The 142,345-nt window shown below is 43.2% G+C and overlaps 9 protein-coding genes and 1 long non-coding RNA gene across 20 annotated transcripts in view; 6 read left to right on the top strand and 4 right to left on the bottom strand.

Annotated features, from left to right (window-relative positions):
• LOC139565843 (probable polypeptide N-acetylgalactosaminyltransferase 8) overlaps positions 1–5,407 on the top strand; it is a 16,423-nt gene extending 11,016 nt beyond the window's left edge. Inside the window, exons 2-11 of the mRNA XM_071386449.1 lie at positions 1,608–1,854; positions 2,095–2,261; positions 2,378–2,561; positions 2,655–2,852; positions 3,057–3,171; positions 3,352–3,537; positions 3,805–3,942; positions 4,112–4,207; positions 4,362–4,526; positions 4,642–5,407. Of these exons, the coding sequence (XP_071242550.1) occupies positions 1,608–1,854; positions 2,095–2,261; positions 2,378–2,561; positions 2,655–2,852; positions 3,057–3,171; positions 3,352–3,537; positions 3,805–3,942; positions 4,112–4,207; positions 4,362–4,526; positions 4,642–4,776 (1,631 nt within the window). The 3' untranslated portion in view covers positions 4,777–5,407. The remainder of the gene's footprint in view (positions 1–1,607; positions 1,855–2,094; positions 2,262–2,377; positions 2,562–2,654; positions 2,853–3,056; positions 3,172–3,351; positions 3,538–3,804; positions 3,943–4,111; positions 4,208–4,361; positions 4,527–4,641) is intronic.
• A 10,569-nt stretch (positions 5,408–15,976) lies between these two features.
• On the bottom strand, positions 15,977–18,861 carry LOC139565714 (adenosine deaminase 2-A-like). Its single transcript, XM_071386217.1, has 10 exons — positions 18,483–18,861; positions 18,195–18,396; positions 17,835–18,071; positions 17,624–17,731; positions 17,386–17,504; positions 17,186–17,272; positions 16,989–17,061; positions 16,707–16,803; positions 16,297–16,499; positions 15,977–16,064 (listed from the first exon to the last, which is right to left on the bottom strand). Exons 1-10 carry the CDS (start codon positions 18,859–18,861, stop codon positions 15,977–15,979), a joined length of 1,593 nt encoding a protein of 530 aa, XP_071242318.1.
• Positions 18,862–21,360: 2,499 nt separating this feature from the next.
• Positions 21,361–25,759, bottom strand: LOC139565623 (V-type proton ATPase subunit E 1-like). Its single transcript, XM_071386069.1, has 10 exons — positions 25,650–25,759; positions 25,487–25,546; positions 24,741–24,806; positions 24,360–24,469; positions 24,021–24,087; positions 23,808–23,897; positions 23,316–23,384; positions 23,118–23,212; positions 22,854–22,941; positions 21,361–22,591 (listed from the first exon to the last, which is right to left on the bottom strand). The coding sequence occupies exons 2-10, from the start codon at positions 25,517–25,519 to the stop codon at positions 22,529–22,531; spliced, it is 681 nt and encodes a 226-aa protein (XP_071242170.1). The 5' UTR covers positions 25,520–25,546; positions 25,650–25,759; the 3' UTR covers positions 21,361–22,528.
• A 2,703-nt stretch (positions 25,760–28,462) lies between these two features.
• Positions 28,463–34,307, top strand: LOC139565621 (bcl-2-like protein 13). The gene is made up of 2 exons (XM_071386066.1): positions 28,463–28,690; positions 33,080–34,307. Exons 1-2 carry the CDS (start codon positions 28,571–28,573, stop codon positions 34,046–34,048), a joined length of 1,089 nt encoding a protein of 362 aa, XP_071242167.1. The 5' UTR covers positions 28,463–28,570; the 3' UTR covers positions 34,049–34,307.
• Positions 34,308–36,289: 1,982 nt separating this feature from the next.
• On the top strand, positions 36,290–41,151 carry LOC139565622 (transcription factor Spi-C-like). 2 transcript variants are annotated; one of them, XM_071386068.1, is made up of 5 exons: positions 36,290–36,368; positions 39,302–39,389; positions 39,596–39,699; positions 39,877–39,976; positions 40,173–41,151. In XM_071386068.1, the coding sequence occupies exons 3-5, from the start codon at positions 39,634–39,636 to the stop codon at positions 40,670–40,672; spliced, it is 666 nt and encodes a 221-aa protein (XP_071242169.1). In that variant the 5' UTR covers positions 36,290–36,368; positions 39,302–39,389; positions 39,596–39,633; the 3' UTR covers positions 40,673–41,151. The 2 variants fall into 2 exon arrangements, with proteins under 2 accessions (XP_071242169.1, XP_071242168.1); XM_071386067.1 differs by lacking the exon at positions 36,290–36,368 and adding an exon at positions 39,048–39,147.
• On the bottom strand, positions 39,845–40,560 carry LOC139565624 (uncharacterized). Its single transcript, XR_011672950.1, has 2 exons — positions 40,423–40,560; positions 39,845–40,017 (listed from the first exon to the last, which is right to left on the bottom strand). It is a non-coding gene; the product is annotated as an uncharacterized lncRNA (long non-coding RNA).
• A 5,669-nt stretch (positions 41,152–46,820) lies between the features above and the next one.
• LOC139565870 (myosin-binding protein C, slow-type-like) lies at positions 46,821–88,134 on the top strand. 8 transcript variants are annotated; one of them, XM_071386495.1, is made up of 33 exons: positions 46,821–46,929; positions 62,040–62,063; positions 63,309–63,386; positions 64,286–64,480; positions 65,222–65,341; positions 66,401–66,451; positions 68,529–68,570; positions 69,079–69,120; positions 70,047–70,157; positions 70,862–71,010; positions 71,113–71,230; positions 71,331–71,379; positions 72,168–72,224; positions 74,377–74,540; positions 74,718–74,850; positions 77,713–77,837; positions 77,990–78,095; positions 78,285–78,451; positions 78,578–78,743; positions 78,967–79,073; positions 79,166–79,302; positions 79,414–79,678; positions 79,763–79,951; positions 80,603–80,737; positions 80,889–81,056; positions 82,748–82,836; positions 82,938–83,133; positions 83,424–83,563; positions 83,736–83,895; positions 84,314–84,450; positions 85,453–85,639; positions 86,379–86,417; positions 87,561–88,134. In XM_071386495.1, exons 2-32 carry the CDS (start codon positions 62,045–62,047, stop codon positions 86,393–86,395), a joined length of 3,819 nt encoding a protein of 1,272 aa, XP_071242596.1. In that variant the 5' UTR covers positions 46,821–46,929; positions 62,040–62,044; the 3' UTR covers positions 86,396–86,417; positions 87,561–88,134. The 8 variants fall into 8 exon arrangements, with proteins under 8 accessions (XP_071242596.1, XP_071242598.1, XP_071242602.1 ...); XM_071386493.1 differs by lacking the exon at positions 46,821–46,929 and adding an exon at positions 51,357–51,635; XM_071386497.1 differs by lacking the exon at positions 63,309–63,386.
• An 868-nt stretch (positions 88,135–89,002) lies between these two features.
• On the top strand, positions 89,003–104,435 carry chpt1 (choline phosphotransferase 1). The gene is made up of 8 exons (XM_071386503.1): positions 89,003–89,449; positions 96,095–96,242; positions 99,450–99,591; positions 99,744–99,828; positions 100,390–100,521; positions 101,749–101,907; positions 102,196–102,321; positions 102,514–104,435. Exons 1-8 carry the CDS (start codon positions 89,210–89,212, stop codon positions 102,628–102,630), a joined length of 1,149 nt encoding a protein of 382 aa, XP_071242604.1. The 5' UTR covers positions 89,003–89,209; the 3' UTR covers positions 102,631–104,435.
• Positions 104,436–121,476, bottom strand: LOC139565871 (N-acetylglucosamine-1-phosphotransferase subunits alpha/beta-like). The gene is made up of 21 exons (XM_071386502.1): positions 121,184–121,476; positions 121,001–121,086; positions 120,735–120,854; positions 120,288–120,338; positions 119,601–119,803; positions 119,384–119,448; positions 119,042–119,176; positions 114,801–114,962; positions 114,318–114,497; positions 114,001–114,171; positions 112,456–112,579; positions 112,133–112,330; positions 110,253–111,412; positions 109,793–109,992; positions 109,406–109,625; positions 109,091–109,204; positions 108,906–108,991; positions 108,550–108,648; positions 108,017–108,184; positions 106,763–106,853; positions 104,436–106,133 (listed from the first exon to the last, which is right to left on the bottom strand). Exons 1-21 carry the CDS (start codon positions 121,313–121,315, stop codon positions 106,062–106,064), a joined length of 3,837 nt encoding a protein of 1,278 aa, XP_071242603.1. The 5' UTR covers positions 121,316–121,476; the 3' UTR covers positions 104,436–106,061.
• Positions 121,477–123,645: 2,169 nt separating this feature from the next.
• Positions 123,646–127,159, top strand: LOC139566054 (DNA damage-regulated autophagy modulator protein 1-like). Of its 3 annotated transcripts, none has more exons than XM_071386905.1 (7): positions 123,646–124,038; positions 124,780–124,847; positions 125,626–125,768; positions 125,967–126,144; positions 126,245–126,303; positions 126,446–126,538; positions 126,636–127,159. In XM_071386905.1, exons 1-7 carry the CDS (start codon positions 123,908–123,910, stop codon positions 126,678–126,680), a joined length of 717 nt encoding a protein of 238 aa, XP_071243006.1. In that variant the 5' UTR covers positions 123,646–123,907; the 3' UTR covers positions 126,681–127,159. The 3 variants fall into 3 exon arrangements, with proteins under 3 accessions (XP_071243006.1, XP_071243008.1, XP_071243007.1); XM_071386907.1 differs by having other exon boundaries at positions 123,720–124,038; positions 125,967–125,997; XM_071386906.1 differs by lacking the exon at positions 124,780–124,847 and having other exon boundaries at positions 123,905–124,038.
• The last annotated feature ends 15,186 nt before the right edge of the window (positions 127,160–142,345 follow it).

Consider the following 142,345-nt stretch of genomic DNA (forward strand, 5'->3'; position numbering starts at 1 on the left):
TAAACATGTCTAAACATGTTTACATGTCTAAACAAAAGACTCCACTTCGCCATATGAATGCATGACCCATCAAGATATCCAGGTGATTACGGCCATCTATTGTATTTCATGAACATGTGTACTGTACATGTCTAGACAATAGTGACCCATCCACTTAGCTAGATGTTGCTGGGGGAGTGGCTATAGCATTTCCTTCACATGACCCATCAATTTAGTGTGTAAGCGTAATCTAAAAATTACCAAAATGTATAACATATTTTTATCTGGACACTTTTTTTTGTGTTTACCAGAGACGGTAATGTGAAGAACAACATGACCTGCATCAAAGTTAGATCAGGATATAGGCCAAGGACTAGATGAAGTGTATTTTTACCGAGTTTTTCAGTATTGTAGGCTACTACTTTTAGTATTGAAATCTTTGGTTGTTTACTAAACTACTTACTCCGTTTAGCATGTCTTCACATTAGAATCCTTAAAGAGACGGGTGCGGCTAAGGCTTAAGAGGGTGTGAACATTGCTGAACAGGTGTTGGCAAAGAAGAATTGTCTAGTAGATGGACAAGGGCCATTTTCTTCAAAGTTGATCAACTTTCAATGCAGAATTACTTTCGCATTGTTCCTCAACTGCAGTGTATGATATACCATTTTCTAGCACTGAGTCTCTACTTTTATATAATGTAAAAGACACAATAAAAAAACTTTACAACATAAAACTGAATTGAGGCTGTAACGATTGTCCTAGGGATTAGGTAGTAGGGATTGGACCAAAGCGCAGCGTGGGAATTAGACATAATGAATTTATTTAAATGATAGACGAACACGAAACAACACTTGAGAATTTACAAAATAACAAACGCAGTCAACAGACCTGAACAAACGAACTTACATGACACGAAGAACGCACAAACAGGAATACACAAACGAACAAACGAAACAGTCCCGTGTGGTGCAACATACACAGACACGGAAGACAACCACCCACAACAAACAATGTGAAACCACCTACCTTAATATGGTTCTCAATCAGAGGAGATGAAAACCACCTGCCTCTAATTGAGAACCATATCAGGTCATCCATTAACCAACATAGAAACACATAACATAGAATGCCCACCCACACTCACGCCCTGACCGACTAACACATACAAAAACAACAGAAAACAGGTCAGGAACGTGACAGAGGCGGTCGGTCACATTTGTTCTCAATTAAATAAAGGATTTAAATTAACAAATAAAGGATTAGATCAAATCTATAAAATATGGCTAATAATCATTTTAGAATGTTCTTTAATCCTGCATACTGTTGTTTGTTATTCAACATGTGTTACATTTTGATCTACCAACTTCTGTGTGCCAAAATTTGCCACATTGTTTACTTTTACAAATTTACAACAGTTACTTCAAGGTAATCCTCCAAGGCAGAACAAACCTTATTAATCAACTTTAAAAAAAAATCAAATGCAAACAGTAGTTATGTAAATGAGGTCATAATCTGTGTGTATCAAAAGGAGTGACTTTCATTGATTCTGGCAGCCTTAAACAATCTGAAATACACAGAAATAACCAATTAAAGATAGTTTGATGAAATGCTGTCAATTGTGTCCACAGTAAAGTCAGTCAACAACGGGATCATTCTGAAAGAGGGGCAGGCTGTGAAGGCTACCGAGGTCAAGAAGGAGAGGAAGGTGGTGAAGAAGTTGTACCCCAACTCAGCTCTGTTTACAAGCTGGGGTGATGAGCTCTCAGAGGAGGAGCAGAAAGAGGCAGAGGAGCTGTTTCAGATGTATGGATACAACGCCTTCCTGAGTGACAGACTACCCCTGAACAGGGAACTCCCTGATACTCGCGATCCTAAGTAAATCTTTTTCCTCATCTCTCTGCCACCTCTACACAAAAAATGATGGATAACTCAAGACTTCTGAATTCTAACCAGTCTGTTCCATTGTGCTCATCCGAGGTCAAATCTATCTCCAGCACTTTTAATGCAATTTGACAAATTACATTGAAATGGCCGAACTTTAAGAGTGAAACAGCAGCTTTGGTGAAGTGACTGAATGATATGAGGTAGACCAAATGTTTTTGTTGTGTCTGTCAGGTGTGCTAATCACCAGTACCCCCATGACCTGCCCACCATCAGCGTGGTGTTGATCTACTTGGACGAGGCCCTGTCAATCATCAAGAGAGCTGTCCGCAGCATCATAGACAAGACCCCCCAACGCCTGCTCAAAGACATCATACTGGTGGATGACCACAGCTCCAATGGTTCGCCTAATTTGTCTATGCTCTCCGCTTAGAAACATTTGAAAGTATATTTGAACTCAAGTGTGGCTTTCAACTTTTGTTGTGTACCAATGATTTGCAAGTGTCTGCTTTCCCAGAGGACCTAAAGGAGAAGTTGGGTGCCTACATCAGCTTCATCGATGAAGAGCGTCCGGGCCTGTTGAAGAGAGTGAGACACCTGGAGCAGCTCGGTCTCACACAGGCCCGCCTCTCAGGGTGGAGGGAAGCTGAAGGAGACGTGGTGGCCATCTTGGATGCCCACATAGAAGTCCATGTGGGATGGTAGTCTGAATGGTTTATATTATAAAGACACTCAGTGATATTTTTTTGAGTCTCCTTTAACACAATGTTTTCCCTCTGTGTTTCTGTGAACAGGGCGGAGCCTCTGTTAGCTCGGATAAAGGAGGACCGCACGTTGGTGTTGTCACCGGTGTTTGACAAAGTCCATTTCGATGACTTGACAGTCACACGTTATTGGCCGAGTGCACACGCCTTTGACTGGGCCCTATGGTGTATGTACGAGTCCTTCCGACCTGAGTGGTATGCCTTAAAAGATGAGACACAGCCAGGAAAGTGAGTTGTTTGTGATTTCATCATCAGAGGATAGTCCTGTTTCACTAGTCTGTTTGAATAGGCTATATGTAAAGCACAGCTTTGGGAGGAAAATCTTACCTAATATTTACACCGGTATTGTTATTTTGCGTTATCTATTCATTAAAATGAATGTCACGTCTCCCATTTTAGAAATGACCATGATTTGTTGTGTATGTTTGCCAGGAGCCCCTCCGTTATGGGCATACTAGTGGTTGATCGCCTGTTCTTTGGGGAAATTGGTGCTCTGGATGGTGGTATGAAGATCTATGGAGGTGAAAATGTTGAACTGGGCATCCGGGTAAGCCCCTCTGCTACAGTTTATGAATGAATGTTAGAAATCAAAGCAGACTTGTGTTTGCAGAATTGCTTTCTGTTCTTGAGTCGTTCATTTTGAACAAACCAATCTACGTCCAACATCCAGACACTTCAGTCCATATCTATAAACTCGTACTTGTCTCTTGGTGTTTGGTGTGTCTAGGTGTGGCTGTGTGGTGGAAGTGTCGAGGTCATACCTTGTTCTAAAATAGCCCACATCGAGAGGAACCATAAACCCTATCTCCCAGACCTGAGCTTTATAATGAAGAGGAATGCTCTGAGAGTGGCTGAGGTCTGGATGGATGAATACAAACATAATGTCAACATCGCCTGGAACCTCCCACTGAAGGTACTGTACACAACAAACCATTCAAAAAGTAGGTTTTGTTCAGCTGCTCCTATGGAATAACAATCATCGCTGTTATGCATGCTTTGTGTTTGAAAATAAGTAGACTAGACAGTCACTATTATAAAATGGTCTATTACTCAATGCCATAATAAAGATCATAGGATCTATGTAAAATGATGGCGGTAAGCCATCATCAAGTGGATAATAGGTGGATTGCTCATATAGCCTGTGTTTCTGATTTAGAAACCTTCCTCTTTCTCACCACAGGATCATGGCATAGACATTGGGGATGTTTCAGAGAGGAAGAAGTTGAGAAAGAGTCTGAACTGCAAACCCTTCCAGTGGTATCTGGACAATGTGTATCCAATGTTAGACCCCCTGGGTGACTTGCTTGGTTATGGAGCTGTGAGTGATGCTAAAATGTTACTGTTGATTTGGAATGATTTCCTCACCAACTATGTTTGGTGCATGGCATTCTTTTTTCAATAGGATGCAGGGTCATAAATCCAACTCATTATCATGATAGGAATTTGCACTTTTATAACTGTTTAATCTGTGTTCATAAAATCAACAGCTGGTCAATGACCTGAAGATGGATCTCTGTATAGATCAAGGCCCAGTTCCGGGGAACACACCTATTTTACATGGATGCCATTATTTTGATCCACAGGTTTGTAGAATCATTGCTTAGTATTTTAGAATTTAACTAGTGGTATAATATGGTCCATCCAATAGCAGAGCTGGGATTCAACCCATACCACAATGCAAAGTACTGTCAATACCACATATACAGAAAAGTCTAAATATCTATCCTCTCTGTCCAGAACTGTTATTATCGAGCCAGCGGGGAGATCTACATTGGAGGCATCAAGTCTCACAAGTACAACAGTAATCGCTGTCTGATGGACATTGGCACTCGAACCCCAGGACTGTATGAATGCAAGGAGGCCAAGCAGAAAGGATTCCACATGCTCTGGGAATTTCAACAGGTAAGCACTCCAACATGAAATAGGGAAATTGATGCCTATAAACTGTTGGAAACATAGGAGATGTCTTTGACTTTAGTGTGATGTTGTATAGTGGAATGTTTGCTGTGTTTTACAGGGAAAAGCCATCCAGAACAGACAGACAAAGAGATGTCTGGAGATTGCCCCAGGGGAGGACACTTCCTACCAGCTCATCATTCAGGAGTGCAGTGGGCAGCACTGGTTAATACGGAATGTGATAAAAGACTTCTGATACACTGAGATAGTTAGGCCTACTGTACCAGAGACAATACAGTGGGACTATATGAGTTATGCTGCAATCATAAGCACGTGGGAAGGTGGTATTTACATACAATTGGTAAAAATCCACTTGAACACCCCTCCAACTGGTAATTACCAGTGGGAAACTCTGGGAAATTACCAGTGGGAAACCTCTGACGTCACCTACTAAGGAAATTACCTTTTTAACAGTATTTTCAATAGTTAAATGCAACAACAAAATATTATTTACACAAAGTTTTTTAACACTATCATTTTTGTACAAACATGATAGCTGTACTTATAGTTTATGGTTGACGCAGCTTGTTGGTCATTAGCCAATCTGAGTTTCTCAACGAGTTGATAGCACGTGAATACATCCAACTGATATTTACGACTTCACAACTGGTAATTACCACCTTCCCACTTCTTTATGAACACAGCATTGTCATTACGCTTTGAAAAGCCAATCAGTGGTCAGCAGTGAGATGACTGTGTGATCTTAGTGAGCTGCTGGTTGGACAATGGTTTCTTCACAGAATGTGGAATGCTATTGAGCTGTGTTGTCCTTGGTCCTGAATGTAAATGCAGAGAAATAATAAATATGATTCCTGTATTTACGCTCATTTGTGGTTTGTTATTGATTCACTGTAGATTTTCACCAAAGAGGGTCATAGAATATTTTTCTGCATTGACATCATATAGTGTGGTGGCATATTTCTGCATTAACAAATAAGGAGAGCTACAAACTTCACACACCAGTCAGAGTTATACTTAAACTACATCTTTAATAATAAGAGCTTTGCAATAGCATTTTTGACTTTCAATGATGCGCTAACTCTAATGAACCATTGAAAGTGACCACAGAAAAGTACAAAGATCTTTTATAGCCAAGATACACCCCTCTCAACCTACATGACGAACCACAGATCTTAGGAACTCTTCACAACGGGACTTTATAATTGAGAAAGGAGTATCCCTTAGCCAGATAACATTAGCTATAAATTATCGCTCAGTTTGGTCCATAAGACGAAGTTCTAATCTCGTTCCTGGTACTTCATAGCACAGAACCATTACCTCATCCAATCTGGAATGCTTTTTAGGTTTAACACCCAAAGACATCGTAAATCTCCTCTGTCAGTGCTATCTCATAGAGGCCCATCCTCAGTGGAACACACACATACAATAGTTAACAGAATACTCTATTCTGTCGAATAAAACAACCATTATATTGTAATACAAGCATTATAACATAATCTTGCAATTTTCCACGACAAGAGCCGAGTTGACATCAGTGTAGTTTTGAAGGTCCCGTCCTCGACTGCTCTATGAGCTCTCAGAGATGAACTTATCCCATGGATGGCCGGCCCTCTCTCTTACAGCTCTGGTGGCAGGGAGTTATACAGTGCATTCGGAAAGTATTCTGACCCCTTTACTTTTACCACATTGATAAGTTACAGCCTTATTCTAAAATTGATTAAATCGTTTTTTTCCCTCATCAATCTACACACAATACCCCATAATGACAAAGCAAAAATACATAGTTATTCAGACCCTTTACATTTACATTTACATTTAAGTCATTTAGCAGACGCTCTTATCCAGAGCGACTTCAGTACTGTCACGTTCTGACCTTAGTTTCTCTTTTATGTCTCTATTTTGGTTTGGTCAGGGCGTCAGTTGGGGTGGGCATTCTATGTTTTGTTCTATGTTTTGTATTTCTGTGTTTGGCCTGGTATGGTTCCCAATCAGAGGCAGCTGTCAATCGTTGTCTCTGATTGAGAACCATACTTAGGTAGCCTGTTCCCACCTGTGTTTGTGGGTGGTTGTTTCCTGTTTTGTGTTTTGTCACCTGATAGGACTGTTTCGTTTTTTCGCCTTTGTTATTTTTGTGTTCAGTTTAATAAATTTAACATGGACACGTACTATGCTACATTTTGGTCCGATCCTTCATACTCCTCATCAGAAGAAGAAGAAAATCGTTACAGAACTACTCACCACAAACGGACCAAGCAGCGTGGTAACAAGGAGCAGCGCGATCTGGAGAAATGGACATGGGAGGAGATATTGGACGGCAAGGGACCCTGGGCACAGGCTGGGGAATATCGCCGCCCCAAAGAAGAACTGGAGGCAGCGAAAGCTGAGCGGAGGCGATATGAGGTAAGGCAGCACAACAGGCACGAGAGGCAGCCCCCAATTTTTTTGGGGGGAGGCACACGGGGAGATTGGCGGAGTCAGGCGATAGACCTGAGCCAACTCCCCATGCTTACCGGAAGAAGCGCAGTACCGGTCAGGCACCGTGTAATGCGGTCAAGCGCACGGTGTCGCCAGTACGCGCTCATAGCCCGGAGCGCTATAGGCCAGCCCTTCGCAAGTGCCATGCGAGAGTGGGCATCCAGCCAGGGCGTATTGCGCCGGCTCTGCGTGCTGTGTCTCCGGGGTGCTGGGAGGGTGCAGTGCGCCCTATGCCTGCGCTCCGCCCGTGACGGGCGAATGTGGGCATTGAGCCTAAGGGAGAGGTGCGAGTGGTATGCACCAGATCTCCAGTGCTCCCCCACAGCCCGGTTCAACCTGTGCCTGCACTCTGGAGGGTCCGGGCTAAAGTGGTCATCCAGTCTGGAAGAGTGGTGCCAAGGCTGCGCACCAGAGCTCCAGTGCTCCCCCACAGCCCGGTCCATCCGGTGCCTCCTCTACGCACCAGGCATCCTGTAGGTCTCCCCAGCCTGGTGGGTCCTGTGGCAGCCCCACGCACCAGGCTGTCTCTCCGTCTCCTCCCTCCAGGTTCTCTCTCCAGTCCGGAGCTGCCAGAGCTGCCCGCCTATCCGTGTGTTTACAGCATGAGCGGTTGTGAGTAGATGCACTTGTTTTGAGATCAAAGCGAGAGCTGTATGTAGCCACGTGTGCACATTGTGTTCATATCTTTTGCTAGTTAGTGAGTTATTAGCCCTGTTATAGATCATTTGTTGTGAGCAATAGGGGAGGGATTGCTTTCTACAAGAGCACAAAACATATACATTTCTAGACATCTTTGAAAAGAAGGTCAGGTAAAGAGCTTTTCTTAAAGGGGCAGTGTTGTATTTTGAGACAGGCTTGAAAAAGCTAAGTAGACAATAAGCAGAGCATAAAATAATTTGTCTTATTCTCTGTAATAATGGTATGGAAATAATAATACATTTAATTTGGAAAGTGGTTTCTTGCATCAAACAATATAACAACATTTTCAGTCACCTCCGTGTCTGAAGAACAAGTGGATAAACAGGTTAATGTCAAGCCCTGCATGTTTTTTCCCCCAAAAGTCTCATGGAATATAGGCCTACATTGCAATGTGATTGGCTCAGTGTTCTGTCACTCATGGGGACACTACATCATCGCCAAGTTTAAGTCCTTAGTAAGAGTAGACATCCCAAATTTCAGGCCTTTGGTTCCTGCCATGGAGTCATATTACAAGTGTCCTTTTTTTAACACCTCCACCACCCCCTCTTCAGAGGACAAATATCTTCGTTTTTTTACAGCTTTTTTGCTACATATACATACATTTTACATCTACATTTTACATACATGGTACTTTTATATAAAGCAGTCACATAACAATAATACATTACCAAACATAAGCTCTTTAATCCCACCCCTCAGCCACTCTCAGCCCATCCCACCTATCACCATAGACCACCCTCGTTTGGTTTCCAAGTGCCATATATTTTTCAAATGTGCTGTTTTACATTTTTTTTTACCTTTCTAATCATATATTATCCACAGATTGTGAGCTAAAGATGAGAACCTTTCCTACGAGTATTATTATATTATTTATTGATTGACTATGGCTTTCCAAATCGCCCAACAGTGCTTTAGGTTCATTTTAAGTGCATGTTGTGCTTTTTTAACCATTCCTGAACCTGTGACCAGAAACAAGCTACAAAGGGCCAATACCAGAATGAATGATCTATTGATTCTGTCTCTTCGCAGCAAAATCTACAGAGCTGAGATTGTTGTATGCCCCATATACACTGCTCAAAAAAATTAAGGGAACACTTAAACAACACAATGTAACTCCAAGTCAATCACACTTCTGTGAAATCAAACTGTCCACTTAGGAAGCAACACTGATTGACAATAAATTCCACATGCTGTTGTGCAAATGGAATAGACAACAGGTGGGAATTATAGGCAATTAGCAAGACACCCCCAATAAAGGAGTGGTTCTGCAGGTGGTGACCACAGACCACTTCTCAGTTCCTATGCTTCCTGGCTGATGTTTTGGTCACTTTTGAATGCTGGCGGTGCTTTCACTCTAGTGGTAGCATGAGACGGAGTCTACAACCCACACAAGTGGCTCAGGTAGTGCAGCTCATCCAGGATGGCACATCAATGCGAGCTGTGGCAAGAAGGTTTGCTGTGTCTGTCAGCGTAGTGTCCAGAGCATGGAGGCGCTACCAGGAGACATGTGGTATGAGGGCCCGACGTCCACAGGTGGGGGTTGTGCTTACAGCCCAACACCGTGCAGGACATTTGGCATTTGCCAGAGAACACCAAGATTGGCAAATTCGCCACTGGCGCCTTGTGCTCTACACAGATGAAAGCAGGTTCACACTGAGCACATGTGACAGACGTGACAGAGTCTGGAGACGCCGTGGAGAACGTTCTGCTGCCTGCAACATCCTCCAGCATGACCGGTTTGGCGGTGGGTCAGGCATGGTGTGGGGTGGCATTTCTTTGGGGGGCCGCACAGCCCTCCATGGGCTCGCCAGAGGTAGCCTGACTACCATTAGGTACCGAGATGAGATCCTCAGACCCCTTGTGAGACCATATGCTGGTGCGGTTCGCCCTGGGTTCCTCCTAATGCAAGACAATGCTAGACCTCATGTGGCTGGAGTGTGTCAGCAGTTCCTGCAAGAGGAAGGCATTGATGCTATGGACTGGCCCGCCCGTTCCCCAGACCTGAATCCAATTGAGCACATCTGGGACATCATGTCTCGCTCCATCCACCAACGCCACGTTGCACCACAGACTGTCCAGGAGTTGGCGGATGCTTTAGTCCAGGTCTGGGAGGAGATCCCTCAGGAGACCATCCGCCACCTCATCAGGAGCATGCCCAGGCGTTTTAGGGAGGTCATACAGGCACGTGGAGGCCACACACACTACTGAACCTCATTTTGACTTGTTTTAAGGACATTACATCAAAGTTGGATCAGCCTGTAGTGTGGTTATCCACTTTAATTTTGAGTGTGACTCCAAATCCAGACCTCCATGGGTTGATAAATTTGATTTCCATTGATATTGTTCCATTGTTGTCAGCACATTCAACTATGTAAAGAAAAAAGTATTTAATAAGAATAGTTCATTCATTCAGATCTAGGGTGTGTTATTTTAGTGTTCCCTTTATTTTTTTGAGCAGTGTATATAGCATTCTGTGGGTTGCAAGAACTTTATATAATAATTTTAATTGAAAAACTCTAAGTGTTGAATCATGTGTAGTTTTTTTGTACCAGTTCATAAACCATGTGCCATGGAATTGGTACATCAAAAATCTCCACCCATTTATTTTGCAACCTGTATGGCACAGCTGTCAACATGTTTGTCCTCAGATGAAACTGGTATATTTTTCTATTTATGCCAGTTCCTTTCAGCCAATTTGTATCTTTAATATATGGCAGGCAATCAAGTTTCCTACCTTCTCCCTTTTCCACTTGCCTCCTTCATTTTTGTGGTAATGCTGCAATCAGTTGGTTGTAAATTTGGATTGAGCAGATATTCCCATGTATTTTCGTTAACTGCATATGTGACATAACTCCTCCGTTTCTATTCATAATATTATTAATAAATATAATACCATTTTGGAGAAAAAAAATCCATAAAGAATGTTTTTTAAATTAATCCGTATATTAGAGTTTAACCATAACATTTGTTGTAATATTTGTTTTAACTTTTCTGGAGGATAAAACCAAAATTGTAACCAGTTTTGTATGGCTTGTTTAAGAAACAGCGATACTTTAAACAAAATTTCATTTTCAATTAGTTGAAGTTGTTATCTATATGAAGGCAAAAAGTCAATTTTAGAACAAAGGATGAGCCTTTCTTAATAATCTACTGGAGAAGAATTTTGGATTTAAGTATAACTTATGTATAAGTGAAGCTTTTAGTGAGAGGTTTATAACTTTAATATTTCATAATTTTAGCCCCCACAAACTCATATTCATTATATAAATAGGGATGTTTAATTTTGTCTGGCTTAGCATTCCAATTTTAATAGCTATCAATTCAATGGCCACAATAAATAGATATGTAGACAACGGACAGCCCTATTTTACTCCTCTTAAAAGCTCAATACTTTCTGAGAAGTAACCATTATTTACTATTTTACATCTGGGGTTGCTGTACATAACTTTAACCCATTGTATAAGAGATTTTCCTAAATTAAAGTTATCCGGGCATTTATATATAAATTCTAGTCGTACTTTATCAAACGCCTTTTCAAAATCTGCTATGAAGACCAGGCCTGGTATCTTCGATGTTTCATAATGTTCAATTGTTTCAAGTAATTGTCGTATATTATCTACCAAAATGTTAACTTTTTTAAAATTATGAACACAACAAATACAAAAAACAGAAATAAACAAACAAGAGTACATAAACCTGCAGACATTTGCTCATCTCCCGTTCTGCACACACGTGTTCACATTTTCCGTCTGTTGCCTGGATCGCAGTCATAGTTATTTTCGTTATCAATAATAACTTTGGAGATGTGTGCGTTTCTATCAAAGTAAGTGCCTTAATTACATTATAATAGTTTCTGTATGTCGTGTTATACCGTTTCTACTGTAGCTCACTGTGTATAGAGCATGAAATATTCCTTATAACCGCGGACACGCGAGGTAACGTTACTAATTTCATAACCTTTATGGTGTTATATTCAGTCATACTTATGTAGCTAGTTACATTCTATTAGCTCAGTAAAAAGATGCTAATTGCATCAGAGAAGTATTGGCTTGTTGTATTTTGAAGCTACCCTGGAAAAATGTAAAAATATCTTCTTATACTACTTGGTCGTTTTCTGAGTGCATTCCATAAAGCTGTTTATCATGTCCGCCTTATCCACTGCCCCCATTTTGAGGTTATAGTCAAGCACGCAGTCTGGTTTGATCTTTCTCTCTACCGTCAGGTGGTCCACCTTGCCTGTGGCCGACATGGTTGCTGTATGGACAGTGGAGAGGACATGGATGTCTCGTTTGTCATGCCACTTTACTGCCAGCTGTTGACATTTCTTATTTTGTATAACATGTCATTTAGGATGGCAGTAGCATTGTTGATGAAATGCAGTCTTGCGGAAATAGGGTGGCGAAGAAGGGAGTTGCAAACATAGGATCTGTGCTCCAGTATTCTCTTAGGGAGTTCTTCTTTACTATCCCCATGAGAATGACTATCACCAGGAAGGTATATATTTCACTAATTGTGGTTGTCCCCCGCCACTCCTGGCTCTCTCTTCTTCTGTAGCTCCAAGGCATAGCAATGGGTCTCTGCTATGTCTCCCACCAGCTCCTCTGTCAGAAACAACTTGAAGCACTCTGCCTCAGATGGAAATGGCAAGGGGCGTTGCACTCCAGACTGGGACTCAAAGCAAACAGCAGGGCCAGGAGGGGTGAAATGGCTGGCAGCTTCCAGCTACCACAGAACTCCTGTACTTCATCCATTGTCGGTCTGCCTCCATCACCACCAGCATCTTCAAAGGGAACTGGGACTTTGTCAGTGGTCAAGGGGTCCTCAGATTCATGGTTCTCAATGGCTGAGGGGCAGCTCCTCACTGTCAGAACCTGATTCCTGACTTTCAGACTCATTGTCAGAATTTTTGAAAATCTCGTTATCCCTTTCATGCCCTGCCTCCAGTCCACTTACTGATATCTGAACAAGAGAGCCTCATCGAAATTGAAACAAGCGGTTCTGTGAAAATAGAATTTAATCAGAAGCCACTGCCAGATTTCTGGATTTGGCTGCGCTCAGAGTATCCTGCCTTAGCAAATTGCGCTGTTAAGACACTAAATGCTCTTTGCAACCACATAGCTTATGTGAGAGTGGGTCCTCTGCCCTCGCTAGCATGAAAATCTAAATACGGGCACAGACTGTGCGTGGAAAATGATTTAAGACAGACTCTCTCCAATACAACCCAACATTTCAGAGTTATGTGCATCATTTCAAGCACACCCTTCTCATTAACCTGTGGTGAGTTATTCACAGTTTTCGATGAACAAATAAGGTTTTAAATGTAATATAGTTAAATAAAGCGCAAAATTATTGATTGTTTTTATATTATTATTTTTGCCCTGGTCCCATAAGAGCTCTTTGTCATTTCCCACGAGCAGGGTTGTGACAAACTCACACTCATTCTTATGTTTAATAAATGTATTGTGTAGTGTGTGTTGGGCAGGCTTACAATGATGGCAAAAAAATACATTTTAGAGTGCGCTGACCCTGGGGCCAGAGGCAGTACGCAGCTGCAGGTTGAATGTTTGAAGGGGTACGGGACTATAAAAAGTTTGGGAACCACTGCTCTAGTAGAATGCCCTGCTTTTGTTTCTACACACTCACAACCATAAGCTATTTTCTATAATTAGCTCGTCATTAACTTAAATAATGATATTGTTGTGAGTTTCCTGTAATAATGAATGACAACTGTATACAGACATGTTGATAGACGTAGTATTAACCAGCCTTTAGTCTTGAAATCTCTGGTTGTTTAGTACACGACTGTATTCACTGTTTAGCGCATGGCCTCACATGTGAATCCTTAAAGAGATGGAACTTAAGAGGGTGTGAAAGACGTTGAATGGGTGTAGACAGAAGAGCTCTCCAGTAGGTGTAACAAAACATTCCACAACCATTTTCTCAAAACTGGGGTTTCAAGTTTATCAACTTTCAAAGCAGAATTACTTTTCCAGTGTTTCTCAACTGGTGTGTATTATATACCATTTTCTAGCTCTAAGTCTACTTTTATCCACTGTAAGAAACACAATTTCACATTTTGCTACATAAGACCAAATCGAGCCGGTAGGTCACATATTTAATTTAGAGTTTGTGTAATACACGTGATTTCCAGTGTTCTGTTTGTAACACTTGGGTTGATGGTCACTAGACTAGAGGCTGTATGTTATGGATTAAACTCATAACTGCTGATATGGTTGACGGCAGACTGGAGGTACAAGGACAGAAGATACACTGATTATTATTGTATTGTGTGAAACACTGTGATTCTGTAGCAGCTGACAAGGTCACTGCCTTTTGACTTCCTACAAGCCTCTTGGGCTATTATTTACAGATGTGGTATCATGATTAGGATACAAGGGTGTTTCCAGAGAAGGCCAGTGAGACATGTTCTCTGCTGGAGGTTTCTCTCTGTTGCAACCTTAAGTAAAACAAATAGATTTTTGATTTTTGATTGACTATCTGCGACTGCTCTTCTCTTTCTTCACTTGGAACTTTCTATTACATCGCCCCTCCCTCCTTTCAGGCAAGCCTGGATCTCAGTGAGAGAGGAAGGAAATCCTGTCTGTATCCCCAGGCTGAGCGCTCACACACAGAGGGACGATGAGGCTAAGCTGGGTTCGAGGGCTGGCTTCTTTGCTGGCCATGGCCGTTGGAATACTCTAAATCACATCCATTAAGCGGGAGGTTCATTCTCATGGGGAAAGACTGCAGACTGCAGGCCCATCAGGATGACTCGGTCAGGGGCCAGGACATGCTCAAGAGGCTGGAGAAGATGGAGGATCACATCGAGGAGCTGGGTGGGTATCAATCTCCTAAATCTAAAAGTGCTGTGAAAAAGTATTGGCCCCCATTCAGATATTCTCTATTTTTGCATATTTTTGATACTAAATATTATCAGATCTTCAAAAAAAAACTAATATTAGATAAAGGGTACCTGAGTTTACAAATAATACAAAAAATTGACACTTGTTTTATTTACTTAATTAAGTTAAGTTATGCAACTTAAAGTTCTAAAACCAAGAAATCAATTTATAATATAGCTCTTCCGTCTCCTGTAATTTGAAAAAACAAATTTGAATTGAATAACATAAATAAAATGCTCTGTTACTCTTCACTCTTAGTCTCTATCCAACAATGACACCAAGCTTCTCAACACATATAACCCCCATAATGCTCTGTGGCACAACTCCACACACTAGGTTCATTCTCTGATCCTAATTCTATGATTGGATGGACAACATGTCAGTTCATATTGCTAAAGCTTTGATTGGTTGGAGGAAGTCCTCCGGAAGTGGTCACAATTACCATGTATGTCTATGGAAGGGGGTGAGGCCTACGAGCCTCCTAGGTTTTGTATTGATGTCATTGTAGCCAGAGGAGGACGGAAGCTAGATGTCCTCCGGCTACACCATGGAGCTACCCCAGAAAGTGCTTTTGAAGTTACTTTAGACCTTCATTGCAAAACATTGTATTTTAATAAATTATTTGGTGACATATGAATATATTTAGTAGAGTTTAGAGGGCAAGTTGGTCAGGATGATATCTATGAGGGTGCCCATGTTTACGGATGTAGGGTTGTACCTTGTAGGTTCCTTGAAATCTGTGTGAGATTGAGGGCATCTAGCTTAGATTGTAGGACGGCCGGGGTGTTAAGCATATCCCGGTTTAGGTCACCTAACAGTACGAACTCTGAAGATAGATGGGGGGGCAATCAATTCACCAATGGTGTCCAGGGCACAGTCGGGGGCTAATAACAAGGGTCTATAACAAGCGGCAACAGTGAGAGACTTATTTCTGCAAAGGTGGATTTTTAAAAGTAGAAGCTCGAACTGTTTGGGCACAGACCTGGATAGTATGACACTGAGATAGTTAGGCCTACTGTACCAGAGACAATACAGCGGGACTATAGGAGTTATCATCATGCTTTGAAAAGCCAATCGGTGGTCAGCAGTGAGATGACCGTGTGATCTTAGTGAGCTGTTGGTTGTACATAGCTTCATGGGGACAGATTTACATTCTTCACAGAATGTGAAATGCTATTGAGCAAAGAAAGAATAAATATGATTCCTGTATTTACGCTCATTTGTGGTTTGTTATTGATTCACTGTAGATTTTCACCAAAGAGGGTCAGAGAATATGTGTCTGCATTGACATCATATAGAGCTGAGTTGACATCATTGTGGTTTTGAAGAAGTCCCGTCCTCGACTGCTCAGGGATTTCTCTATGAGTTCTCAGAGATGAACTTATCCCACATCCTCTGCCACATGGCCAGCCCTCTCTCCTTCAACTGTGATGGCAGTGAGCTATATCTATGGTAGAGTCGTGGTTACTAGGTCATATAACTACAACTTTGTCAAACATACTTTTCACGACTACAAATTAAGCAGTTGTTAATCTCCGAACCCAATCACCCATACGCTAGCTAGCTATGTTAACAGCCATGAGAGATGAAACACTTATTATCCAGAGCAAACAGAGGTAATACCATAGAGATACATGAAGTACTATTACATTGAAATTCTCTAAACAACTCTTGACCACCTTATGGAGTTGATGGCCAGCTCCTTGAGAGTGCCCAGGTTAGCCCTCAAGCCACCGATGCCCACAAACACCTCATAGAAGTCATAGGAACGCTCAGTGGTCCCAAACAGGGACGGGTCATCAGAGCTGACCACCATGGGGTAGCCCTCAGACATCAGCACAGCTGCAGGGTGGTTCCTTAGGTTGGACACAAGCTTCAGCACCTGGTCATTGACACACAAGGATTCAGGGACGTCAACACTGATTTAACTCAATGGACTAATGACAACTGACACAGAGAAATCTAGAGTTACAGTTAAGATTAACTTTACTGTCATCAAACTGAAATACCCTACAGTGCAGCTTTTTTATTTAACCAATGGGAATTTGTTAATATTATGATGAGTACTGACAGACAATATGGCATTTACCTGGTTTGAGATGGGGCATACTTCCACAGCCACGTTGTCTTTCATGGAGAGCTCCTTTGCCAGTGGGTGGTGTGCCAACGCATACCCATTGTCACGACTTCCGCCAAAGTTGGTTCCTCTCCTTGTTCGGGCGGCGTTCGGCGGTCGACGTCACCGGCTTTATAGCCATCGCTGATCCACCTTTCATTTTTCCATTTGTCTTGTCTTGTTTTCCTACACACCTGGCTTCAATTCCCTCAGTATTAGACATGTATATAACCCTATGTCCCCCCCCCCTAACACCCATGCCCAATTCGTGTGGTGTTGAACAGTAGGGCATCCAGAATGTTTTCATCCACTTCAGTGCCTTCATGGTCTGCAAAAGTATGAATGCGTGCACACACACACACGTTATACTATAAGTGCATCACAATAATGTGTATATACCGTAGATTTGTTTTTAAAACACAATTGTTTTAAATCAATCATCCTATGCTTGCCAGTCTCTCCTGCATGAAAGAAGTATGGCAGCGTGACTCCAAGCTCTGCAGGTAGAGAGCTTGCCAACCTAAAACCACAAAAGAACAGTTCACTTTAAAACGTATGTCGAATAGATGCAATGTAATAAATAATTTTGTAAACATTGTATTAAATCATCATCATTCTGTATTTATTTTCAGTAATGAGTGGGCATAATGATTGGTTCTACCCCTCAAAAGAATTCTCACCAGGTCGAATCCTGCAACGAACTCTGGGAAATCCTTCTGCATCTGAATGGCCTCTTTTACAGCTGCTTTAACATCAGACACACTTAGAACCCTAAGGTGCACACAAGGGCAGTGCCAATCATTCTATTGTTTCCATTGCAACATGCTAGCTCAGTCAAGCACAGATAGAGTGTCCGAAATGATTATAAATAGTATTTGTCTGTACTGTACCTAGGGACAGAAATTATGAGTTGAGCTCCCAGAAAGCCAGGGTGTTCAGCCACAAACTGGTGAGTGCCTTCCTGATAAGTCCTCAAGGACCAGGCTTTATCATGGATGCTCAAAACACATCACCAAAAACCCTTGGGGGAAGAAAAAAATATAGCTATCTAAAATAGCCTAGGTAACATGTAATTCCAGCCCACTACATTTCCCAATATACTTTCGATTAAGGCCCACAGTACTAACCCTTGATAGCTCAGTTCTTAGTTCCAGGTACATGATGTTGTCATGAAACAGCTGTTCTAAGCCCTTGTAGAGAAAGTCTTTAAACACAGGAGCGTAGCTGACCAGCCCAGCTATGGCCACGAATGCCATCTCAAACCTCTCCCACACTGCATCTTGGCTCGGGTTGGTATTGTTTGGATCATCAGTGGACAGTGTGAGGTTTTGCATCAAGCTGGAAAAACTTCCAAAAAGACAAACTACCCTTCCATGAATAAGAAAGTTGTTTTTGCTACTACATGTGTTCATTCACAGACGCCTATTTGTATTGCTTGGCTTTGATGATATAGTGGACTACCTGTAGTCAAAGTCTGTAGGATACGCCATGTTGGCTCTCAAGGTCTTCAACAGTTGCCAGTAGAGGCAGTCCCAGGTAGAGAAGACAAACCGTACAGACCTGCCCCATGTGAAGCAGATGTAACAATGGGGCCTGTATGTGATGTTCTTCACCAGCCAATCAACACTCACCAGGGATAAGCTGTGGATGTGGAGGGCTGCCCCTGTGACCCAGCATAGAGAATGTACTAACCGTAGTTAAATCGATGGTAAACATTTGTAGGGAGGTGGGACTGTATTACTGTGTTACCTTTGGGCATTATTTGCAGCAGGCTAAAGATGGGACTCCTATGGATGTGGCGCCGTGCCTTGAAGAAGTGAATGGCAGGAGGGAACTGGGCTACAGCCATCTCTTGTTCTTTTAGCTTGTGAAAATGTGTGTCGAGCTGCTGCTCTGCCCCTGTCAACTGTACACGGCCTCCTGTCTGCCTGGGGTCCTCTTGGTGCAACATCGTCTCCCTCTGACTGGGGTCAGGGGTCCCGCCGCATACTGTCACACAGCACATCACAGCTGCCAACTGGAGGGTGATGGTATAGCTCCCTCTAGAGGGCAAAACCACCTTGTCCTGCAGTGTCATTGGAGGTTGGAAGAAGCGGCTGTGGAAATCCTTCTTGAGGAGGCCACTCATTCAACTAAATACGAGATTTAATTCAACAATGAATAAAGACTTTTTCAGAGATTGTAATTTAGAACACAAGGTAAACCTATACGCTGATGCTACAAGAGAAAATAGCACCAACAGATAGGGCTGCCGTGCTTCATGCTCTTAGGAAACTTTGCATTATCAAGTTTTTTAAACGTATTATTTCTTACATTATTAGCCCAGGAATTTTTGTGTTATTACATAAAGCCGGGAAGAACTTTTGGAAATCAGAGCGGCGGTAACTCACCAGCATCACGACAGTCACTTAATTAAAAAAAAAACATATTCTGCATTTCTTATCTCATATATACAGTTGAAGCCGGAAGTTTACATACACTTAGTTTGGAATCATTAAAACTCATTTTTCAACCACTACACAAATTTCTTGTTAACAAGCTATAGTTTTGGCAAGTCGGTTAGGACATCTACTTTGTGCATGACACAAGTAATTTTTCCAACAATTGTTTACAGACAGATTATTTCACTGTATCACAATTCCAGTGGATCAGAAGTTTACATACACTAAATTGACTGTGCCTTTAAACAGCTTGGAAAATTCCAGAAAATTATGTCATGGCTTTAGAAGCTTCTGATAGGCTAATTGACATCATTTGAGTCAATTGGAGGTGTACCTGTGGATGTATTTCAAGGCCTACCTTCAAACTCAGTGCCTCTTTGCCTGATATCATGGGAAAATCAAAAGAAATCAGTCAAGACCTCAGAAACATTTTTTTAGAATTGCAAAATTCTGTCTCCTAGAGATGAACGTACTTTGGTGCGAAAAGTGCAAATAAATCCCAGAACAACAGCAAAGGACCTTGTGAAGATGCTGGAGGAAACAGGCACAAAACTATCTATATCCACAGTAAAATTAGTCCTATATCGACATAACCTGAAAGGCCGCTCAGCAAGGAAAAAGTCACTGCTCCAAAACTGCCATAAAAAAGCCAGACTACGGTTTGCAACTGCACATGGGGACAAAGATTGTACTTTTTGGAGAAATGTCCTCTGGTCTGATGAAACAAAAATGGAACTGTTTGGACATAATGACCACCGTTATGTTTGGAGGAAAACAGGGGGGGGGGGGGGGGGGGGCTTAAAAGCCAAAGAACACCATCCCAACTGTGAAGCACGGGGGTGGCAGCATCATGTTGTGGGGGTGCTTTGCTGCAGGAGGGTCTGGTAACTTCACAAAATAGATGGCATCGTGAGGATTGAAAATTATGTGGATATATTGAAGCAACATCTCAAGACATCAGTCAGGAAGTTAAAGCTTGGTCGCAAATAGGTCTTCCAAATGGACAATGACCCCAAGCATACTTCCAAAGTTGTGGCAAAAATGGCTTAAGGACAACAAAGTCAAGGTATTGGAGTGGCCATTCCAAAGCCCTGACCTCAATCCCATAGAACATTTGTGGGCAGAACTGAAAAAGCGTGTGCGAGCAAGGAGACCTACAAACCTGACTCAGTTACACCAGCTCTGTCAGGAGCAATGGGCCAAAATCCACCCAACTTATTTTGGTAAGCTTGTTGAAGGCTACCCGAAACGTTTGACCCAAGTTAAACAATTTAAAGGCAATGCTACCAAATACTAATTGAGTGTATGTAAACTTCTGACCCACTGGGAATGTGATGAAAGAAATAAAAGCTGAAATAAATAATTCTCTCCATTATTGACATTTCACATTCTTAAAATAAAGTGGTGATCCTAACTGACCTAAGACTGGGAATGTTTACTAAGATTAAATGTCAGGAATTGTGAAAAACTGAGTTTAAATGTATCTGGCTAAGGCGTATGTAAACTTCCGACTTCAACTGTATACACTGTATTCTATCCTATTCCACTATCTTAATCTATGCTGCTCCAACATTGCTCGTCAAAATATTTATATATTCTTAATTCCATTCCTTTAATTTAGATTGTGTGTATTGTTAGATGTTACTGCACTGTTGGAGCTAGAAACATAAGCATTTCGCTACACTCGCAATAACATCTGCTAAACACGTGCGTGACAAAGAAAATTTGCTTTCTAAGAACAATGAAACACAGCCCTGAACAGTAATGTTCAGATAATCATACAATTTGAATCAAAACAATTGAATGCAACCAACATTTACATGAATAAAATAAAGCATACTTACAAATGAAAAGCAACAAAGCAAAGTATTGTACACTTCCCTTATTCACTTTTTCCTTCTCAAGTGTGTAAACCTCTCTCAATAAACTACCCCAGTACTATGCTATTTAGTCTGAGTTGACGGGCTCACAATACCATTGTGGTATACCCACTTCTTTAATGGTTGTTGCTAGTCAGCAGAATGCGGACCACAAATGTAGCATGTCATGAGATTCTCTGGAGGGGCTATGGATGATTAAATTTAATAAATAACAAGAGACTATAGTGCAACTCCTTTGTCACCAAAAAATGTGTGGTATTACAGCACGATAGAGAAATCTGTGTAAGTCAAAAAAGAGCCGGCAACTCATACTATCGATTTAATCTTTATAACATTTTCACAATAACCTCTTTTAAATTTTGACCCTTCCTTGTTTCATGATACAACAGCAAAGACATATCAATAACTTAATTGGATTCAACAAGGACATAGTTGGTCTTCGATGTTTTTCCAGCATCACTTCATTTAAATTGTGATGCATGGGAGCAAATAGCTATGGGTGAGTCAATGCTCTATGCAATGTTTTAATATATTTTTTTCATGAGAGGAAGATGTTATTAGCTGAAATAAGGAACCGATACAAGATGCATTGGCTACAATAGAGCCCCACAGTGGAGCTGTCATAATACCCATAAAACCTAGCGGTCAAACAATGAAATGGTTCCAATAATTTCCCCACCATGTTTTCCCCTTAAGTGTTTCTAAAATTACCCACAATAAGGGCTGTATTTCATGTAGGCTTACCATGGGTTGACATTTTGTTAACCATGTACATTTCTGGGACAAGGTGATTTATCAATATATTCAGCTCTATTTACTCTCAAATCCGAGATTCTTACCTTTGCCTCGATTCGGCAGTCTCGTCCCGATCATCATGGCATTTGTAGTTCTTTATTATAGCCACATTAGAATTTACTTTTTTTTAGGTTAATACATTGATAAAAGTCACCTTGTCCTAGAGAGATTTACACAGTACTCAAAACGTCACGCCAAGGTAAGCCTACATGAAACACAGCCCTTATTTTGAGTGTTTCTAAAATCCCCTATTGGAAAAATGTATGGTGAAAAAACGATTGGAACCATTTCCTTGTTTGACCACTAGTTTTTATAGGAATTATGACTCATACTGTGGTACTCTATTTCTCTCATGCAGCCTGATCCAATCAGACTGAAATGATTACTGTCCAGCCAATCATAATAAAGATGACTGCGGTGTGTAAACCAAGATCCCAGGGGGAGCAGCAGATCCATTACCACTGTGCAAAAGTTGCTCCTCCTACTCATATCTGCAATGAAGTTCAACTTTTATACTGTCCCAAGATGCACAGAAATACAATAATACATGACAAAACAACAAAACGGTGTCTTTTCCATTTTTAACTGCGTTTTTGGAATTCTTCTCACAGACACAGCATTGGTCATTTTCACACAACAAAAATAAATAACTCCTCTTCAAGACGATGGATGGAGACACTCAGTCCAAAAACTTGCGGTTCTGGTTCTGACCAAAGAGAGCCACTCGAATCTCAGGCATCATCTGAGCAGAAAGACAGACACTGGATTAGTGCCAAGCTGAACCTCATGAAAAACAGGGCCAAACTATATCTGAGAATTTGCAGTACAATCATGTGCAAAACTTCACACAGCGTATACATCTAAAGAATCTTGGTAAGCCGATAGCTTTATGCAAGGATATTCACACTGTTGGTTGTTTATATAGGAAAACTGTCAATTAACTAGATGTGCTAGCTGTTCATAGTGCCACTATAGTTCCTGTGAGACTGTCCCTGTGCCCTTACCTGCTGAGCCATGAGGTCCAGTCTGCTCTCTAGGGTGTTGGACACCTTGATCTTCCCATCAGCGTTGTAGATTTCAATACCTCCAGAACTGAAGGAGACACACAAACATCTTTAAATTAACTCATGAACCCTTGACTGACACCTTAGAAAGACCACAGAAGAAAGAAAAATGTCAATGACGTGTTAATCAATCAATACTAAATCAAAGTAAAAACCTATTTGAAATGAATGGGTTCACATTGAGACAAGGGACTGTCCTCTTACATGTCTGGGGACAGGAAGTTGTCCTGGTCGATGCGAACCTCAATATTGTTCTTCACTGCTGCTTTATAGCTGGGAATGGTCTTCTGGATAGCCGCCTGAATAGGAATACAACATATGAATCATGCATCAACCCGGTATACAAGGAAATACACTTGGAACAACATTGAACTGTTACCAAGTGAAAAGGATCATTCTAACCTGAAGCACCTGCAGGTCCTGTTTACGACAGCGGATGGTCACTTTGGTCTCAAGAAGCTGATAGAAACCCTAATATTAAACAACAGAGCGACAGACACATTCAAAACATTTGCTTCAAATAAAGTGAAAAACTCACCGCACAATGCCTTTGACCTAAACAACGTGCAGGCCTATGTAAATGCATACTGACATGTTTGCATGAGTGTAACTGATAGACGCTACTGAATGTAAATGTAACATATGAATGTAGGCCTAGAGTAATAGTTCTTTCTGTTTCTCTCAGCGTTGGGTTCTATTGGTCTTATTTTACATGCATGTCGTTCTCCTTGAGCTGTTCCTGTCGATTTATGTTCTGTATTATGTCATGTTTTATGTTCTGTGTGGACCCTAGGAAGAGTAGTTGCTGCTTTAGCAATAGCTAATGGGAATCCTAATAAAAACACTAAAACTGTGTCAGTGACAAGTATTGCATTATTTCAAAAAAGGCCTCGCCTGCAGAACCAGCCCGTCCATCAGTGCTGGGTACCTGGCTGGGTCCTTGGCTACGTTGGCCAGCCGTTGACGCGCCTCGCTCAACATTTCCTGAGTACACACATTGAGAGGGTTAGCCTATTATTTACATAGAATGCGGTGCTGTAGCAGAACATCATGCCTCTGGCTGTGTTTGAACAAAACAATATTCCAGCCAAGACAAATTAAACTTACTGAAATCATGTCGTCGCGAGCCTTTAATACCTTCAGACGAGCCTGGTTCATCAGGTTAGACATTTGACTACAGAGGAAGAGAGGTAAGTAAACCTGTGGCACAGGACCACATCACAAGTCCAAGCAGGTGTAAGTTATAGCTACTGTAACATATACTGTGCTTGTTACAACGAATGAGCTGTTGAATGTGACTTCAAATTTAGAATATAAAAGACTTAAAAGGAAGTTGTCTGTCAGAGAAATTCCTCTTTAGAGAAAGAAGAGATTGAGGAAGTCTCTGAGGGAGCTGAGAGACCAGCAGCAACACTGCCTGAGCTGTAAAGAAAAAGAGTGACTAACATTTTCTTCTGCTGCTCGATCTGCTTCTCTTTCTTCTCATAATACTCCATGATCTTCAACCTCTGGGTCTGCACCAGACGGCCCTTCTCGATGTTGAACTCCTCTTCTGCCTGCAGGGGGAGACACTTGTCACTCAGAGTATGCAATTAGGAGGCCTTGTCTTTATGAGGATGCATTCTAAGAAGCATTGAACCAGTAGAACTGTTAAAAGGTACTAAAATGATTGCTTTAATTCAGTAAAGTCTCATGTCTTAGGGGAGTGATCATGCTTTCTTATTTCAGTTGAACGTGCCTATGCAAATCTTTTGAGTTTGTGTTTGCTGAAAACACACAATGTGTATGTGCTGAACTATGCCAGTCTCTTGTGAATAAGCACTGTACCTTGGCATCAATTTCTTCTGCCTTCTCATTGGCCTCCTGCTCAATGAAGGCCATCATGTGTTTGATCTATACAGGGGGATAGAACAGTGTGAATTAGAGATGATTTGACAGTATAAGACTCACCACATTAGGCATGCTTTCCAAGTCATGTTTCATACTGAAGAGAGTCAAGAGGCAGACTTAGAAAGCTTCATTGCTCTGTACATGAATTAACTTCTCTTTTGGTTCCACCATGTAGTGTGGAATGTGTATAGCTTACATTTCTGTTTCATCATCATTTTCATCTAAAAAACATGTTTCTAAACCATAAACTACAGAGGGAAATGTAATTATGAAGCCTCCTAATATATTCTACTTTATATACAGTGCATGAGAAGGGTTGGTGAGACAAGACACCCAGACATAGGATCACTCAAGTTCCTCCGCTGACCATGGGTTTTACCATCATGTGACCATATATTGCATCTCTACCTCACAAATACAGCACTGAGTAAATGTATTGTGCAATTATGTCTAAATTAAATGTATTAACAATTAAACGTCCTAATTATACTAGACATTGTGATTGTATTTTAGTAGAATTATTTCTGATTTCTTTTCAAGGACAACCTTGGCATGATACAATCACAATTATGCTCCTTACAAATATACAGTTGCAAACATTTATAATTGGAAAGGTAAAAGGCCTTAATAGTGCAGAAGTTGGATAGACGGATGAAGGTTAAAAGGCTGTAATTGCAATGTACCTGCTTCTGAACGTCGGCATCGCTGAGCGCCATGGTTGCAGCAGTCTAGTATCTTGTTTCCTTGAATAAAATATAAACAGCGTGATTTAAATACAATAAATGCAACATGGTTTTCAATATTGTAAATCCTTTAGTGCGATGTATCAATCAATTCATTAAATACCAGTGAAATACAGCCAGGAATGTATGGATTAATCGTTGTAGTCGTGACTAAAGACGTCTACGCTGGATCAGCTGATTTTCAACGTCACATGATGTTTACTTCCGGTCTCACCCACCAGTAAGATGTGTGATGAGCACACACTACCGGTACTGTATATCATGCCTGCTACGTTAGGTTAGGGCTATATATTAACAAAAACGAGTGAGTGCAGTGGATTACATTTGTAAAATATCTAATAAACAGTGGTGGAAAAAGTATCCAATTGTATTAGATATATTAGCGTCTTATATTAGACGCCACCATTTTCTTTTACACTCCAACACTCAAATATCATTTACAAATTAAGCATTTGTGTTTGTTTAGTGAGTCCGCCAGATCAGAGGCAGTAGGGATGACCAAGGATGTTCTCTTGATAAGTGCCTGAATTGACAATTTCCCTGTCCTGCTAAGCACTCAAAACGTAATGAGTACTTTTGGGTCTTAGGGAAAATGTAAAGAGTAAAAATTACATTATTTTCTTCAGGAATGTAGTGAAGTATAAGTAAAAGTAGTCAAAAATATAAATAGTAAAGTAAAGTACAGATACCCCAAAAAAATACTTAAGTAGTACTTTATAGTAAGTATTCAACCCCTTTGTTATGGTAAGCCTAAATAAGTTCAGGAGTAAACATTTGCTTAACAAGTTGCATGGACTCACTCTGTGTGCAATAACAGTGTTTAACATTGTTTTTTAATGACTACCTAATCTCTATATCACACACATACAATTATATGTAAGGTCACTCAGTCGAGCAGTGAATTTCAAACACAGATTCCACAAAGACCAGGGAGGTTTTCCAATGCCTCGCACAAAAGGGAACCTATTGGTAGATGGGTAAATATAAAAAAGCAGACGTTGAATATCTCTTTGAGCAAGGTATTAATGAAACTTTGGATGGTGTATCATTACACCCAGTCTACAAAGACAGAGGCATCCTTCCTAACTCAGTTGCCGGCTAGGAAGGAAACCGCTCAGGGATTTCACCACGAGGCAAATGGTGACTTTAAAACTGTTTCAGAGTTTACTGGCTGTGATAGGAGAAAACTGAGGATGGATCGACATTGTAGTTACTCCACAATACTAATACAAATATTATAAAAACATGCATCCTGTTTGCAATAAGGCACTAAAGTAAAACTGCAAAGAATGTGGCAAAGAAATTAACATTATGTCCTGAATACAAAGTGTTATGTTTGGGGCAAATCCAACACAACACATTTCTGAGGACTATACATACATACGTATGCCTGTCATCGGCAAGGACTAGGGAGCTTTTTAGGATAAAAAAATAAACAAAATAGAGTTAAGCACAGGTTAAAAAAACACAAGGCCAAATATACACTGGAGTTGCTTACCAAGATGACATGTAATGTTCCTGAAGGGCCTAGTTACAGTTCTGACTTAAATCAGCTTGAAAAATCTATGGCAAGACTTGAAAATGGCTGTCTAGCAATGATCAACAACCAACTTGACAGAGCATAAAGAATGTTAAAAATAATATTTCGCAAATATTGACAATCCAGGTGTGCAAAGCTCTTAGAGACTTACCCAGAAAGACTCAAAGCTGTAATCATTGCCAAAGGCAGACACTTCCAGATGGCAGACAGTCATTCACTGTGCTGTAGAAGGAAAGAATCCAGACTGAGTCAGACCCAGAATGGAAACTCTGTGCTATTTTTAACATGTATTGACTCAGGGTTATGAATACTTATGTAAATTAGATATTTCTGTATTTCATTTTCAATACATTTGCAAACATTTCTAAAAACATGTTTTCACTTTGTCTTTATGGGGTATTGTGCGTAGATGAGAGAAAACCATATATTTAATCCATTTTGAATTCAGGCTATAACACAACATAATGTGGAATGAGTCAAGGGGTATGAATACTTTCTGAATGCTTGTATTAAATTAAATAAAGCTGTCAAGCATGGACTTCTCACTGAAAATGTTTCTCAAATGTTAATAGTTTAAATGATTTGATACATGGTTGTAGCTAATACCATAAAAATTGTGGATAAAGTCAACATCAGTGGAGGCTGGTGAGAGGAGCTATAGGAGGATGGGCTAATTGTAATGGCTGGAATGGAATGAAAGGAACAGTATCAAACATATGGAAACCACATGTTTGACTCTGTCCCATTTATTCCATTACATCCATTACAATGAACCCAGCCTCCTGTAGCCCCTCCCACCAACATTTATTTAAAGGATTTTCGTAATAATCCTCAGGAATAAATTAGCACGCTGCAGACTGACTATGTAGTCAATGGTGCAGACCATGGCGCTGCAGACCATGTACGGGCCTTGCCAGTAGATGATGCTAGAGGGTTAGAGTAATTCCATAAAAATAGCACAGTTTCCATTCTTGTTCTGACTCAGTCTGCATTCTTTCCTTCTACAGAACAGTGAATGACTGTCTTCCATCTGGAAGTGTGTCAGACAACTTTGGCCAACTGCCTGTGACAGCACTACCCTCTCTGCCTCCTCTGTACTGTTAATTATTATGTCACTCAGAGGTTTTACACTGACTTACAACTAGTTAGGTCTACCCAGTGCAAGACAATAGGCATAATAGAAGGCAGAGCTATTTTACCAAGCTGGCACAATGATGAAGTATTCAATCCCTTTGCATGCTGCAATTCTATAGCAGCCTCTTACAAATGGAATATATTTATTTTTCCCTCCATAAAACATGCATGGCCACATTGTAGCCAACTGTTACGTCATAGTCTGGATACTGGACAGGGGATGGAGAAAGAGAGAGAGTGGAAGAGTGAGATAGAGAGAGAGAGAGAGAGAGAGAGAGAGAGAGAGAGAGAGGGAGGGGGCTGCTGTGTCCTGTGGAGCAGCTGGTAGTCCATTGCTAACTACAGCGTGTATGTCACCCTCTTGTCGCTGTGTCCTCAGCCCTGACTTTCTGTCCGAGTGCACATCTCTTACTCTATTTCAACATCTGTCTCTCACCTACAACTTTCAACACTTTACAGAGAGGAGCCAGGTAAGAAAGACACTTATTTTATTCTGCTCTTAATTAATGGAATGCAAGGCCGCATCACAGGATATCTTGTTGTTGTTTTAGGGCAGGGCTCTCCTACCCTGTTCTTGGAAAGCTACCATCCGGTAGGTTTTTATTCCCACCCTAATCGAGCGCACCTGACTCTAATAATTAGCTGGTTGATACGATGAATCAAGTTAGTTACAACTTGGGTTGGAGCGAAAAATCTACAGGAGGGTATCTCTCTAGGAACAGGGTTGGAGAGCCCTGTTTTAGGGGAATTGAGGTGTGTGAGTGTATAGTACTGTAGTAGTATTAGTAGGACATAATAGTACACACAAGTAGTAGTAATATATGTAGTTGAGGGGAGAGGGCCTTGTAAAAGCTTGCTTTGTTAAACCAATATAGAAGGCATCTATATCAGCCATCATGGAGCTCTTTGATGTTATGAAGGGCACAACTCCAAGAGCTTTTAACCGTGTGTATCACCTGTCAACATAAACAGGTCTGTTTCTCTGGGTGTTGTTTGGTGGGTGTCATTAGTAACTAATTAAATCAACAGGGACAGGGTTATGTCCGAAGTCTTGTGTCCAGCTAACTTGTCATTGACATCAGAAAATACTAGCTTATGTGCGGCCTTTCCTCGAGTGTGTGTGTCTGTGTCCGTACGTTCCTGTGTATATGTTTGTGTGTGCACATGCGTGTATGTGTCTGTTGTCATGTGTCTGTTTCTAGAAATCCAATCGGATAAGATCATCAGATGGTTCACGAGGGGCTGAGAATGTGTCGTTTCCTCTGTCTGACATTCAGGCTGACCTTTTATCTCTGGGGCTCTGATATCATGACCATGAGTCTCTGACATCAGTACCATGGGTATCTGATACTATGGGGAAGAGAAAAAACCTGGGTTCAAATACTATTTGAAATCATTGCAAATACTTTATCTGGGTTTGATTGAACTTTCCTGGTGCAATGGAACCAATAGAATAGTCGCAAACGTGCAAACCCCGTCCATCTGGCACTCCAGACAGACTTGACCAAACACTAAATGTATCTGAAAGATGTCAAATAGTAATTGAACCCAGGTCTGGAAAGGAGTGGGACTCCACATTATAGGGATTCGTTTTAATTAAACTCTGTGGGGGTTAAAAGCCATTGTCAGGGGGTGGATCATTGGGAAACCTATAATTCAAAGAGTGAATGAGTCTTATTGGACAGATTAAGCAATTAATATGCTTTAGAACAGGTACTGTACAGTAACCTTCCACATAAACACGTTTGTGGATATCTGTCTATAAGCCTGCTCTGTGCCTTGCAGGGAGAGTGTGATCACCATGTCACTGGTTCCCCTTGTGCCAAAATGCCAAGTAACATACACCTGGCAGGCCTCGATGTTAGAGAGAGGGCAACTTTCTCGGCATGCTTACAGCTTACACTCAGCTTTAGCCAACAGATATTTAATCCACGGTCTCTGCTGATGTGCCTCTCAGAGACAGTCCATCTCAGGACAAACACACAATGCATTCTGTAACTGTGCAGAGGAACACAAGTTGTACGGCACAAGTGCATGAGCTGTTTGATCATTCAATGTTGATCAAATCAGGAAATATCATGGATAAAGGTGACCGATATAAATGTCCTCTGCCACTGTGGTTCTATGCTTTTTCATTATGTAATAAACAGCTCTGACTTGATCTCAGTGTTTTGACTCTGTGCCTGGGATGAGATTACATGCATGCATAATGATTAATCAGGGTCACTCAATGAAGGACAGATGTATTCCATCTCAATATACAAGGAATGAACAATTACATACAGGTGGCATTTAAATGGAAAGGATGGACTGAAAGACAAGGGGACAATAAGAGGGTGAAGAGTGGGTGTTGGGTGAATACAGTGCCTTCGAAAAGTATTCAGACCCCTTGACTTTTTCCACATTTTGTTACGTTACAGACTTTTTCTAAAATGGATTTTAAAAACATTCTACACACAATACCCCATAATGACAAATACCTTATTTACATAAGTATTCAGACCCTTCGATATGAGACTTGAATTTTCAGTTTAGGTGCATCCTATTTCCATTGATCATCCTTGATATGTTTCTACAACTTGTTTGGAGTCCACCTGTGGTAAATTCAATTGATTGGACATGATTTGGAAATAAACACATCTGTCTATATAATGTCCCACAGTTGACAGTGCATGTCAGAGCAAAAACCAAGCCATGAGGTCGAAGGAATTGTCCGTAGAGCTCCGAGACAGGATTGTGTCGAGGCACAGATCTGGGGAAGGGTACCAAAAGAAATCTGCAGCATTGAAGGTCCCCAAAAACACAGTGGCCTCATTCTTAAATGGAAGAAGTTTGGAATCACCAAGACTCTAGAGCTAGCCGCCCGGCCAAACTGAGCAATCGGGGGAGAAGGGCCTTGGTCAGGAAGGTGACCACGAATGTCACGGCCGTCAAAAGGTGGAGACCAAGGTGCAGCATGGTATGCGTACATTCTTCTTAATTATAAGAATGAACACTGAACAAAACTAACAAAATAACAAAACAAACCGTGAAGCTATACAAAATGAGTGCTGAACAGGCAACTACACATAGACAAGAACCCACGAACACAAAAGGGGAAATGGCTACCTAAATATGATCCCCAATCAGAGACAACGATAAACAGCTGCCTCTGATTGGGAACCATATCAGGCCACCATAGACATATAAAATCACCTAGACCTACAACAACCCTTGACATACAAAAACCCTAGACAATACAAAACTAACGTACCCACCCTAGTCACACCCTGACCTAACCAAAATATAAAGAAAACAGATATAGGTCAGGGCGTGACAAAGAATCCGATGGTCACTCTGAGAGAGCTCTAGAGTTCCTCTGTGGAGATGGGAGAATCTTCCAGAAGGATAACCATCTCTGCAGCACTCCACCAATCAGGCCTTTATGGTAGAGTGGCCAGACAGAAGTCACTCCTCAGTAAAAGGCACATGACAGCCCACTTGGAGTTTGCCAAAAGGCACCTAAACACTCTCAGACCACGAGAAACAAGATTCTCTGGTCTGATGAAACCAAGATTGAACTCTTTGGCCTGAATGCCAAGCGTCACGTCTGGAGGAAACCTGGTACCGTCCCTACAGTGAAGCATGGTGGTGGCAGAATCATGCTGTGGTGATGTCTTTCAGCAGCAGGGACTGGGAGACTAGTCAGGATCGAGAAAGTTGAACGGAGCAAAGTACCGCGAGATCCTTTATGAAAACCTGCTCCAGAGTGCTCAGGACCTCAGACTGGGGCGAAGGTTCACCTTCAAACAGGACAATGACCATAAGCACACAGCCAAGACAACGCAGGAGTGGCTTTGGGACAAGTCTCTGAATGTCCTTAAGTGGCCAAGCCAGAGCCTGGACTTGAACCTGATCGAATATCTCTGGAGAGACCTGAAAATAGCTGTGCAGTGACGCTCCCCATCCAACCTGACAGAGCTTGAGAGGATCTGCAGAGAAGAATGGGAGAAACTCCCCAAATACAGGTGTGTCAAGCTTGTAGCGTCATACCCAAGAAGACTTGAGGCTGTAATTTCTGCCAAAGGTGCTTCAACAAAGTACTGAGTAAAGGGTCTGAATACTTATGTAAATGTGATATTTCAGTTTTATTTTTTTATAAATTAGCAAACATTTCTAAAAATCTGTTTTTGCTTATTATGGAGTATTGTGTGTAGATTGGTGAGGGGAAAAAACAATTGAATCCATTTTAGAATAAGATTGTAACATTGCAAAATGTGGAAAAAGTCAAGGGGTCTGAATACTTTCTGAATGCACTGTATTTTTCAACCTCTAACGTTTTGTGCAATTGCAATGCGTTGTGTCCTCTGTTTTACTGTGTGAGACGTTTTCAACTACACAACTGCAGTATTCCATTCGTCCTGGGTTTGTAACATCCCTTCTCCTCTATATCCCCACTCTCGACTACACGTCACGTCATGTGAAATCTCTGGAATAGCTTCCGCTCCTGGCTGAAATGGAAATACATATATAGGGCCTATACATAGTCAGACATGTGAGGGCCAGGCTATACATAGAAAAGAATGCTGCAACACGGAACAGAGGGTGCTACTTTTTCCACACAGAACTTGATCAGTCGACGTCACTGAAGGACATCGTAGTTAGTAGTTAGCAAGAGAGCAGAAACAGACCCTATGAGATTCTGTGTCATAAAAACACACAATCATTCTAGCAACTATTAAGTAGTTATAAAGGTTTTATATTCAACTCACTACAGTTGATTAATTTACTGTTGATTTTAGGAATTTACTTTATGTTTTGATCAATATTATCCAATATGTTTTCATGTTAATGGTTGGTTGTCTGTTGTGTCTCTCTAGTGGCCGGTTTTCAGTCTGGAGGGCAAGGTCCCAGCAGTGTCCAGAGGGGATGACAGTGAGGTCAGTTCCCTGTCTGGAGAGCAGAAGCCTGATTGGCTGGGCCTTGCCACGCTGCAGCTGAGCCAGGGAGACAGTGGCGGGTCTGGCCCCTGGCAGACAGAGAGCAGCCTGGTAGAGTCCTGGTCCACCATGGGAGACATGATGGACCCCGAGGACACCAAGAGCCTGGACAGCAGCGACGGAGTGGTTCACCTAGCTGAGGAGCGCAGCGGGAACCACTCCTCCATCTCCGACATGGTCCACCTAGAGCGGGAGGAGGAGGAGATGCTGGCAGAGGAGGAGGAGGAGGACGGGAGCCTGGAAGAAGAGGAGGAGCTGCAGGCCAGTGTGATGAGTGTGCTGGGGGGAGAAGGAGAACTGGCTGAGCTCAGGGAAGAGGAGCTGGACACCCAGGAATTATTACCTTCATCTGAGGTGTCAGCTGACCAGCAAGAGACTATGGATTTAATGATGTCTGTGGCTGAGGAGCTATTTGTCCAAGAGGAGCCTTCTGAAGTATCCCACGCCACCACCGTCTCTATGCCCATGCCAGTTTGGAAGCTAGAGCCCCCCTCTGCCTCCTCTACTCCTGTACCCTCAATACCTACGTTAGCTGAGTTACATTCAGAGCTCCAATACTCTATGCAGGAGCAGCTCCACCCTCCCCCGGTCCTAGGACCAGGAGCACCACAGCCACCAGATGAGAGACAAACTAACAGCCAACCAGAGTCCTCGGTCTCGCTCCCCGCTGCCCAGGAGACACAGGAAATCCCACCAGTGACGCAGGAGGTTCCGCCAGAGAAGACAGAGGCTGAGCCTGCTACATCGCTCCCTGCCACTGAGCTACCTGTGCTGATGTGTGGGGGCGCTGCAATGGTGGCTATTGTGGGAGTGTTAGCTTATGGGGCTGTGGCCTACTGCAGAAAGTAGCAAACCCCTAACCTGTGAGCCCCAGCAGCCAAAACCCAGGTCTTTTCAAATCTACTCTAAACTATTCCACCAAGTACATACTGGATTTTACACAATGCGTTTCTTTGCATATATGTAGTATTATGAAGGTTGGTTGCATTTTTTATCTATTTCCTATGCTAACTCAGTTCACGGAAGAGCTCAGGAGATTTGGAAGAGCAAGAATTTTGGTTTCTCTGTAAATTCACAGGAAATTACACTTAAAATATCTTAAAAAACATATCTTTGTTTGTTGTTTATTTTTTGTCCCTGTCAATGCATTATAAAATAAAACCACATGCACACACACACACACAGACACACACAAACACACACACACACACACACACTAATTATGACTATAGTTGAGCCACTTCAAGGGCTATTGTATAATTGCTTGTTCTGTGTCACTGTGGGCAAACTCAGTGACTATGTTAGTTTTTGATCAAATGTATTAGTGGATATAAATCTGTATAGTGACTCAGCTGCAAATCAGCAAAGGGCCAAAGCTTATGTAGCAGGTGTGGATATCTGGGCTTACAGTAACGACTCTGCACTGCCCCCTGTTGCTCAGTTTGCTGTAATACAGAAAAACAGCTGCCATTTGTCTACACACCGTAGAGATGGATTTCCTGTTCAACATGGCAGATCAATAAAGGTCTTCTGCAAGCCCTAGAGAATTGAATGCACTCAGATTATGCTCTGTGCTCCAATATTTTCCTACATTGGCCGGTGTGGGGGAAATATATTTGATAAGAAAATGTCCCTTTGCCATTTATATTCATTGTGAAACACACTATGGTTACTCAGCAAACATTCCCAACCTTAATTCTCGCTCTGTTAAAAAAATAATAAATGTTAACACTTTCTATGAAGTACATACATATACCGTTTTTTCTTTGAACTGAAGGATTGACTAAATTAGATGTATTATTATAATTTTCTGACATGGTGTGATGTGTCTTTACTACCTCCTAGTGGCCATGTGTGGAACAGTTTTTCCTGTTGTGGATATAATTATAAGTGACTCATATTCACATTTCCATGTCCATGGATTCACTGGCTAAAATTTCAAATGGAAAGAGTAGAAATTAAGTTATTAATTCTGTATTATTTCATTTGAAATTATATATAAAACAATCTCAGAGATATACATCATATTTTTTTCTATATAGTACACGTGATTAAATTTTCTCTATGCATATTTGACCACAAGCCAAAGGTTATCTACACTGTTGACATTGACTGTCTCAAATTCATTCCTTCTCCGTTAATAGGAACCAGTGGCATCTACAGTTATAGTGAGAAGAAAATACATTCTTTCAGAACAAAAAATTATACAAAATAACAAAAGAAACTCAACATCCATAATCTAAATATATGCCCCGACCATAACATGATCTCACTGATATAGTATTACAACCCTGTTGCCTCACAAACTTTATTCCACTGATCTAATCTGTGTCAGTGGCTTTAGTACTTCTTGATTTTCATTGAGTGCCAGTAAATAAAGAAGTTGAATAGGTGTCGACCGTGTTGCGGTTACACTGCCCTTCCCTCATTGGTGTTGATATAAATAGACTTTTTCAATAGAGCCTGCAGAGAACGGGAAGAAAAATGCTTCTTTGTTTGAAGAGATAAAGCGCCCTCATGGCTGCTTTATGATTAAATGTAAACACCTTGGCACAGACACGCACTCATACACAACCACGCACGCACAGACCGCTCTCAGGTAAATATTTCAACCTCATTCTTCCTGCTATGGGTTAATTGTTAGAACTATAGCTGTGATGTTATAATCAAAACATGTACTTGATCACAATCTATACAAATACATTTAGTAAATAGAGGGAGTCAAGAGAGCCTGCATTATTGGTTGCATGGTTGTTGTTATTGATTTATAGTTTACTTTTGATAGAAGTTTGACCATGTTAATGTGTACAATGGAAAGAAAACTAGAGGGGGGGAACATTTAGGTACCGTGGTTTCTAGCGTTCAAGCAATCCTAGTCACAGAGAGAAAACCCCACACAAGCACACGCACATCTATACACACGCACACACATGCACCCAAAAACTGGCTAGTTATATAAATGTATGGTCTAGTTCAGTGAGTGTAGACAGCGGTTTTACAGTATATGCCATTGTGTAGGCTAGGGATACGGATAGATATAATCTGTGCATCTTTATTGCATTGTGTCCATAATCTTTTAATCTACCCATCCAGGCAAGATCCCCGCTGTATTCACACTCAGCGAACCTGAAAGGGGAACTTCAGGAGTCAGTCCGTTGATATTTAAAACGTATGTTGGCAGCATCTAAGAAATTAACTTCTCAAAAATCCCTTGTTTATTTGGAGAGGGAGGAGTTGGGATTTGCGGACAAGACAAATACTTATACGTGAATCATTAACGATAGCTTTTATGACTCAGGTCAGAAGTCTGACCCATAATGCATAGATCAGTTCCACAGTTCCAGTCAAGCAACACATATCTATTTATAAAAATGTGTGATAGCTGTACAACATATGGTTGCCACAGTGACCATATGGTGTGGCCCACATTGATTTACTGAAATATTTAATAATTACGTTAATCGTCTCAAAAAGGTTCAATCTATGTAATCGACTCACAGCAAGTTATAGTTACAGTACTTATGTATTGTATTTTTATTATTTTTATCATCACCTAGTTTATTTAATGCTTTGAAGTATCAAGGGTGAAAATTAAATCAACAAATGCTGTTAAAAATATAGAAACTGTGGTGAGTACATTAGCAATCCCTAGTGGTTCAGAGGGTGCAATCACGTTACACAAGGTTTTAACAGGTGCAGATGAGTCCATCATTAGAATTAGGGAAGTATGGTTTTTAATCATATACTTTTCAGTCTCCTGCTGAAATCAACACTCATCATGCACACCTTATTGTGTTTGTTTTAGGCATACAGTAATATCCATTACAAGTCAGGATAAATCAGCAAAATTGTATCAATTCTAAAACCAACAGATTGCTAATCTACTGAAATACAGATCAACTATTTACCAGACATGATACAACACTTTTCACTACTTTTGATAGATCAGGAGCCATCCCCAGTGTGTCCATAATAATTTACTATGAAAAAAGGCTAAATGGGCTAAAGGCTATATGGAGCTTATACTCAGGCTTTAGAATGGAAAACTAATAGGGTTTTTATCACTTGATGTCAATGACTGCAGTTCGGTTAGAGATACAGTACCTATAGAAAATCTACACCTCCTTAGATTTTCTTCACATTTTATTATGTTACAAAGTGGGATAAAAAATTATTTAATTGTACTTTTTTTGTCAATGATCTACACATATTCTGTAATGTCAAAGTGGAAGAAAAATGTAATTTAAAAAAAAGATGAATGAAAAATAAAACACTAATATACCTTGATTAGATAAGTATTCACCCCCCTAAGTCAAAGCATGTTAGAACCACCTCTGGCAGCGATTACAGCTGTGACTCTTTCTGGGTAAGTCTCATAAAAGCGTTGCACACCTGGATTGTGCAATATTCCCACATTATTCTTTTCAAAATTCTTCAAGCTTTGTCAAGGTATTGGGGGATCATGGCTAGACAGCGAAGTTGAAGTCTTGCCATAGGTTTTCAAGCAAATTTAAGTCAAAACATTATAACATCACTGTATTCTTGGTAAGCAACTCCAGTGTAGATTAGGTTATTGTCCTGCTGAAAGGTGAATTCCTCTCCCAGTGTCCTTTAGGATTTTGCCTGTGCTTAGCTCCATGCTGTTAATTTTCATCCTGAAAAACATCCCAGTCTTTGCCAATGTCAAGCATACCCATACCATGATGCAACCACCACCATGCTTGAAAATAAGGAGGCAGTTACTCAGTGATGTGTTGGATTTTCTACAAACATAAGGTTTTGCATTTAGGCCAAAAGTGTATTCCTTTGCTGTGTTTTTTCCCCTCAGTATTACTTTAGTGCCTTGTTGAACACAGGATGCATATTCTGTATATTTTATTCTTCTTTTCGCTCTGTCATTTAGGTAATTATTGTGGAGTCAACTACAACGTTGATCCTGTTGTCTCCCATCACAGCCATTGAACTCTGTAGCTGTTTTAAAAATCATCAATGGGCTCGTGGTGACATCACTAAGCAGTTTCCTTCCTGTCCTGCAGCTCAGTTCAGAAGGACGACTGCATCTTTGATGTGTCTGGGTGGTTTAATACATCATCCACAGCATTACTATTAACTTGACCATGCTTAAAGATATATTCAATGTCTGATTTGTTATTGTTGCCCATCTACCAAGCACTGACCTTCTTTATTAGGCTTTCGAAAATCTCCCTAGTCTTTGTAGTTGAATATGTGCTTGAAATGCAACAACTATATTTTAGTTATTCAATTTTATTAATTTGTAAAAATGTGTAGAATTTTCTTTTCACTTTGACATTATGGAGTATTTTGCATAGATCAATGACAAAAAATGACAATTAAATCTATTTCAACCCCACTTTGTAGCGCATCATATTGTGAAAAAAAAGTGAAAGGGAGTGTAGACTTTCTATAGGCTCTGTAAGTGTTAGCCATGTCATACAATACACTTAAAACACTGAAGATATAATGGAAATTATATAGACATTTCACCCAGCAGTTCAAGGTTCTCAGATTTCAATTTACAGTAAAGTCTATATTTACTGAAGAGCATTTATGATAAGATAATATGTATGTTAATAAATATCTACCCAGAAATGCTAATTAGAATGCTATTGGAAGATATTCCTGGATAAATGAAGTCATAAGAGAGGTTATTGTTATTCATGTGATCTGATCTAGTCACAGTGTGAAAGAGTGATTGTGGGAGGTGTATCTGATCTGCTCTTCCAAAAAGAGAAGTGTTGCCAACCACGAATTGACGTTGACACATTTAAATCGACCAATCTCTTTATCTGACACTTCGTTTTAGCCGAAAGGTGAATATTGGGGCTAACACCACTATATATACACTTGCACAAGTACATCCATCTCACACAGACAGTGGTCAGACACTGCTTGCCTTGTCTGAAGTTTACACTCAAATATCCAAAATGGTGAGTCATGACGGATTGAAGATCAATTTAGTTTTATTTTGAATACATTCCATGTTGTTTTAGAATAAGGCATTTATTCCTATTCATTCTGTAGCTTAACTTTTCTCCTAATTACGACATTGTAGTTGATTGCATGTTATCGATGTTTTCCTAGAGCTCCCTGGATAATGACATCAACCAGCACTTCCAGGATGCAATTGATGTGATTCAACGGCACTCTGACGATCCGTATTGTGATACAGGTAAACTTACACTTCAAAACTCATTCCAGAAAACCAGATTTAAATCTGAATGCTAACAATCACCATCATTATATTAGGCACGGACATTATTGTTAATATTTTCTTTGTATTGAGCATTACAGAAAAATTATTCAATACATTTTAGTCTCATTGGTTCTGGCAGTGAAGACTCTATTCAATGAGTATATTTTTCTCCCTCTACTTAGAGTATAAGTACTTTGAGCCTCCAACGCGATCGAGCATAATGTGCTGCTACCCCATCACCCACCCTTTTGATGTGCCAGGTCCATATGACTGGAATGAGCAAACGGTGAGTGTACAGAACAAGTGAGTGTACAGAACAAGTGATTGTATTTTACCAGTATAGTACTATTGACTGACTTCTCCAAGTTTGCACAACTGTGATGTATGGTTACAGTACATGCATGTGTCATGTCTCATGTGAATGTGACTCACCTGACCAGTTTTTCTCTCCTCGTCCTGCCAGTCATGGCCTCATGTTGTTCCTTACGACTCACTGGGTCCATCTGTAACCATGGACTACCCCCAGTTCTACTCCATCGCACCGCAACCGAGGAACGGCAAAGGTGAGCAGTGTTTGGCCATCAGCGATGAGTGTTGACAATGTCTGTAAGAAATGTCAGAGAGTACAACCACACATGCTGGAATTGAACATGTTTCTCAGATTTTTGATTGCCAAGTATCAAATTGACATCGTTACAACTGAATCTCTGCCTGTTTATGATTTTATTATAACTAAATTCAACCTTTTCATCTCATCAGGTCGCAAGAAGCTGCGTCTTTATGAGTACCTGCATGAGGCTCTGGGCGATCCCAACACGGCTGACTCCATCCAGTGGACGGACCGTGGCAGCGGCACCTTCCACTTCATCTCCAAGAACAAAGAGAAGTTGGCCGAGTGCTGGGGCAAGCGCAAGGGCAACCGCAAGACCATGACCTATCAGAAGATGGCACGGGCGCTGCGCAACTACAGCCGAACGGGTGAGATCGTAAAGGTGCGCCGCAAACTCACCTACCAGTTCAACCCGTCGATCATCCAAAGGCTTGGGGGCATCAGTCACGTCATTCCCCCCGCCGGGCACCCCGGGGCTGGCCACCCTGGGCGGGAGGTGCTCCTCCACCAGCAGCATGCCCCAGCTGAACAGGCTTACTATGGCTCTGCTGCTGCACCTGACTGGCACAGCTGGTATGGACATTACTCCCTCCAGGGAGACTGTGATCTTGCCACAACCTTCACTTCATCCACAGTCACCAAGGCGTGAACTCAGGTAATATCACTGTGGAAAATAACAGAGGTTAAAAGCTGCTTTAGCTAGCTGTCAATTCATACGGCTACTCCTGCATACTTTTGTGGGGGCCAACAACTGGGGCTTGTTATGCAGCCATTGTGTTATGGGTGTCAGGAAACGTAACAGTCACGGTAAAGAAAATGTAAAAATGTTTACTCTCCGTTAGTTATGCCATTTAAAAGAAAATTTAAAAGAAAATGTAATGACCATTGATCAGGTATTGTGGATCATTGAATATGTAAATAATGAAAATATATATTTTTTAAATTCCTATGAGAACTGTCAACCAGTTATAAGCATTCGGTGTGGGTACTGTACATGTAAAGGGAAATATCTAAAATGTTGGTTTCAAATATGAACATGTATTACTGCATGTCATTTTGTAAATAATGAATTTAAATCCTTTGTATCTCACACACATTGATGTATTTTAATAAATAATGTTTGTATAATTTGTGTTTGTACTGTGTATACGCTTTCATTTTTGGCAATGAATTATTCATCACTGCGTCAACACTAACTTCAACACTGACTTCATAACTGTGCTATTCTTGCTTACCTAACAATGGTGAAAATGTCATGAGTTCCAACAAGTGTCCCATCCTTGTTGTGTCCTAGGAAAAAAAGAGGAAAAAAAAGAGAAAACCATGAACTTTGTTGAATGAGCCAAATATGTCTGCTTGTGCAACGGCAATAACAACACTGTCTACCCCTCACTCACAATTCCCCATCAATCCACACTCTGTAAGACATGAACACAAGGTGTATCTCTATCCCAAAAGGCAAACCATTGTGATAAGTGCTGTTTTCCTGTCAAGAGAACCCATGGCTGCTCTTATCTTGCCCAGCGGTGAGGATGTGGTCAGTCCTGGGAGACAGTGCTTCTCTGGTGGTGGGCTTTGTGGGGTGGTGGTCATTGTTCCTGTGGTGAAGGTTTATTTACGGTAGCCTAGTTGTGGTGAGTAGTGCAGGCCAGGCGATAAGCAAGGCAGCCCCAACTGGCTGTCATGTTGAGAAGGCATAATAAAAGCCTGGGTGTCACACAGTTCCTTCATGCATTTCATCTAACACACAACTCTGTGAAAAACCTGGGATCAGGACCTGTAACTGCAGCAATCTATGTGCATCCGACAACGATGGTAAATATGAGACCGTTATAAGCTTAAGGATAACTGCACAGTGATGTATTTTGACATCACACTTTCAAACTGAACTGTATGTGTGAGTGCTGTGCAATTTGAATCGGTTATCTTTGTTAGAATTCTTTCGAAGACAACCAGACAGATCTGGAGGTGATTTTGGACTTTCTGGAGGAACACTACAGACATGGCACTAGAGATGGCGGAGAAAAAGGTTATTCTCTATTAGTGTTATGAATCACACAAATAAATTGATTATTGTATATTTTTAATGCCACCTCTTGTTCTACACTATTGCAGTGGGAGGTGTCTGTGCTTTGCCTACACCAGTGACAATGGAAGGAAACTCTGGTGAAACTTGTTGTGATCACTGGTGCCATGAGGAAAAGGTACGCATTCAATGATATAAGCCTCCCCATGATGCTTAGGTCAGCCTGTCATAGACAGCACTTTGATCTGTGAAAGATACACAGTATATGGCTATAGCTAATTGGGTGATGTTCTGCTTGTCTCAGTCATACAACTCAGTTGGTTAAAAAAAACTTGTTTTTCAGGCTATGCAATCACATGGTGGCTACCCAACAACACTACTGGACCAAAACAACACTACACCGCCTGAGAAAGGGACAGACCACACATTGCCACATACTATGCCAGCAAGACCAGCACCCACACACCACACTGGACCTGGTGAGAGAGGCAACTTCCCTTTTTGTGGTTAGCAGATACTGCCACTGGAGCTCATGCTGCCCTGAGGGACCAATGCCTAAAGAGACCTGCCTTTAACTGTAAAGGACAATGGTACCATACACCGCTTATCTCTGTACGTTTTACATACATATAAAATGAGCTAAATGTTTACAACTTTACCACTGAACACCATCACAGCTGGTCATCTCACAAAGGGATTTTTATTATCAATTATGACGGGATATTGTTAACCGCTCCACTCTATCTTATCATTGTTACTGTGGTTACAGGTAGAAAGGTGCGTCTGTTTCACTTCTTGTTTGAGATGCTGGAGAACCTTGGCATGACCCACTGCATTTCCTGGGTGCCAGCGGCAGCAGACGGAGTGTTCAGCTTCTCTTCCCGGAACAAGGAACAGGTAGCAGCACTCTGGGGGCAGAGGAAAGGCAACAGGAGGCCCATGACCTACCAGAAGATGTCCAGGGCGCTGAGGAACTACGCCCGGTCTGGAGAGATCTTCAAGGTGAAGAAGAAACTGACCTATCAGTTCAGCAGACCAACCTTGAGTGCCTTGCGGAAGTGCCATCAGGGAAAACTGTAAAGGACACATTTCCACATGAAAAACTGTAATCTATTGTAAATATCAAGCATCAATTCGATCATCATCAATTCAATCATCAATCATTTGAAGACTGACTTGATTTAGTCTGTAGATTTTTATCAGTAGCTAGGCCTGCTGTGTGAGATTTTACACAGACAGAGGTATGTGACTGGCATGTAGTGTAAGCTTTTGCTATAGGATACTACACTGAGTGTACAAAGCATTAAGGACACCTACTCTATCCATGACAGACTGACCAGCTGAATCCATGTGAAAGCTATGATCCCTTATTGATGTCACTTGTTAAATCCACTTCAATCCGTGTAGATGAAGTGGAGGAGACAGGTTAAAGAAGGATTTTTAAGCCTTGAGACAATTGAGACATGGATTGTGTATGTGTGCCATTCAAGGGGTGAATGGGCAAGACAAAATAAGTGCTTTTGAACAGGGTATGCAACTCAATATTAGGAAGGTGTTTCTAATGTTTGGTATACTCAGTGTATATGTAATAAACATTTGAATACTACATGTGTCACACATATGAGCATATAAGTATTATACATACTTATACATTTACATATATTATGCACATATACACTGACTATACAGGAACACCTTCCTCCTAATATTGAGTTGCAGCCTACAAGGTGTTGAAAGCGTTCCACAGGGATGTTGGCCCATGTTGACTCCAATGCTTCCCACAGTTGTGTCAAGTTGGCTGGATGTCCTTTGGGTGGTGGACCATTCTTGATATACATGGGAAACTTTTGAGCGTGAAACACCCAGCAGTGTCGAAGTTCTTAACACAAACCGGTGCGCCTGGAACCTACTACCATACCCTGTTCAAAGTCACTTAAATATTTTGTCTTGCTCATTCACCCTCTGAATGGCACACATACACAATTCTTGTCTCAATTGTCTCAAGGCATAAAAAGTATTCTTTAACCTGTCTCCTCCCCTTCATCTACACTGATTGAAGTGGATTTAACAAGTGACATCAATGAGGGATCAAAGCTTCCACCTGAATTCAACAGGTCAGTCTGTCATGGATAGAGCAGGTGTCCTTAATGTTTTGTACACTCAGTGTAGTATCCTATAGCAAAAGCCAGTCAGAACAGTTGAAGTCGGAAGTTTACATACACCTTAGCCAAATACATTTCAACTCAGTTTTTCACAATTCCTGACATTTAATCCTAGTAAAAATTCCTTGTCTTAGGTCAGTTAGGATCACCACTTTATTTAAAGAATGTGAAATATCAGAATAATAGTAGAGAGAATGATTTATTTCAGCTTTTATTTCTTTCATCACATTCCCAGTGGGTCAGAAGTTTACATACACTCAATTAGTATTTGGTAGCATTGCCTTTAAATTGTTTAACTTGGGTCAAACGTTTCGGGTAGCCTCCACAAGCTTCCCACAATAAGTTGGGGGAATTTTGGCCCATTCCTCCGGACAGAGCTGGTGTAACTGGGTCAAGTTAGTAGGCCTCCTTGCTCGCACACGCTTTTTCAGTTCTGCCCACACATTTTCTATAGGATTCAGGTCAGGGCTTTGTGATGGCCACTCCAATACCTTGACTTTGTGGTCCATAAACCATTTTACAACAACTTTGGAAGTATGCTTGGGGTCATTGTCTATTTGGAAGACCCATTTGTGACCAAGCTTTAACTTCCTGACTGATGTCTTGAGATGTTGCTTTAATATATCCACATAATTTTCCTCTCTCATGATGCCATCTATTTTGTGAAGTGCACCAGTCCCTCCTACAGCAAAGCACCCCCACAACATGATGCTGCCACCCCCGTGCATCACGGTTGGGATGGTGTTCTTCGGCATGCAAGCCTCCCCCTTCTTCCTGCAAACATAACGATAGTCATTATGGCCAAACAGTTCCATTTTTGTTTCATCAGACCAGAGGACATTTCTCCAAAAAGTATGATTTTTGTCCCCATGTGCAGTTGCAAACCGTAGTCTGGCTTTTATATGGCAGTTTTGGAGCAGTGGCTTCTTCCTTGCTGAGCGGCCTTTGAGTTATGTCGATATAGGACTCATTTTACTGTGGATATAGATACTTTTGTACCTGTTTCCTCCAGCATCTTCACAAGGTCCTTTGCTGTTGTTCTGGGATTGATTTGCACTTTTCGCACCAAAGTACGTTCATCTCTAGGAGACAGAACGCGTCTCCTTCCTGAGCGGTGTGATGGCTGCGTGGTCCCATGGTGTTTATACTTGCGTACTATTGTTTGTACAGATGAACGTGGTACCTTCAGACATTTGAAAATTGCTCCCAAGGATGAACCAGACTTGTGGAGGTCTACAATTTCTTTTCTGATGTCTTGGCTGATTTCTTTTGATTTTCCCATGATTACAAGCAAAGAGGCACTGAGTTTGAAGGTAGGCCTTGAAATACATCCACAGGTACACCTCCAATTGACTCAAATTATGTCAATTAGCCTATCAGAAGCTTCTAAAGCCATGACATAATTTTCTGGAATTTTCCAAGCTGTTTAAAGGCACAGTCAACTTAGTATGTAAACTTCTGACTCACTGGAATTGTGATACAGTGAATTATAAGTGAAATAATCTGTCTGTAAACAATTGTTGGAAAAATGACTTGTCTCATACACAAAGTAGATGTCCTAACCGACTTGCCAAAACTATAGTTGTTAACAAGAAATTTGTGGAGTGGTTGAAAAATGATGTAAGTGTATGCAAACTTCCGACTTCAACTGTACCTGTAAAATCTCACACAGCAGGCCTAGCTTCTGATACAAATCTATAGCCTAAATCAATTAATGCTTTATATACTCAGTGTATATTTAGGTAATAAGACTCGAGAGGGTGTGGTATATGGCTAATATACCACGGCTAAGGGCTGTTCTTAGGCAAGACGCAACCCTGGATACAGCCCTTAGCCATTGTAAATTGGCCATAAACCAACGTAATTAGAAGAGTAAAAATAAATGTTTTGTCAAACCCTTGGTATAAGGTCTGTTATAAACTCGGTGGTTCGAGCCCTGAATGATGATTGGCTGACAGCCGTGGTATATCAGACCGTATACGACGGGTATGACAAAACAAATATTTGAACTGCTCTAACTACGTTGGTAACCAGTTTATAATTACAATAAGGCACCTCTGGGGTTTGTCGTATATGGCCAATATACCACGGCTAAGGGCTGTATCCAGGCCCACCATGTTGCGTTGTGCAAAAGAACATGTCTTAGCCGTGAAATACTGGCCAAATACCACACCCCTGTGCCTTATTGCTTAAATATACCACGGATTTCAGCCAATCAACATTCAGGGATCGAACCACCCCAGTTTATAATATATATTTTATAATATTTATGTTTCATAATGTTTACTTATGTTTCTTTCTTGTTAAATGTTAATAAAGTCTAATAAAACTCATGAAAAATTATGTAATTGAAACACATACCCAAACCACATGAGTCGTGACCATGTCGGGGGACTAGTTTGGTATTTATGCATTTTCAATTCATGAAATTACATAATCCATTCCGTTTTCAACTAAATGTAATTATGTTTCTCGAGTCAAGTCTCGACATTTGCATGATTGGAACTAAATTCACGCGGGAAAAATCTGTGGCCACCGTGGAGCGCGTGCATAATTATTAATCTCACCTGCCCAGCTGTTGACACCACTGAGGTATAATAACTGTTGACACGATGGAGAGATGCCATGTTTTCACCTGATAAACGTTTCTTTGAAAAAAGTATGTAGGCCTATTGCTTATACGTAAAAACCAGTTGAGACAACGCTGCAGAGTGCGAGGTGAGTTCGGGCTACTGCATTTTCTTTCATAGGCCTAGTTTTTTTTGTATTTCGCCTATCGGATAGGATTAAATACATAACAACAGAATGGATTAATCATTGTCTTGGAGACCCCCCTTCTATTCATTCAATTTTTTTGCATTTAATCCTATCCGATAGCCGAAATCCAGATAGATAACCTTTAAAAAAGTTCGCCCTTAAGTCAGAGAGACATTTGATCAGAGCATGGGGAGTTCCATCACCATACGGAGGAAGAAGTGAGTCTATTTATAGTCTACTTTCCATCCTACCCTCAACGTTTAAAATGGGCCATTCTCCTCTGGGAACAGAATTATGCGGTAATGAGCATCACTGTAATAGCAGTCTCTTGGCTGAGTGTGATCCTTTGCCTGGTCTGTATGATTGTCATCTCTCCTTTTGTGTAAGGTTAACAATTTGATGTAACCATTGACTAGAGTATGTCTACATACTATTGGTCTGCATGTGTACATGCCTGGGAGCATGTCATGTGTATGTGTTGGTGTTAGTTTCATCATGTGTTTAATGGGTAGAATGGTAAGAGCTGTTATGCCCTTGTGTGACCAGCAAGGGTCAGTGTAGTTCCACTGAGGGGCGCTGTTTACCCCTGGTTGTTCCTATCAGTTCGCAAGGGTGACCTCATGGCTAAATCTCCCCTGTGATGCCAACTCCTGCCCAGACCAAGCAATTCCAAATGGTTTTGTGTGCTCTTTGTAGCAGACCCACATGATACTGCCCTAAGCCTTGCATTTACCACTGGAGCCCACTCTGAGTTATAAATGGGGTACAGAGCTTGTGTGTGTCTGTTACCAAGAAAGGCCACATACTTGTTAGGTGAAGGCAGTCACCTAACACTAGGCCTAAGTAAGGACACATTTTTTTCTTCATGAAATCTGTCTGGTGTGAATCATTCAAGTCTTTCACGTTATTAGGAGACAATGTGCGTAGTAGGTGTGCAGGACATATGCAGAGATTCGACAAATTAGTTGCAGGGTTTCTTTATGAAGGGCTTTACTGTCCCATTTCAATAGGATAGCCTGAAAGGCTGCAGGCAGAGATGTTGTTTCAGATAGTCAACAGTCTTCTGTGGTCTTTTGTGTTCAATGGACAAGGGCAGCACTGCGCTGATATTGGCCACACGTTGGTATGTTGTTGATACACTGAGTGAATGATAGCACAAGATGCAGTGGAACAGTTTTCAGGAACAAATTAAGTGTTGGGGAAATGGGATCCTGGTGTTGAGTGGTTATGTTATGTTAAGTCTCAGCAGGAGCCTGAGACTGCCCACAATAAGAAGCCCTCATTGTGTGTTTTATAAAAGCACCAAGATGACCTCTCCTTTTAAGTCCCAACAGCTTTAAGCCTTGTTGACTGAATCGTCACAGCCTCTCTGCCTGATGTATCACTCACCCGACGTGCTAAAAGGTTAATTAGCCTCCTAGCAACCGCACCAATCTCAAAATTCTCTATCAAACCCTCTTTCCATGTCGGATATGTCAAATGTCAAGGTTCATGACAGCTTTCTAACTATAGGCCATATAACCACCGCCCAGGCAGCTCTCCGGTATTTATTGGCCCCGCAGGCAGGCCTACTTACTTGGACAGCATCCCTCGAGGATTACACAGATCTCTGACACTTGGCATAAAGTCTATACAGTGGGGCAAAAAAGTATTTAGTCAGCCACCAATTGTGCAAGTTCTCCCACTTAAAAAGATGAAAGAGGCCTGTAATTTTCATCATAGGTACACTTCAACTATGACAGACAAAATGAGAAAAAAAAATCCAGAAAATCACATTGTAGGATTTTTTATGAATTTATTTGCAAATTATGGTGGAAAATAAGTATTTGGACACCTACAAACAAGCAAGATTTCTGACTCTCACAGACCTGTAACTTCTTCTTTATGAGGCTCCTCTGTCCTCCACTCGTTACCTGTATTAATGGCACCTGTTTGAACTTGTTATCAGTATAAAAGACACCTGTCCACAACCTCAAACAGTCACACTCCAAACTCCACTATGGCCAAGACCAAAGAGCTGTCAAAGGACACCAGATACAAAATTGTAGACCTGCACCAGGCTGGGAAGACTGAATCTGCAATAGGTAAGCAGCTTGGTTTGAAGAAATCAACTGTGGGAGCAATTATTAGGAAATGGAAGACATACAAGACCACTGATAATCTCCCTCGATCTGGGGCTCCACGCAAGATCTCACCCCGTGGGTTCAAAATGATCACAAGAACGGTGAGCAAAAATCCCAGAACCACACGGGGGGACCTAGTGAATGACCTGCAGAGAGCTGGGACCAAAGTAACAAAGCCTACCATCAGTAACACACTACGCCGCCAGGGACTCAAATCCTGCAGTACCAGACGTGTCCCCCTGCTTAAGCCAGTACATGTCCAGGCCCGTCTGAAGTTTGCTAGAGAGCATTTGGATGATCCAGAAGAAGATTGGGAGAATGTCATATGGTCAGATGAAACCAAAATATAACTTTTTGGTAAAAACTCACCTCGCCGTGTTTGGAGGACAAAGAATGCTGAGTTGCATCCAAAGAACACCATACCTACTGTGAAGCATGGGGGTTGAAACATCATGCTTTGGGGCTGTTTTTCTGCAAAGGGACCAGGACGACTGATCCGTGTAAAGGAAAGAATGAATGGGGCCATGTATCGTGAGATTTTGAGTGAAAACCTCCTTCCATCAGCAAGGGCATTGAAGATGAAACGTGGCTGGGTCTTTCAGCATGACAATGATCCCAAACACACCGCCCGGGCAACGAAGGAGTGGCTTCGTAAGAAGCATTTCAAGGTCCTGGAGTGGCCTAGCCAGTCTCCAGATCTCAACCCCATAGAAAATCTTTGGAGGGAGTTGAAAGTTCGTGTTGCCCAGCAACAGCCCCAAAACATCACTGCTCTAGAGGAGATCTACATGGAGGAATGGGCCAAAATACCAGCAACAGTGTGTGAAAACCTTGTGAAGACTTACAGAAAACGTTTGACCTCTGTCATTGCCAACAAAGGGTATATAACAAAGTATTGAGAAACTTTTGTTATTGACCAAATACTTATTTTCCACCATAATTTGCAAATAAATTCATTAAAAATCCTACAATGTGATTTTCTGGATTTTTTTCTTCTCATTTTGTCTGTCATAGTTGAAGTGTACCTATGATGAAAATTACAGGCCTCTCTCATATTTTTAAGTGGGAGAACTTGCACAATTGGTGGCTGACTAAATACTTTTTTGCCCCACTGTATAAGCTTGTCTTCTCAATCTTTTTATTTGCAGCGAACCCACAAAGTCACTCAAATAGCTCTTGGTATAGGCCTAACGAATGTGACTGAATCATCAGGAACTATCAGATTAATCTCACGCCCGAAATGTCTCACTGGCTTTTATGCCCTATTTACCACGGTTCCTAACTGACCAGTCTCCTCCCTCATTGCCTTATTTTGTTCGCTACTGTTTGCATTCCGGAACCCAGACTGATGCGTAGGGTTGCAAAATTCCTAGAACGTTCAATAAATTCCCTGGTTTTCCAGAAATCCTGGTTGAAGGGTTCCAGATGTCCTGCTTATTACCGCCTGTCTCTGGGAATCCTCCAACCTGGATTCTGGGAAAACCAGGGAATTTATTGAAAGTTCCAGGATTTTGGCAACCCTACTGATTTTTTTTTGCCCCACACACACAATGTCCACCTCATTCAGGGTTGATAGCCTGGGCAATGGTGGCATCCAGTTCACGGAACACTAAATAAATCAACAAAATGTTGTATTCCCAATGTGCTGTTTATTTTGATACTGTATAGGCAACGGATGGTCCAAGAGCCTCTGTCTGCCTTCTATATATTACAATAATTAATTAAGCCACAGTTTAAATGTTCTGTCCCAATTCTGTTTTTTGAACGTGCATACATGTATTACTCCTAAAAGTGCATCTATTTCACAAACAGTGTGTTATCTGTACCGGTTTTGACATGGTATTTTAGAGTTCCAGGATAGTAGCGTATGTACCCCTATCAGATTACATCACACCTGTACAGCAAGACATTTGATGCCACACAGCCCTGAGGGGCCAGTGTGAAATTCAAAGTATACTGGCGGCTGGCCAGTTATGTACGTCATAGTGCTAACCTCAGCATCCTTTCATCTGACAATCATTAGAAACCAATCATTTGGATCCACCACTGTTTGGATGAGGAATTAGAGCCTTTAGAATAAGAACCACACCTCTGCCAGAGTCTCCCCACCCAGCATCACACCGAATCCCTGGGAGAGCAGCCTATAGAGCTGGCATAGAGGCCAGTGAGGACAGTGATGCTGGGGGCAGGATGGAGCTGTACTGTCAGCTAGAGAGAGGAGGGGCCTGCTGCCCTGCTATATAAAGACAGGAAGCCCGACTCCTCTAGATGTGTCACTGTGCCGCCTCTCCCCAATTGAGATTCCCATACTGTCCCACACTGTGCCCTCCTCATCTCTTCCCATCACTCTGGTCTGAGGGTCCCAGAGAATTTCCCTGGTGGTCGCCCATCTTTATCTCTCTCCCTCTGGACTGAGGGCTCCCGTGTCCCACCTGGCCTCCCGTACAATCACGCTGATCTGAAGGCACCTACCTACCTGCAGCTTTTCATTCGTTGACGCTTTTCTTGGGACCCGGCTCAAGATGCCAGAGCCCACAAAGAAAGGTAGGAGCGCCCCTGTTCTCGTCACTGAGTGTACAGAAAGGATTTCAGCAAACTGTACTGTACAACCTGTCCTGAATCAACGCTTTGTTAGAATTTCAGGCTGCATCTAGGATCCTGCTTGTTTAGTGTATTAACAACGGCTGATAACGGACTGATAATTGTAATGCACATGTTCTTTTACGTTCATGTTGTAGTTACTGGTTGATTTTCTCTACTGGCATATACTATGAGGAAAAGTTCCATTAACCCTTAATTCTTTTTTCTTGTGTAAATAAGGGCAACATATTGATTTTGCATTGTTTATTTTGGTGTTTGTTTTATTCGTTTGTTGGCCTTATTGAGTAGCTATTTAGCACTAGACAAAAGTTCTGGTCTAAGTTCTCCAAACCCTACTTTGAGAGTTACCAGGAGTTTGCTCACGGTAATTGAGAAAGTGTCTTTGGCGACAACAGTACTGTATTTCTGCTCGGATGTTTCTACCTCATCTGAGATGAAGGTTTATAAAAAAAAAAAACTGTTGTTGCTGCTGTTGGCATGATGGACAGTGGTCTCATGGTGATTAGGAGCCCACTGGAGGGAGACGTGATGAGCCCTGGTGGAAGAATGTTGATGATCCCTGGTGCGTGGCGCTGGGCTGAGCTGGACACCAGCGAAGAAGACCCCTGAAGGGTGATGCAATCTGGATGGACTCTTGGGATCGTGTTGGGATGAAGATGCCTTCCGGATAATGGATACATTCTGTCCTCGATCTTGCTGATGACTGATGAATGGATGGCAGGGTGGATGACATGTTATTGTGCAGCAGAAGCCAAACAAGATCCCAAACCCATCCCCCATATTCAACTCCATATTCATCTCACTCCTCCTTTCTATGGCAGAGCCCTCAATAGCATATCGCTGCTTGTCTGCATAGACCTAATCACTCTGTGTCCGTCTTGTCTGTAATTCTGCTATGCTAGTACTTCTTCTCCATTAGTTCAGGTCTTTGGGAACTTTGCTCAATAGTAAGATATGCCCATGTACAGGAACAGAACAGTATATTCATCGCTTGGACACCACCACAACGGAGTGAATAAAATGTTTTATTATAAACCGTTTATCTTCTGGTGGACCGTAGCTTTATCTGCAGCAGTATTCGCACATCAGAAATGGTACGCACTCTCTTCTCTCCACACATACATCCAAGCCACTCTGCCTGTGTTTTCTCTCGCCTGCAGGACAATGGGGCTTATAGGCTGGAATGAGAGGGCTTTGCGAGATTGCGTTCATGGAAGTTATTCAATAAATATGGTGGCAATAAATTTGAGGACTAGACCAGTTATGCAGCAACCGGTCCGATCCACCTTTTGGCATCTTTAAACAGTCAGCTGTGAGCACAAAAACATACCATTCACTTTACTGGCCTCAATCAGATTTCAGTACCAGTTTATTGTTTGCCCGTGTTGCTTTGATAGGGCTCTCAATAAATGTCAACATCTCAATGTGGTGTAGCAGAGGCTGGGTGAGCTAGGAGAAGTTTAACATCTACGACATCTCTTTGGGGTGAGGTACCATGAGACTGTTGGACAGCTTAGCTTCCTGTTGTACACGTATAACACACAGCACTACTATAAAGTGGGTTTTATTAGTACAGGAGAGATGCCTGCAGAAAGTTTATCCACCATAATAAACATTCATCATCCCGTCTGAGACAAACACACAGGGGAAGGGGAGGCAGTTGCATGCCAGTCCACCGCAAACGCCTTCCATAAATAGCTGCTCTGTTGCAGAAGACTAGATAAATGACTGTGAAAAAAGTATTGTTGTTATAAATGACTCTGAACAGCTGAATAGGAGGAGGCTGCTGGATATGGTGTTGGTTTAGACTGCAGACCCAAGTCTTTAAAAAGCAGGATGAGAGATGACGGACTGACTGACTGGCTGGCTGGCTTGCTGAGTGACCCATGGAGCTCTTGGGACCTGGATTCCTTGGTCCCTGAAATAGTTCATAATGAGCGGACTTTTAATCCTCTCTCGCTTGCTGTCTCTCGCTCTCTCTATTGCACTCTCACTCCCTCACTTTCTCCCTCACCACCCGCCATTGTCACACCATCATTTTAGATGATGATTCACTCAGGCCACTCCCACCCAGAGTCAAAAGACCAGCATCATCCACTACACTGCCTGCTCTCAGCAAAAGTTTTGGGTTTCAGTGGGAAGAAAGCCCTCATCCTCACCTCGGTATATTTACAATCGCTCAGCCCCCATCACTCTCCCTGCTCCGTTACCTCAGACAGCATGGTCGTCGCTTTCCGAATTCCACTCCACATAAATCAAGCCTTTAGGTAAACAACACAGGGAGACCCTGTCGGCTGTTAATCTTCAAACCACAGCCCCACATCCACACTGAGGTCATCAGGAGTTCCTTTCTGTGGCCTCTTCACTTCTAGCAGCACTCATTCTCAGCGCTCCTAGGAATCAAGAGTTTGTCATTCTGCAACGAACGGACACTATCCCTTATGTGGACCGCCGGTCCGACTGACACACAATAGTCACAAAGAAGGGGTGTTGATAAAAGGTGCACATTCAAAAGTTCTCGGGGTCTATATTAAGAAGAGACGGCAGCTTGGCACTCGTTGGGGTCACCATGAGCCCATCTGTCTGCACAGCAGCAGGGGTGACAGCTGAAGATACCTGCAGCGTGGTCAGCTGCACTGGGGAGTTCACTGAGGTGAAACAAAACCTTTCTCTGCGGTCCATGATCTCCATTGATGCATGTGTTTGTGAGACCCTATAGGATTCTGATGTGATGAGCCAAAGTCAAGTTTTTGGTGAGGTGTGACAATGTCTAAATTTGAACTGGAGTGTCTGATGGGAATCACGAAAGATTGGCTGGACATTATGGTTCTAATAGTGTATGGACTTTGGATTACAGTATTACTGTAATTAGGCACACAGGGATTTAGGAATGAGAGATGGATGGGAGTTACTGGATATTAAAAAGAGAGAGGAAATTGGCAAAGGCAATAGATGTGAAGAGAGAGGGGAGAGGACAGAGAAGTCACAATGGGGCATGGCAGACTGTCTTACAGAGAGAGAAAGAGATGCTTCATATGGTCTTAGGACTCTGGGACTTTGGACAGTAATGCACAGTATTCCTCCGGATCATTAACAAAGGACCCGTCGTGCCTGGCACAGGGCAGGGTGGCAAGGCTGGCATCCCTGCGGCATTCACAGGCTGTTGTGCCAGGCCCAGTGCTCATCGCTGAGTGCCACTCTATGTGGAAATGGACAGGCTAGCAACAGAGCTGTGGTAGTACACTGTCATCACCTTCCAAAAATCCCCCTATCCCTACCTCTTTTTCCTCTCCTTCCCTTAGTCAGTCGGTGGCCATGTCCGAAATCTGGCTTGCCTACTACTTGTTTAAACTGCATACTGTGTACTAATTGTACCACATACTCTTTAGCACGCACTGTTTGGTAAAAAGTATGCAGTATGCCATGGTCGAAATGTACTACTTTTGGTCCGTTCAAGACAACTGGGAATACGGAAACGAAATAAGCTCTGACTGGGAAAAATCGGAACATCGGTGATCTTCAGATTGTAACGACTGTCTAATTCCTCCTCCTCGGATGAGGAGTCGGACCAAAAGGGTCGGACCAAAATGCAGCGTTGAATGTGGACATAATGATATTTATTAAAGTAAAGACGAAACACGAAAACACTTTAACAAACTACAAAACAAATAAACGATGTAGACAGACCTGGACTTGAGAACTTACAATATACGAAGAACGCACGAACAGGAACAGACTACATACACGAACGACAAACGAAACAGTCCCGTGTGGTAGACATACAGACACGGAAGACAGCCACCCACAAACAAACAAACAGTGTGAACAGCCTACCTTAATATGGTTCTCAATCAGAGGAAACGTAAAACACCTGCCCCCTAATTGAGAACCATATCAGGCAACACATTGCACCCAACATAGAAACACAAAACATAGAATGCCCACCTCAACTCACGCCCTGACCAACTAAACACATACAAAACAACAGAAAACAGGTCAGGAACGTGACAGAACCCCCCCCTCAAGGTGCGAACTCCGTGCGCACCCCTAAAACTCAAGGGGAGGGTCTGGGTGGGCATCTGTCCGCGGTGGCGGCTCCGGCGCAGGACGAGGACACCACTCCACCATTGTCTTTGTCCCCCTCCTTAGCGTCCCGTGAGTGGCGATCCTCGCCCCCGACCATGGTCCAGGAACCTTCACCAAGGCCCCTCCTAAATATAGACAACTCAGGACAGAGAGGTAGCTCAGGACAGAGGGGTAGCTCAGGACAGAGGGGTAGCTCAGGACAGAGAGGTAGCTCCGGACTGAGTGGCAGCTCCGGACTGTAGGGCAGCTCCGGACTGTAGGGCAGCTCCAGACTGTAGGGCAGCTCCGGACTGTAGGGCAGCTCATGACTGTAGGGCAGCTCATGACTGTAGGGCAGCTCATGACTGTAAGGCAGCTCATGACTGTAGGGCAGCTCATGGCTGTCTGACGGCTCTGGCTGCTCATGGCTCGCTGACGGCTCTGGCTGCTCATGGCTCGCTGACGGCTCTTGCTGCTCATGGCTCGCTGACGGCTCTGGCTGCTCATGGCTCGCTGACGGCTCTGGCTGCTCATGGCTCGCTGACGGCTCTGGCAGATCCTGGCTCGCTGACGGCTCTGGCTGCTCATGGCTGACTGGCGGCTCTGGCTGCTCATGGCTCGCTGACGGCTCTGGCAGATCCTGGCTGATTGGCGGCTCTGGCAGATCCTGGCTGACTGGCGGCTCTGGCGGATCTTGGCTGACTGGCGGATCCTGGCTGATTGGCGGCTCTGGCGGATCCTGGCTGATTGGCGGCTCTGGCGGATCCTGGCTGATTGGCGGCTCTGGCGGATCCTGGCTGATTTGCGGCTCTGGCAGATCCTGGCTGACTGGCGGCTCTGGCAGATCCTGGCTGACTGGCGGCTCTAGCGGCTCCTGACTGACGAACGGCTCTGACGGCTCGGGACAGACGGGCAGCTCTAATGGCTCGGGACAGACGAATGGCTCAGATGGCTCGGGGCAGACGGATGGCTCAGATGGCGCTGTGCAGACGGATGGCTCAGATGGCGCTGGGCAGACGGATGGCTCAGATGGCGCTGGGCAGACGGATGGCTCAGATGGCGCTGGGCAGACGGATGGCTCAGATGGCGCTGGGCAGACGGATGGCTCAGATGGCGCTGGGCAGACGGATGGCTCAGATGGCGCTGGGCAGACGGATGGCTCAGATAGCGCTGGGCAGACGGCAGACTCTGGCCGGCTGAGGCGCACTGTAGGCCTGGTGCGTGGTACCGGAACTGGAGGTACCGGGCTAAGGACACGCACCATCAGGCTAGTGCGGAGAACAGCAACAGGGCACACTGGACTCTCAAGGCGTACTATAGGCCTGGTGCGTGGTACCGGCACTGGTGGTACCGGGCTGAGGGCACGCACATCAGGGCGAGTACGGGGAGAAGGAACAGTGCGTACAGGACTCTGGAGACGCACAGGAGGCTTGGTGCGTGGTGTAGGCACTGGTGGTAATGGGCTGGAGACACGCACCACAGGGCTAGTGCGTGGAGGAGGAACAAGGCTCTGGAGACGCACAGGAAGCCTGCTGCGTGGTGTAGGCACTGGTGGTACTGGGCTGGGGCGGGGAGGTGGCGCCGGAAATACCGGACCGTGCAGGCGTACTGGCTCCCTTGAGCATTGAGCCTGCCCAACCTTACCTGGTTGTATGCTCCCCGTCGCCCGACCAGTGCGGGGAGGTGGAATAACCCGCACCGGGCTATGTAGGCGAACCGGGGACACCATGCGTAAGGCTGGTGCCATGTAAGCCGGCCCGAGGAGACGCACTGGTGGCCAGATGCGTTGGGCCGGCTTCATGACATCCGGCTCAATCCTCAATCTGGCCCGGCCGATACGAGGAGCTGGTATGTACCGCACCGGGCTCTGAACACGTACAGGAGACACCATGCGCTCTACTGCGTAACACGGTGTCTGCCCGTACTCTCGCTCTCCACGGTAAGTACAGGGAGTAGGCGCAGGTCTCCTACCTGACTTCGCCACACTCCCTTTTAGCCTCCCCCCCAAGAATTTTTTGGGGTTTCTTTTCGGGTTTCCATCCACGTCTCCTTGCTGCCTCCTCATACTACCGCTCCTGGGCTTTAGCTGCCTCCCTCTCTTCAAAAGAGCGGCGATATTCCCCTGTCTGAGCCCAGGGTCCCTCTCCGTCCACAATCTCCTCCCAAGTCCACGAGTCCTGGTTTTTTGGCCGCTGCTGCTGGTTCCTCTCACGCTGCTTGATCCTTGTGTGGTGGGTGGTTCTGTAACGACTGTCTAATTCCTCCTCCTCGGATGAGGAGGAGGAGTAAGGGTCGGACCAAAATGCAGCGTTGAATGTGGACATAATGATATTATTTAAAGTAAAGACGAAAGACGAAAACACTTTAACAAACTACAAAACAAATAAACGATGTAGACAGACCTGGACTTGAGAACTTACAATATACGAAGAACGCACGAACAGGAACAGACTACATACACGAACGACAAACGAAACTGTCCCGTGTGGTAGACATACAGACACGGAAGACAGCCACCCACAAACAAACAGTGTGAACAGCCTACCTTAATATGGTTCTCAATCAGAGGAAACGTAAAACACCTGCCCCCTAATTGAGAACCATATCAGGCAACACATTGCACCCAACATAGAAACACAAAACATAGAATGCCCACCCCAACTCACGCCCTGACCAACTAAACACATACAAAACAACAGAAAACAGGTCAGGAACGTGACACAGATCAAAGAAGTCGGAGCTCAAAGTTGATGCCAGATTTTCTGACTTGTAATTCCGAGTTGCACCACTGTTCAAAAATATTTTCCCCAATCGTAGCAGGTTTTTTCCCCCACGTTCCCCGCTGTCTTGAACGCACCGTCAGTTACGTCTTCACATGAACTGGAAAGGATCGTCTGTAGACCCACCCAGTGACCTTTCCGTGTTGTTGTTTTGTGCTTACGTTAGCTAAGAAGTTAGCATTTGGAACAATGTATTTGGAGTAAACTTGAGTGTACCATAGGCCTATGCATGTATTAATGGAAGAGTCACCTGAAGCTTGAAAGTAATGAGAGATGTAGTAGAGGAATGCAGTGCTGAGGCTCGTAATAAGGACGACTGGCTACTACTCGGGAACTGTGTGTGGTGAGATTTCTGGCACACAGAGCTGCTGAGGCATCACCCAAGTGGGTGCTATACATTGTGAAGGAGAATTCCAGTAGCTACCCGACTCCCAGAGCAGCCCACAACAAGATCGTTACCAGACTATCTTCATCAACCATGTCCCTGACCTCCTTCCTCTGATCAAGCCATGAACTTTCCCTCCATCTTTGAAGGATGCATGCACTCAGACTTGGCCTCTATTGGTTGACCTACCTAACTAAAGCTAGGCTACTCATGATGATGTGATAACTGATAACCAGGTGGTGAATCGCATCTCTGCATGTCTGGCAGACATATCAGTGTGGATGACGGATCACCACCTCAAGCTGAACCTCGGCAAGACGGAGCTGCTCTTCCTCCCGGGGAAGGACTGCCCGTTCCATGATCTCGCCATCACGGTTGACAACTCCATTGTGTCCTCCTCCCAGAGTGCTAAGAACCTTGGCGTGATCCTGGACAACACCCTGTCGTTCTCAACTAACATCAAGGCGGTGACCCGTTCCTGTAGGTTCATGCTCTACAACATTCGCAGAGTACGACCCTGCCTCACGCAGGAAGCGGCGCAGGTCCTAATCCAGGCACTTGTCATCTCCCGTCTGGATTACTGCAACTCGCTGTTGGCTGGGCTCCCTGCCTGTGCCATTAAACCCCTACAACTCATCCAGAACGCCGCAGCCCGTCTGGTGTTCAACTTTCCCAAGTTCTCTCACGTCACCCCGCTCCTCCGCTCTCTCCACTGGCTTCCAGTTGAAGCTCGCATCCGTTACAAGACCATGGTGCTTGCCTACGGAGCTGTGAGGGGAACGGCACCTCCGTACCTTCAGGCTCTGATCAGGCCCTACACCCAAACAAGGGCACTGCGTTCATCCACCTCTGGCCTGCTCGCCTCCCTACCTCTGAGGAAGTACAGTTCCCGCTCAGCCCAGTCAAAACTGTTCGCTGCTCTGGCACCCCAATGGTGGAACAAACTCCCTCACGACGCCAGGTCAGCGGAGTCAATCACCACCTTCCGGAGACACCTGAAACCCCACCTCTTTAAGGAATACCTAGGATAGGATAAAGTAATCCTTCTAACCCCCCCCCCCCCTTAAAAGAGTTAGATGCACTATTGTAAAGTGGTTGTTCCACTGGATATCATAAGGTGAATGCACCAATTTGTAAGTCGCTCTGGATAAGAGCGTCTGCTAAATGACTTAAATGTAATGTAAATGTAATGATGTATTGGTTGACCTAGCCAACTATAGCTAGGCTACTCATGATGATGTATTGGTTGACCTAGCCAACTATAGCTAGGCTACTCATGATGATGTATTGGTTGACCTAGCCAACTATAGCTAGGCTACTCATGATGATGTATTGGTTGACCTAGCCAACTATAGCTAGGCTACTCATGATGATGTATTGGTTGACCTAGCCAACTATAGCTAGGCTACTCATGATGATGTATTGGTTGACCTAGCCAACTATAGCTAGGCTACTCATGATGATGTATTGGTTGCCGTAGCCAACTATTGCTAGGCTACTCATGGTGATGTATTGGTTGACCTAGCCAACTATAGCTAGGCTACTTATGATGTATTGCTTCTTTGTTTTTTACTTTTGACGCACTTTGAGATTATGAAAAGCGCTATTGAAATGTAATCAATTATTATACCAAAGATGGTTTATTTAGTTTAGTAGAGCAAAAACCTCTAACGAAGGCCGAGAGGCCGACACGTAAGCTTCAATAAAAAAAAGTGCTATTAGCGAGAGCAGTGAGAGCATTGTGCCGGTTTCTTTTTTCATCATAAACAACAGTGATACTTGCGAGAGCAGTGTGCGGGTTTCTCTTTTGTTTCAACTTATCGAATTGTTACCATGCACCTGGAACTTTTAACTCCTGAAAAATATGGAAAAGGATAGCTTTCATCATTTAACATATTACATGTAAAGGCCTGTAAAATGTATTATGCCAATTGCAGTATATTTCTCTGGAATACTTGCACTTTTCTAAAATGTATATCGTCACATTTACAGTACATGAATGTGCCAGTGAAGCATAGGAAATAGATGGGAACGTGTTGTTGCGGACACGGCATTCGGGTATTCAGACTCAGCCACTCTCATTTTTCCTTTTGTCAATGACTAAGCTAAGACTCCACCATTTTAACCATCCTATCTACTTTATGTGTGATGCAAGTACCCCCCCACCACACACACACACACAAAAAAGCCTGTGTTTTCTTGTACTGTATGCAGATGTGAGTGGTATAAGCGTGGTTATCAGGCTCAAAGTAGAAATCTGTTATTTTTGATGCCAAAGTGTCTGTGGGTTGATATCACTCTTGGTGAAAGTGCTCTTCTTGTAGCCACTATCTGTCACTGTCTGCTAGAGTCTCCATGTCTGTGTTTGCCTGTTACTATGTAATCCATCCTCAGTCTACCAGGCTAATGTGACGATTGGGTGGAATTCCCTTTCCTCCAGTCTGCATATTGACACACAACATCAGAATGGGACTTTGTGAAACTTGCATTAACTTTCAGTAGGAAGAGGAAAGAGGAAGAACCACTGTGTTGTGCAAGAGTGGAGATTTTCTATCTAACCTTCTGGTAAGAACCAGACGGGAACACACGTGACTCTGTTTCACTAGCCCATTAATAACACACAAGGTAAATGTTTAAACCTGATAGGCTAGGGCGTACCAAGGAATGTATAGAGACTTTGATCCACTGAGGCCTAGCTTTAGGTCCATTAATAGGTTAAGATTGTAGTGTCCAAATAGGTCCCATGACCCGCTATGCGGGTTTGATCAGTCCAGGCAGTGCAGAGTTCAAACAACGTGTGTCAATTGGTACCTTTATAATCAGTTACTACTATATAGTGTCCAGGCACAAGGTGCTGTGCACCACAGGGATGATGTGGCTCACTGGGGACAATAGACATAGGCTTATAGCAATAGCATCCTAGTCATGATACTATACATTAAACTGTGTAGCAGGTATATATCCGACCTTCTTAATACTTTCAGCAAAACGGTCACATGCTACTTTGATGTGTCCACTTACAGTATCAACATTTTGATAGTTGCTTTGGCGCGCAACAAATTGACTAGATCAAAAATGCCCCCTTTTGAATTGTTCTCTTTTGTCTCTGTTTTGCAGATGAGATGTCCAATGGTGAAAAAGGTCAGTAAAGGGTGATGCCCAACAATGTTCTTTCACCTCACACAGCACTGGCTTTGAGCAGAGAAGTTGGTATGAGAGAATTATTATGGGATACTTTGGTTATGTCAGGCAGGAGGAAATGTATCCCATATTAGGTTGACAGTTTTGGTCTATTGGATGGTGGAAACCATGTTTGTGCAACATGTGAAGGCACATTAAGGTACTACTGAGGCTGCATGTAATGTGACCATTCCACCTTCGACTTCAGTGTGAATGTGGAAACACGGTCGCTGGTTTAAACACTGTAAAAGTGTAAATGTGAAGGGTCTACATGTGCTTGGCAATATAACTGTTGTAATACTGTGGCTCAGTGGTGACGACCGAGTGGTCATAATCTACACATTCCCCCTGGCATACCGGCTGATCCAGGCCTGTTGATTCAGCTGACGCTCCTGCCGACACCAGGCTTTGACCTTGGGAGCAGCGGCAGAGTCTTGGGCCTGTGGCTTCGTACAGTGGGGGGAATAGCTCTGCTAACAGACAGGTTTAGGCTAAATGTATCCCTGGCCGGGGACTGATTTTGATTTTATGTACTTCTCTGAAAGTATTCAATCGTAGTTGTGCCATAAATATTGCAATTTACATAAAGATGAATTCTGAATAAACCTGTCATACTACTGTAAGTGAAGGACACATTTGAACCCTGTAATATATTTCATCCATCAACTTTGGGGCGGCAGGTAGCCTAGTGCTTAGAGTGTTGGGCCAGTAACCCAAGGGTTGCTGGATTGAATCCCCGAGCTGACAAGGTAAAAATCTGTCGTTCTGCCCCTGAACAAGGCAGTTAACCCACTGTTTCCCAGTATGCCGTCATTGTAAATAAGAATTTGTTCTTAACTGACTTGCCTAGTTAAATAAAGGTTACATTTAAAATTAAATAAATTCCCTCATGGTCAAGCACCAAAACAATGAATCTGATTCAGGCAAATGGCTGTAAAAAGAAATATTGAAGGAAAAATGTGTTCATCTACATTCAGAAAATATCCCACTTGATATTGTGCATGCGTATGTACAAACGAATACAGTGGATTTACTGTATGTGTCCCTTTCTGTGTGTGACTGAATGGAAAATGGCGAGTGAGGTTGAGCATACAGTGAGTAAGTCTGCCCATTGGTGGGAGAGTGAGTATGTTAAAGGCTAGATGTGGAGGCTTTGCGCTATTAAATGCAGCTCTTCCATCCCTGCTATATTTGTCACATACTCAGAGAGTGTTGCCCCAGACAGTAGTGAGGCGCCAATGCCCACACCTGAGATATCCCTCGAGGTCTCACCTCCACCCCCAGGTGGGTAACCATGCACTGGTGTCATGCCCCTCTTTTCTCCCCTTCCAACACACGTGTTTGTTGTTGTGTGTCCACCGTTCTTGTTTTTCTTCTTTCACAATGGGATTTCTCAACTGTTCCTCGACGACACACACGTTCACACGCAAACATAACGCATTTAAGTCAAAATAGTCTACGTGCGATCCAAATAAGTCAACTTCCTGATAAACAGCACATATGATGCACATCATTCCGTAGTTGCACTGTTGCACTGCTGCTACTGTAACACACTCCCGTGCTCGGCGTTGCTGTGATGCTCTGTCCCCAATACTGGCTTGTGCTTTCTCTACCAAGTATGTCACCGTTGTGTGTGTCTGTATGAGGAACTGAAGTATTGTATTGGAATATGGAGTCATCCACAGGAAGTACATTCAGTGTGAATGAGGAAGTATAGGTTTAATTGTTACATTCAGCAGGTAGCTGTCATTAGACTTATAATAGATTCCGATGACATTGTCACGTTCAAATTTCTGGGAACTGTTATGATTGGCTATGTGAAATAATGAAAATCGTTTTTTTAGCTTGTGGTACATTGTAATTAAGTATTGTACAAACTTGCTGAATAAGTAAAACTATACTTCCTTGAAGCCTCCAGGACTAGCTATAGATATGCAATGGCCAGATTGGTAACATCCCTCAATTTTACTTGGTAGTTGCTAACGATAACTTTTTATAATTTCTATCAATTTTGATTGCCTGTCATGCATTCAGACATGACTGTCAATGGAACGTCCCACTCTGGTTGCTGGCTATCTATACTCATCCATGTCCAGCCAGCACCTCATATGTGTTTTGAGAGACTGCTAGTGCTTTTGCTCAAGGCTTGCTGCTCCAGCCTGGCACTGTTATCTGCTGTACAGAACAACCGGTAGAGACTGAGGGGAAGGATCCACAGCCCATAGAGGTGCTTAAGCCTGTACAGCCAGAACCAGTAGAGAATGGGTCTAAAGAACCAGAACCAGAGGCGGTTGTGGTCGGGGCTAAAGAGCAAGTCGAGTCTGTGAACTCTGAAGTAAAGGAGGAGGCCCCGTCCCTTTGCACACCGCCACCACCTGGTAAGTCAAATTCACTCAGTCTCAAGACATTCACAGTAAAAGCGGATGCTGTTTACTATAACTAAAGCTATAACTGAAGTCCGAGTTTTTCCTGATCAGATCATGTGGTTAGGAAAAACTCCTGGCCCTACTCATAAATAGTAACAAGCGCTTCCGTTCAATTGTCTCACTCTCAAACCATTGATTGAAGCAGTTTGACTCTAGTCTTTAATAGAGTCAGATCCATAGTTCTGGTCTTTGCTAAGGCCCTTTATCTTCTCCCAATATATCATATGGGCCAAAGTTACATTCAAATCAGGCAATGGACTGATATAATCTGTATGAATCAGGGTTTTATTTGGATTGAAGTGCTGTTTGTAATGACAGACAGACACCTTTTGCCTCTAATACCCAATGCTCCTATGACCCAATGTGATGAATTTCATTGGCATTTACATTACAACAGCCATACATTGGTTCATGCTTTGCTTTCTGCAGATTGTCGACTAGTGCATTTTTATTTACAGTAAGTTCTAATTCTTCTGAGGCGAAAGTGCCCCCAAAGTCGTGTCTGATAGCTTTGTCATGGTCAAACAGCACATATAGGCTACATGTAAATGCAGCATGTCTGCTGTGTGCACAGTTCAGTATGACAACTTTACGGCACATACATTTGGAGTTAGCAGTTTGTTTGTATTAGAAATTGGTGAGTGGAGGAGATGGACGGTAACTTTAATCTGTGAGAGCCTTGTCCCAATTCAGCAAGCGTGAAGGAGGAAGCAGAGCCAGTTGTTACGGAGGTTACCCCACCACCACCATCACCACCCCCACCTCCACAACCAGTTGTTACGGTGCAGGTTACCCCACCCCCACCTCCGGCAGGTCTGGAAGAGTGTGTGTCTGTGCAAATGCACGAACACGTGTATGTACATATGCAAGAACGTGTGTGTATATAGGTAGACTACGTTTATGTGCGTATGCACAAACATGTGTTGGTGTGTGTGTATGTATGTTTGTGTTTTCTGTGTCTCTTCTTCTCAGTACAGTTTACAGACTGTTTATAGCTGAGGGTCTAGAATTCATAGTGAGGCTATACTGTAGCAACAAGGACAGGGCTGTTGACTGTCGCAGCAGCTGATCTAGATGTATGGAAGGTTATAGCTCTCCGATAGTTGTCACTCATCACTCAGCATTGCTCCAGAGCCTTTTTACCACAACAAAGGTCCAGTTTCATATGTCGCTTCTGTTTTACTCAATCCTCACCCCCCCCTTGAACGCTCTCTCTATAACACCCTTATTTTTAAGAAATAGCACCCCTTGTGTGGACATCCGGTAATACCGTTTACTCTGGTATTCTACAAAAACGGTATGAAAATCTGGATACCGCCCAACGCTACTCTTTATAACGTCTCTGGAGGTGGAGCTGAGCTCAGTTACTCTTTTGATCGACGACAAGCAGAGGGTTTCTCAAGTAACAGGGCTTTTCTTGGATAGTTAGGTCTTTAATCTTTCATAACCCTTGTGGACATTCTTGTGTTCTTCTGGCCGCTGCTTGTCAACTTCAATCTCTCTCTTCCTCTCACAGTGCTTCTTACTTGTGCTTCCAGCTTTCCTAAACCAAGCATGTGGTGTTACGCATAATTCCTTTATCTTACGTACACGTGTGATCTCTCACATCACCGTCCACTCCCATCTCATAGACACTGTTGTGATCTCTCACAGGACACGCTTCGATCTCACGATCAGCACATTTATGGTCTCGTAAACTTCATCTATCCATTTCAAAGACATGCATATGTGGTGGTGTTGTGTCGTGTCAGTCCCATGTTCTGTCTTGTCTTGCATGCTTTGTCTTATGGCTTGTCTTGTTGGCCTGCCTTACCGGTGATGGACTTGGAGCTTTTGATAGGTGGGTCTGTGTCAATCACACCTTTATTGCAGATAAAGATGATGACGCTACAACCAACACCCCATCACCACCGCCCCCACCAGGTTGGTAACCATGACAAACCATCCTAATTTCCCCTCTTTCCCATCTTGTCAAGTCGGTTACCATGGAGACTCCACTATAGGACAGTGCTCCCATCAACACCCCAAAAGTACATTTTGCAGGAGACAGTTACTGTGAGGAAGAGTCTAACTATAGAGAACACTATGGATAGATGGTGGATGGGTCTCTTACCTGTCTTTTAAACACCAGGTTTTTCTCAGACCTTTGGAATATATTCCTGATATGCATTTAATACTTGCACATGGCATTTTGCTGGTTAGAATATTCAGGATCAGCTCCTAAACTATTGCAATATATGTGTGTGCATATCACATACGCATGTTGTTTACATGCATGCCAATTCAAAAATGCCAAAGCATAATTCCTACAAGCACACAAACCTTTATTTATTATAATTTTCAAATAAAGGTATAGATGTGAAGATCACATCTGACATGCACACCTTGACTTTTTCTACATTTTGTTGTCTTACCGCCTGAATTTAAAATGCATAAAATTGAGATTTTGTGTCAGTGTCATATGATATCAAAGTGGAGTTGTTTTTTGAAATGTTTACAAATTACTTAAAAATGAAAAGCTGAAATGTCTTGAGTCAATAAGTATTCAACCCCTTTGTTATGGCAAGCCTAAATAAGTTCAGGAGTAAAAATGTGCTTAACAAGTCACATAATAAGTTGCAGGGAGTCACTCTGTGTGTAATGATAGTGTTTTGCAAGATTTTAGAATGATTACTTCATCTCTGTACTCCACATACAATTATCTGTAAGGTCCCTCAGTCGAGCAGTGAATTTCAAACACAGATTCAACCACAAAGACCAGGGAGGTTTTCCAATGCCTCGCAAAGAAGGACACCTATTGGTAGATGGGTAAAAAAAAAAAAAGCTTTTGAGCATAGTGAAGTTACTAATTACACTTTGGATGTCTACCAATAGTACAACCCGTCACTACAAAGGTATAGGCGTCCTTCCTAACTCAGTTGCCGGAGAGGAAGGAAACCACTCAGGGATTTCACCATGAGGCCAAAGGTGACTTTAAAGCAGTTACAGAGTTGAATGGCTGTGATAGGTAAAAACAGAGGATGGATCAACAACATTGTAGTTCCTCCACAATACTAACATAAATGACAGAGTGAAAAGAAGGAAGCCTGTACATAATAAAAAATATTCCAAAACATGCATCCTGTTTGCAGTAAGGGAATAAAGTAAAACTGCTAAAAATGTGGCAAATAAATTAACTTAATGTTCTGAATACAAAGCATTATGTCTGGGGAAAATCCAACAGAACACATCACTGAAAACCACTCTTCATATTTTCAAGCATGGTTGTGGCTGCATCATGTTATGTGTATGTTTGTCATCGACAAGGACTAGGGAGTTATTTTAGGATAAAAAGCAACGGAATAGAGCTAAGCACAGGCAAAATCCTAGATGGAAAACCTGGTTCAGTTGGCTTTCCAACAGATACTGGGATACAGATGCACCTTTCAGCAGGACAACAACCTAAAACACAATGACAAACACACTGGAGTTGCTTACCAAGACGGCATTGAATGTTTTAACTTTATCATTATGAGGTATTGTGTGTAAATGGGTGAAAAAACTATTTAATCCATTTTGAATTCAGGCTGTAAACCAACAAAATGTGGAATAAGTCAAGGGGTGTGAATAGTTTCTGAAGGCTTGGAATATACACACATAAGATCCATTCATGCCACTCATGCTCATCATGTATACTGTATGTATATGTTATGTATATATGATGATATTATACATGTTTTGGTTTGTTCTAGACCTCAACTATGTTGATACCATACCGGTTCTCTTGTCTTGAATTGTCTTATATGTATTCATATTTAATTCATTGGAAATTGTTCGTAAGAGTAATTGGAAGTTTCATTTCATACTTTTTTTCCAATTACAAGGCCATAAGGACAATTTGTCATACTTTTTTTTGTCAATCATCACAAAGGGTCAATAGCAATATTCTTCACCAGAGTCAAATAAATTGACTAGATAAAAACACAAATTAATTTCAGTAATACTATGCTTTCTTTCACAGAGGATGCCAATACAGTCAAGAAACTCTCTATTGAGCTGCCTAGTAAGATCTCTCTGTTAATCCTACAACTATAGCTTTTCCAACCTTAAGAGATCAGATTGTCAACGATGAAACATATTGCATGAACATCATAATTGATTTTTATGAAAAAGGAATGATAAGAATTTAAGGATTTTAAGGGTCTCTTTTTCTGCAATTTTCTGTCTGGCACATGAATGTTATACATATTTTATGTGAACACATTTGGAATTCTGATCGTAATAAAATAATACAGTTTGTATACAACTTTATTTTAAGAAATACAAAGGCATGAAAGAAGATTCAAAACTGATTCTCCTCACTGGTGAAACCTAACAATGTACATACAGTAGTTACAGCTTTTGATTGGCAGCTTGCATCATTATGTGAGAATTCGTCAGGGCTCAGCTTGCTTACTGTTAGATGGCTTGTATTGCTTGCTGGTCCTGAATGTTTGTGTGTGCTTGCTTCTGTGGACTTTACAGTACTATTTCTTATAATATGCTGTAAATTTCTCTCTGTCTTTGTTCAGATGATAGCGTCCATGTGTCAGCCATGGGGAGAAAAGACTCAGGTAATACTATGTAACAAAAGCCGTAATAACCATCCTATTAGAAGTGACGTTTTCAATAGCAGAGCTCCAGAATAGCAGTATTCTCTCTGGAGCAAGCCCACTCACAAACAGTGTTAGTCTCTTAGCTAGCTCTTTTCATTTTCCCCACATAGCTGGTCCAATGGAACCTGGCTTGGCATACTTTAAAAGCTCAGGTTCATTTGGACTATGTTCTGCTCCATGAAAAATACTGGTTTCCTAAAATGTCATAGTTCAACTACCACATTCCCCTCCAATGCTTGTAGGAAGCTATGGGGCTTTTGGATGTCAACATTTTTCAAACATGGGAAAATGAATGACATTTCACATAAGTAAGAAGTCAATTCAATGAATTAAGTGACCTAGTTGAGTGTGGGGGAGTGTAGCTGGGTCTTTGCAGTAGGTAGCGAGGGGTGGGGCTGAAGGGACTCCCTAAGTAGGTCTGTCTATATAGCATCACATGTTGAGCATGGCGACTGCTGACATGAGTCCTAGTCCACTTAGTCTTCTGAGATCTCAAAGAAGACCGGAGCATCTAGAAATTGAAGAATGTATCAATCGATACACTTTTGCACACGGCAAAGGAGTCTCTTCCGATATGGTATTCATTCAAAACCCGTAACGCTTTTCCCAGTACAGGTATTTGTTCTATGTTCCATGTTCTTATGCTTTCCATGTTGCAAAATGTTATGCTTTCCATGTTGCAGCTGCAATGAACAGCTGAGGAACCGTATGAATGTATTTCTGTCTGTCTATCTACCTTGGGAAGTATATCACTTTCAGATGAATACAGAAAGGTGTGCTGACGGATTGTTGAAGCCATTGAGTACAGTATACGAGGAGTGTGTTGGTCTGTTGGTGTTGAGTCTTTGTGTGATGGTGTGTGTCCGTCTCTCCTGATCGACCAGTGTGGTCTCTGGGAGAGGGACAGGCTCCAGAGGACCTTGACAAGCCCGTAGACACCCCACCACTGTCCAGCCTGCTCATAGAAAGACCCCAGGGCGGATCCATCACTGTGGGTGAGTGCCTGCTGAGTGAGCTCTCCTCTCACAGCTGCTGTAGACCAGAGATGATATACTCGTAGAGACATTTTAAAACCCTTACATGTATTATATTTGCACTGGTCAAGGTCTTTTAGATTTGGCTGTCTCCCTTGTTAAGATAGTCTCTTCTCTGCCTATCTCTCTCTCACTGCCTCTGCCTCTCTCTCTGCCTCTCTCTCTCTCTCTGCCTCTCTCTCTCTCTCTGCCTCTGCCTCTGCCTCTCTCTGCCTCTGCCTCTCTCTGCCTCTGCCTCTCTTTGCCTCTGTCTCTGTCTCTCCCTCTCTCTCTCTGCCTCTGCCTCTCTCTCTCTCTGCCTCTGCCTCTCTCTCTGCCTCTGCCTCTCTCTCTGCCTCTGCCTCTCTCTCTGCCTCTCTCTCTCTCTCTCTCTCTCTCTCTCTCTCTCTCTCTCTCTCTCTCTCTCTCTCTCTCTCTCTCTCTCTCTCTCTCTCTCTCTCTCTCTCTCTCCCTCTCTCTGCCTCTCTCTCTCTCTCTCTCTCTCTGCCTCTCTCTCTGCCTCTGCCTCTCTCTCTCTCTCTCTCTCTGCCTCTCTCTCTTTCTCGCTCTTGCAATTGTATTTATTCTCTCCAAGAGAAGGGACCTCTGGTAACCATGTGTAGGACATCTTTCCACCTCAAAGGCTATTCCCACCATGGACATGCTGTGTTTTACATGTTCACAAGGTGGAGACATCTCCTTTGTTGCCAAGGTGGAGGCCCAAGACCTGCTCCGTAAACCCACCATCAAGTGGTTCAAAGGGAAATGGATGGACCTGGCCAGCAAGACCGGAAAGCACTTACAACTGAAAGAAACCTTTGACCGACGCACCAAGGTAGACACCCTCACGTTGTATAGCTCTATGTACTGTATGTTAACACACACACACACATTGGTCCCCTAGCTGTCCTTCCAATACCTATGTATCGCCCCGCAGATTCACACATTTGAGATGCATATCATCAAGGCCAAAGACAACTATGCTGGAAACTACAGGTGTGAGGTCACCTACAAGGACAAATTTGACAGCTGTTCCTTTGACCTGGAAGTGAAAGGTTTGTTGCACTGTTCGAGTCTCAGTCATACAGCACAGAACACACACTGAAACACGAGCAGTAATATACTGTGTTATTGTTTTGCATTATTGTCTTTCAGAACTGGAACAGTCACAGAGTGTTGATATTCGATCAGCCTTCAAAAGAAGGTAATGAGAGCAACACAATCTGACCACGTTATTTCGATTTTTGAAAACAGACAGTTAGTAGACTAGTTTTCAGAGTAAACAACAGAGTGATATTTTTACAGTTAGTGGTTAGATTTAGCATTTGACTAATGAGTATCCTTTTTTCTCATAATGATAAATATGACAATAGTAACATTAAACACAAACTTCACTGGTTTCGAGCAAGATTCATTACACATGGCAAATAAACCTGAAAATGTACATTTGAGCATCAGATACGTGGGACATTGTGGCTCAGTAGGAAAACCATGGCTCTTATCACAAACCAACATGAGAACATAGTGTCTGAAACATAATGACCATGAAATCTGATGTGATTAACCTTTATTAAGGTAATTACCAATCAACGTGTTGAACAGCACAAAGGCCAATGCTTGCATTTGAAACTCCCTCCCAACAATGTGTCAGAAAGCAACGCAAAACATCCCAGCCCCATAGCATTATCCCAACGTAGCTGCTCAGTGATGCTCCTGCAACACAGCAGAAACATTGTGGAAATGTTGTTAAATGCTGGCTGGGATCGCTCTCAATACTCCTTACACAAACCAGTTCGTTAGAAGCATTTAATTGGAAATGAATCGAAAGGGTTTTTGTGTAAGCCACCAATCATGTGTTAGTCTGGACCTAATGCATTTGATTGAAGTCAGTAGCCGCTGCTTTGCGTTGTTCTTTTAGCATTGTTTATCTAGTTGCCTGTTACTGTTTCTACTCTGATTAAATCTCCATTAATCTCTTCTTCTTAACAACAGCAGTGAAGGACACGAGGATGCAGGGGATCTTGACTTTAGTGGTCTTCTTAAACATAGGTGAGAGTCACTGTCCGTCCTCAAGGGGACAGTCTTATTTTTTATATTTTTTTTACTATGCCCTTGTTTTGGGTGTTTACCTCTTTTCTTTTGCCCCAGCAACCACCATTGAATCTTTTACTCTTCCAAATTGCTTTCTTATTTTGTTACATGGTATATATGTGCATTACAATATAGTATAATATATTAAAGTGTATTAAATATAATATATTAAATATATTATAGTGCAGTATATTAGTTAGTACATAGGTGAAGTAACATGTACTGTAAGAGTACATAATTTCATTAATATCAGGAGTTACAGTGAATCACTTACAAAGTTACTATCTAGTACACTATCTACTCTCACATATTGATAACTGTATTTTTGAGTTTCTTTTTTCATTTGTAAATACAAATCTACATTTTTTCTTGGTTCAAACATCAAGACAACAGCATGTTTTTTCAATGTACTGCCAGTACAATAGACCTAGACAGACCGTGACACATCACTGAGGTAAAATTACACATTTATTTGGGCTTGTCTCTTCTTCTTCCCTACACATTCAGAAACCAAAGGTTAGTAGAGAGAATAACCTAGGTAATTAAACGATTAGACCTTACTGCGGGGTAAGTACTGTAATCCTGTAGCGTCCCCAGCATGGAATGTAGCTCTAGGATCTGGAACAAGCAAGAGTGTTGGCCTACTGTAGTACGGTAACACTTCATTTACAGCCGACATTCTCAAATGCTCCATTAACAATCAGTAAGGACGGAAATGGACTTTGCGTCATAACGTCTCTCTGCTGTTTGGGATGACCACTTTTTTGATCAACAGTAGAATTCAATAATACTGTGTTTATGAGGCAAAAGGACTCCCATTTCGGATCATTAATGATCTGCTAGTGGACCATTTATAAATGATGCTGTGAAATAGTGTTATCGCTACATTGTCATTTTATTTCAACTTAGAAATACAAGGCACATATCACAATGTTTATTTCAGTCTACAGAGTAATTGCCTGAAAATAAACAAGAAGAGAGATGCATAAGAATGAAATAATAATTCCATGCTTTTTTACCTCCAAAGCTTTCCGACATTTGGGAAAATGTCCATGAAAGAACGGACTGATTGAATGATCTTTATTTCGCTGCCTAATGGATCTACTCACGCCCAGGGAAACATGCTTATTAACCTGGATCTCACAGATCTAACATCCTCTATGGACGCCTAGCCTTCCATCTCTAACATGGTCAGAGCGTCTCTGAAGTGGTGATGAGTGAACATACTGAGACACAAGGCAAAGGGATGGGCAATGTGAATAGAAAGAGAAGGAATGTAGACTTTATCAGCAGCACATCTTGGAGTAAGATCTCCCTATATTCCTGCATGCAGCACCTAGATCAGTAGTTTTTTCCCAAATTGTTTCATTCTGTTGAGGTGTCATGTTTAACCCCCCCCCAAGGAACAAAAGTAGCCTAATAGCATTTATCCGTTTATGACATTTTTTGTTATTCATTAATACAGCACTGGTTAAAATGTAGTTTCTCCTGCAAAATCTCACCCTAAAGGAAAGTAACAATGTCCAGACTAAAAGAACTCGACCCTGGTCAAAACCCCTACATGAAACATATTCAACTCCCTTGTAATAATCTGATCCCTCTACTTGCCTCAGCAGTAAAACCCTTCCTATAGGATATAATACATATAATAGACTAGCCAACCCCTCTCCCCCGTAACACCTCATCCTCTCCCCCTGTAACGCCTCATCCAGAGAGGATGTCAGAGGACAGGTACAGGGCTTCAGACCACGCCCATCCCTTTGTGTGACATGTCCTGAGGAACTCTAGGGAGAGACAGAAGTGAGGGAGAGAACGTGTGCCTGATATAAGGAGAGAGAGAGAGAGAGAAGAAGAGAAATTACTATAGAAACACAGCAGATCAGTAGAACAACGGAGGGAAAACACTCTTGAAAACTAATTTAGTAGGAAGTCCCTATCTATAGTAGATACAACAGAGAGTAGTCTTCAGTGCATTCACTGCCCCTTTTTTAGTACCCTCTCCAGAACCTCCTTCCCCACCCCACCCATAGGGAGCAGTTCCTCAGGACACGTCGCAATAGCCCAGAGCGTGGCCCCAGCCCTCACACCCTCCCCTCGTGTCCTGCCCCAGGGAGCCCAAGCAGGATGAGACGCCCGAAGTGGACGTGTGGGAGATCCTGAAGTTGGCCAGGCCAGACCAGTATGAGAAGATCGCCTTTGAGTACGGCATAACAGACCTGCGGGGTCTGCTCAAGAGGCTGAAGAAGACCAAGAAAGAGGAGAAGAAGAGTGAAGGTGCTGAATTGAGTGATTGTCCATGCGACTGTGTATCACTGTTGGGATTATGCTGCACTATGGATTTAGATTGTTTAGCTCATAATCAGCTAATCTGTGATTATTCAGGGGAAACGTTTCACTGGTTTTCTATAGGATGCATAACCATTGTCATGGGATATTATCTTTTTTGTAAAGCTTTTGCCAAGAAGTTGGATCCAGCGTACCAGGTGGACAAAGGAGGGAAGATCCGCTTAGTGGTGGATCTTGCAGACCCCACAGTAGAGCTGAAATGGTACAAGAACGGCCAGGAGATCCGTCCAACTCCAAAGTACGTCAAGCTTTTTCTTCTTTCTTCATGTGTTAGTATTCTATATCTTTTTCTCTCTTTCGTCTTTTCACAAATGAAAGGCATTTTTGGGAGTTCCTCATAAAATGTGTTTTCATTCGTGGTTTGGTCCTCATTGCCGGTCCCCTGGTACTTGTAGTTTTTATCTGTTCCTTGTCACATCTCTCAGCATTGAAAAGCAATGGTTCACATGTTAGTGTTTCTGATGGTCTCACGGTGTAAACAAGCAAGTAAGGACGCATACACCCACACGTGCGCATGAAAACACACATTGTTTTACACCAATAATTGCTTTCACATAATGACACACACACATACAGCCCTGTGTGACCCTGTTATGAACAGGGGTTTTCCTCTACTGCCTCAGCCCTTGTCAAGCAGGGACAAGTCTGACCCTACATGCCCTTCACACCCATACAGAGCTCCCATTGTGCCCAGACACACACAGCAACATGACCAGCCCAGATCTCTGCACTGTAAACCATTGCCAGCTGATGCCCAGTGAACAAATAACGTTCTCTCAACACTAATGTGGTGTTGATAAGATGCCACATGCATCTCACCAACACATCAAGAACGTTATTTGTTTTCTGGTCAGTGCGTGGCGCTGAGCTACATTTGAGTGGAAATGCACTGTTTGATGATTTAAATAATGGTCCTTTGCTATTAACTACAGGTCTTTTTCTGTACAGGGAAATGGCGGTACCTTCTCCACAGGTCTTTAACACTTGGCTTTGCAACAATCAATGGATGATCTATTGTTTTGATAGATGTGTACCCCACCAATGTTAGTGTACCATAAATATAATTTTGCGTAGTTTAAGTGTATTGATCTTACCACATTGTTTTATCAACCTATCTATAATGGGAATATATAACGAAAAGTGACTTGTGTTATTTTCTTAGCTCTCTCTGGAAATCATTTGTATAATTAAGTGATAATGCCCGAGAAGCCAGTGTTTCGAGGATATATTGTCACGGGTGTTGTGCAAACTGGCTTTGACGGCATTGTCATTTTTATACAACGGATTACCAACATATTCAAATAATGATTGACATATTTTCATTTTCAACGTTATTTTGATGAATTTATTCATAATATTTCATCCTTCCACTAGATGGTTGGTTTGGTTGCCAGAGACTCGACCCAGTCGTTCAGTCTTTTTGTTCTGTATCTATGGATGTGACCCAGTTGTTCGTTCTAAATGTTCCAATGCCATACTGGCTGGCAATGTTCTTATCCCTTGCTTGCTAGCTAGCCAACTACGGCTAACTTACAGTCACGTCAAACAGTGCAGCCAGAATAACAACAGTAGCTGCATTTGCATATGTTTAAGCTGTTTTCTAGTGACATTTATTCGGACACAACCATAACACTGAGCTAATGAGGCGCAATAGAACATGTGCTCTCTCGTCAGGACACTGTTGTTCAGAAGAGCTAGCCAACAACAGACTGCAAACTAGCTGCACTTGACATTTTTTTTTATATTTCCATAAAAATGATGCCAGCTGATTTCATGATTTCGACTGGCTAAGGAACACTGCCTGCCTGTCTCTCGTCACGACTCCCGACACGTTCATTACTATGTAACAGCTGGAGATCGTTTCAATATTCAAATTCAATGTTGCAAATATCAGAGAGACAGACAGCAAGGTTTATACAAATCTCTGCTGTTAAAAACTAAATGTTAGTCTAAAATAAATGTGAGATAATGTCCAGATGCTTTTTATAGTGGAGATCAAGTTTATAAAGTCAGATGGAACAGAGTAAATAGGCATTTTAACATCATATATTTAGCCATTGGTAATTTGTGGAACAGACACAGGCTGGAATTAGACCCACCCGTTGTATAACTACTGTTAATTTTTTTTTTTTTTTTTTTCACCTTTATTTAACCAGGTAGGCTAGTTGAGAACAAGTTCTCATTTGCAACTGCGACCTGGCCAAGATAAAGCATAGCAGTGTGAACAAATACACATACTTTTGAAAGTTAATCTCATCACTCAATCTAACATCTGTATTACTCGATGTTACAAGACCTCTATGTACCCTCAAGTGTGGCAAGTGTGTACTTAGATTCTAAAAAGTGAAGGGTCAATCTCAGGCTACTCTCAGTAGAGGTTGTTCAAAGCCAAGCCAAGTTAAAGCCATCTGGGAGGTTATTGCAGTTTTCTGTTCCCTGGTCTCCAGTGTATTTCCCAGGATTCCCTGTTATGAAGATCTCTCTCTCTCTCTCTCTCTCTCTCATTTTGTTGTAACACAATTGGCTGTTACAGTCCCCTCCTCTATCCTTCTGTCCTATCTGTCTGTCTGTCATGCCATGGTGCTCATCCTTTTTCTCTGCTATAACCACTTCCTCCTCTGGCTCCATTCCGGCTCCACTGCTGACCTTAAGTCAAAGGAAGTAAGTCCACCCGTCCTACATCCCTGACCTCTGGTGTGACCCCAACCCTCTGTCTACTCTATTCCTCTGGGTGTGCACTGACAACCCACGCTGATGCATGTTGGGATGTGTTTGTTTGTGAATGGGGCGGGTCTCTGTATATGAATTTGGCTGTATATCTTCACATTACTATGACTTCAATGACAAAGGTTTTTGATTAATAAACTAGCACAACATTTTATTCTTAAAATAATCTAATATAAAATAATACATCTATTTCTGCTTTTGGAAGACACAAGTAAGCAAAGGCAACTGTCTGTAGCTCAGTGGATGATATGAAGTCTTGAAATAATTGCCATTCACAAGCATATATGGTATAATATAACTTTCTCTCCAAGCACATATAGTCACAGTATGTGGATATCCAGTGATTTGATTGATTGATGCACTTGCTGCATAGGTTTATCTTTGAGCAAAAAGGCACACAGCGGATCATGGTCATCAACAACTGCGGCCTGAATGATGACGCTGCCTATTCCGTAGCCGCGGGAGAAGAGAAGTGTACCACCGAGCTGTTTGTCAAAGGTACCCCTCTCCATTCCATCATCCTTCTCTCTTCATTTTAATGTCTCTTTGGGGAATTAGTGGGACCAGAATGTGGTCTCTCCACAATTTCACACTCCACTGTTTCTAATTATATTGATGCCTTTTATGATTTGTATCTTACCTTTCTGCAGAGTTACCAGTGAAGATTACTAAAGAGATTGAGGCTGTGAAAACAACAGTGAACGAGAGAATTGAGTTGGAGTGTGAAGTGTCTGAAGAAGGAGCTCAAGTAAAATGGTAGGGCCATGTCCAACTTAGTGTGTGTGTATGTGTTTTTTCCCCCTTGTGTGTGTGTGTGTGTGTTTTCCCTTGTGTCCGTGTGTGTGTGTTTTTTCCCCTGTGTGTGTGTGTGTGTGTTTTCCCCTTGTGGCCCTGTGTGTGTGTGTGTGTACCTCTGAGCCTCTAACCTTTCATCTTCCCCCTCAGGTGTAAGAACGGTGTGGAGGTCCCGACCGGGCCCCGGTCACGCTACCGTGTCAAGTCTGAGGGGCTGAAACACTGGCTAATCATTGACGATGCCTCAAAGGAGGACAGCGGAACCTTCTCCCTCATGGCCTCTGGGGGAACCTCTGAAGCCAAAGTCCAGGTTGAATGTGTGTATTTCACTTCCCTCTCCTTTCCTCACACTTTCTCTCTTACTGAGAAACTGTAGATCAACTAAATTGATGACTATTTTGAATTTTTTCTATCTTATTTCTTTCCATTCTTCCCTTCATCAGTGAAGCCACTGAAGATTATTCAGGATTTGCAGGACATGACAGTGCTTTTGGGCCAGCCACTGAAGATGCACTGTGAGATCTTCCCTGGGAATGTTGCAGGTCGCTGGTACAGGAACGGACAGTTGATCCAGTCCAACGACCGCATCAACATCCTGCAAAGAGCCAAGTACGTCACTTCCCTCCCACTCGCCCATCTCCTCAGCCCCATATCTGTGTTCATGGGGGTTTCATACCTGGTCAAGTCACAGAGGCAAAAATTCTGGGCACAAATCAGGATTCACCATTAGGCCCATGTAACCTGAGCAAGAAAAACTCTGGGCCTTAGCCCTTCCCTCTGTCCTCTTCATATTGGTTAAGCTGTCTTCTCACTTGTTTTCTTGTTTTGACAGGAACCACCGATTAGAAATTGTGAACAGCGCCATTCACGATGCCGGGGATTATACCTTTGTGCCAGAGGGATACTCTCAGAGCCTCTGTGCCAAAGTTCATATCGTTGGTACAGTCATTTTAATGATACAAAACCGTCCGTGGGTTGATAGGAATATTATAGAGCACTTACTTGTTTTCTTCCTTGTCCCGTTCCTACAGATCCTCCCAGGGTGCACCTGGAGAGCTTGAACTTCCCTGACAACACGGTGACCATTGTGTCAGGAAATAAACTCCGCGTGGAGATCCCCATCAGTGGAGAACCAGCACCCAGAGTGGTGTGGATGAAGGGAGAGAGGGTGAGTGCTGACCTGGGTCAAAATAGGCTTCATTGTGCTTAATTGTTGTCGGAAGTACAGTATACATACTGAATGTATGGGTACAGTACAATCTACTATTTGCCATCGTAGGTAATCCTTGACTCGGGCCACCGTGTGCGAGCTGAAACCTTCTCGGACCACACCAGCCTCACCATCGACATCGCAGAGAAGGAAGACACAGGAAACTACAAGATAGTCCTGCAGAATGAGGCTGGGGAAGCAGAGGCTAGCATCAAAGTCAAGGTGGTGGATATCCCAGACCCTCCTGAAGTTCCCCTAGTCACGGAGGTGGGAGGAGACTGGTGCTCTATGACATGGGAACCCCCGATCTATGACGGAGGCTCACCCATCTTAGGTAGGTGTGTGTGGGTGGTTTTATGCTAACAAGTTGGATATTCTGGTGTGTGTGTGTGATATAGAACTATGCTTTTCCCCAAAGGCTACTTCATCGAAAGGAAGAAGAAGCAGAGTTCCAGATGGATGAGGCTGAACTTTGACCTGAACAAAGAGACCACATTTGAGCCTAAAAAGATGATTGAGGGTGTCCCGTACGAGGTGCGCGTCTTTGCTGTGAATGCCATCGGCGTGTCCAAACCCAGCGAGCCATCCAAAGCCTTTGTGCCTCTGGGTGAGTTCTGAGTACGCGATGTTCGCTTGGCAATGTAATCTTTGTGACAAAGCCAGTGAGGTGACACTTACAGTACAAAGGCGTTATCCTCTAATGTAAGCCGATACAGTTTCTCCTGTGGTTATATCATATCACAATAATGGGGGAAAAATGAAAGAGCCGGTGCTGTGATACTGTGTGATAGTGCAGGCCGTTGCGTGGGCTGCCCTTCCCCTTTGCAGCTGTTTCTCTGATACCCCACTATTCCAAGCATTCCGCATTCTGACTGTGACCTCCATTGGACGTGGCCGGGGCTTTAGGAGATATTAAATATGTCTTTATAATGGCTGCCAAATCATCTAGGGCTTATAGGTTTAGGAGATCAGCCTCCCACAGGGTTCAATATGAGTTAAACGTGAGACAGAATATAAGAATAGACGTTAAGAGCCGCCCCTAATGAGATCTGGTGAACAGAATGATGGCATACCAGCGCCAACTAGAGGGGTGTCCCACACACATGGGCATGGAGGTGTTTCTTACATTGTATGCGTTATACTGTTCTTATGGCAATTGGAGATCCACTTTTGACAAGGCATGAAACATACTATACATGCAAGGAAATGTTAGTGTGAAGTCCAATCGTTGTAACACTCTCACACTGATTGCTCTCAGCTGTGACCAGCGAGCCCACCATGCTGGTGGTGGATGATGTCACAGACACCACGGTGACCATGAAGTGGCGTCCCCCAGACACCATCGGAGCTGCAGGCTTAGACGGCTACCTGGTGGAGTATTGCATCGAAGGAAGTAAGAAGCATTCGATTGACATGCCTCCATCGACGAATAGACTTTCTCTTTTATAACTAGAACCCACTTGACTTTTCATGATCAGGAGAAACTCCTGGCCTGTTAATAAGTATTACCCGCTGTGTTAAGTCTATGGACGTGTTCTCCACAGCTGATGACTGGAGAGTAACCAATAAGGAGCTGACAGACAAGACTAAGTACACCATCACTGGCCTCCCTCCAGAGGCTAAGATCCTGGTAAGGGTAAGGGCCATCAATGCTGCCGGCGCCAGCACTCCCAGAACACTTCAGCACTCTATCCTGGTCAAAGAGGTCATCGGTGAGTTCTAGCCACTCTCCACTTCTCTTTTTTATGTCTGTATGTATTATTTATTAGCAAGGCTTAAGCAACAGGGCTAGGAACATGACATTTGATACACAAGTCCAAAGCACAAGTGTTCATCAAATATTTACAGTGCCTTCGGAAAGTATACTGACCCCTTGACGTTTTCCACATTTTGTTACGTTACAGCCTTATTCTAAAATGGATTTAAAATTAAAATAAATCAGCAATCTATACAGATTACCCCATAATGACAAAGCGAAAACAGGTTTTTAGAAAAATGTGTGAATGTATTAATATTTAAAAAACTAAAATACCTTATTTGCATAAGTATTCAGACCCTTTGCTATGAGACTCGAATTGAGCTCAGGTGCATCCTGTTTCCATTGATCAAGTTCTACAACTTGATTGGAGTCCACCTGTGGTAAATTCAATTGATTGGACATGATTTGGAAAGGCACACACCTGCCTATATAAGGTCCCAAAGTTGACAGTGCATGTCAGAGCAAAAATCAAGCCATGAGGTCAAATGAATTGTCCGTAGAGCTCCGAGACAGGATTGTGTCAAGGCACAGATCTGGGGAAGGGTACCAAAACATTTCTGCAGCATGGAAGGTCCCCAAGAACACAGTGGCCTCCATCATTCTTATTGGAAGAGCTTTTCCTAGAGCTGGCCGACCGGCCAAACTGAGCAATCGGGGGAGAAGGGCCTTGGTCAGGGAGGTTACCAAGAACCCGATGGTCACTCTGACAGAGCTCTAGAGTTCCTCTGTGGAGATGGGAGAACCTTCCAGAAGGACAACCATCTCTGCAGCACTCCACAAATCAGGACTTTATGGTAAAGTGTCCAGACGGAAGCCACTACTCAGTGAAAAGCACATAACAGCCCGCTCGGAGTTTGCCAAAAGGCACCTAAAGACTCTCAGGCCATGAGAAACAAGATTCTCTGGTCTGATGAAACCAAGATGGAACTCTTTGGCCTGAATGCCAAGCGTCACATCTCGAGGAAACCTGGCACCATCCCTACGGTGAAGCATGGTGGCAGCAGCATCATGCTGTGGGGATGTTTTTCAGCAGCAGGCTGGGAGACTAGTCAGGATCGAGGGAAAGATGAACGGAGCAAAGTACAGAGAGATCCTTGATGAAAACCTGCTCCAGAGCGCTCAGGACCTCAGACTGGGGCGAAATTTCACCTTCCAACAGGACAACAACCTGAAAATAGCTGTGCAGCAAAGTTTCCCATCCAAACTGACAGAGCTTGAGATGATTTGCAGAGAAGAATGGGCGAAACTCCCCAAATACAGATGTTCCAAGCTTGTAGTGTCATTCCGAAGAAGACTCAATGCTGTAATCGCTGCAAAAGATGCTTCAACAAAGTACTGAGTAAAGGGTCTGAATACTTATGTAAATGTGATGTTTCAGTTTTACATTTTTTTTATAAATTATCCCAAAATTCTAAAATCTGTTTTTTCTTTGTCATTATGGGGTATTGTGTGTAGATTAATGAGGATTATTTTATTTTTTTAATACATTTTAGAATAAGGCTGTAACGTAACAAAATATGGAAAGTCAATGGGTCTGAATACTTTCCGAAGGCACAGTAGATAAAAATTTAAAATACGTAAGTATTAAATTGTTTTTTACGGAAATCACATTACATCCACTTATCTGACCTGTCCTCTTCCCAGAACCACCTAAGATCCGCATCCCCCGTCACTTGAAGCAGACATACACTCGTAAAGTCGGAGAAGCCGTCAATCTCGTTATTCCATTCATGGTAAGGCAATAACAGAAAATGGCTCAACTACCTTCAGTGACAGCCCTTTAGTAAATCATATTTAGTTAGATTCATGCTCCTATGCAATATGTGACATGTAGGGCAAACCCAGGCCAAAGGTGAGCTGGCTGAAGGAGGGCCAGACGGTGGACCCCACGCAGGTCACTATCCGCAACACAGACTGTGACAGCATCATCTTCATCCGCAAAGCAGAGAGGAAGCACTCTGGAAAGTACGATATGAAGGTGGAGGTGGAGAACCACGTGGACACAGCCATCGTAGACATCCAGATAGTAGGTGGGTCAAGGAACACTGACAGGAAGGATATCCTGATCTCACAGTTAAAGTTGTTTAGGCATAGATCCATTAAGTATTTGTATCGGTCATTTTTACAGATTGAATCAAACAGGAAGTAGAAGAAAAACATGCTATAAGAGGGAAAGATCTCATAGTAAAGAGTTGATCGAGTTGAATGATTTTAGCTTTGTTCTGCCCTTTATTCCCTACCAAATTTTTCACAGCAGCTAATGTCTAGCACATGCAAATAAGACCCATACTGATGTTAATGGATTAATCTCTCCACTCAGACCTCCCAGGGCCTCCACAGTGTGTGAAGATAGATGAGGTCTGGGGGGGAAACGTGGCTCTGGACTGGACCCCTCCAAAGGACAATGGCAATGCCGCCATTACAGGCTACACCATCCAGAAAGCAGACAAGAAGACCATGGTATGAGTCTGCTGAATGCATCACTTGGTATTGTACTAAATGGAATCAGTATGAGGGAGAGATTTTTACAGGAAAAGTACCTCTGTATGTACTATGCATATGGAATTCAAGTGTATGTGCTACTCAATGTGATCCCCAGCATGTTTAAACTAATCTGCTCTCTGTGGGACAGGAGTGGTACACGTGTATTGAGCACTACCACCGCACCTGCATCACCATCACAGAGCTGGTGGTGGGGAACGAGTACTTCTTCAGAATTTACTCTGAGAACATGGTGGGTCTGAGCGAGGGTGCCACCCAGACCAAGGACAGCGCCCTCATCGTTAAAGAAGGTATGTGTGAGCTCCTCTGTGTGTGGGGGGGGGGATACCATTGGAGAGCAATGAAAAATATGACCAGTATGTCATCCCCCTCTACTTTCTAATATTATGGACCAACTCATTCAAAAAGCAGATGGACATGAACCACAGTCACTTCTTTTTTCGTTTTCTTCTTTGTCTTTTGTCACAAGGTAATGATACATAGCGATAAAATATTCATTTTTACAGAATTGGACCAGTTGCTTTCATTCAGAGATGGCTTATACACTACATTGTACTGCTAATGTGGATGTTGCTGTCTCTGACCGCAGATGATGAATTAAAATACTCTCTCTCCTTCAATCATGATCACAAGGGAAATTCCCCCATGATACAGCTCAGCGCCTGTATCATGTACAACCCCATTCTTCCTCCCTTCCTTCCTCTGCAGGCATGCAACTGAAGAACCCCGAGTACATCGACCACGACTTCAAAGAGCCTCCCAAGTTCACCCAGCCCCTCATCAACACCTTCGCCATCGCTGGCTACAATGCCACCCTCAACTGCAGCGTCCGAGCCAACCCACGGGTAGGTGTAGCCCGGGTCCCAGATCTGTTTGTGCTGTCTTGCCAACTCCATTTCAGCAATTGGAGTTGGCAAGACGACACAAACAGATCTGGGACTCAGGCTAGGGTAGGTGTGTAGGACAGTGCCTACACCAACCCTCTGGGAATGTTCTGTCCAACTAAACTCCTGGACATGGTTGTGGTATCATTACTGCTGATGTTCAGTCCTGCCTATTAATTAGTAATTGATTTAGACATGGGAAACCAAGTATGTATTCTCTATTGACTCTGTCCAATCAATGGCATGAATTGATGAATTAGGAGTCAAACCTAAAGACTGTGCAGCCCTGAGGCTGGGACATCCAATGCCCTGGCCTAGTGGGTCATCTTAGGCCTTTAGTCAGCCTGTTCCCCATACCCCTCCAGCCTGTTCCCCATACCCCTCCAGCCTGTTCCCCATACCCCTCCAGGATGGACCAGGTCCAAATGGTCCAGGCCCACAGCTGTATGCTGAAAGCTTTACACCTGCAGCCTGTTATTTCTGACTGCCTCTCAATCACGGCAGCCTTTACACCTGATAGCTATCCTCTCTCTAACAACACATCTCTAGTCAGCTGCCTGAAGTTTTTTGTTGAGAGGTTTAAAAAATGGCTTAAATGAACAGACCATGGGCACTATATAAATATAAGGGTTTATCTGATTAATGCACTCTTGGTTATAAGATATGACTGTTCATAACCTAATCAGAACAGTGTATCTCTAACTTGAACAATATATTGGCACTCTCACTGAGAAAATAGTACAAATCCAGACCAGTAAAACATTGCAATGTATTGAATGCTTCTGAAATAATGTACTACAACATATTGAGTTGACAAATGTTTTAATGATACAGTGGCGATGCCTTTTATACTACTTGATAAACATTATGGGGAGTAACTTGCGAAACATCCCTGACTTAGAGTATTGATATTTTAGAGGCTTCTCTAAAAAACGGGCTAACCTTCTCTGTTTTTGACTTCAGCCCAAAGTGATTTGGATGAAGAATAAGATAGCCATCATTGACGACCCGCGCTACCGCATGTTTAGCAACCAAGGGGTCTGCACCCTGGAGATCCGGAAACCCAGCCCCTACGACGGGGGCATGTACTCCTGCAAGGCCATTAATGACCTGGGTGATGCACTAGTGGAGTGTAAGCTGGAGGTTAAAGGTCAGTTTGGGCTGTAGGTGTACCTGGTAACCTGCGGTGTATGTTATCCACACGTGTCTAGACTCTTTGGTGACGTAGATCAGTACATAGTTTGTTTCAGTGACTACACCACCAAAGGCCCGTCCGTATCAGCTGTGGTCCTGTAAGTATCCGTCGTACATATATCATATATGATATATGCTTATATTGTCATATACAATATCCAGGGGGTTGTCATTACATCACCCCTGCTACTCCAATGAGGAACAACGTATTACATCACGTGGCTGAACTCAATCTATGCATTTCCTTCTCATTTTAGACCATTTTAAACATGTTCATCTAGTCACAGGTGTTCATACAAGACTTCAGTAATGTCACTTGTGTTCAGCCGAATCCTGTTCATCCGACTACCACTGTTGAATGTCCTACCACAACTTCAAAGTCACATCGTCAAATGTAGCACGCTTCACCAATAAAGCATGGTCCAGTTCTTCTTAAGGCGTCATCACACATCAACACCTCATAACTCAAACACACGCCAATACGTATTGTTCTAGATGTAGTTCCCTTGTTAGATGAATACTATCTTGTGGCTCCATGTTTTAATGTTTCCCCTCAACAGATGGTGATGTTCCTTCAATTATGTGTTTAACTCCTCATATAAAATGAGTTCAATAACTGACCAGTATTCCCTGGAGCACACATAACTCCCCCATGTAAACATTTGGATAACCCCTCTTCTCTTCTCTCCCCCCAGTCCCCACTCAGGAATAGTGAATGTATGTGCTCATCCAAGGTAAGCTTTCATATGGTTTTGGCATATGAAGCTTATGTCATTCATTCTGCATCTGTCAAATGCCAATAATACAGCTTTTCTCAGCAGTACTAGGTAGTCTATTTAAGTTCACACCCACCCGTCTGAAAGAGTACCAAGGGAAGGAATGCAAGAGTTCAGGGCTTGCCTGCTTTAGTCAAAATGGATGTGTGATATGTACAGTAACATAATAGATTGTGTATGTGGCTCTAGACACTGTATGGGCAGTGTTCATTGGAGCCAGATACTTTCCAATAACACTCTAGGGTGGCTGTCTAAAGTCAAGCGTACCCCTAACATTTCAGAAGTCTATTTTAACGGTTAGTGTGACGTGCCTGCTTGTATGACCTGTGTTTCCCTGTGCCTGTTCCTCATCTAACATATGCCACACACAAAAGGTGAGTAACCTTCAAAGTAGTGCAAATGGTCTGATCTTGACATCAGAGTAAATACCAACATCTGCAGAGCATGGCTCTTTGTTAAAGATTAAAGGTTGACATTATGCTTACATTATTTTCCAAAAGTCGTTACTCCAGGATGGTGTCCTGTACATACGTGTTATATTTACTGGGGTGATAAGATACAATTCATCCATAGATCACTTTCTGCTGATTTAATACATAGATGATATATCTATAGTAGGCCTATATTTGACACAATAGGGTTATTATCATTTGTGTCAATGCCCCATCTATTATGTACTAGAGAAGGCAAAATCCAGTAAATGTTCCTGAGCTTCTTGGCGCATTTTGGGCCTACTTAGTGAATGGTCATGTCATGGCTCCTATACCTCTGCCACTGTAAGCCTAGGCAGATATAGATTTACTCACAGACTCAAAAGTGACGTATTGCACCTGTCCTTTACTGACACTGTCTCTATTTTCTCTCCTCTCACTGCTGTCCACTTTGGTATCTCTTCTTTTTTGTACTGTATGGTGTCTCTTCTGTTTCTTTGTTGCAGACTCACCCTCTTTTCGCTGTTTCAGTGTCTGTTTCAATGTTGCACAGCCATATTTGGACTCTTACGATCTTCTCTCTGTTAAAGATTGATAGTCTTCGCTCTCTCTTTCACTTTCTCTCTATAGCTCCTAACAACAAACGGAGTGTCTCTCCTTTCTCCCCCAGGGGGCTTTACCTTCTCTGAGCTCATGCAGCGTGGAGTGCCTTTACACCTGATCGATAAGTACATGAGCGAGACCAAGGCCGCAGAGCAGCCAGAGAAGTAGTCGGACTGAGCAACCTCTGATATGCCTAGGCTGCCCGGAAACCTGTCGTCACACCACTAGTGATCTGCCTCTCACCAGCAGTCGAGGGAGGGGCTGGAGGGGAAGGGAGGGATGTACTGGACTTTGGCATGGCATGCTGTGTGCGGGTATGGAGCTAGTTACCATAGAAGAAGCCAATTCATCAGCAGCTTTGAGTCATCTCCTAGTATTCAAAAGGCGCTGTTTAAGCTCAGTTGCATGTTGGCAGTGTTTTGGCTGTAGCTTTTTATTTTAGATGAGTAGTGCGGGAAATGTACAGTAGGATGAACTGTAATTTCCACCTATCTGGACATGTTTTGTCTCTGTTGGGATTGGGATTGGGATTGGGAACTGTGTTTGGGGGAGGGAGCTAATGTTGAAATGTATAAACAATATGGCTGTAATGCAATGTCTTGTGATTAAAGATTGAACTTCAAAAGATACAAATATTAAAACATTTCTGATCTGGTGATTTGCAATGAGAATTGACAGTATTTCATCAGTCCCTTTTTGATTTCATTTTCTGTTCTTGGGAGTATGAAAAGTATAGTTGTCTGACTACATTGATGATGGCGCCGACAGAGATGGTCGCCTCGCTTCGCGTTCTAACAAGCATTTCGCTACACTCGCTTTAACATCTGCTAACCATGTGTATGTTACCAATAACATTTGATTTGGGCTTTCAAACAGACAGTTATCCAACCTTTTGTTTAAGCCTTACACTGCATGACACTGCTTTCTGTGCCCATACTGTACTTCAGGCTTGAGTATATTCTTAGCTGTCAGGCCATCTGCGCATGCTTTCATCTTCAATTTTTTGTTTATGACTCCTGGAATAAAAGAAAAACATGTAACATAGCATCCTTTGTGTAAATAAAACATTTAAATAAATGTTTTTCAGTACATAATAGGAACAAATTACAGTATTAAGATGCTTAAAGAACACGCCATATTAACTAGAAATGTTGGACTCTTACGATCTTCTTCTGTTAAAGATTGATAGTCTTCGCTCTCTCTTTCACTTTCTCTCTATAGCTCCTAACAACAAATTGAGTCTCTCCTTTCTCCCCCAGGGGGCTTTGCCTTCTCTTGAGCTCATGCAGCGTGAAATTGCAGTATTAAAATGCTTAAAGAACACGCCAAATTAACTTCAGAGTGCACTCAGAAATGTTGCAACTACAGAATAAAATGTTACAACGTTACGTTCAATGGAGCTATGAAGCTGCAGTAACCTACTGCAGTTGTAGTTCACTGCTCCTAGCGGTCAAATGACTACATTTCATTTGAAATTCCCGGCCTCATTCCCTTCCGGAGACTTGCTTCCTGCTGAAACGCAATTCTCAATCACAAACGGAAAAAATATCGACATTCATGGTTCCGCTCTGGAAAAATGACTATTCACACGTAACTGCCAAATGAGCAAGTATTTTCTGGGCGATCGCGAGAAGATATCAGTGCCTGAAACCGACAGGAACGTCAAGACTATCGCTGGGTGATTGGCTACTTTTCGTAGCGCCGAAGCTGAAAACAATGCCACATTTCTTGTGGCCGGAGCCGCTGTCAGCCGCACAACTCAAGCGGCTAGAGGAGCACAAATATAGCGCTTCGGGTCGATCCCTTTTCGAACCTCCTTGTCAGATATATTGGAATTGGCTGGTCCAACAAATTCCAACTTGGGTAGCGCCTAATACTCTGACTATAATTGGACTGGTAATAAATATAGTCACAACTGTAGTGTTGGTGTTTTACTGCCCAACGGCAACAGAGGAGGTAAGTGCTTTGCGACCTTGGGGGGGGAAACTTTCGAGTAGCCATGTAGCAACACCCCATGACAGCGTTGTAACTCTCTGAGATCATGTGTAACATTGTTGCAACTCGAATCCATTTACAGCACTATTGTTACTTTACAACTGCTCAAAGCATCAGAATAGTTTGTGGACAATGTGCACAGTCCACTATCTAATGTTTTGTTCCTCGAAAGTTTGTCTAATAGCCTATTGTTGTTGACTTAATGCATTTGCTTGATTAAAATGCAAAATAAGAGTTAGTGTCAAAGTTGCCACCATGTTTGCTCATCCACTCACAAATCAAGCGAATAGTAATTGTAAGGTAACTGGGAGAAAGTCTGGTTGAATGTTTGTTCAAGGAAAACTAAAGTAATTAACTTTACCTATTGCAAGTTTGAACTTTGATTGGATCATGTAAAATAAGCAAATCGATAACAATAGGTATACAACTTCAACCATAGTCAGCAAACCAATAACAGGGCGAATACGTAGGGTTTAACAATGTCACGTGTTCATACTATGACCTGTCATCCACTTAGGTCGATTCTCTGAAGAGAGGGTGTGTGTGAACCTACCCTTTGCCTGTTTGGCTTCTTTTCTGTCCTTTGTATAGTGTGGGTTCAGGCGTGTGTCTGTCAGGTATTCAGAGACTAGTTACAATATGTGTATTAGTTCTATTACCTTTGTCCACCTATCCCACAGTACAGATTGGAATCTCACCACTGACACAAAGTCCAGATTCCATCAAGCTCCAGGCAGGTTTGTGCAGCAGACAATTCAACAAGGGCATTTTATATGCAGCACAAGTTGTCAATGCAGCCATGGACTCACATGTAACCTGTCTCCATTTGCATTCTGTATATACAGTACAGCTTTGAATAACTAAATGAGAGGGCTACCTGGCCTGGACATGAGCTGCAGCATACACCACTGTCACTGGCCAACTGAAAATATGTCAAGGGTGATCCTGTACACCTATACTCAATACCGAACTTGCCTGAGAGCCATGTAACTAAGATGACTACCTGTATACAGAAAGGGCTTTTTGGGGGGGCAGGGGTTACTGAAGAGCAGTTTGTTGTTGTTGGCAGAGGAAGGGACTGGAGAACATCAGGATATCTAGAAAGAGAAAAAAGAACTACTGTCAAAATAGTTGTGGTGGACAAACCAATGGGACAAACACACAGGCCAAAACAGTAGTGTTGTGTTGAGAGAACACAGGCAAGTACAGTGCAGAGAGAAGAGTACAGTACAGCACAGGACATTGCAACCGCTTGGGCCCGGGCCCACCTACTGGAAAGCCAGACCCATCGAATCAGATTGGGCAACAAAAAAGCGAAGTTCTCTTTGCCCCATGGTAACATTTTGTAGAATGTCAGAAAGTTAGCCGTTTTCCTAAATAAATAAAAATAAAGTTGTATTTATTTAAAGAAAAAAATTGTCCCACCCAAATGTCTTGAGGCCCACCCACCAACAAATGTCTGGCTCCACTACTCGTACATTGTTGTATAGAGATGATAAACACTGATTGTTGGCTCACCCCTAATGTCCAGATGGCTGGGAATACTTCAAGTCCCAGTGGTAGGAACTCACCCAGTCAGGTCATCTACTTTCCTTTACCATACTTTCACTTTTTTTTCCTTACACACTCACACATGTGTGTCTGTGTGTGGTGGGGGTTGGGAGGGTCATTCAAATGAATAAGTTATTGAAATATTTCTTTATTGAGGTATCAGGGAAAGCTGTGTGCAAAGAGAGCATCGCTGTCTTGAAAGACTACAACTTGTCCCGACACTTCCAGACGAAGCATGCAGAGAAATATAGGAATGTGTCTTCTGAGCAGAGGGCAAGTGCATCGAAAGAGTTGCTTTCTCAGTTGCAAAAGCAGGAAGGACTTTTCACAAAACTACATTCAGCAAACAACGTAATTGCGAGAGCTAGCTATGTACTGTCCCACAAAATTGCTAAATATAGCAAGCCATTCACTGAGGGCAAATGTTTTAAAGAATGTTTCATTGACTCTGGAGCAATACTTTCCCCCGACAAGAAAGAGCTGTTTGAAAATGTTTCCCTGTCAAGACGAACAGTGACACAGCTAGGGTTGCACATTTTGGGGAATATTCAGAGGTGGAAACTTTCTATGGGAATTAACGGGACTATATGGGAATTAACCGAAATATATGCAAATTAATATTAATACCATTTAAATTTAATGTTTTTTGCATTGGATATATTTAGCATACCATATGGAGACAGAAACATCAACATTTGATCTTATCATAAGTAGACATAATTGCAAATGATTAAATCCTTCCAATAGAAATAATTTACTTACAAATGTAACTTTAATTGAGTTGACTCTTCACATGGGATGATTTCACTGAACAACAAAAGGGAATATTAAATGATTCCCAATGATCCATTGCATCTCCCAAAAATGTTTTCAACACATCTGTAAAATTATAGTCTAGAAACGAAAGCTTTGGTTGTCATCCTCTCAGGCTTCCATGTCTTCTCCATGGACCTCCTCAATGTCCACCTATTGAACATCAGACTCTGAGGCCTCATCTTCACTTTCCAACCTTGTCGAGGGTGGCTCGTCAGGCTCAAAAAGCCTCAAATTTGCCCGGATGGCCACCAATTTTTCAACCCTTGTATTGGTCAGCCTGTTGCATGCTTTGGTGTGTGTGTGTGTGTGTGTTCCCAAACAAGGACCAGTAGTGCTCTGAGGCAGCTGATGTTGGTGGGATTTGGAGGATGATGGAGGCAACAGGGGAAAGAGCCTCAGATCCACAAAGTCCCTTCCACCAGGTGGCTGATGCAATATGGCAGTCGTGCCAACATATCTCATCTCCATCCCAAAGCCCTTCCTTGGAAGTGTACTTCGCCAGACTGCCAAGAACCTTGCCCTCATTCAGGCCAAGGTGGCGAGATACGGTAGTGATGACACCATAGGCCTTGTTGATCTATGCACCAGACAGGATGCTCTTGCCAGCATACTTTGGGTCCAACATGCACGCTTCGGATGTCTTCATGCTTTTTGATGTATTTCAGAACTGCAGTTTCCTCTGCTTGGAGCAACAGTGAAGTGGGCAGGGCAGTACGGATATTTTCTCTTACATCTGCAAGTAGACTCTGAACATCAGACAGGATGGCATTGTCTCCCTCAATCCGTGCAATGGCTACTGCTATAGGTTTCAGGCTGCTTGCCACTATCTCCTGAAGTACATCATCCATGAGGATCCTCTTGATGGGGCTGTCCATATCGTCAGACTGTGATATGGCCATTTCTTGGAGACTCCTTCCCCTCTAGGAGACTGTCAAACATGATGACAACATCACCCCAACGGGTGTTGCTAGGCAGCTTCAATGTGGTGCTCTTATTCTTCTCACTTTGCTTCACATACCTAACCATTTCCTTGGCTCTCTTGTAGAGTGTATCCATTTTCAGTGCCATGATGTCCTTGAGGAGCAGATTCAATGCATGAGCAGCACAGCCAATGGGTGTAATGTGAGGATAGGACTCCTCCACTTTAGACCAAGCAGCCTTCATGTTCGCAGCATTGTCTGTCACCAGTGCAAATACCTTCTGTGGTCCAAGGTCATTGATGACTGCCTTCAGCTCATCTGCAATGTAGAGACCGGTGTGTCTGTTGTCCCTTGTGTCTGTGCTCTTCTAGAATACTGATTGAGGGGTGGAGATGATGTAGTTAATTATTCCTTGCCCACGAACATTTGACCACCCATCAGAGATGATTGCAAAACAATCTGCTTTCTCTATGATTTGCTTGACCTTCACTTGAACTCTGAACTCTGCATCCAGCAAATGAGTAGATAAAGCATGTCTGGTTGAAGGGGTGTATGCTGGGCGAAGAACATTCAGAAATCTCTTCCAATACACATTGCCTGTGAGCATCAGAGGTGAACCAGTTGCATACACAGCTCGAGCAAGACATTCATCAGCATTTCTGACTACGTTCCTCCATTGAGTCAAACGTTCTGATTCCAGGAGGACCATTAGCTGTTGCTATCGATAAGATGTCTGATTCATCATTTTCACCTCGAATAGAAGTAGAGGGACTTTTGTCAGAGGTTGCTTGTGAGCGCTGAGGGAACTTTATGCACTTGGCCAGATGCTTCTGCATCTTTGTTGCATTCTTCACGTATGATTTGGCACAGTATTTGCAAATGTACACAGCTTTTCCTTCTATATTAGCTGCAGTGAAAGATAGTGCCCGTGGCATTTTCCTGTAAAGATTAGAATTGTATGTCATATAAAATATATTCACCCCACCCAGTATTGTAATCAAAACTTACCAGAAAGCATGTTGTCCTTGGCTCAGACAGTGTAGTAGTGTGGGCTCAAAGCATCTCATTAGTGTGCAAGATCTTGAGAATCAGCTGTACATGTGATGGAAGAGTGCACTGTGCATGTAGAGGGTTGCAATTCCATTAAATTGGGGATAGTTTAACCAAAATATGCCACAAGACCTAGAATTGCCTAATGTGTATCCCACAAAAAAGGTTCACTGTTATAAGCTAACTTTTTTAAATTAATTTAATTAAAATACCCCAAATTCAAACCCTTTGCAACCCTAGACATAGTGTGTTGAGGACATCGCAGAGAATATGGAACAACAGTTGAAAGACAAGGTAAAGGTTTTCACCTATTTCTCCTTGGCCCTGGATAAGAGCAGTGATGAACACGACACGGCGCAGTTGTTGATATTCTTACCAGGCATAACCCCAGACTTTGAAATTACAGAGGAGCTTGCTTCAGCGCAGTCAATGAAGAGCACAACCACAGGGAAATATTTATTGGAGGAGGTTAATAAGTGTGTGGCAAAGCTGGGACTGAGTTTTGAAAAGGTATCCAGGGTCACCACTGATGGGTGCTCAAACTTGACAGGAAAAAACGTTGGCCTTTTGGAAAGGATACAAGATCAAGTAGCTGAGCTGAACCCAGATCAGAAAATTATTTTCCTGCATTGCATTATTCATCAGGAGGTGTTCTGTCAATGTGTTCTGAAAATGAGCCATGTTGTGGATACAGTCACTAAAGTGGTAAACTTCATAAGAGCAAAATCTTTAAACCACATGCAGTTTGTCTCCCTGTTGGAAGAGACAGTCGGGTCATGCAGATCTCCACTACCACACAACCATGAGATGGCTGAGTTTGGGGAAGGTGCTTTAAAAGGGTGTGGGACCTGAAGTAGAGATTGAGTTTTTGCAATTGAAAGGAAAATATTATGTGGATTTCCCTCAACTGCAAGATAAAGAATGGTTGGCTGACTTTGCCTTCACCGTGGACATCATGGCCCTCATGAATGAACTGAATTCCAAACTACAAGGGAAGGGCCTTTTTGCACATCAGATGTACAGCCTTGTCAAAGCCTTCAAGGGAAAATGACTCCTCCTGACCCACCAAGTAGAAGCCAACAATCTCACCCACTTTCCGACACTACTAGTCTGTTCCCTGTCAGATGACCAGCGGGAGAAGTATACATCGCTGCTGCGTGCTTTGAACGGTGAGTTTTCTCGTCGTTTTGAGAATTTCAAAGTGTTGGAAAATGACATGCTGTTGGTTTCCTCTCCTTTCACCTTCAATGTGGATAACGCTCTCACTGACCTGCGACTTGAGCTTATCGATCTTCAGTCTGATGCAGTGATTGGAGAAATATTCAAAACGATGTCACTGACGAGGTTCTATGCATCTTTGATGAACAACACTTTCCAAAGGTTAGGAGTCATGCTGAGAATATGTTTGTACTGTTTGGGTCAACCTATGTATGTGAACAGACATTTTCAGTGATGAAATATAACAAGTCAAGGCACAGATCATCTCTTACTGACTCTCACCTCTCAGCAATCCTGCGCATAGCGACGTCAGAAACTGTACCTGACTTCACTGCTCTAGTCAATGCCCATCAGACTTCACTCCTCAGACTGAGTAGTTTTTAAATGTAATTTTGAGCTCGCTCTCTTGTGTGTTTGTGCATACCTGTTAACAAGAGTTCTGTCTGTGGTGCTGAATGCACAGTACTTCTCCCTCCGTGTAGTTCATTGCATGTTTAATAATGAAAATACCTACCGAAATGAGAACATGGATGTGGTTTATTTCTGTGCATGTTAAAAAAAAGTTCAATAAGTGGCACATGTGATTTACAGTAGATATATCTGTCAAAATAATTGCCCAGGCCTGCATTATGCTGTTTTGCCTTTCAAATAATTTTCTAGAAAACAGCTGTAGTAAGCATACGTTTTAGAAAATGTTAGAACATGTCTGTTCGAGAAAGCAAACCCGTGTTGAAGGAAACTTGTCAAACACAAGCAACTCTCTGTTTTGCAAGAAGTGACTCAAAATAAGATAAACAACTTTCCCCAATGTGTCATGGCTTTCTTCAATCTTCACTGATTTGATTTGGAAATACACCCTGCATCTCATGTAAACAAGTCTGTTTGTCTTATGACTGGGAGTAAACAAAGACCGAGACCTTTCACTTCAACGGGGGATGGTGGAGGAAAAGTTTGTGCTAGTTGAAATAGAAACCAGGTCATTCCATCGTCTTGTTTAATCAACCTCTCGCTCTCCCTCCTTCCCTCCCTCTGTCTCCCTACCTCTTTCCAGGCTCCAGCATGGGCCTTCATCCTGAGTGCGTTGGGCCTGTTCATCTATCAGTCACTGGATGCCATCGATGGGAAGCAGGCCCGGAGGACAAACAGCAGCTCTGCGCTGGGGGAGCTCTTTGACCACGGCTGTGATGCTGTCTCCACAGGTGCGGGCCAAATAATATTTTTGTTGCCTGTTTGAATTTGTGGTGCTTTACAGTACCTGACCAAGTGTGTTTCAAGCCGTGGGGCTCCCCTGTACTTTTGTCTAGAGTCTGGACTAGATCGAATTTAGTGTTTAGCTTCATAGCAACCAGTGTATCATATTGAATGACAACATACATTGTTCTATGCATCAGAAGTACAGTGCCTTGCAAAAGTATTCATCCCCCTTGGTGTTTTTCCTATTTTGTTGCATTACAACCTGTCATTTAAATGGATATTTATTTGTATTTCAGGTAATGGACATACACAAAATATTCCAAATTGATGAAGTGAAATGGAAAAAATAAATTTAATTTTTTTAATTTTTTTAATGAAAAGTGGTGTGTGCATATGTATTCACCCCCTTTGCTATGAAGCCCCTAAATAAGATCTGGTGCAACCAATTACCTTCAGAAGTAACATAATTAGTTAGATTGCACACAGGTGGACTTTATTTAAGTGTCACATGATCTCAGTATATACAGTTGAAGTCGGAAGTTTACATACACTTAGGTTGGAGTCATTAAAACTCGTTTTTCAACCACTCGACAAATGTATTGTTAACAAACTATAGTTTTGGCAAGTTGGTTAGGACATCTACTTTGTGCATGACACAAGTAATTTTTCCAACAGTTGTTTACAGATAGATTATTTCACTTAGAATTCACTGTATCACAATTCCAGTGGGTCAGAAGTTTACATACACTAAATTGACTGAGCCTTTAAACAGCTTGGAAAATTCCAGAAAATGTCATTGCTTTAGAAGCCTCTGATAGGCTAATTGACATAATTTGAGTCAATTGGAGTTGTACCTGTGAATGTATTTCAAGGCCTAACTTCAAACTCAATGTCTCTTTGCTTGTCATCATGGTAAAATCAAAAGAAATCAGCCAAGACCCCAGGAAAAAAATTGTAGACCTCCACAAGTCTGGTTCATCCTTGGGAGGGATTTCCAAATGCCTGAAGGTACCACGTTCATCTGTACAAACAATAGTACGCAAGTATAAACACCATGGGACCACGCAGCCAGCATACCACTCAGGAAGGAGACGCGTTCTGTTTCCTAGAGATGAACGTACTTTGGTGCGAAAAGTGCAAATCAATCCCAGAACAACAGCAAAACACCTTGTGAAGATGCTGGAGGAAACGGGTACAGAAGTATCTATATCCACAGTAAAACGGGTCCTATATGGACATAACCTGAAAGGCCGTACAGCAAGGAAGAAGCCACTGCTCCAAAACCGCCATTAAAAAAAGCCAGACTACGGTTTGCAACTGCACATGGGGACAAACATTGTACTTTTTGGAGAAATGTCCTCTGGTCTGTTGAATCAAAATATAACTGTTTGGCCATAATGACCATTGTTATGTTTGGAGGAAAAAGGGGGGAGGCTTGCAAGCTGAAGAACACCATCCCAACCGTGAAGCATGGGGGTGGCAGCATCATATTGTGGGGGTGCTTTTCTGCAGGAGGGACTGGTGCACTTCGCAAAATAGATGGCATCATGAGGGAGGAAATTTATGTGGATATATTGAAGCAACATCTCAAGACATCAGTCACGAAGTTAAAGCTTGGTTGCAAAAGGGTCTTCCAAATGGACAATGACCCCAAGCATACTTCCAAAGTTGTGGCAAAATGGCTTAAGGACAACAAAGTCAAGGTATTGCAGTGGCCATCACAAAGCCCTGACCTCAATCCCATAGAAAATTAGTGAGCAGAACTGAAAAGGCGTATGCGAGCAAGGAGACCTACAAACCTGACTCAGTTACACCAGCTCTGTCAGGAGGAATGGGCCACAATTCACCCAACTTATTGTGGGAAGCTTGTGGAGGCTACCTGAAACGTTTGACCCAAGTTAAACAATTTAAAGGCAATGCTACCAAATACTAATTGAGTGTATGTAAAATTCTGACCTACTGGGAATGTGATGAAAGAAATAAAATATTAAATAAATCATTCTCTCTACTGTTATTCTGATATTTCACTTTCTTAAAATACAGTGGTGATCCTAGGACAGGGAATTTTTACTAGGATTAAAAGTCAGGAATTGTGAAAAACTGAGTTGAAATGTATTTGGTTAAGATGTATGTAAACTTCTGACTTCAACTGTATACACCTGTTCTGAAAGACCCCAGAGTCTGCAACACCAGTAAGCAAGGGGCACCACCAAGCAAGCGGCACCATGAAGACCAAGGAGCTCTCCAAACAGGTCAGGGACAAAGTTGTGGAGAAGTACAGATCAGGGTTGTAATAAAAAAATATCTGAAACTTTGAACATCCCACGGAGCACCATTTAAATCCATTATTAAAAATAGAAAGAATATGGCACCACAACAAACCTCCCAAGAGAGGGCCGCCCACCAAAACTCACAGACCAGGCAATGAGGGCATTAATCAGAGGGGCAACAAAGAGACCAAAGATAACCCTGAAGGAGCTGTAAAGCTCCACAGCGGAGATTGGAGTATCTGTCCATAGGACCACTTTAAGCGATGTTTTTCATCGGCAGGGACTGGGAAACGGATCAGAATTGAAGGAATGATGGATGGCGCTAAATACAGGGAAATTCTTGAGGGAAACCTGTTTTCAGTCTTCCAGAGATTTGAGACTGGAACGGAGATTCACCTTCCAGGAGGACAATGACCCAAAGCATATTGCTAAAGCAACACTCAAGGGGTTTAAGGATAAACATTTAAATGTCTTGGAATGGCCTAGTCAAAGCCCAGACCTCAATCCGACTGAGAATCTGTGGTATGACTTAAAGATTGCTGTACACCTGCAGAACCCATCCAACTTGAAGGTGCTGGAGCAGTTTTGCCTTGAAGAATGGGCAAAAAATCCCAGTGGCTAGATGTGCCAAGGTTATAGAGACATACCCCAAGAGACTTGCAGCTGTAATTGCTGCAAAAGGTGGCAAAGTTCTACAAAGTTATGCATGCTCAAGTTTTATTTTTGTGTCATATTTCTGGTTTGTTTCACAAACATTTATTTGCATCTTCAAAGTAGGCATGTGGTGTCAATCGAATGATACAAACCCCTCAAATCTATTTTAATTTCAGGTTGTAAGGCAACAAAATAGGAAAAATGCCAAGGGGGTGAATACTTTCGCAAGCCACTGTATGACACATTGTTGCTCATTTAGTTCTCTGTCTCTCTCTCCTCTCTCTCCAGTGTTTGTTTCTGTGGGAACATGTATATCCTGTGGGATAGGAAGCTACCCTGATTGGATGTTCTTCTGTGGCTTTGTGGGGATGTTCATGTTCTTCTGTGCACACTGGCAAACCTATGTTTCCGGAACACTGCGCTTTGGCCTGTAAGTAGGAATGATGCCCAATTATATTATTTGTTTACCTGTTGCTGGGCAGATAATGACTTTTTTGTTTTTGACATGGTACTTAAGTCTAGTCCATCGTGCTTCATAAAATATACAGTCTTGTTCTGAACTATGAGTTCCTCTCCACCCAGGGTTGATGTGACAGAGGTCCAGATTGCCATCGTTGTCATGTATGTGATGTCAGCTTTTGGTGGAGTTGCCCTTTGGGACTACAGGGTATGGCTTCAATACATTTATCTATCCATGCACACAAACCTAACACACTCCCATACCCACTCATACACTCTCTCTCTTTCCTTTTCTGTCAACTAAGCCGTAGGATTTGGAGACTTGGACATTTTACACCAACATTTGGCACTATATGACGACACAAATTTTACCCCAACATTTGGCACTATAAGGCAACATAACCAATCCTTAATATGTACTATATAACCACTCAACCAACCCCACAACAATCTGACTACTAGTTATTAAATAGTCCTTTTGTTTCACTTTCACTCTGTGCAGCCTGTGGAGGCTTAACGACTAAAGTCACAATCAGAAGTAAGAAGGTAATTATGGGTAGCTAATCCACCGTGGCGTAGACATGATCACATGATCTGGCTAGCAAACAGCTGATGTCACCACGCAATATTATTGGCTTCTCCTCCCATCTTTGCCTCAGCAGCATGCCCCGCCCACCCACAGCTTACTGGTGTAAACAACGCTAGCTGCTGTGACAGAAGTTGATAAGTTCTGTTAACTGAAACTCTTGGTTGTTTTACCCTCTTGTAGTTGCCCGTCCTTGGGGTGAAGCTGTACGCCTTCCCCATCTTGGGCATCATTGGGGGAGCCGTGTTCTCCTGCTATAACTACTTCCATGTCATCCTCAATGGGGGCGTCGGCAAGAACGGCTCCACCGTGGCTGTAAGTATTATTATGTAATGACGTGTTTAGCTAAATATTTGGGTTGATTAGTGTTTTTTATTACACCGACGTGGTAGTAAAATGTTGCATGTACAGTACTTCAGAAAGTATTCATACCCCTTGACTTAGTCCACATTTTGTGTTACAATGAATAAAAAAAATAAAAAAATGTTTTCAATTTTTTTTGCTAACGTATTGAAAATGAAATGCAGAAATATCTAATTTACATAAGTATTCACGCCCCTGAGTCAATACTTTGTAGAAGTACCTTTGGCAGTCTCTTAAAAGAGCTTTCCTCACCTGGATTGTGCAACATTAAAAAATATTTTCAAAATTCTTCAAGCTCTACCAAATTGGTTTTTCATTGCTAGACAACCATTTTCAGGTGTTGCTATAGATTTTCATGTAGATATAAGTCAAAACTGTAACTCGGTGACTCAGGAACATTCACGGTCTTCTTGGTAAGCACCTCCAGTGTATTATGTTCTTCTAAAATAGACTACATTTTCTTCATATCATGTTTCTTCAGACCTGTCTAAAATAAATAATGGATTTATTGTGAAGGTGTAGGCTATATTACATGGATTTATTAGAATATTTCAAATGTAGATGTTCCAAAGGTCTGCATTAGTGGCTTGTTTGGAAGCCAGGAGATGCTAAATGTGTTTGTTAATTAACAGTCAATTACCGTGAGACCTGCAGTTATTTGCTTGACAATCACCGGCTGATGAAATTTCATAGCGATTAAATTTGGAAAAATTCAAGCGGTGTCAATTTTTTCTGAGTGCTTTTAAGTTATCTACCCAGTAGGTCCCTCAGTTCTGGTCTTTTAACTATCCCAAAGCCTCGGACCAAGAGGCATGGAGAGGCAGCCTTTAGTTATTATGCCCTCAGCCTCTGGAATAGCCTGCCAGAGAACCTGAGGCGGGCTGAAACTGTGGACATATTTAAGACGTCTTAAAACATATTTTTAGCTTTGCTTTTCCTCATGGTGCTTTTTAGTTGTTCAGTTTCTGTTTGTTATGTGGTAAATATTTCAGCTTTTATTTTCATTGTTTTTTTCTGTAAAACACATTGTATTGCATTCCATGTCTGAAATGTGCTGTATAAATAAAGCTGGATTTCATGTGAAGGCACTGTACATTTTAGGACAATACACCATTTCTTTTACTTATATTCTAGGTTAACAATTCAAAGTTATTCACTATTTTGCTGTGTGTTCCTTAGGACACCAGTGTGCTGGCACCAGGTATGCACATCGGCCTCATCCTCACACTGGCCTTCATCATCTTCAAGAAGTCATCCAACCAACTTTTTGAGCTGCACCCCTGCCTCTACATCCTGACTTTCGGCATGGTCGTCGCCAAGATCGCCAACAAGCTAGTTGTGAGCGCTCCATTTAATATAATAGTCTTCACTTTCTTACTTTGCTGTCATCTCTCAATCTATTAATATCTCTAGTCTACTGCCTGAAGGGAAATTCATTAAAAAATATATTTTTCTGTCTTTCTGGAGTGTCTTATCAAGCAAGCAATGAATACTTTTCCTCTCATAAATGGGACCTCCATATGTAACAGTGAAAGCCATACCAGTATTTACCTTAGCTCATTCATTAGCTCTGCTCCTCCTCCAATATCTGTATGTTCCTTTTGTGTTCCTCTGTCCTTGTGTCAGGTGGCCCACATGACCAAGAGTGAGCTTTATCTCCCAGACACGGCGTTCATCGGGCCTGGCCTCCTCTTCCTCAACCAGTACTTCAACAGCTTCATCGACGAACACATAGTCCTCTGGATCGCAATGGTGAGTTCTCACTTCTTCACTATTTCGTAGTTCTGTTTTCGTACAGGTCTGGTGTCATTTTCAACCCACTTCAGTTGATGTCTTCCACATAGATAGGACCAGAAGTTTTCCCTAACCACCAACTGCCCTGGAACAACTTCCCTATGTGCATCAAGTCCATTTCTCATGCCGGTCCTTGTATTTCCTCCACAGGTCCTGTCGTTGATTGACTTGACGCGCTACTGCACAGGCGTGTGCATCCAGATCGCCTCTCACCTGCGCATTCACGTGTTCAGCATCACGGCGCGAGCTGCCCTCAAACGCAACTGACGTTTTGCCCTGCGGAAGGAGGCGGGGGAGGTGGAGGACGCCGCCCCGCTCTTGAAAGCAGACGATGATGAAGAGGTCCCCTCCACCCCAAACCTCAGCAGCCTTGACACAGTGACCACCTCTGACTAAAGGTTGCCTGTAATAACACTAGAGTAATGACAGGAATGACGTAACCACCCCTGATTAGATCCATCGTCAAGGGTAACACACTGGTCTGTATCTCACTGGATGAGTGCAGAGTAGCTGGCATGGAAATAAATTGGTTGGTTTTTCTTTGTCTCCGTATAGGAAGTAATCACTACCTGAGGTAATCTGAGACTCCGATTTGATAAATATCATCAGACAGGTTTTAACATCCAAAGCGCAACATTTTCCATTATTTTCAGCTCATTTAATTTAGACTAAATCATACACTATGGGTAAAAGCTACAATACATTTTTTGGCAAAGATCAAATGTTTCTCAGTGATCAGATAAAGGAGTTGCTTTGTGTTTTTCCCCCTTGAATTTTGTTTCTCTCTTGTTTTAACTTACAATTGATACATATTCCTATCTAATTGAACTATATTCAATGCTGTAAAGTTAGAGGCTACATCTGTCTTTACTTAACAGCCTCTTGTTAAACAATGTGATATCATTGTTCAAATTGATATTGTAGCTCTTAATCATTCATTAGTCATGTTTATTTAATGAATGAGACCCAATCTGACATGAAATTAACTCGATCAGGGCTAGGAAATACAAAATAAATCAACCTTTCAACCTCGGAAAACTTCCAAAATGAAGTTTGTAAAGTAGAATGAGACATTGCTAATGAGGTATGGTACGCTAATTGTCAAGGACTCCAGGTGAAGGGGCAAGGGTCTGGGTTAACACTGAAAACAGTGACATTTCTTCTACAAGAGCTTCCATCTGACTGTGAATCCCCCTCCAGTCTATCCAGCACCACTTACTTTTACTCACTTACCCTCTGTAACCTCAACTCTACTCCAGTTGAAGTCCTTGTAGTCATGTTGATGTGTTAACACCAGAGTCCCGTCTGCTTTCAACGTTCTTCTCCGTAAAGGGCTAATTCTTTGATTGTACAGAATTCTGTTTGGCGCCTTAAATGTTTTTGAATCCTTTGTTTTAATTTTAAAAATGTGAAGCAGTTTAGGATCAAGTACTAAAATGTTTGTCTTTTCTGCATCACTATGAAACCAGTATTTATGGTTGAAGTATCAGACAATATACGTTGTACTGGAACTTATTTTACTGTTTACTATAATTCTGTACTGGAAGCCATCTTTTTTCCCATCACATTTAGAATATGCATAGGTAAATGCATTTGGTACATTGTGATTTATTGTTGAACGGTATGATTCTGAACTGTTTCATAGCTGAATGCATTGTTTGGTCATTGCTCAACAACTTGAGGATAGACAGACAAAGGGATGCAACGGTGCAGATGTTAATGTAACAAAGATAAGTAAATCAAGAACCCCTACTCTAGGAATATGCCCACCGAACATAGAGAAAATGTCCCTAAAAAGGACATTTTGACTTGCAGATATTTCTGGGTAGAATTCCAATGAGCCTTCAGATTACGTGACATTTCAATAACTTTGTCTGGAAATAACAGCCAACCTTAAGTTAGCCACCTGTTTTTGTTCAATCAGGGTTTGAACTCCAGGTGAACTTAAACTATGCATTGAAAAGGCCACATGCTCAATTTTAACATGGTATTGCACTATTCAATACAAGTAAAACATCTTTATACTGAAGTTCAAAATGATTGTAATAAAGAAATATTTTCCATTCAAGAAATTCAGTTTCATGATTTAAAGCATAACCAAGCGATTCAGGTTTATTTGATTTTGGGATGAGCCAAAGTGATGAGTAAACTAAAATTGTGAATTTGACACTCCCAAGAGACTCACTTCAAATGTACATTAGCTCAATATCCATGCATACCACCCATTGTTGTAATTCAACCTGGTCTCAGAGCATTTTGTGTTATTCTGTACATAAATCCGTGGCACGCCATATGTTACAAATTCCAATTTGTTGTGTGGCTAACACGAACATTTGCAAAGTATTTAAAAAATGAGTTAGACAACTTTAGCAACAGATACAAACACGCAACCTTTGGGTTACTAATGTTCGCATTATATGCCCACCCAACTAATTTTTTCCTTAAGTAACCTTGCTACATATCCTAATTTGAGTGTCCCAGATTTACTCTGTTACATCTAGTCTGAGACCAGGCTGTCTAATCTGGCCCACTGCATACCACAGTTCAGCAATAGTAAGGCAGCAAAACATGGTTCTGCTGCTGCTGGCAATCATTCACATTTTATCATAATTAACATCAATGCACCGCGAAGGCTCAACAGAGAGACCATAGAATCAGAAAATAATTGAGGGTCAGTAGTAGAACACTTGTGGCGCTAAATTAACAGTCCGTGGCATTCATTAGGAACGCATTCACAGAACAATACAATCAGATGTTATAGAGCATGCTGCAGAGATCTGAATTTCAGACACTAGCAGAGCTATACGTACAGTATCCCACAGGGACACATTCTGTGTGGATGGCTGATCGCTGTGTGGTCTACTGTGTGAAACATTCATGATTTTAAAAAAACAACCAGTGTGGCATTTTTCCCCCATGCCTTTGAAAGAAATCACTTATGACATGTAAATACCAAATCCAACCAAGACATTTAAAAAGGCAAGCAGGGACAATGGGTAAACAAGGTCATACAGTCTGATACTTCAGGTAACACTCTTTAAAATAAGGCACTTGTGTTGAATGTAGACAGTGACATGGTGAAACAGGTCAAATGGCATAATTCCTGTTATTCTGATCAACCCCTTCCCGATCCCTTTTTTCCTTCTGTGGAATATAGGTTAAATTAAAAGTGTCCAACCTAACCTCGAACGCTTCGGAAGGTTACAGCTCTCATGGTTAAGGTGCTGTAAACCCACACCAGAGATGGTGTCTCCAGTCAATCGCTTCCAGATCATGCTTTTAACAGTACATCAATCACACTGACTGGACTAAAGCAGTTTAGCACATAGTTGGCTCAGTCAGTGTCCTTCTCCACAGCCTGGTGTGTGGGCGATAAGTCCCTCCGGCGCCCCTGGTGGAAGGGAAGAGAAGTTTCTGGCTTTACAGGCTTTGTCCGCTGGCACAGCATCACTCCAGCATCTCCCAGCCAGGTGATGCCTGTCAATCATCTTACCCACCACACATGATTGACATTGTTTACAAGAGTCCCCCTCTCCTTGAGCCATGCTGACGCAATCCCAGGTGAGGACGTTTCGAGATTTAGGGATAGCCCTCGCTCTCCACCTACCCCTGCATGGCCCTCACTTTGAACTCAAGGAGAGAGGTTGAGGGTGGAGGGAGGATGCAGAGAGGAGGATAAGGACGTTTTCCCTCGTTCTTCACACGCGCTCTGGGTTGACATCGTTGCTGACCCTGCGTCTGGGAAACAGCTTGCGCTTCAGTAGAACCAGCTGAGGGAAGAAGAAAATACCACAAAAGAACTGTCACAAAAACACACAGGCAAGAGTGAAAAAGGAGGAAGCGACTTTACTCTGTCAGCATGTGGCTAGCTCTGAGCGGAAGCTTTTTGCTGTATTTTTCTTGACTTTGAACAGATCAGAGCAACAGCAAAGCACCTGATGCCTATGAAAAGAAAGGAGGAGCGGAGCCTTAGGCCTGAGGAGAGGGATGATTCTTAGGACAAAGACAAGACGGCGCCATCAGATTCCTCCATGTCCCAATAGCCCAGTGCACAGTGTGGATTGCCCATTCCTCCACAGTCGCTCTGGCGATTAACCTTTATTAGGAGAAACTTTACCCCGACCCCCTCAGATCTGACAGGTGCCATGATCAACAAAGAAACCATGCAACCACCATCCACTGCTCACGGTCCAAGAGGGACAGGTTTCAGTCTCATTTTAGTGACGCCATTTCAGTCATTCCAAAGCTCCACCGATAGTGAGGGATACGTGAACCTGTAGAGCTCCCTCTATGGAGCCCTGGGGCTAACTAAGTGCTAAGTCGCACATCATCAAGCTACAAGTGTGCTGTTTATATTAGCGAGGCGGAAATATACACGACAGTGTAAAGTCCTACTGACCTGCTCGGCAAAGAAGGAGACGACAGTAAAGATCACCAGAGTCACCAATACACAGTGGGTCCAGAACTTCAGCTTGTCCCGATATACTCGCCTGTAAGACAGAGACAGTAAGACAGCAAAAATAAACAAACTATTTTTGGGCCATCAATGAATTCATGACAAAGCAGATAACTCTCTGAAAGTCATCACTCTCATATTCTGATCCCAGTCTCCAACATGACATTTGATTGGGTGATGGACAGGGTGAAATATTTTTGGGAAGTATCAATGAATACAAAACAGAAACTCAACAAAAGTCACTACTATCATATTCAGAGTCCAGTCTCAATTATGAAATATTTTAGGCTTGGGTGACAGGGTTAAAGGTCATGATGAAATGCCTGTGGTTCTAGGGGAGAGGACAACAGGGTAAAGGGGTGACAATGTGACCAGACACCAGGGGACCTCTGCTACCACCCACCTGTCACTTCACTAACACCCATGTGACTCTTGGAATGTCGTGTGTGTGGATCATACGAGTCTAATTTTAAAGGCTGGGTATCTGGATAGATTCCTCCAGCTCAGGCCTGGCGCTATAAGAGCAGGATCCCACTCAAACACCCTGGGATTCCCAGCGATCATTCATGGCAGTGCGGAACACTCGGAGGTGCTGACAGATAGGATCCTTCATTCTTCTCTTGGAGAAATGGGGAGAGACCTCTGTCTCACATGGCCCTGATACAATATCTTACTGTATCTGTCCATCTATCATTTAGGACAGATACTACAATTGACAAAGTATCTGTACAGGCATCTTGTATTGTGTGCACATTGTGCTTCTGCACTGCCACAAATTAATGGTATAATGAAAAAAATGATGTACTAAATGCAGATCACAAATTCAACTGATACACTCCAATATATCATACCATTCCCCTCTCTAGTATAAACCACCCCAGTCCTACCATTCCCCTCTAGTATAAACCACCCCAGTCCTACCATTCCCCTCTAGTATAAACCACCCCAGTCCTACCATTCCCCTCTAGTATAAACCACCCAAGTCCTACCATTCCCCTCTCTAGTATAAACCACCCCGGTCCTACCATTCCCCTCTAGTATAAACCACCCCAGTCCTACCATTCCCCTCTCTAGTATAAACCACCCCAGTCCTATCCTTCCCCTCTAGTATAAACCACCCCAGTCCTATCCCTCCCCTCTAGTATAAACCACCCCAGTCCTATCCTTCCCCTCTAGTATAAACCACCCCAGTCCTACCATTCCTGGAGCTCTCCCATGTGGAGGAAGCGGTTGCGGTATTCTCTGGGCAGCTCGAACTGGGAGGTCAGGGGGAACATGGACTCATAGAAGTCCCTCAGTACCGCCTTAACAGTCCCTGCGTCCTTATGGCTGTGGTCAATGTTGTCGTTTAGACATATGAACTTCCTGTGAGGAAACACAGTGATGTGGTCAAATCATAAATCAACATCATGGTCAAATGGTCATATGAAGAGGTAGTATAACAATAAAACCGGAATAAGTAGTACATATTAATTAGGCAGGCACTAGGCTGGACACCTACAGAAAGCACAGAGATAATGATAATTATTTTGGGGGGTGCTTATCTTTGTCCTGTTACACACAGGTGTGTAATGGAAATGTGTCTTCATATCCCAACTCCCAGAGACACCGGCAGGGAGTGGGGTCACTAAGTACCTTGCTCAAGGTCACAACGACAGATCTTTTACCTTGTCCGCTCCAGTATTTGAACCAGTGACCTTTCGGTTACTGGCCCAACGCTCTAACCTCACCTGGGGCTCTTCCTGATGTCATCTAGCTGGCCCACTACATGGGACACGTTGGTCCGCACCATCTTAAAGGCTATCTCCTCCTCGCCCATTATCTCAAACCTGTCAAAGGAGAGGTTTCCATGTTTACTATGATCTTAAAATAGGATCAGGATATTCAGAGAAAATGTAGGATGGGTGATATATATAGATTAAGGACAGTGGATGATGGTAGAGAACAGGACTTTTATTTATTTATTGTATTTTTATAGACCCAACTTCCCCCTCTTCAGAGGACAAAAATAAATGTTTTTACATCATTTTCTTTTGTTCTTACACATTTGACCTACATGGATTTTTTTTTTTATAACAGGACTTACTTGTACTTGTTCTGGTCTTTGAAGGCCTTGTGGATGCGCTCTGTGACGGCTTTACAGTGGACCACCAGACCTTTAGTGACGGGAGGCTGTGGATTCAAATACACGAATCAGTCTCTGCACCTCAAGTCTACCACAGCTTATAAATGTTGTTGGAACACAGGACAGAGGCCGTGTAGAGTAGTCACCATGCTGGCTTCGTAGTATGCCTCCTGTGTAGGGCTAACGATATGTAGCTGGGTCAGGTTGGTGGGCAGCGTCTTAGAACAGTTGATCAGCAGCTGCTCCAGACCTGTCAGATCCTACAACACGCCACACGCTAACACATTAACCCCACTGTACCACTGGTTTGAGATCAGCTTTTAAAACAGGAGTAAACCAGGGTCGGTATTCATAAAGTGTCTCAGAGTAGACGTGCCGATCTATGATCACGTTGGCCTTAGATGATAGACAACATGGAGACACGGGGACCTGATCTTCTACACCCAGACTTCTCTACTGACCTGTAGGTTGAGGGGGAGCTCATGGATGCGAGTGGCCAGCGTTCGGATCTCGCGGTCAGACAGAACACCGGAGTGGTCCGTGTCGATCTCGTCGAACACCTGCGAGACGTTGAGCGGCTGCAGGGCCGACATCAGGAAGTAGAAGTAGGAGAATGAAAACTGCATGTCCTCCGGGTGGCGCACGCGGTGGGACGACGTCAGGTCAAACGCCTGTGGGAATCTGAAAGATGGAGACATTCACATATCAGTTTGTTCAGCAACTAATTCCCTTTAACGAGGTAAACAAATGAGTGCTCCGGTTGTTAGACAAGCACTCACAACAGCTACTTCGGTCTTCTAGATTACTAACCCAGTATTTCCCATATGACGACATTTCCTGCTACTCACATGTCCTGGAGCTCCTGCATGATGAGCCTGTCGATCATGTGGGGCATGTGGGCGGGGACCTTGCGGGAGGTGAAGCCAAATTGGCCGTTGAGCAGCTTGTTGACGTAGCGGAGGGAGTCGGCGAAGGTGTCCTGCAGCCTCCGGCCAGCGGCGGCGCTGTCTGCCTGGTACGCCAGCTCTCCCTCCAGACGCTCCTCCTCCTATAGGAGCCATAGAAAGAGCCAGAAAGCAGCAAGAGAATACACAATTAACATTCTGATCAAATTCAGATAACATTCAGATTAACATTCAGATTCCCATTTACATTTGGAACACTAAAAGTTTACCAAACAGTTTCTGAGTAAAGTGTTTGCGATTCAATCCAATGCATGGTTGTTCTCGATTCTATGTTCTTCATCTCAAGAGCCAGGATTCTTCCTGACTGACCTTGTGACATTATTACAACCCAACCCCAGCTCACCTCCAGCAGGTCCTGGAAGTACTTCCGTCTCTCCCAGGGCAGGAAGCCTCTATCTGAGGAGGTGTAGTGCTGCAGCTTCCTGCCCAAAGGAACCCCCCGGGCTCCCTTCTCGACCCCTGCCCGCTGCTGCTGTGATTGGTCCTCTGATCCCTTGGCTTTGGACATGCTGCCCACCAAGGTGCTCAGCAGCTTGGAGGACAGTGGAGGTTTCTCTGTGGGGGTGGTGTTCTGGGCTTTAGCGGCTTTCGGAAACTCACCATCCACTAGAACTGGGATGGGGGTTGCTGGAGTCTTTTGTGCTTTCTGTTTCCCTTTCTCACCAACAATGCTCGACTTGGGCACCTCCTCTGGTGCCTCGGTTCCCTCTGGCTCTTTGGTCTTTTCTGCTCCGTTTCTTTCTGGACTGTGTTGTGCTACTGGGTTAGCCTCGACTAGCTGTGGTGCGTCTGCCTCTCTCCTCACCACATGTCCTATTGGGTCTTTAAAAGGCTTGTCCTGGGGTTTGATCTGGTCAGCTGGTGTTAACCTGGGGTCCCGATTGGCCAGAGCCTTGTACGGCCCCAGCAGTATAGCCTTGGTGAGGTTATAACCCTTCATAGTGATGTCACCCACCAGGAGCTTTCCTTGCAGCCTCTGAAGCTCACTCTGCAAGGCCGCCGGTAGCAGGGACACGTTCAGCGCAGGCACCTCCACGATCACCTCATTTTCCCCAGGTGGCCTCTTCAGGACTCGGGGACCTTGTTTCTCCAGAGGGACATCCTCGAAAGGGACCTCAGGCTCTGTGGTGGCGGTGGTGGGCTTGGCCTCTTTGGATCCATCTTTGTGGAGTGGGTCGGACACGGACACGTTGGGCTGGGGGAGCTGGCGGGTGTCCACAGCCACGCTGAAGGTCAGCGAGGACTCCTTGTCGTCATCCCCTCGGACAGTGAGGTTGTAGTGGACCAGCGAGGCATTGTGGCCCGAGTGGAGGAGCAGGTGGACCGTCTTCCACTTGTTGGCCACCGAAGTATGGCGCACGGCCGGGTTGTCGCTGACCTGGGCCTCGGTCACCCGGCGAGCCACGCCTGCAAAGCTGAAGTATGGTCTGGTCTCACCCACCGGCATGGTGTACAGGGTCCTGTTCTTCAGCAGGGTGACGCTGTAGAGCTGCTTAAAGTGATCTACAACACACACACACACACACACACACACACACACACACACACACACACACACACACACACACACACACACACACACACACACACACACACACACACACACACACACACACACACACACACACACACACACACACACACACACACACACACACACACACACACACACACACACACACACACACACACACACACACACACACACACACACACACAATGCAGGATTATCACTGCTCTTCCACCTCACTGGATGAGCTAATGTGACCAGACCAGGAAAAACACTTGGCCGACATTCTGCACATTTTCTCATCAATGAAACATTCGATCTCAGAGTCTTCTCTTCACAAAAGTAGAATCTGTTACGAACAAATTGCAGTAAGTTTTGGAGACTTGACACTGTGCAAAAGTTTCAAAAATAATTACGTTGTTTAAAAGGAGCTCAAGGGCGAATTTAGTTATTGTACATGCGTACTTCACAGAGTAGGCGTTCCCTCGTGGAAAATATGTAAATACATGTTAAAAGGCGCAAATAGGATCTGGCTAGCTCGTGCTTGGCACTGCCCACCTCTTTGCTTGTTCTGCCCACTGTGGTCCTTTGCTCCCATTGTAAACAGCACATCAGATATCTTGGGATAGTTATCAATATCTTAGCTATAAATAATGCTTTTCCAGGTCAGGTGATTAAGAAAAACTCCTGGCCCTACTTCAGATCACACTCACCTTGTCCACAGTCGCCCACGTCGAAGCCACAGGAGAGCACGTTGCAGGCCTGGTCGCAGAACTTGTCTGCCAGCCAGGAGTTGGCACAGCCTTGGTTACAGCTGGACACGCCCCCGATGCCACCTAGACCTCCTGCAAACTGCCAGGGCTGATTACCCACTCCACCCACACCGGTCCCAAACCGGCTGCCCCCAGCTCCTGTGTGGTGAGATGGAGAAGAGGAAGAATATCAAGTTCAGTGAACGACGTGTTGTGACGGAGGAGAGAAGGGAAGAAGGAGAAGAGGCAGACTGGTACAGGGAGGGATAAGGAGTGATTGTCACCCAGGCAGTCGCCACCATCCCAGTCACAGGCGGAGTTGTTGCAGGCCTTGTCACAGTAGCCATCTTTGATCCAGGAGCCTGGACAACCTTCAGCACAGTTAGGGACCGGCCAGGTGAGGTACACCTGTAGGGAGAGAGGACAGGTGAGGTACAGTAGGGATGTTAAGACAATATTACAATATACAAAATAACAGAACTATTCCTCAAAACATAACCCAATCTCATGCTAGCGAGATCCAGTTGAAGTCGGAAGTTTACATACACTTAGGTTGGAGTCATTAAAACTCGTTTTTCAACCACTCCACACATTTCTTGTTAAACTATAGTTTTGGCAAGTTGGTTAGGACATCCACTTTGTGCATGACACAAGTCATTTTTTCAACAATTGTTTACAGACAGATTATTTCACTTAGAATTCACTGTATCACAATTCCAGTGGGTCAGAAGTTTACATACACTAAGTTGACTGTGCCTTTAAACATAGGCTAATTGACATCATTTTTTTCATCATCTTCTGATAGGCTAATTGACATCATTTCAATCAATTGGAGGTGTACCTGTGGAGACGCCTTCTGTCTCAGAGATGAACGTACTTTGGTGCGAAAAGTGCAAATCAATCCCAGAACAACAGCAAAGGACCTTGTGAAGATGCTGGATACTTTTGTTACATCTGGTCTGATGTAACAAAAATGAAACTGTTTGGCCATAATGACCATCGTTATGTTTGGAGGAAAAAGGGGGAGGCTTACAAGCCGAAGAACACCATCCCAACTGTGAAGCACAGGGGTGGCAGCATCATGTTGTGGGGGTGCTTTGCTACAGGAGGGACTGGTGCACTTCACAAAATAGATGACATCATGAGGTAGGAAAATTATGTGGATATATTGAAGCAACATCTCAAGACATCAGTCAGGAAGTTAAAGCTTGGTCGCAAATGGGTCTTCCAAATGGACAATGACCAAGCATACTTCCAAAGTTGTGGCAAAATGGCTTAAGGACAGCAAAGACAAGGTATTGCAGTGGCCATCACAAAGCCCCGACCTCAATCCTATAGAAAATTTGTGGGCAGAACTGAAAAAGTGTGTGCGAGCAATGAGGCACACAAACTTGACTCAATTACACCAGCTCTGCCAGGAGGAATGGGCCAAAATTCACCCAACCTATTGTGGGAAGCTTGTGGAAGGCTACCCGAAACGTTTGACCCAAGTTAAACAATTTAAAGGCAATGCTACCAAGTACTAATTGAGTGTATGTAAACTTCTGACCCACTGGGAATGTGATGAAAGAAATAAAAGCTGAAACAAATCATTCTCTATTATTATTCTGACATTTCACATTCTTAAAATAAAGTGGTGATCCTAACTGACCTAAATGTCAGGAATTGTGAAAAACTGAGTTTAAATGAAGGTGTAAACTTCCCGACTTCAACTGTATGTCATATTTATATGTAATGATAAAGAGTCTACATTAGCACAAACTTGAGCTAGTGAGCTAAATTCAAGACCATGAATCTAGTAACACTTGAATTTAAGTCTAGACTCGGACCTTCTGTCCTTTGGAGTGACTGAAGAAGTCGTCAGGCCACACGTCCTTCCCGAACATGACGTCGTCGTTGAGGTAGATGAACTTCTGAGACAGGCCTGGGATTCGGTGGATGTGGGTCTCAATGGCAGGGGAACTGAAAGTGGGCAGGTGGGTGTGGTTCTGGAAGACATCCTACACAGGAGAGACAATCATATGGCAACTTGGATTTTCTTTCCTAACTAAAGGCCCAGAATTCTTCCTGCTCCGGTTACAACATCCCTTATTTTCTGTTATTGTCAACAATCATGTGAGAGTAGTACTGTAGGTCTCAGGTGTACCTGGTGTGTTACCACGGTGATGCGGGGGTTGTCCAGGTTCAGCCAGGAGGGGATCTGCCCATTGGTCACGATGAAGATGTGTCGCACCCAGGGGGCGTGTGTCTCTACCGAGCGCAGCGAATAACGCAGCTCCTCGTTGTCCTCGAAGCGACTGGCCGAGACGTCCTCGTCCTGCTTGGACTAGGGGGGGCAGAGAGCAGAGCAGAGGGGTCTGAGACATGCTTTCACCGTGCTCTGAAAAGAGACCAATCCAAAATGTTTGCACTACATGTCATTGTATTTTATCCTCACGGTCGAATAGGTAGAAAACAATGGAAGTTCTCCGTCCAGCAGCTTAGTTCCACTCAGTGATACCTACTACACCATGAATGGACAGTGGAACTGCATTAGGAGCGCTAACTTTCGTCTCTTTACCTAGACATATACTGTTGATCTTCCCTGATAGATAGTGAGTGACGGGACAGAGGCAGAGTGAGGTTTTACCTGTGTGATGGCAGTCAGGTCCCAGAAAAGATAAGCAGCGCTGATGGTCAGCTCTTTCCCGTCCAGTGTCAGGTTCTTTTTGGCCTGCTGGGTCAGGTCAGTAAAGTCCTGAGGGCTGTTCAGATGGAGCAGGGCGATACTGGCCTCCGTATACAGCTGGAACTATGGGAGAGAGAGACAGAAACACAAACATGTCAGTGTGGTACCAGAGACAGCAGATGCTACTCAGCGGCGCCATGAGAAAACAACTCAAATATCACAGCCTTTATTTGTAGCCAAGGACACAACCTCCACAACAAAACAGAGATATTTTTATGAACCACTTTAGCTGTAGTGGCCATGTCAAAGGTTATATGGCGCTGGGCCTAAAATCCATTATTGTGACTTTGGTTACCGCTCCTGTTCCAGGGAAGAATTCCGTGTGACAGAGACGACAGAGCCACCACATGACGGGTGCATACACAGACTACTAGGCTGAACATGAGCTGGGTTCAAAGCAATTTGATTTGGATGACCTATAACCTCTGACCCGTGGCCAGTTTAAAGGATGGACCACATCAAAGCAGAGGACTCGTCACCACCAACCACAACTACTGTACCCTTCAAGAGAGAATACCCCACATTCATGCCACTGGGGATATGGGAATGAGAGTGAGTGAGGCAGGGTTCGAAGGAAGGAAAGAGTGGGGCGGAAAGAGTGGGGCGGGCTCTTGGAAAAGTCTGTGATGTCATTTCTGTGTGGGGGAGCTGGTATTGATCTCAGGGTTGCAATGGAAGGCATGGCTCGGTATCCTTGCATGGGTCATCTCAGTCGTTGTGTACGTGTGTCATCTCAGTCGTTGTGTGCGTGTCTCATCTCAGTCGTTGCCTCTCATAACCATCTGTCCGACTCCCTCATCTCCTTAGTCCCTCGCCTTCCAGACAACCCACAAACCACTGAGCCAGAACCCAAACACCTTACTACTGCATGTCTCCCTCTCACTCTTCACATGTTTTTCTCTGCTCCCGTTGTTATATAAATCCCGAAGATGAGGCAGGGACAGCCAACTGGAGATCACACTTCCATTTTTATTAGCCCTCCCCATCCGTGTTATTAGCTCTCCCCATCCGTGTCTCTGCATTCTCTCAGTCTCTCTCTCTCCGCGTCTCCCCCCCCCCCCTCCGCGTCTCTCTCCCCCTCCGCGTTCTCCCCCCCCCCCCCCCCCTCCGCGTCTCTGCATTCTCTCAGTCTCTCTCCCTCTGCGTCTCTCACTCCCCCGCCGCGTCTCTCCCCCCCTCCGCGTCTCTGCATTCTCTGGTCTACAGTATAGTCTCTCTCTCCCCCCATCCGTGTCTCTATTCTCTCAGTCTCTCTCTCCCCCCCTCCGCGTCTCTGCATTCTCTGTCTCTCGCCCTCTCCCCCTCCGTGTCTCTGCATTCTCTCCGTCTCTCTTACTCTGCATCTCTCTCCCCCCTCCGCGTCTCTGCATTCTCTCCGTCTCTCTCCCCCATCCGTGTCTCTGTATTCTCTCGCCCTCTGTCTCTCACTCCCCCTCCGTGTCTCTGCATTCTCTCAGTCTCACTCCCCCTCAGTGTCTCTGCATTCTCTCCGTCTCTCTCACTCCCCCTCCGTGTCTCTGCATTCTCTCAGTCTCTCTCCCTCTGCGTCTCTCTCCCCCCCTCCGCATCTCTGCATTCTCAGTCTCTCTCCCCCCCTCCGCGTCTCTCTCACTCCCCCTCCGTGTCTCTGCATTCTCTCAGTCTCACTCTCCCTCCGCGTCTCTCTCCCCCCCTCCGCGTCTCTGCATTCTCAGTCTCTCTCCCTCTGCGTCTCTCTCCCCCCCTCCGCGTCTCTGCATTCTCAGTCTCTCTCCCTCTGCGTCTCTCTCCCCCCCTCCGCATCTCTGCATTCTCAGTCTCTCACTCCCCCGCCGCGTCTCTCCCCCCCTCCGCGTCTCTGCATTCTCTGGTCTACAGTATAGTCTCTCTCTCCCCCCATCCGTGTCTCTATTCTCTCAGTCTCTCTCTCCCCCCCTCCGCGTCTCTGCATTCTCTGTCTCTCGCCCTCTCCCCCTCCGTGTCTCTGCATTATCTCCGTCTCTCTCACTCCCCCTCCGTTTCTCTGCATTCTCTGTCTCTCGCCCTCTCCCCCTCCGTGTCTCTGCATTCTCTCCGTCTCTCTTACTCTGCGTCTCTCTCCCCCCCTCCGCGTCTCTGCATTCTCTCCGTCTCTCTCCCCCATCCGTGTCTCTGTATTCTCTCGCCCTCTGTCTCTCACTCCCCCTCCGTGTCTCTGCATTCTCTCAGTCTCACTCCCCCTCAGTGTCTCTGCATTCTCTCCGTCTCGCCCTCTCCCCCTCCGTGTCTCTGCATTCTCTCAGTCTCACTCTCCCTCCGCGTCTCTCTCCCCCCCTCCGCGTCTCTGCATTCTCAGTCTCTCTCCCTCTGCGTCTCTCTCCCCCCCTCCGCATCTCTGCATTCTCAGTCTCTCTCCCCCCCTCCGCGTCTCTGCATTCTCTCCGTCTCTCTCCCCCATCCGTGTCTCTGTATTCTCTCGCCCTCTGTGTCTCTCACTCCCCCTCCGTGACTCTGCATTCTCTCAGTCTCACTCCCCCCTCCGTGTCTCTGCATTCTCTCCCTCTCCCCCTCCGTGTCTCTGCATTCTCTGTCTCTCCCTCCCTCCGTGTCTCTGCATTCTCTCCCTCTCCCCCTCCATGTCTCTGCATTCTCTGTCTCTCCCTCCCTCCGTGTCTCTGCATTCTCTCCCTCTCCCCCTCCGTGTCTCTGCATTCTCTCTCTCTCTCCCCATTCTCCCTCTCTCCCCGTCTCGCTGCATTCTCCCCCTCCCCGTCTCGCTGCATTCTCCCCCTCCCCGTCTCGCTGCATTCTCCCCCTCCCCGTCTCGCTGCATTCTCCCCCTCCCCGTCTCGCTGCATTCTCCCTCTCCCCGTCTCTCTGCACCCCCACCCCCCCGCTGTCTCTCTCCCCCTTCCAGTTGTCTCTCTCCCCCCCCCGTCGTTTCTTCCCCCCCCCCCCCCCCGCCGTCTCTCTCCCCCCCCCTCCCGCCGTCTCTCTCCCCCCCCCTCCCGCCGTCTCTCCGGCCGTCTCCCTCTCCCTCCGTCTCTCTTAGTCTCTCCCTCCGTCTCTCTTAGTCTCTCCCTCTCGTCCCCCCTCTCTCTTCCCCACCTCCCCGTCTCACTCCCCAGGAATTTTTAAAGCCTTGAGACAACTGAGACATTGAATAACCAAGACAAAATATTGAAGTGCCTTTGAACAGGGTATGGTAGTAGGTGCCAGGCACACCGGTTTGAGTGTGTCAAGAACTGCAACGCTGCTGCGTGTTTCACGCTCAACAGTTTCCCGTTTGTATCAACAATAGTGCACCACCCAAAGGACATCCAGCCAACTTGAGTCCATGTCGAGTCCATGCCCTGCCTAATAAGCTGTTCTGAGGGCAAAGGGAGGTGCAACTCAATATTTGGAAGGTGTTCGTAATGTTTTGTACACTCCGTGTAGCTTTGTAATAGCCTGTATCAATGCCTGCGGTGAGACAGAACTACAGTAGTTATTTATTTTTTTACAGTACAGTACATTTTCTTTGATTATCTCAGAGTAATCTGGCTTGTTACTGGCATTCGCCCTCCCGAAATATTTCAGTTCTGATTAGAGAAAATGACTAGATAGACAACCCGTGGCCAAACTAAACCTGGGCTCTTTACTACCATAATAACTTAAAATAGATGGAGACCTCTTCTGCTTAAGTGTTATTACTTATTTAATTCGGTATAATTATATTGTTTAAGGTCTGTGGTTATGGCAGACAGACAGTGTCCATGTTCAGTTTGAACACAATAGATTCTGTTTTGATCCTGTCTGATATACAAATGGTTGGAGCACGGCAATGACTAGCCCATCTTTCACGTCATGATTCTGAGGTACAGCAAGGGTGACATCTTGTGGCTATATGAATATAGTTACATATTATATTAATTTGTGCTGGAATTGTATATTATTTTTTCCTAAAATATGCATTTCTCATTAAATGTAAATAAAATACGTTGTGGCATATCTGTGCCTGGTTAAGAAAACAAAGAACGTGTTCATATGATAAAATGGCATACTGTATTATGTCAAACACTGCCCTCTAGTGAAATAACAGATAACTCTCCCTGTCTAAAATAAATACTGTATTTGATTTAGTATTGTGTTTTCCTGCTAGATTATGCCATTTGTTTTCCTTTTTCCATCCAGGTTAGTCTTACCTGTTTGATCTTGCCAGTGACAACAGATGGCAGTTTGACTCTGAGCTGCTCTGTCTCCTTGAAGGATGCTGGGAAGCCACTGAGGTAGGCCAGGCTCTGCATGCGGACCAGACCTGGTGCTTCCTTATCTGTGGTCTACAGGAGGAACAACAGCACAATAGCTTATTGTTACCACATGACTGTGTCCATTTGCTTATTCAGCCTTAAGTAAGGACCAGTGTATCCAAGTGGGGTAAATGCTCAATCATATAACTGTGCTGGATTCAGAAAGGTCTTAGAAGTGTTGATTGCGTCTGGTGCAATAGAACTTCTAATAGCAGACTACAGAGTCAGGTAACTCACCAGGTAACATCTAGAGACAGAGTGCTTCAGAGCCTCACGGGGTGCGTCTGTGTAGGCCTTGTCCGCTATGGGAAGGAGGGGGGGGGGAGAAGAGACAGAGAGAGAGAGCGAGAGATTTTGCTGTGATGACATGATTGGTGTTCTCGTACTGAGTGGGTAGCAGAACTGTGAACAGAAATAGCATGTGTGTCGAGTGCCAGTTAGGAGTGTTAGTTACCATCAGCCTGGGAGTGAAAGACGACCACAGACACTGTGGTGGAGGGGTGGAGGGGCTTGGCCACTTGCAACAGCAGCTTGGCGGTGGAGAAGGAGGGCGAGAGCGATGGCAGCTCCTTCAGAGTGACGTTGGCTGGCAAAGCCGGGTCCAGGGCTAGCATGGGCGCAATAATACAATGGGACAGCAGACATTCTGGCTTCACGCTGCAAACAGAAACACAGACATATAAGGAGAAAGAGGGAGATAAAATGGTCACAAGAAGGTCACAAAACATCAAGATGGTGTCCACAACTCCAATCCAACATCACTACTTTATCAAACCACTATGGCTTGTAAAAACCCCTGCTCTGTCTTGCTGCAGTTTGCACCCCTTGCACAAGGCTTCCTTTGTGCTGTGGTTGCATCTCACGCCTTAATGTCTGTGGTCATAAGCCAACTGTTGTTGCAGATTGGTCAACTACACTGAGACCCTCTCTCCTAAACACTCAGTTGAGCGAGAAACAGGAAATGATGTCAAAACCGTTGATCTAAGACGACCGTAGTTTGTGTCTCAATAAGATGGTGCATCATCAACTCCCTGCAATTAGAGTTTGGAAGCATCCATATTGAGCTAGATATGTAAAGAATCAGTGTGAAAACTACAGTAAATCTACAGTAATGTACAGGTGTTTCTATCTTATCACTCACCTGTCCTTCGGCAATTCAGTCGGATCACTTGCATTCTTCCCCAGCCGTTCCCTATGGTGAGAAACAGTCCAGAAAGTCAATGGACTGATCCGTTAATGCATGGAATGTGTTGTTGGGGGGGAATGTTCTAGTATTGTGATTGACAATCGACCTTTGAGCTAACAGAATCTCCCACTGGCAATATTAGTTAACTACTTATTTGGTGTCCCCTAGTCTTCACAACAGGATGAATGAAAATGATTCAATCACAGTAATCATGTAATGTGGATAAGTACCCGCTTCCTTTACGTACTAATGACCGCCTCTCAGAACATTCAGCCGACCACAGTAACCCTCTCTCCGTCCAAAACCAAAACAAATATATTCAGCTTGCATTCACGTAATACTATTTGTGTAGCCTAATGTGTGTGACGTGTAACCGAAGTCTCGGTGACCCATGTGCAGTACCACAGTGTTCTCTGCTCTTCCTTCAGCTGCTCTCTCACACCACGTAGCTGCTTCATCAGGTCGGTGTCCGTGCCATTCACCCAGGTGTACACCACATCTATGGGCATGGGCTGGCACAGCCTACAGCGGCACAACACCATAGAGAAGATACACATCCATTTCAGATCAGTAGACAGACAAAAGCACCATTTGGAATAGTGAATTGAGACAGTGAAACACTGGTTATCCCTGTAGTGGATAGCACTTGGGCAGGGAGGGTTTCTCACCGAGTCTGGAATGATTTCCCAGCTACATTGTCTCTATACGAGTCAAACAGTACGTGGTACTGATCCCTACTCCACTCTACCACCACCTACACACAGAGAGAGAGAGAGAGAGAGAGAGAGGGATAAGTTGCTGCATCATTGCTTTTGACAAGGGTTAGCTTGTTAGCTAACTAAGCTACTTACTTCTCCAAACTGGAAGGCAGAGACGATCATGAGGACTATCCCTCCAAAGCAGAGGTACAGTCCATAGCGGTGGGACAGACAGGTGTAGGTCTGTCTCTGCAAGAGTTTCAGTACTGAATTGATTATCACCATGGTTCTCCTTTGCAATCCATATCTCTTCGGTCATTCACCGAAGACGCGGGAGCATATCGGAGTTCATATAAAATAAACACTACAAAACGAACGACGTCTTCTTTGTCACATGACAACTAGCAAAAACTGTCAAAACGAATGACCAACCATTGCACTTCCTTTATGATGATGTCGCCTTGTCTCAAATGTTCCGGGTGCTGCTTTAAAAAAACAACTCAGTACCGCCCTCTGTCGACTAGGAGGAGTTGTGCTCTACATTTAGCGTGGTGTGTCCTATACATAGAAATACACGGAATATACCAAACATTAGGAACAACTTCCTAATTTTGAGTTTCGTCCCCTTTTGCCCTCAGAACAACCTCAATTCATCAGGGCATGGACTCTTTTATGAATTGTTATTTATTTTACCAGGTAAGTTAAGAACACATTCTCATTTAGAGCAGCAACCTGGGGTATATTAACAGGGGAGAGGAGGGGGGATGAATGAGCCAATTGAAAGCTGAGATGATTAGGTGGCCATGATGGTATGATGGCTAGAGAGGAGAATTTAGCGACCACAGAGAGCCAGGACACCTGTTTAACGTCCCACCCGAAAGACGGCGCCCTACACAGGGCAATGTCCCCAATCACTGCCATGGGGCATTGTAATATTTTTTTAGACAAAGGGAAAAGTGCATCCTACTGGCCCTCCAACACCACTTCAAGCAGCATCTGGTCTCCCATTCAGGACCAACCCTGCTTAGCTTCAGAGGCAAGCCAGCTGTGGGATGCAGGATGGTATGCTGCTGACTCTATTTCAACACAAAGGAGCTGATCGTGGACTTCAGGAGACAGCAGAAGGAGCATGCCCCCATCCACATCGATAGGACCGCATTGGAGAAGGTGAAAAGCTTCAAGTTCCTCTGCGCACACATCACTGACAATCTGCACCGCCCGCAACTGCAGGGCTCTCCAGAGGCTGGTGCGGTCAGCCCAACGCATCACCGGGAGCACACTGCCTGCCCTTCAGGACATCTACAGCACCCAGGTTCACAGCAAGGCCAAGAAGATCATTAAGGACCTCAGCCACCCGAGCCGCGGCCTGTTCACCCCGCTATCATCCAGCGAGTTCAGTACAGGTGCATCAAAGCTGGGACCGAGAGAATGAAAAACAGCTTCTATCTCAAGGCCATCAGACTGTTAAATAGCCATCACAAGCCGGCCTCCACCCATTACCCTGCCCTGAACTTAGTCACTGTCACTAGCATGCTACCACCCAGTTACTCAACCCTGCACCTTAGAGGTTGCTGCCCTATGTACATAGACATGGAATACTGGTCATTTTAATAATGGAATACTGTTCACTTTAATAATGTTTACATACTGTTCTACCCATTTCATATGTACTGTATATACTGTATTCTAGTCAAGGCCATCCTATTCAACTAGTGCTGTACAGATACTATTCTATCCACATATTCTTCAGATATACTACATATTCTCTCCACATACTGTCCATAATGTCTATACTCCGGACTCCGACATAGCTCGTCCTAATATTTCAAAATGTCTTAATTCCATTATTTTACTTGTAGATTTGTCTGTATTGTTGTGTATAGTTAGATATTAGTGCACTGTTGGCGCAAGGAACACCAGCATTTTGCTACCCCATAATAACATCTGCTAAATATGTATATGTGACCAATACAATTTGATTTGATAAGGTGATGAAAGCATTCCGCAGGAATGTTGGCCCATTTTGACTCCATTGCTTCCCACAGTTGTGTCAAGTTGGCTGGATGTCCTTTGGGTGGTGGACCATTCTTGATACACACGGAAAACTGTTGAGCGTGAAACACCCAGCAGCGTTGCAGTTCTTGACTCAAAGTGCTGCGCCTGGCACCTACTACCATATCCCGTTCAAAGGCACAATCTTTTGTCTTGCCCATTCACCCTCTGAATGGCACCCAAACACAATTGATACCTCAATCGTCTACATGCTAAAACATCCATATTTAACCTGTCTCCTCCCCATCATATACACTGATTGAAGTGGATTTAACAAGTGACATCAATAAGGGATCAAGGCTTTCACCTGGATTCACCTGATCAGTCTATGTCATGGAAACAGGTGTCCTTAATGTTTTGTATACTCAGTGTAGAATGGATGCATCCCTCTGCAGGCCTACCCACTCAGATTAGAATGAATAATAAACAATAATAAACAATGAAGTTAGAAAGAAATATGAATTTAGAAAGAAAGAAATACATTATGGTTCAGAACAGGATGTGTAGACATTTTATGTAAAGCTTTGCGTCTTAGTTTCTGTTACATGCGGAAATGATCGGTCGAGGTACCGAAGTCAGCCCACACTCAACATGACTGAAATTCAATACTGTCTAGACCACGTGACTGCAAAATTACAGTTTACGGTATAGTTTTCAGTAAGAGATGTCACTTTTTAGGTGGCCGATTAGCCAAATTATAATCCTACTTCAAATCTCAACTCTGAGGAATATTGACAGAGGGATTTTACCTGTCAGTATTCTGCATTTGTTAATTGCACTAAGGACGGTCTGTCTGCGTGGTAACTTTTCCTTATTGCTGACAAAATGCTTTGGTTCATGGAGGGAATATGCTTTTTACCATTTTTTTTGGTAATCTGGTCATCTAGCACGTTTATTGTTTCCTACCTAATTGCATTGTTCGAGCATGATGTGGATGTTATCTTCCCGTATATAAGGTAAGATTATGATTATTTATCAGCAGCCTGAGCATTTTTATTTTCCACGAACTTGCCGTTCTTCATTAAACCGTGATAATAGCATTTAATTCTTATTGTTTAAATCAGTGTGGGTATTGGAAATAATGTTTCTTTATTTCCACTCATCGAAACCGGCGATATTAAGGGAAATCATATCGCATTCTTGCAACAAAAATAAATCAGTTTCGTTTTCCCCACCACGCTGTACTTGGCTGGTACCCAGTTCCCAGCTGTGTAGTCTACAGCGTAGGGGCCTGTGAACTACTTAATGTCCGGTGTGTGTCCTCACTTGACATTTAAACAGCTTGTTTATTGAGCAGATAGATATTTAACACATATGCAAACTCAACATCAATAGGCATAGATAATTAATAAGGGTTTAACTAATTAGCGCTCTATTCAAACAATTAAAGCCCTCTATTCAGTAATATGTTCCGTAGATGTACCTTAATTATTCGTTTGTCATCAACTGGTATGGTTTTACATTTGAAATGCAATTATCTATTTGGTTAATAGATTATGCCAATGGTATGATTTTGCTTTGATTACATTTTTTGATTTCATGAAATAACAAATTGTATCACTTTCTGTTCTGTTATTATTTAATGTGTATAATGATTTTTAATATAATGTATTCTTAAAATGAAATCCAGATTATTTAAAAGGACTTCCAGACATGGCATTAATACACACATTAACCCTGAACTATTCTTTCTTTAGTGACACTGGGGCTAAACCCCCAGAGAGCTGTGTCTTTGGCTTGATGACGGTCATCACTGCATTTGCAAGTGAGCACAGAAAGACACTAAAACCATGAAAGAGCTTTTTGTCTTAGTGTAAAGGGATAGTTCACCCAAATTATATATTTGGTTTCCTTACCCTGTAAGCAGTCTATGAACCATATATGACAGCAATCCATGCTTTGGTTTAGTTTCCCTGGCAATGTTTCTACATGCTAATGTCATGGGATGATGTTAGCATTTTTTCATGCATCATGTTCAAATCATCTATGTGACTTTGTTGAGCTTCACACTTCATTTTAGATACTTTTGGATGATTTGGACAAAAAAAATACTGATATTGGTCCCATGATTTAAATGGTATTTGTGCTACAAATGCTAAAACGTTAGCATGTGGAAACCGTGCTAGGGAAACTAAACCAAAGCATAATTTACTGTCATACCTTGTCCATAGACTGCTTACAGGGTTAATTTGTTATTTTGTAATTTGGGTGAACAATCCCTGTGAGAAACTCCATGGGTTTTTCCAGGTCAGAGACAATGCCAAGAGCTTTATTCACACTTCCCATTTTTTAGAAAATGAAAGCAGAAATGCATGTTTAGACAGGGCTGGGATAAATGATATGATATTGCATTTGACTGAGTATTACATTTCACTTCACTATATTTGTCTTTCTTTTTTACCTCTGTTTTAAGGTGCAAATAAATCAATATTGCAGCAGGTTTCACATAGGTCTACAATAGCCTACTGTGAGCATATACTGTCTAAATGTGAAAAGTGCTAATAAAAACATTCACTCCATGTGCCATACCAAATCCTCTACAGGTATGGCCACCATGTATGCCAGATACAAGTTTGTGGAGAAGCTCAATGAGAAGGCAGGTGGTGTTCCCCCAGTGCTGAACCAGGCTGCTTTATGGATTGGAACGCTTTCTTGTTTGGGGATGTGTTTTGTCGCTACTTTCCAGGTAGGTCGCCACGAAGGCACAAGCGTCAGTTCAACAACTAGTTTTGATTCACATTTGGCTGAGTTGTCAATTAACGTCAATTCAACATTTGCCCAGTGGGTTGTCACCCCTTTAGTGTGAAGATGGAGGGGTTTTGTACCATTAAGTGACAGTGTGATATTCCATACATGATCTCTCTGGTGTGTTCTTTTTCCCCAGGAGACAACGATTACGGCAGTTCATGATGCAGGTGCATTACTCTTCTTCGTTTCTGGTGTTCTGTACACCATCCTCCAGTCCATTATATCCTATAAGGCCTTCCCCTATGGGTGTTCCTTGGCCTTGTGCCGTATGCGCACAGGAATTGCAACTATCGCCTTCCTGGCAGTTTTCCCCAGTATCCTTGAAAACAGTAGTAACCCCTGGTGTCTAAATGATTTTAATCATGAATGATCATTGTTTTATAAAAGAAAATATCTCCTTCATTTACCATCCAGCTGTTGTCTGTGCTGTCTTTGTGACACAAACCACACTGCATAGAAAAACAGAAGACGAGGTACAGTATGAGCACATCTTTACCAAGAACACCACTCACGTAACAACAAAGATGGACGATATTCTGGATCCATATAGGCTTTATAGGCCAGAGAAGCTATACGTGTCAATATCAGTCTCTATCCGACTTCCTGTCATTACAGGACAATGTGTTCCATCTGGTGAGTGCTGTGAGTGAGTGGATCGTGGCCTTCAGCTTCATCTTCTTCTTCTTCACCTACATCCACGACTTTAAAGTGAGTTTTCAGTCACCGCTCTGTCATTGTGGTGGGAAATCATTATCCTTTTCTTCTCCTTTATTTTAGTTATTTCTCTTTGTCTTGTTTCTTACAGAAGTTTACTCTGAAGCTGAGAACACAGTTTGTGGACTATTCCTGATGAAGCATTTATTTGAACCTTTTAATCTGAATATTTACAAAATCAAGTGTATTTTTTCTACTTTTATGAAGCAAATGTATATGAGATTATCTGAATGGTATGATGTATTTCTTCATACTGTATCCATTGCAACATAACCCCAGTCTTAACGGTTAACCACAAAACAAACATATCCTGTGACCAGCAATTAGAGAAGTTGTTGGGTTAATGAAAGAGTTAACACATTGTTCATCATCTGGTGGGACAAAGGTCAGTATTGCGCAAACAAGATCAAGTTAATATAGAAAATTAATTTCACGCATCACCAGTTTATGGATAGAGGCTGTATGTACTCTTACCTACTCCAAGGTTAATCGTTTGATATTACTATGTAAATATTTTTCTAGTTAGGTATTTTGCTCAAGAATAACTCTTGTTTCTCAGGGTATTGAGGAGGCATATCTATGGAATACCATTGTAATAAAGTAACTCAAAATACATACAGGGCGACTGTGTGACGTATTTCTGTTCCAAACACAAAACCCAAACAGTGTTTGAATAAAATGACGGCCACATATCTTTAGGCAAAATGTGTTCTTTATTTTTCAGGCTAAACTGCATAAACACTACAGGCCATACTTGTGAACATTAGAAAAAGTTTAAGTTCAAGGTTAAGTTTAAGCATCAGCCAATTAAAATCCCTGACATAGTGGCAAGTGATCAAAGGCTACATATTAGCTGTTCCCATTACATACAGTAAGTTTGCACATTTTGCACTATGCTAACCTCACCAGGTGGCTGTGAAAATTACCTGTAGGACATTCCCTATCAGCCAATTCAAATCGTTGATGTAGTTGGACGTGTTCCAACACTTGTTCATGGAAGCGCACTTAACAGAAGTACAACAGCGCTTACTGATAATCAAAGAAACTACATCACGAGTGTTTGACTGACTGGTCAAATTGCTCTCTGTGTAGATTTCTGGCATGGGTTCAAATCTCACTCGAGTTTTTGTCCGCAGCTGAAATGTAGCTTTACATTTACTGTGTTAGTGTGTTGAAAACGGACCTACAGCTTGAAAAGAAAGATTATTAATTCATTTAATAAGGAGATACCTCTTTCTTCAGCCTTGCAGACAAACATACTGCTATGGCCTAATGATCATATTACATAACTATATTACATGGACTATATTACGTGGACTATATTAGGACTATATTCCATAGACTATATTACATGGACGTGTACACATATGTAGGCCTACAATATTTTACATGTATTTTTATAATCATCTACTTGTCACATATGTGTTATTTGATTGGAGGAGGGAGAACATAACAAAGTGTACAGTATGATTGTAGTTTGCACTCTCGTTATCATCCTACAGATGGCAGTATTGCAGTTATTTTAAATAAGTTTATCATGAGTCCAGACTTGAGCCCACGCTACAGTCTTAAATTAATGTAGGAAGACACTTGACTGTATCAGTATCAGATTGTGAATTATTTATATTTGAAAAAGTAATCTAACTCTCTGGTTAGCATTTTATGTCCGATAGGAACTCAATAATATAGCTATAGCCTACATTCATTCATATCAGATAGTGTTCTCCTTATGCTATATAACCTATTAATGCATATGTAACTTTGTATGGTATACTTCAATCCGACAATGTTTGCGGTAGGCTATTTGTGAAAACTATGATTTCAATGTAAAAATGCAGACCGACACATAGGCTACTGGCACTGCTACATACATAATCATCACTAATTTAGTATAGGCCAGTGGAGCGAATTTCACTGGGGGGGGGGGGGGGGGGGTATGTCTCCCCCACATTCTGAAATGTGCATTTTTGTCCCTCCCAGTTTTGTATTTGGAATGTGATACAAAATGTGGCAACGGTGTGCTTTAGGACCATGCGGACGCCTCCGTGCGGGCGGCTAAGGTGTTTGGAGTGTTTATCCAACTGGATAAGAAACAATATATAATTATGTCCCCCTCCACTTCTAAAACCAAAGTTGCACCCCTGGTATAGGCTATATTAGATACATATGTAGCAGTGGAGGCTTCTCAGAGGAGGACCATTTAAAAAGTTATCATTTTTAGATAAAACTATACTAAATATAATCACGTCACCAAATCATTAAATAAAACACACTATTTTGCAAAGAAGGTCTACAGTATCCTCAACAGCACTCTGTAGGGTAGCACCATGGTGTAACCAGAGGACAGCTATCTTCCGTCCTCCTCTGGGTATATTGACTTCAATACAAAACCTAGGGGGTTCATGGTTCTCCCTCCCTTCCATAGACTTACACATGAATTATGACAACTTCCGGAGGACGTCCTACAACCTATCAGAGCTCTTGCAGCATGAACTGACATGTTGTCCACCCAATCAAAGGATCACATAATGAATCTAGTACTGAAAGCATAAGCTACAGCTAGCTAGCACTGCAATGCATAAAATGTAGTGAGTACTTGACTCAAAGAGAGAGAAAGACAATAGTTGAACAGATTTTAACAAATTAATTTCTTCCAAAATGAAGGAGAAGCAAGAGAGAAATAGAGAAAGCAATTTCATACTTTTTTTTCAGTTTAAGTTTCACTTACTTAGCTGGCAAATGCAGCTAGATAGCTTAACCTACTGAAACACCCTGCTCAAACAGCTAGCTGGCTATAACACTGGAAGTCTTCCAAGTCAAGGTAAGCTTTTGGTTTTCACAAATTTATTGACACCAGGGCCCGCCGGTGTAACTGCTTACTGACTGTACAATGTAACGTTACTGCATGATTGTAGCGGGTTTACTAAGGCATTAGTTATATTAGCTATGCTTACTATGACGTTACTTAAACTAATATGACAATGATGTAGGCTGTGTGTCACGGTTTGGCTTGGAAAGTTATTTTGCCTGGTCACATACAGCTGATGTGTTGTGCATTGAAGTCCACAAGCGAAGGGAAGAGGTGAGAGGAGGAGCGCGCATAGATGCCAGAAGGAATACAACGTGGCTGCTATGAAAATGAACTGTGTTTATGCGTGATCAGGGGTGTATTCATTCCACCGATTCTGTTGAAAAACGTTCTTAAACGGAAGCAAATGGAACAAAACAGGGTTTAACATAACTGAATTTGTCCAATAGAAACTCTCGTTTGCAACTATTGGACTAATGATTACACCCTATATCAGCTATATGCAGGCAAGAGTGTGCAAGGCAGTATTGAATGTTACTGTATGTGCATGTGTCATCTACGTTGTAAACTGCTATTCATAGGCTAGGTTGTAGCAACCTCATGATGGGTATAGGGAAATTTTGAGTATCATGAAGTAGCCTGACCGCCACTGATCTGTAGGTCTACACTTGCAACGTTTTATATGCATTATGATCATCCACTTTGTCACATATTCGTGGACCAGCAGTGAGGGGGGTCGAACCTGCGGTTAATCAACTGCTTTAGCAGTGGTTGCCACCAGGAGAGTAATAATGGTTACGGTACATGACAGCTATTTGACAAGTCTATAAGACTCTTCAACTCTTTTTTTTTAAATTACGATGTACGATAAACTTAAATGTTGTATAGACCTCTATCTACCAAAATAAACGAAACACTTGAGTAAATGACGGATACAATGTAGGTGCTTCCACACAGGTGTGGTTCCTGAGTTAATTAAAGGTGCAATGCAATAATTTCTGGGTAACAATGAAGTACCTTACTATGGTAGTCAAAAATAAATAAATAAATACCTTCTTATAAAAGAGCAATTTCTTAATTTCTCTTTGCTAGGACTGTCTGGGAGTGGTTTATGTGGGGAGGGAAAACTGAAAATGTGTTAAACGTGCTCTTTATGACAGAATGTTAAAATGAGGTAAAATCAAAGTTTTTTTTCGGCCAAGCTACACTTCACAAAAGGCACCGAATTGTTGGAACAGCCCAAATAGTGATGACCCTCAGCCTCACCACTCATATTAGACAAACCTATGAAATGAATAAAGCAAAATTAATTTAGAATAGAAAGAAAGAACGTGTTTTGGTTCAGGCGTTGGTGAAAAGGCTTTTCCCCCCCTTTTTCTCCCCAATTTCGTGGTATCCAATTGATATCTACAGTCTTGTCTCATTGCTGCAACTCCCATACGGACTCGGGAGAGGCGAAGGTCGAGAGCTGTGCGTCCTCCGAAACACAACTCAACCAAGCCGCACTGCTTCTTGATAAAATGCCCACTTAACCCGGAAACCAGCCACACCAACATGTCGGAGGAAACGGTGTCAGCGTGCACTGCACCCGGCCCGCCACAGGAGTCGCTAGTGCGCAATGGGACAAGGACATCCCTGCCGGCCAAACCCTCCCCTAATCCGGACAACAGTGGGCCAATTGTGCACCACCCCATTGTCACGCCCTGGCCTTAGTTATCTTTGTTTTCTGTCATATTTTGGTTAGGTCAGGGTGTGACAGGGGGGATGTTTGTGTATAGTTGTCTCGTCTGGGGTGGTTGTATGGTATAGGGGGTTTTGGGAGAGTGTATGGGTTTGTGTTGAGTGTAGGTGTCTAGGTAAGTCTATGGTTGCCTGAATGGTTCTCAATCAGAGACAGCTGTCATTCATTGTCTCTGATTGGGAGCCATATTTAAGGCAGCCATAGGCAGTAAGCTTTTGTGGGTAATTGTCTATGTTTAACGTTTGTAGCTTGTGTATGCACTTACGTTTGTAGCTTCACTTTTGTTTTGTAAAAGTGTTCGTTTTTCGTGTTTCGTCTTCTCTAAATAAAAGAAGATGTATTTCTCTCACACTGCGCCTTGGTCCACTCTTCCTCAAAGTTACGACGGTCGTGACACCCATGGGCATATGCCGGTGTTTTGTGTGTGTTATGGAATTAATGGCTGTGTATTTGTGTGTGTGTACTCTTAGAAAAAAAAAGGTGCTATCTAGAAACTAAAAGGGTTCTTCGGCTGTCCCCATAGCAGAATCCTTGGTTCCAGGTAGAACCTTTTTGGTTCTAGGTAGAACTCTTTGGATTCCATATAGAACCCTTTCCACAAAGGGTTCTACATGGAACCCAAAAGGGTTTTACCTGGAACCAACAAGTTTTCTACCTGGAACGAAAAATGGTTCTCCTATGGGGACAGCTGAAGAACCATGATGGAACCCTTTTTTTCTAAGAGTGTGTGTATGGCCATGGTATGTACGGCTGTGTGTGTCTTATTTTCTGCCACGTGGTAATTACATGAAGAGGTCCCGCCCAACCCATATAGGCCCAACTGCTGCCTACACACACACTCAACATGAGTGACTGCAAGATTACAGTTTAGTTTAGCCTACAGAAAGAGATGTCACTTTTAGGTGGCCTATAAATGACATTCCTCCTTCAAATCTCAACTCTGAGGAATACTGGCATGAGGGATTTTACCTGTCAGTTTTCTGCATCTTATTTTTTCTTCCTAAATTGCACTCAAGGTCGGTCTTAGCCCAAAGGCCAGCAGATGGCAACCTTGAGTCGTTTCATCTTACCCATTTTACCTTCATCTTATTTAATATGAAACAACTCAATATCGCCATCTGCCAGCCTTTGGGCTAGATCAGTCTGTCTGCGTGGTAACTTTTCCATATTGTTGACAAGATGTTTCGGTTCATGGAGGGAATATGCTTTTTTACCAACTTTTGGGGTCATATGGTTCTCCAGTACTTTCATTGTTTCCTATCTAATTGCATTGTTCAAGCATGATGTGGATGTTATCTTCCCTTATATGATTATTAACAGTTGCCTAATAGTTTGTATTTTATTTAAATCAGTGTAGGTAATGGAAATAATGTTTCTATATTTGCACTCACCAAAAGCTGCAATTATTAACATAAATCTTATCGCATTGTAGGGACGAAAATACATCCGTTTCGTTTTCCCCAGTTGAGCGCTGTATATTGTTGCATAATGTTTCTTTAAATAGGCTACTGACATCATACAACATTCAAAAGGGTTTTCGATTTTATGACCAAATTTGTAAGGACCGACGCCGGAGATGAGAAGCAGGTATGGGGGACTGGAGCAGGCGTGACAAAATTACATGGTTTTGCCCATCCATTAAATAACATACATCCATGTACTTTCACTGAAAAAAAGTAGGATTATATAACATGTAACTTTGTATTCAGATGTCGTAAAAGTCAAAGTTTGTCTCTCATGATGTTGTCAAATAGCAGTAATTTACCAACTAGCCTACTGCTAGCCTGGAGAGGTTGCAGGGATCCACTAAAGTGGTCTACCCCATGGTGTTAGAGGTCGGCTGGATTCGAATCTCATTCAGGGCTAGATCCTTTCTTATCTTTGAGCTACTCCACTGATGGTCCTCGAGTGAAATAGCTTAATGTGACGAGGTAGACGATTATAAAATATTGTGCAATTGAGTACATTGAACAAAGATATAAACTCAACGTGTAACAATTTCAATGATTTTACCGAGTTACAGTTCATATAAGGAAATCATTCAATTGAAATAAATTCATTAGGCCCTAATCTATGGATTTGACATGACTGGGCAGGGGCAAAGCCATGGGTGGACCTGGGAGGGCATAGGCCCACCCACTGGGGAGTCAGGCCCAGCCAATCAGAATAGTTTTTCCCCACATAAGGGCTTTATTAGAGACAGAAATACTCCTCAGTTTCATCAGATGTCCGTGTGGCTGGTCTCAGATGATCCCACAGGTGAAGAAGCCGGATGTGGAGGGCTGGTGTGGTTACTCGTGGTCTGCGGTTGTGAGGCCAAATTCTCTAAAACTATGTTAGAGGCTGCTTATGGTAGAGAAATTAACATTAAATTATCTGGCAACAGATCTGGTGGACATTCCTGCAGTCAGCATGCCAATTGGACGCTCCCTCAAAACTTGAGACATCTGTGTGTTGTGTGACAAAACTGCACATTTTAGAATTACCTTTTATTGTCCCCAGCACAAGGTGCACCTGTGTAATGATCATGCTATTTAATCAGCTTCTTGATATGCCACACCTGTCAGGTGGATGGATTATCTTGGCAAAGGACAAAGTGCTCACTAACAGGGATGTAAACAAATTTGTGCCAAAAATTTGAGAGAAATAAGCTTTTCGTGTGTATGGAAAATTACAGGGATCTTTTATTTCAGCTCATGAAACATGGGACCGACACTTTACATGTTGCGTTTATATTTTTGTTCAGTATAGTTTTGCCTATATTCATTGTAGTGACTAATATTTCTGTATAGAGCTCGCCAGTTTGTAGTCCTAAAAACCGCAAATTAATTACCTCTGTTTCGTTCAGCGAAAATGGGGAAAATGAATGGGGAAAGAATAGGGTTCTGGGATAAACGCCCCAAAATAATCAAATAAATGTTCTATGAGATAATATCAGTCAGTTAACATGACCTTTATGAAATATGAAGCTTTTCATGTTTTTTTTTTAGATAAATGCCTAGCAATTCACAAAAGTGGTGTTAGTTGAAGAAAATTATCTCATAGAACAAAATATATCCTTTTACCACAGACCTTATTTCCTGTGTTTATCCAAAAACCCTAGAAAACCATGATTCATTTTCACATAGACTTTGTCCAACGAACCATGGTGGAGTTAGTGCTTACAAAAAGACGCCATTACTATTGCTCTATATTAGGCCTATCCTAATAGTCTGTGTTTAGGTCTGACTAACTCCAAGAAGCTCCTTTCATATTATTAATTTACTACATGTTGCCTTCTCTTCGATTTACAACAAAACCACAATTAGAGTAGGCCTAATAAATATTTGAAGTGTATGCTACACTAAAGTTCCATAAGGATAGGGTTAAGTTTAGGAGTTAGGTTAAAGGGTTAAGGTTAGGGTAAGGGTTAGCTAAACATGTTAAGATTAGGGTTAGGGCATGGTTAGCTAACATGCTAAGTAGTTGCAAAGTAGCTAAAAAGTAGTAAGTGGTTGAAAAGTAGCTAAAGTTGTTTGTGATGAGATTTGAACTCGTGACCTTTGGGTTGCTAGACTGTTGCGTTATACGCCTGACCAACCACCCTACTTTCATTATTGCCTTAAGTAACCATCTGTCTTATGCAACCATACGAAACATATCATATCATACTAAAAGGAGTGTCTCAGAGTCTAGGAAATGCTCTGAGACCAGGTTGAAAATGGTGTTGATATAAGCTAGCCCAGCTTATAACATGTCCATGACAATGAAAATATCTCTATTGTTGACCTGAATGTCTATATAGGCTAGGCCTAGCATGTGTTACAGCATTGACAGGAAAGGAAGATAGCATGTGTTACAGAATTGACAGGAAAGCAAGATCAGATTAAGGGCTTTAGTCAATCAGGTCCGCTTTAGCCGACATCCACATTTAGGCTGTTTTGGTGGTGTCTGAGGTAGAACTGCATTAGAGCTGTCAAATCCACAAGTGGCTCCCAGCATTATACCTACAGTGGACATTGCCATTGGTTGCACAGAGTCACCTTAACAGAAATCCCATGCAGCCTTGTTTTGGCTACAAATTCGAACACTGGAATGTGAGATGTAATTTACACCTATATTAAGATAATGGAAATCCTCATTATTTAGTTGAATGTTTATACAATTTCAGCCTAATTATTTCATATAGCCTACACTTTCTCGCTCTAAACTTTTAATGCCAGTTTACATCGCAACATATTTCATTCAGCAATAGGTCATCTTCACAGTCTGCAACAAAATGTCAAATGTCAAATCCACCTCAGTGGATTCCTGGAATAGCGGCGCCCTCTACTGGACACTTGGTGAACATAGCCAGACTAGTCAATTACACTTGTTACAAGGTAGGCTAGACAATGATTATAGAAAATGCATATAAAACGTTTCAGTGATTACCTACACTACCAGTCAAAAGTTTGGACACACCTACTCATTCAAGGGTTTTTTCTTTATTTTTACTATTTTCTACATTGTAGAATAATAGTGAAGACATCAGAACAATGAAATAACACATATGGAATCATGTAGTAACCAAAAAAGTATTAAACAAATCAAAATATATATTTTATATTTGAAATTCTTCAAAGTAGCCACCCTTTGCCTTGATGACAGCTTTGCACACTCTTGGCATTCCCTCAACCAGCTTCATGAGGTATTACCTGGAATGCATTTCAATTAACATGTGTGCCTTGTTAAAAGTACATTTGTGGAATTTCTTTCCTTCTTAATGCGTTTGAGCCAATCAATTGTATTGTGACAAGGTAGGGGTGGTATACAGAAGATGGCCCTATTTGGTAAAAGACCAAGTCCATATTATGCTCAAATAAGCAAAGAGAAATGACAGTGCATCACTACTTTAAGACATGAAGGTCAGTCTATCCGGATAATTCAAGAACATTGAACGTTTCTTCAAGTGCAGTCGCAAAAAACATCAAGCGCTATGATGAAACTGGCTCTCATGAGGACTGCCACAGGAAAGAATACCCACAGTTACCTCTGCTGCAGAGGATAAGTTCATTAGAGTTAACTGCACCTCAGATTGCAGCCCAAATACTTGCTTCACAGAGTTCAAGTAACAGACACATCTCAACATCAACTGTTCAGAGGAGACTGCATGAATCTGGTCTTCATGGTCAAATTGCTACAAAGAAACCACTACTAAAGGACACCAATAAGAGGAAGAGACTTGCTTGGGCCAAGAAACACGAGCAATGGACATTAGACCGGTGGAAATCTGTCCTTTGGTCTAATGAGTCCAAATTTGAGATTTTTGGTTCCAACCGCCATGTCTTTGTGAGACACTGTCTGTGATTTATTTAGAATTCTGGGCACACTTAACCAGCATGACTACCACAGCATTCCGCAGCGATACGCTATCATTTACTTCCAAGATGGCGTAACAGTTGGACGTGTGTTTTGTCTTGTCCCATCCTGTGTAACTATCGTTTTTTTCCCCTTGTTTTTTTCATATATATTTTAATCTCACTTTCCATCTACGGACTGAATATACTCTCCTGCAACCCGCCTCACCCAATGTGGTACAGATCTGAACCTTTACACCGGATCATCGCAGCTAGCTAGCTGCAATCCGAGTGGCTACTCCTGACTAACATCTCTGTCCTGAAGCAAGAACAAGTTAGCCTTGAGCTAGCCTCGAGCTAGGCCCATCTCCTGGCTAGCCGAAGAGGTCCACCAGCCAATTCTTGGGATACAATACCTCTTTTGCCAATTGGCCTGGACCGTTTAATGCCGACACGGAGCTCCGCGGATCCATCGCGACTGGTCTGCCGACGTAATGGTCTGAGGTGGTTTCAACAGGCTCTTCCATTGCGACGTCGCCGGAGGCCCATCTGCTAGCCCCGGCCCGCTAGCTGTCTGAATCGCAGTGTCTCCAGCTCGCCTAGCGTAGTAGCGACTGCTGAATCGGCTCCCTGACTCATCTATTGCTACTCATTGGACCCTATGATCACTCGGCTACACAAGCCTCTCCCTAAAGTCAATATGTCTTGTCTATTGCTGTTTTGGTTAGTGATTATTGTCTTATTTCACTGTATAGCTCGCAGCCCTGCCCAATATGCCTTAGACAGCCCTTTTGTTCCACCCCCAACACATGCGGTGACCTCACCTGGGTAAATGGTGCCCTAGAGACAAAATCTCTCTCATCGTCACTCAATGCCTAGGTTTACCTCCACTGTACTCACATCCTACCATACCCTTGTCTGTACATTATACCTTGAATCTATTCTTCCATGCCCAGAAATCTGCTCCTTTTACTCTCTGTTCCAAACGCACAAGACAACCAGTTCTTATAGCCTTTAGCTGTTCCTCTGGTGATGTAGAGGTTAACCCAAGCCATGCAGCCCCCAGCACCACTCCCATTCCCCGTAAAAGCCTTGAATTCACGCATGTCAACATGAGAAGCCTCCTCCCTAAGTTTGCTTTATTCACTGCTTTAGTACACTCAGCCAACCCGGATGTCCTAGCCGTGTCTGAATCCTGGCTTAGGAAGGCCACCAAAAATCCTGAAATTTCCATCCCCAACTACAACATTTTCCAACAAGATAGAACTGCCAAAGGGGGCGGAGATGCAATCTACTGCAGAGATAGCCTGCAGAGTTCTGTCATACTATCCAGGTCTGTGCCCAAACAGTTCGAGCTTCTACTTTTAAAAACCCACCTTTCCAGAAACAAGTCTCTCACCGTTGCCGCCTGCTATAGACCCCCCTCAGCCCCCAGCTGTGCCCTGGACACCATATGTGAATTGATTGCCCCCATCTATCTTCAGAGTTTGTACTGTTCGGTGACCTAAACTGGGATATGCTTAACACCCCGGCCTTCCTACAATCTAAGCTAGATGCCCTCAATCTCACACAAATGATCAAGGAACCTACCAGGTACAACCTTAAATCCGTAACCATGGGCACCCTCTTAGATATCATCCTGACCAACTTGCCCACTAAATACACCTCTGCTGTCTTCAACCAGGATCTCAGCGATCACTGCCTCAATGCCTGCGTCCGTAATGGGTCCGCGGTCAAATGACCACCCCTCATCACTGTCAAACGCTCCCTAAAACACTTCTGCGAGCAGGCCTTTCTAATCGACCTGGCCCGGGTATCCTTGAAGGTTATTGACCTTATCCCGTCAGTAGAGGATGCCTAGTTGCTCTTTAAAAGTGCTTTAAAAAAACATCCTGTGGCGTTCTGCATTAGCATCGAATAGCCCCCGCAATAAGCAACTTTTCAGGGAAGTCAGTTAGGAAAGCTAAGGCTAGCTTTTTCAAAAATAAATTTGCATCCTGTAGCACTAATTCGAAAATGTTTGGGGACACTGTAAAGTCCATGGAGAATAAGAGCACCTCCTCCCAGCTGGCTAGGAAACACTGTCATCACCGATAAATCTACGATAATCGATCATTTCAATAAGCATTTTTCTACGGCTGGCCATGCTTTTCACCTGGCTACCCCTACCCTGGCCAACAGCTCTGCACCCCCTGCAGCAACTTGCCCAAGCCCCCCCCCTTCACCCAAATCCAGACAGCTGATGTTCTGAAAGAGCTGCAAAATCTGGATCCCTACAAATCAGCTGGGCTAGACAATCTGGACCCTCTCTTTCTAAAATTATAAGCCGAAATTGTTGCAACCCCTATTACAAGCCTGTTCAACCTCTCTTTTGTATCGTCTGAGATCCCCAAAGATTGGAAAGCTGCTGCGGTCATCCACTCTAGACCCAAACTCTTATAAACCGACAGTATATCCATCCTGCCCTGCATTTCTAAAAATCTTCGAAAGCCTAGTTAACAAACAGATCACCGACCATTTTGAATCCCGCCGTACCTTCTCCACTATGCAATCTGGTTTCCGAGCTGGTCACGTGTGCACCTCAGCCACGCTCAAGGTCCTAAATGATATCAATACCGCCATCGATAAAAGTGTACTGTGTACTAAAAGTGTACAGTACTGTGCAGCCGTCTTCATCGACCTAGCCAAGGCTTTTGACTCTGTCAATCACCGCATTCTTATTGGCAGACTCAATAGCCTTGGTTTCTCAAATGACTGCCTCGCCTGGTTCACCAACTACTTCTCAGATAGAGTTCAGTGTGTCAATTCAGAGGGCCTGTTGTCCGGATCTCTGGCAGGCTCTATGGGGGTGCTCTGGACGGTTCTGACTTAGAATATGTGGACAACTACAAATAGCTAGGTGTCTGGTTAGAGTGTAAACTCTCCTTACAAAGCTTCCTTCACTCATGCTGCCAAACATACCCTCGTAAAACTGACTATCCTACCAATCCTTGACTTCGGCGATGTCATTTACAAAATAGTCTCCAACACTCTACTCAGCAAACTGGATGTATATCACAGTGCCATCCGTTTTGTCACCAAAGCCTCATATACTACCCACCACTGCGACCTGTATGCTCTCGGTGGCTGGCACTCGCTACTTATTCATCGCCAAACCCACTGGCTCCAGGTCATCTATAAGTCTTTGCTAGGTAAAGCACCACTTTATCTCAGCTCACTGGTCACCATTGCAGCACCCAACCTTAGCACGCGCTCCAGCAGGTATATTTCACTGGCCATCCCCAAAGCCAACACTTCCTTTGGCCGCCTCTCCTTATAGTTCTCTGCTGCCAATGACTGGAACGAATTGCAAAAATCACTGAAGCTGGAGACTTATATCTCCCTCTCTAACTTTAAGCATCAGCTGTCAGAGCAGCTTACCGATCACTGTACCTATACACAGCCAATCTGTAAATTGGCTACTACCTCATCCCCATATTGTTATTTATCTTCTTGCTCTTTTGCACCCCAGTATCTCTACTTGCACATCATCATCTGCACACCTATCACTCCAGTGTTAATGCTACATTGTAATTATTTCGCCTCTATGGCCTATTTATTGCCTTACCTCCCTAATCTTGTAGCGGGTTTCTTATGTAGCTCCAGCTTCGCAATTCAACAGCTCAGACACAAGAGGTATGTGGCAGGGTCTACAGTCTACACGGATTACAAAAAGAAAACCAGCCCCGTCGCGGACCAGGATGTCTTGCTCCCAGACAGACTAAATAACTTTTTTGCTCGCTTTGAGGACAATACAGTGCCACTGACACGGCCCGCTACCAAAACCTGCGGGCTCTCCTTCACTGCAGCCGAGGTGAGTAAAACATTTAAACGTGTTAACCCTCGCAAGGCTGCAGGCCCAGACGGCATTCCCAGCCGCGTCCTCAGAGCATGCGCAGACCAGCTGGCTGGTGTGTTTAAGGACATATTCAATCAATCCTTATCCCAGTCTGCTGTTCCCACATGCTTCAAGAGGGCCACCATTGTTCCTGTTCCCAAGAAAGCTAAGGTAACTGAGCTAAACGACTACCGCCCCGTAGCACTCACTTCCGTCATCATGAAGTGCTTTGAGAGACTAGTCAAGGACCATATCACCTCCACCCTACCTGACATCCTAGACCCACTCCAATTTGCTTACCGACCCAATAGGTCCACAGACGATGCAATCGCAACCACACTGCACACTGCCCTAACCCATCTGGACAAGAGGAATACCTATGTGAGAATGCTGTTCATCGACCTAGCCAAGGCTTTTGACTCTGTCAATCACCGCATTCTTATTGGCAGACTCAATAGCCTTGGTTTCTCAAATGACTGCCTCGCCTGGTTCACCAACTACTTCTCAGATAGAGTTCAGTGTGTCAATTCAGAGGGCCTGTTGTCCGGATCTCTGGCAGGCTCTATGGGGGTGCTCTGGACGGTTCTGACTTAGAATATGTGGACAACTACAAATAGCTAGGTGTCTGGTTAGAGTGTAAACTCTCCTTACAAAGCTTCCTTCACTCATGCTGCCAAACATACCCTCGTAAAACTGACTATCCTACCAATCCTTGACTTCGGCGATGTCATTTACAAAATAGTCTCCAACACTCTACTCAGCAAACTGGATGTATATCACAGTGCCATCCGTTTTGTCACCAAAGCCCCATATACTACCCACCACTGCGACCTGTATGCTCTCGGTGGCTGGCACTCGCTACTTATTCATCGCCAAACCCACTGGCTCCAGGTAATCTATAAGTCTTTGCTAGGTAAAGCACCACTTTATCTCAGCTCACTGGTCACCATTGCAGCACCCAACCTTAGCACGCGCTCCAGCAGGTATATTTCACTGGCCATCCCCAAAGCCAACACTTCCTTTGGCCGCCTCTCCTTATAGTTCTCTGCTGCCAATGACTGGAACGAATTGCAAAAATCACTGAAGCTGGAGACTTATATCTCCCTCTCTAACTTTAAGCATCAGCTGTCAGAGCAGCTTACCGATCACTGTACCTATACACAGCCAATCTGTAAATTGGCTACTACCTCATCCCCATATTGTTATTTATCTTCTTGCTCTTTTGCACCCCAGTATCTCTACTTGCACATCATCATCTGCACACCTATCACTCCAGTGTTAATGCTACATTGTAATTATTTCGCCTCTATGGCCTATTTATTGCCTTACCTCCCTAATCTTGTAGCGGGTTTCTTATGTAGCTCCAGCTTCGCAATTCAACAGCTCAGACACAAGAGGTATGTGGCAGGGTCTACAGTCTACACGGATTACAAAAAGAAAACCAGCCCCGTCGCGGACCAGGATGTCTTGCTCCCAGACAGACTAAATAACTTTTTTGCTCGCTTTGAGGACAATACAGTGCCACTGACACGGGCCGCTACCAAAACCTGCGGGCTCTCCTTCACTGCAGCCGAGGTGAGTAAAACATTTAAACGTGTTAACCCTCGCAAGGCTGCAGGCCCAGACGGCATTCCCAGCCGCGTCCTCAGAGCATGCGCAGACCAGCTGGCTGGTGTGTTTACGGACATATTCAATCAATCCTTATCCCAGTCTGCTGTTCCCACATGCTTCAAGAGGGCCACCATTGTTCCTGTTCCCAAGAAAGCTAAGGTAACTGAGCTAAACGACTACCGCCCCGTAGCACTCACTTCCGTCATCATGAAGTGCTTTGAGAGACTAGTCAAGGACCATATCACCTCCACCCTACCTGACATCCTAGACCCACTCCAATTTGCTTACCGACCCAATAGGTCCACAGACGACGCAATCGCAACCACACTGCACACTGCCCTAACCCATCTGGACAAGAGGAATACCTATGTGAGAATGCTGTTCATCGACCTAGCCAAGGCTTTTGACTCTGTCAATCACCGCATTCTTATTGGCAGACTCAATA

Source organism: Salvelinus alpinus, chromosome 37 (genome assembly GCF_045679555.1).
Source record: "Salvelinus alpinus chromosome 37, SLU_Salpinus.1, whole genome shotgun sequence".
In the NCBI taxonomy this organism is placed as follows: domain Eukaryota; kingdom Metazoa; phylum Chordata; class Actinopteri; order Salmoniformes; family Salmonidae; genus Salvelinus; species Salvelinus alpinus.

Excerpts from the sequence above, each read along its gene's own strand:
- LOC139565714 (XM_071386217.1), bottom strand. The coding sequence starts at position 18,861 with ATGAGTGGCCTCCTCAAGAAGGATTTCCACAGCCGCTTCTTCCAACCT. Across the intron at positions 17,732-17,834 it reads ACTGTGGGCCTTAATCGAAA|CATCCATGATAAAGCCTGGT; the intron begins GTATATTGGGAA and ends ATGTGTTTTGAG. Across the intron at positions 16,500-16,706 it reads TATGCCCCATCTCAAACCAG|GTGCTGAAGCTTGTGTCCAA; the intron begins GTAAATGCCATA and ends GTCAATGACCAG.
- LOC139565623 (XM_071386069.1), bottom strand. The coding sequence starts at position 25,519 with ATGGCGCTCAGCGATGCCGACGTTCAGAAGCAG. Across the intron at positions 24,807-25,486 it reads ATGCCGACGTTCAGAAGCAG|ATCAAACACATGATGGCCTT; the intron begins GTACATTGCAAT and ends CCCCCTGTATAG. Across the intron at positions 23,213-23,315 it reads AGGACCTGCAGGTGCTTCAG|GCGGCTATCCAGAAGACCAT; the intron begins GTTAGAATGATC and ends ATTCCTATTCAG.
- LOC139565621 (XM_071386066.1), top strand. The coding sequence starts at position 28,571 with ATGTCACCCTCTTGTCGCTGTGTCCTCAGCCCTGACTTTCTGTCCGAG. Across the intron at positions 28,691-33,079 it reads ACTTTACAGAGAGGAGCCAG|TGGCCGGTTTTCAGTCTGGA; the intron begins GTAAGAAAGACA and ends GTGTCTCTCTAG.
- LOC139565622 (XM_071386067.1), top strand. Across the intron at positions 39,700-39,876 it reads ATGACTGGAATGAGCAAACG|TCATGGCCTCATGTTGTTCC; the intron begins GTGAGTGTACAG and ends TCGTCCTGCCAG. Across the intron at positions 39,977-40,172 it reads GCAACCGAGGAACGGCAAAG|GTCGCAAGAAGCTGCGTCTT; the intron begins GTGAGCAGTGTT and ends TCATCTCATCAG.
- LOC139565870 (XM_071386493.1), top strand. The coding sequence starts at position 51,614 with ATGCCAGAGCCCACAAAGAAAG. Across the intron at positions 79,952-80,602 it reads CAAAGCCTTTGTGCCTCTGG|CTGTGACCAGCGAGCCCACC; the intron begins GTGAGTTCTGAG and ends GATTGCTCTCAG. Across the intron at positions 83,564-83,735 it reads AAGCAGACAAGAAGACCATG|GAGTGGTACACGTGTATTGA; the intron begins GTATGAGTCTGC and ends TCTGTGGGACAG.
- chpt1 (XM_071386503.1), top strand. The coding sequence starts at position 89,210 with ATGCCACATTTCTTGTGGCCGGAGCCGCTGTCAGCCGCACAACTCAAG. Across the intron at positions 89,450-96,094 it reads GCCCAACGGCAACAGAGGAG|GCTCCAGCATGGGCCTTCAT; the intron begins GTAAGTGCTTTG and ends ACCTCTTTCCAG. Across the intron at positions 96,243-99,449 it reads CTGTGATGCTGTCTCCACAG|TGTTTGTTTCTGTGGGAACA; the intron begins GTGCGGGCCAAA and ends CTCTCTCTCCAG.
- LOC139565871 (XM_071386502.1), bottom strand. The coding sequence starts at position 121,315 with ATGGTGATAATCAATTCAGTACTGAAACTCTTGCAGAGACAGACCTAC. Across the intron at positions 114,498-114,800 it reads ACCTGACTGCCATCACACAG|TCCAAGCAGGACGAGGACGT; the intron begins GTAAAACCTCAC and ends TGCCCCCCCTAG. Across the intron at positions 109,993-110,252 it reads ACTTCCAGGACCTGCTGGAG|GAGGAGGAGCGTCTGGAGGG; the intron begins GTGAGCTGGGGT and ends TGGCTCCTATAG.
- LOC139566054 (XM_071386905.1), top strand. The coding sequence starts at position 123,908 with ATGCTTTGGTTCATGGAGGGAATATGCTTTTTACCATTTTTTTTGGTA. Across the intron at positions 124,848-125,625 it reads GGTCATCACTGCATTTGCAA|GTATGGCCACCATGTATGCC; the intron begins GTGAGCACAGAA and ends AATCCTCTACAG. Across the intron at positions 126,539-126,635 it reads CCTACATCCACGACTTTAAA|AAGTTTACTCTGAAGCTGAG; the intron begins GTGAGTTTTCAG and ends TGTTTCTTACAG.